Source organism: Paralichthys olivaceus, chromosome 2 (genome assembly GCF_024713975.1).
Source record: "Paralichthys olivaceus isolate ysfri-2021 chromosome 2, ASM2471397v2, whole genome shotgun sequence".
In the NCBI taxonomy this organism is placed as follows: Eukaryota; Metazoa; Chordata; class Actinopteri; order Pleuronectiformes; family Paralichthyidae; genus Paralichthys; species Paralichthys olivaceus.
In genome coordinates this window covers 14,961,527-15,083,422 of record NC_091094.1, presented here as the reverse complement: position 1 = coordinate 15,083,422, position 121,896 = coordinate 14,961,527, and the positions used below count along the sequence as shown (strand labels likewise).

The window sequence follows — 121,896 nt, the reverse complement described above, 5'->3', positions numbered from 1 at the left end:
ATGAAAACAAAATCTCACGTGTCTACAAGGGTATTTACAGTTTATCATCTGCATGGTGAATATACAGTATAATGCCTCAGTTCAGATTGTGTATTGCCCCCTGCTGGTGTTTTCAAAGCTGTACAAGCAGCATCAGTTAACTTGGGTCTTGTCTGGATAACAACCGAAAAATGGTGGATGCCTTTCTTTATTCAGAGACACAAACAACATCTCTGATTCCACAAGCACTAAAACCCTGATTTTACTTTCTTCAATGTGATGTCTGTATTAACAGCTGCTAATAACATTTCTTTTAAAATTAATTTATCGTTTATTAGTCATTTCTTGTAAGTACAAACGTTGGTCAACATCTCTGTGAATGTATCAGTGTTCATCAGCTGGTTCATTTTCAGCAGAGGTCCTCTGGTGTTCGGAAACCACTGAACTGATGAAACTTTGCAGCTATTCTAACTAGCACAAATAAACCCTAATGGTGGGAGTCTGTGGGTTCCGAGCAGCTCTTTTCTAGAACTGCACTCCTCAGAGACATGTTGTGCCTTGAATCTACCCCTACTAGTTGGGGGGGTCACAGCCTAGAATGCTCCTATTATCAGGGGCCACCCAATACTTCACCTACCACATGTGCTCCAGTTGTTTTTTTCAGCCCCCCGGACATCTCCATTTTCTCTTTCTTTTAGATAGATAGATAGATGTACTTTATTTTTAACAAAGAGTAATGAACAAAAAGCTAAATACAAGACACGACTAAAGAGACGGTCCAAAATCATAAAAGATATACATATGTGTGTATGTGTGTGTATATATCTATATTGCATCCACAACCTCTCTATTATCAATGATGTGAGTACAAACACAAGCATTTGAAGACATACTGTGTTCTCTCTCTCTCTGTGTATTAATAAAGAGTACTGCAATAAAGGGATGACCTTTTTTATTTCATTTTGTTATTCTGTACAGTTCTACTGATATATTTATACACACTTCTTCAAATAAAACAAAATTAATTGCAAAAAAGCTTTAAGTCCCAACATCATACACACAAAGTTTATCATGTGGATGGTGTGAAATGAAATAAATAACACACACACGCGCACACACACACACACACACACACACACACACACAGGATTTGTTGACAGACACACATGTTAAGGAGCTAGGGGGACAGAGGGAAAATATACAACACCGTCCAACAAACATGCAAAACCACCCACACACACACACACACTCAGGCACCTGTGTGCTGAAACACACCTTATGCACAGGAGGGATAACACATGAAACAAAAGGCACTGCCAGCAGAACAGCTTGGGCTTTGGGTGGTGATGTTTAACAGGGTCTAGGTTCACTGAGAAGCATGTGCTTATGGACAACGGGCCTCATTTATCAGTAAGAACCAGGATGTGTGAATGTTTTCTGTAAATAATTTGTTAAATGCATGAATTTTATGATCCATGCATAACAAATACATTTTCCAAAACACATCTAGTTGTAATGTCTGATAGTAAATGTGCACTAACTGAGCTATATGTTTTAATACTTGGTAAGTGAGGCCCAATTACGGAGTGCTGATGAAACACAGACACTAATCAGAAAACAGAATTCACATTTTCCTCACTGCCCTAGAAGAGCAAACACACACACCTACACACACAGACACACCAGTTGGAATGATACCAAAAGAATATTTATATCTGTAATAACAACAAAGTTAAACCTTGTCACTCTTTTTCCAGTGTCTACATAATCCATATGCATTGCAAACACATTGTTGGTACATCATAGCCATTATTATGATTTTTATAGAATTTTATAGGTTGTTTTTTTTGGGGTGGAAGGTGGGAAGATAAAAAGAAAAGGAAAAACAGAAATGCATGCCCAGCCCCAGAGTTGTGGGCCATTCAGTGACCTGTATCAACATGTGCAAAACAGAAGCGGGTTTCATTTCAACATACACTAACTTTAATCAATAAACTTCCAAATGTCTCTGTTCCCTTTAAAATTCTCTCAATAGATCTGTCCCTCTAAACTTTGGTGTAAAAAAAATCATCTCACATTCAAATACAACCCATATCCCATAGTGTTGAATGCAAAGTGTAAAATCTGGAAATTGTCTTCTCCCTGTATTTGCAGGTGGAGTTCATGCAAGGTGGGTTAGATCAAGAATCAGACAGGGAAAATGAAGTCACAGTTTATCTTCCAAGAAGAGGTTAGGATCATGTGCCTGTTTGAAGGAGCGAGGAGAAAGGTGGTAACTGAGTGTGACTGAAGATCTCCCTGTCGAGTGAAGCACCCGACAGCCTCTTCATACACAGGTCCTTCACGTGTCATTTAACTGAACACATAAGAACTGAAGAACAGTTGTGTAGGGAAGAGGCTTCTCTTTCCTGCTGTTTTCCCTTTGCTCTACACACGCTCCCTGAGAGAATGGATCTCACTTTCTTATCCTTCCATTCCTTCTTGTTCTAAGCCTTGAAAACAAACACAGCTGTCTGATTCCTTCCCTTTGTTTAAGGTGAAGCACTGGTAGCCAGAACCTAATCTCTATAAACAGATTCTACATGTGAATATGCAGAATCCGTGGGCGAGGGACAAGATTTTGGGTCTGGAAGCCATTTGGTCTCTGTCTCTAGTTTGACCAATCACATTTGATCAGGCTTTCATTGCCCACAGTCCATGTGACGAGCAAAAGAGCGGAAGACACTGACCGAAATGTGTCGGCGCTCTGCTTTTTAATTTATAATAGAGATCAGCTTAAATGTATCACTGTTTGTGTTTTGTGAGCAGAAACTTTCGATGTGTGATAAAAGAAAATTGTTGGACTGTAAACAGTGTTCAGTGAACAGAAGACGGCCACTTGGCCCAAATATCTGCTGTTTACACCAGAAGGCCCAAAATATTGTCCGTTGCCCCCAGAAGCTAAGAGCGGTCACACATGTAAATGTTTCAGTGGCGAATATTCCATTTGCTTTCAATAGGTGAATAAAACATTTGCTTCCTGTGGTGAATCAGATTTGCTTCACCACAGGAAGCAAATCTGATAAGTGTGACTTTGCATGGAGTTAAACTTTAGTGAACTTTGAGCCGCGATGTTCACATTATGTGCGTATGTGTAACCAGGCCTTAATTCATCACTCATCATTCGATAGTCAATGGGCTCCTTGGCAAGCACTTCACCGTAAACACCTCCCTCACAAATTCACACATATTCCAATAAAACATCCTGTGAGAACCATATTCACACCAGCTCTGATAAAAAAGAGAACCACACAGTATGATTGTCCTTCCATCCCACAGAGATGCAGCAAAAAGTAATCATGCCTTCTGTTTCTATTCTAACTATGTGCAGAGGGGATGAGCTGAGAGACTCATGCATAAGTAACACTTGCAGTAGCAGCAGCAGCAGCAGTAGCACAAGGAGATGGAGTCTTGAAAAACGCCATTGATTCACATCAGTCCCAAATGAAATCTCAAGTCTCACACACAGAAAGTGTTTGGATCTTTCTGTTTGTGTCCTTGGCAATGAAAACACTACACCTCCGACCAGCGAGCAGACCACACACCCTGTAGAGTCTCACGTTGCTGTCAACCCCCGATTCTCTCCTCAGGGAGTGGATGGTGCTTGTGGGGGTGGGGGTGGGGGGATGTATACGTCCTGAGAAAGTGTGCACATCTGTGTGTGTGTGTGTGTGTGTGTGTGGATGTACTGTGTGTTTATGTATCTGTGGGGGGGACACAAGTTCAGCTCTGGCTCCAGTCTCTGAATAGACGGCTGCGTCAGTCTCTCCCTGAATTGAGGTCATAAGGTAACAGGTGAGGGGGTCAGGGGTCATGTTGTTGTAGGGCCTTTAGTAGTTTCTGTTGGTACATGGCATATTTTTGCCTCACTGCCCGCACGCGGTCCGCCTCCTCTTTCTCCAAGAATACCAGGAAGTTTTGTAGCTCAGGGACAGAGAACGCATGCCACTGTTGGAGAATATGAGAGAAACAGATTAATATACTTTTGTCTCGTTATAACTTTTGCCTGTTTGCGTATGTTTCTGTGCTTTGTCACCTCCACGTCTCCAGTCTCATTTTCCTTCAGGACAAAGCTGAGTTGCTCTGGTTTAGGCCCGGCAACCAACCTCAGAAAAAGAGGATGCTCACACAGAGAAAGCTTCTGGAAGAGATCTGCACACACGGAAAAAAAAAGAAATTATTCAATGCTGTCGCTTTATATTCTGCAGATGAGCAGGTGATTGTTTTCCTCACCCTGTCCGTCGCGGTGCGTCTGCCTGTACAATGCAAATTTGCTGGGATTGTCCAGCACCATGAACTTCTTCAGCAAGCCCTGGATGACCTCTCTGGTGGTGTGCAGAGAGCTGATGTGGATCTGCTTCACACAGTCGCATGGTAGGTAGAAGGATGTTCTCTTTTCACTCTGCCCGCAGTCCGTCCCCTTTTTGTCCTCAGACGTCGCTGGATCAGTACCGGCTGTCTGACATGGAGCTCCCTCTGAACCCTCTGCCTCCAAAGCAAGGACTGTGACTGGTCGACTGAGCCTCATGTTGACCTTAATGAAACCTGTGTAGGATCCATCTGAAGCCTGGAACACACACACAGAGAAAGAGGGAGATGGTAAGAGAGGGGATGCACGTTTCAGGATCGATATGTGAACTACAGCAGGACTGAAAAGAAGTACTGGTATTTACTTTGAGAGTTAGATGGGGCATTTTGTGAGCGAAGTGTGATAGAAAAAGGGCTGCACATAGAAGTGTTGTATGAATGTGCATGTGAATGGGTGAATGGGACACAGCCGGCAGCTAGTTAGCTATCTTAGCATAAGACTGGAAACTGCTAGCCTGGCTTAACAAATATTGTCCATGACATCATGCATCTTACATGGTTATTTCATTGCACCACATAAATTCAAACTCATATCTTACCTTTTTCATTTTTGCAATAACTTATTGTGTGACCGCACGCTACATTATTTCCAAGCTATATTTCCTGTTTCTATTGTATAATGTAAGAAAGAGAGGAAGCTCTAAGAACCCAGGTTCATTGTTGCTTTGACATTATACAATACATAAACACCAGCTTCAGAACTCACCAGGCTCATGCCATTTTCATTGACTTGAGCGTTATACTCTTCTATCCTGGTCCGCACCTCTTCCGCAGACAGGTCTTTCGTCCCTCCCTCCTCTTCCTCCTTCGTCTCATTCTGCTGTAACATGAGAGGAAGAAGAGAACATGTCAGCACTGAAGGATCAGAGTTTGAGTAGTATGATTGCTTTATTTTTATCATCAGCAGATGGTGCTACTTCCCCCACCACAAGTCATGCAGCAAACAAATGGTGTTTCTCATGTTGCTCAAGTTAATGAATCTGGAAACAGGAAACACTTTGAACCCCTTTAAAGAAACCTCACTAACTGATTTGCAGATATATACGCTGCGTTATGTTCTATAGAAAATCAGACTATACAGCATCCATGCTGGTTGCTGCACCATGTTGTCTCTCTTGTTCTCAACTACTTTCCCATCCTCCATCTTTGCCATTCTCAGAATACGAGGCCGCTGCCCTGACTGTAGCTGAGGAGGATTCTTCTTCCCTCAACTCTGCAGCTCTGTACGGGGGCAGGAAATGCTGTGAATGGAGCTAACTCCACATTCAGCATTATTCACAATATTGACAGCATTGCATCCCTTTCAAACATGTTGAAACATTTCCTGCCCTGAGTAGGAATGAGAGAAAAAGAGAAAGAGAGGGAGAGAGGGAGGCAGCAATTAAATGAGGATGAGTGGGAGGGAGTCAAAGAGGGGGAGGCAGCAGAGGAAAAGAGTAAGGGGTAAGGAGTGATGAAAGAGCGGCTGCTGAGCCAGCCTTAGCAACACAGAGTTTGACGAGGTTATTTATAGTACAGTGGGATGCACGGTCTCTATCTCACAATAGCTTTTTTTTCCTCCCTTCTCCTGTTCGTTTGCATTTTCTGGGGCAGAAAGATAGAGAGAGAGAAAGATAGAGAGAGTGAATGGAGGGCAGGGATGGTTCCTGAAGGGGAGTCCTCAGGTTGTGTGATGAAGTCACTCTTTCATTCAACACAGATGCAGTGTGTGTGAGTCTGTGTGTGTGCACTTAAACGTTGTGGCCACACAGAGCACAAGCGTAGCTGAGTTCACTCAGGTGGACATCCAGTAAAGAGGAGATAACATCGTAACATTTAGAATTCAGAGCTGCCGTTTGGAGAAAGACAGCAACAGGGGGATTTTTTATTTTTCTTTGCCACATCTCTCAGCCTAGTTGTTGCCGTTTTTATCTCTCTTCAGCACATCAGCCAATCATCTGTGTGGTTGTGTTCTGACTATCAAGGTGAAACAGAAGTGACAGATGCCGATGGTCACCGCATGTCACAAATAATTAGGACAAGAGCAAATATTAATATGACTGGTCGTGACTGGTTCTTTTCACAAAGAGTCACTGACTGTACCAGAGTTGATCTTATCACAATAACATGAAAACCTGCCCAAACGTACAATATGTAACTGTCATGGCATTGTGAAGCAGTGTGGGATCTACCTGTGGCGACTCAGGTGCAAATCATGTTCATGGATGAGGTTAAGTGTTAGCGGACTGGTTAACCAGTTGTCAGTGCATGGGTTTTAACTTCGTCATACATTGTTTGCCCCAGGAGGTTGGATGAGGTGGACAAACTCAAGGGTAAAGCCGATGTAATGCAATTAAAAGACGACAAATAGGACACAGCTTGTTTCCTTAAATAAATTTGGGGATTTCTCTGGGTTTGAACATCGTTGTAATTGGAAATTAAGGAATATTACATACATCTTAATGAAAATACTGGATAACACAACACATGTGACTGGTACAATGTGGGGTGGAGAAAAGAACCTGAGGTATGTGTTGGAGCTGATATGTGATTACATTTCCTCCGAGTCTAAATCAACAAAGTGAAAAGAACACTGCAGGAATTCCTGTGTTTGTATACAAGTTTCAAAATGTATCAGAGGCAGTGCCCCCCTCTCTGCATACCAGTGAGAGTGGTGAGAGGGACAAAAGAGCGGGACAATAGAGCATTTACAGTTCCACAAAGTCCTGAGACACTGCCCTGACCGGACCTGGACAGAGCCAATGACCGGTCGGACAGAAACAGAGAGATGTTTTAAGCTGCTGCATGTGACATGTAACTCCTTCACATTCCCTCCAGCAGATCATCAGTTCCCATGTTCTCTTTTAACTCAGTATAGACTGAGTGATACAGCAACTATCAGTATGCAACTTTATTAATCTTAAAATATGTAATTACTGCTCCAAATTCACAAAACAGTGAATATTTGGGTTTTTTGTGTTCAGAGATCAGACTTTACTATTTTTATAATGTTACTTTACTTTAAAATACACAGATCTGTAAGTGTAGCCACTGCCTGCTTTGCCACTTAACTTTATATATTATATTACAGGTGACAGAGACAAGACCATGCCATGTTTTCCTTTTAATGTGATTCAGATAAGATACAAGGCAGCTTAAACGTGTGAGATATCTAGGGCTGTTACATAAGGGACACACACACACGGATGTGCCATGTAGATACACCCTCAGGGTGACACTGGTCAGTTTTGATGCTCTCACTCTGATGAGATCAGACAGCAGAGGTCATACGACTGCTTGAATTTTTGCTGCAAAGAAGTCAGTGTTAAAAACCCTGTGTTGGTGTGTGGGTGTGTGTGTGTTGATTGATATCATGATCTTCAGGAAACACTAGACTCTGGGCTCTATTACCACTGGCCTCTAAGTCTGAGGACATAATGATGATGAGCCCGGCACGAAATGAAGTAACAACAATCAAATAATTAAAGCGAAAGAAATGTGGACAGAATGCAACAATCATAAATCAACATGCATACGACACACTCACACACACACACACACACACACACAGACTCAACACATATGCACATACGCTCATAACGTGTGCAAGCGTGACGCCTTTACTGTGTCAAGTGTCGAGAAGGAGAATCACAATCCAGAACACACACTGATTCCATTTCACAGCTCAGTTCTGAGCCAGCAGTACACACACACACACACACACACACACACACACACACACACACACACACACACACACACACACACACACACACACACACACACACACACACACACGCAGTGTTGAACATTCTCTGACTTTTTGCAGCAGCAAATTAAAGGTACAGAATAAAAATCAGTAATTGGTTGTTTTAAGTATTATTTGGTCCCAGTGCTGAATGTAACTACTTTTTACAGTGTTACAATCTAGCTATGCATCGCAATTTATAATTCATTATATGTTTTGTATGTAAAATCTACTACTACTAACTACTTCTCACTGCATCAAAAAGCAGACCCTCCTGCTCTACAGTGGCACAGTCTTGCATGTGCACACACACAAAACAAATTAAAGCTGGCTGGCTTATCTGGAGCAATAGGCTCAGCTATGGAAATAATTCACAAAGAAAAGAGGATCTTACGTCCCCTTCTACTGTTCATGAACGTAAGCATCTCCCTGTGTGTCTGTAGACATCAATGCATGGAAGACTTAAAACACTGATGTCTTTCACACACACAAAAACAGGATAACGTCTCACAGAATGTCACACACATTATTTGCATGTCTCTTTTCCATATTCAAAGCAGAGGAAAGTACAGACCATTTCTGGACAACTCAATTACATTTAGGATGTGGAGCATTTCCCTCCCATGCGCGGTGCCTTATATTGCAGCTTTATTATACTACATGAGATATTGCTCTGGCTGTGTGGTGCCAGTGAAATCGGTCTCCATCAGCTGGCAGCTTCTGCGCTGACAGCCCAGACGAACTAACCCCAATACCCTCTTGTCTTAGCGCGGCAGCAATCCTAACACCACACGCTGACAACACAGCTGGTCAATTATTCAGAGATTATGCCTTCTCCAAGTCAGACACCAAAGGCACTGCCAGGACAAGGACAGTAAGAACAGGCATGAATGCAAATCTCTTTGTCGTTTGAAGAAGGTCAACCCCAGGCTCTGTGTGCGCATGGAAACACTTTCCTCATTTCTATCTGCCTCTGTCCGTCTTTCACTATAGAAAATTCCCTGATCAAAAAACAAGCCTCACCTAATACCCTGCAGAGCCAGCAGCACTGTGCACGCTGTAGATACAGGACAGTATATACTGTAGTAATCAAATGTACAGTAAAGCAAAGCGAAATCTCAGGAAGTGCAGAGCGGGTGCCAACAAAACCATGAGTTGCTATGGTAACTGGGGAAAATGGTTTGCTACAGTTAAGTAGTTGCTCTGCACACACTCTATCTCTCACACACACACAGGTTTTGCACAGCTATCCTTATTAGGACCATGCACTGACTTCCATTCATTGTGGACAGCCCAACCAAGACCTTATCCCTCAATATAACCATGACCAGTTCATGCCTAACCTTAACCCTTACCTAACCACAATTCACATCTTACCACTGACCTTAACCAGGAGCAAAGAAATTATGTTTTGCCTCAGTCCCCATGAGGTCTACTTGTCCTGACAGGGTCAGTGTTTATAGTTTATACTGGAAAACATACATACACAAACACACACACACACACACACACACACACACACACACACACACACACACAAACAAACACACACACACACACACACACGTTTACACACTCTCTCTCTCTCATTCTCTTGCAGAAGTCCCAGCTCTGTTTCTACGGAAACCTTTCCTACGCAGTGTAGAGAAGAACCCTCTATGGATTCTGTAGGTTGAAATCATTAGCTTAGCATTTCTGCTACAACACAGCAAATGATCTCTGCTGACTTTCCACCTGAGACCTCTTCAGTCTCCAAAATGTTTTCGGACTTCGAAGCTGAATCTACACACGCCGTTCTCATGATGAATGAGCTGCCAAAAGGGTGGTGCACAAGGCTGTCAGGAGGGCAGATCAATGTTACAAAATGCATGCCGAATGGAAACCCCCCTTCCTACACACACACATTCACCAACAGACCTTGAGGCCTATTTAAGCATGCACACAATAACTTCCTCTTCATACTTCTGTTTTTCGTCTCTATGTTTACGGTATAGCCCAACTGAAACATCACCTTCTGACCCACCAGAGTTTGACAAACTCTTACTATGTGAACTATCAGAGAGTCAGAGTGGGATCCCAATTCTGTACCTTCGCTGCATGCCTGGGCTTGCGGAAGAATGATGTCCTGGCTGTGAAGAAAGAGAAGTCTTCGCTCTCATCGTCCAGGCTGCAGTACCCGCTGCTCATGCTGTTACTGCTGGTCATGGAGGGGGTCGGCACTGTATTGACAGTCATGGAGCGGTCCAGAGTCGGCCTCTGGCACTAGAAAGGTGCCCGACTTTGACGGCTTGAGGAAGTGCTGGTTTATCTTGAGAGGGGCAGGGCTGATGCTGTCACTTAAATCAGAGTCTACAAGCATCGAACTGTCCTTTGCTCATCCAGAAAAAGTGAGTGCTCCTCTTCTGATGCATCCAGAGAGTTTACTTCCCACCTGTCATGGCGAGACAGGTGAACCCGGCTCAGATTCTGTGCTTTGCGTGCCACCGGAGAGGGGACCAGGAAATCCGAGAGTGAGCACAGACGTGTCACTTCCTCCTGATGTGTGTGTGCATGTGTGCTCTCACGCTGTCACACACCATGCAGTACATGCACCTATTCATTTGCAGCTACAGACTCATAAACAGAATGTGAGCATCTCACACACACACACAGGCACACGCTGCCGTCATGGAGTCAGTTTACAGGCTGGTTTCAAGTTAACCCAGCTCACCTGAGAGCACCTGTTACACCTGCAAACAAACGCTCATAAAAGCATGCATGCAATACCACATCCTGCTTTTGTCTGGCTCTGGCTCTGTGGAGACCCACTGCACTGCTGTAGGTTCAGTTCAAGTCCTGGTTGCAGCAGCAGCATCTCAGTTATGATAGCATTTATGTGTGTGAGCATCCATCCGTCCCATGAGTCCAGGGTAAGCAGCAGCAGAAGCTCTCTCGGCCACAGCAACAAGACGCTCAGCAGCAGCGCTCTACCTCCTCTCTACTCTTCTCTCCGTTGCTTTGGCAATACTCTAGACAGATGCCTCCCACTCAGCCTCGCTCTATTTCTTACTCTCCCCCTCGCCTCTCCTCTCTCTCTCTCTCTCTTTGCACCCGCTATGCTCCCTCGCTCGCTTGCAGCCTTGCTCAACCATCTGTGTTATCAGCCTGCAAAAACCCCCTTCCCCTCCCTTAACCTCTCTCTTTTCCTGCAAGCCAGTGTACTCGCAGAGTATGACCACTTCCTCTTTCACATGAGAGAGAAAGAGAGAAAGAGAGAGAGACAGACAGAGAGAGAGAGAGAGAGAGAGAGAGAGAGAGAGAAAGAGAGAGCAAGGTATGTTTGAGTCGAAAGAGAAACAATGCTGAGTGAGAGAAATGAAGCCTTGCAGCTCCTGTTATTCATACATCAGAGCAGCGGTGACAAGAAGCAGCTCAGAGGTTGTGAAAGATGGCCTCATTCTGCTGCAGCATCCAAAGGACTAGAAATCCTTTACAACCGCCCCCAACACGTGGCTTTTACGCAAGGACAAGATATTATGTGGATGTCAACGCTGAAATCAATCAGGGCCCTCTACAGTACAGAAAAACCCAGAAGCAGCTGCACCACCTCTGCTGAGTTGTCGGTGGAGGGGTATACTCACAGTGCTTAAGGTGAGAATAAGTAAATAATGACTGATTGCCATCAGGATGGAGATTACAGTGACCTCTAACCCCACTCTGACCCCACAATCTGCCCTCTGACTCTGGCAGTGACCCCCTGTCAAAAAAACAGCTAATGCTGCTGTCACAGTTGAGATTGATTTTGTGTGCATGCGTCAGTCAGCACATGTGTGTTTGTGTGTGTGCAATATGATATTTAAAGCCTACTTAGACATGAAGGTAAGGCTACATTCTGCTGGAGAACTGCAGCATGCAGGGATAATGACTCTGCTTTCAAGAGGATGTCTCTTCAGATGGAGTCAGATGGAGAGTGATTACCTGCAGGTTTGCTCCCTGCCTCCATCAGCGTAATCACCAAGGGAGAGGGCAACGTGCGGGGGGTGTGTACACTACACACACACACATGCATGCATACTGAACAACCCTTCCGCTGGCTTCAAATCGATGAAGTGTGGCGAGTCTGCTGCATGTGTGTTGTTACTGCAGTGTCTGCAGGACCTGTACAACCCCCACAAACACACAGAGCCACAGCTATAAAACAGACTGAAGGGGAGGGACAGCAGGAAACAAACTGTCAGCTGTCCTCTTGTCTGCAGCACTAGGACTGCAGTGTATGGAACAACACAGGGTTGTGGAGAGAGACAGGCCCTTAGTCTGAGATGACATACTTTCAAGACAAGACATCATGAACACTCACTTAATTCTGACTTCCAGCTCATCATCTTACATGGTCATTAAATCTACTGAGAGGAGCAGTGGTTAAGCTAAAGATAACTCATGTGCCATTATTGTGTTGCTGCAGATTTTGTACGATCAAAAAAAGAGGATGCTTGTGGATAAACAGGCCGAACTATAGAGTGAGCTGCTCCTCAGATGTTTGGTGAAATACATTTAGTAACATTTACACTGTATATCCTCCTCCACACAGTCCACATGAATGTGTTTCAAAGCAGTGTTTTTTGTTCTCGCTCTGTAGAAGCGTAGTAGTACCTGGCACATGACCAGAGGTCTAATTTTGTGATATCTGCCTCTTGGCCATAAAGTAGCTGCCAACATTCTGCTGCACACCGGCTGCATGAATATCCAGTTTCCTTTCGAAACACAATATGTGAATTCTTATAGACATACATATATTTCTATTGGGTGCACATCATGTGCTGGATATCTAGTGGCTCATACAAAATGTGAGTATGAAAGCTGGAGTTATAGATTTTGAGTTGAACCTGAAATTAGCATAGAAAAACCTCTGAGAGTATCTGATGGAGGTCCCTACACAGAATAATGATTAATCTAATTAGTACTGAGGAAGTGATGATGTCAGGATCCACCACTGCTTGAATAAATCCTACAGAGGCGACATGACAGAGAGTCTCCAAACAGAGGGATGAGAGAAGACGCCATGAGAGTAGAGAGAAGGCAGGAGAGAGGAAGTCACACATTAGATGCTGAAGAGACGTAGCAGAGAACATTACGTGAACACAAAAAGCTAATGAGCGCATATATATACATTTCTAAGCAGACAGCCAAGGAGGTGGGACAGGTTGTTGTGAAAGAGGAGGACGTGAAAGTGTAGGCTTGAAGAGACGCTGTAGAATGAACCCTGACATTACCCAACCCTGACTCATGTACACCTCTGCACAACACACACACATGCAATGCAAGTGTGCCAGAAATAACCTAAAGACCCCTTTCCCAAGTCCTATAATGTTATGTTATTTGTCTTTGACGTGCTCACCTTGTGCTGAGGGCCTGTGGAGGAGCGGCTGCTGCTGGGAGAAGGAGTTTTTTCACGCTGTCTGTCCCTCTGGTTGCAGTCCAGCTGGACCTGACGCTGACATTCCAGGTGACAGGTGTAGCTGCAATCTGAGGAGGATTTAACACACATGGATCAGAGAGACAAGCACACAGAGTAGAACATAAGCAGTCACTGAAAAGCTCTGTGGCCCATACGCCTCTTTGGTATCACCTGTTAGTGAGCGTAATGCTGATTAGTCGCTTGTATCAGTGTTAGTCAGAAATGAAGATTTCTGAATTAATCAACTATGAGCAGCCACACAACATGGCCTTTACACGGTAAACTAGCCCCCTCTAATGGCCAATGCAACACTCACACCCTTGAGCACTTAGAGGGCACCGACAGACCTTGACAAATCACACCTGTCAACATATGTTTGTGTGTCGAGGGACATACATAATCATAAAATAAATCATACAACTAAATAACTATAAATAACAAATTAACTTAACCTACATATAACACCTTCCTAACGCCCATTTACCTATAAGAAACATAGTGTACAAGGAGCAAACATGACAAAAACAAGTACATGTATGATGATTGATTTAAATTCAAGGCCAACAATGTGAAACAGTACATCAGTCCTGATAAGGTGAAATACTGTTCCGTAAAAAAATTATATTTAGGTGCTTTCCCAAAAATGATTCACTGTTCTTTAATTTTTAGTTGGTTCAACATCATCGGCTTGTTTATGCCCTGTGCACCTCATTGTCGAGGGGCTTTTCAACTGAGACTCTCAGGCTCAAATCTTACTTCTCAGTTGATGTGGTTTAAAAACCATTTGGGCAGAGAGAGGACTGTAGTTTGGGGGAATTCTGAGTCAGTTCCTTGTTATGGACCTCATGAAGGAAAGCTTCTTAAATAGAACACTGTAGGCGACAATTGTCAAGATTGAATAAAATCATGAAGACATTTAGGCATTACTTTGTTTAGTTATAAATATTTCACAGGAAACATATTGTTTTCTGGTGCCTCTCTTTGTTGCTTTAGTCAGAATAAGCTGATTGTTTTCCTGTCTACTGAAATGAACGTCTCTGTCTGTATCTTTATGAGAGGGACACCACTGCATCAGCACTGTAACCATGGCAACACACTGCTTGGTGTAAAGAAGATTAGCTCTGTACTTAAATAAGGTCACTGATAGAATGTTATTGTTATTAATTAGCTATAAATTCAAGCTTAATAACCAAAGACCTAATTGGTTGACGGAAATAAAAGTCTTGGCTATTTTGCCTTGGAAAATAGTGAAGACTGATTTGTGAAGTAGGGACAAGGAGGAGTGACGATAGAGAGACAGGAAGGGGCTGGCAGATGGGAGAGACACGTCCAGAGACAGGTTGGGGGAATGAGTGTGAAGGGGAAGGGCTGCTGATGCCTCGCTGACAGCAGGGATGTGTCGAGGAAAGAGGACAGTTCAGATAAGGGATACGCTGCTCATGACAGTTTGGAGGTCACTGCGAAAAGAGAGAGGGAAAGGAAACACATAGGGGAAGGGAAGAGAAAAACTCCTTTCCTGTCCTCACTTTATTCACTCCATCAGACCAACTGTGCTTTTACCTCTATTTCACTTATTGAGAATAAATGCCTAACATTTTAAGAAATATGCTGTGACATGGTGTTACTCTACAGGATATTCTATCTTCATTTCTGGAAAGTGAGAGGAAGTATCTTTATATACAGTCTATGCTTTGTATAATAAAGGTAAACATACTTTTAAAATGATTGCCCCAAAGTACTACTAGTGAACAAAGCCTCCATAGGATACCTTAAAACTTCTTCAACCCTCTTTAAAAAAAATCTGAAATTACTGTTTGCGTTGGGTGGTGGCTTCTTAGAGACGGCCCTGGCTGCTCGGCCTTTGTTTTGATAATTCATCTGGACGACAGGGATTGGAAAACTACAAGGAAAATGGGAGCAACGCAGAGGAGTGTAAACCTTTTCTTTTCCTGTTCCACACCCACAGTATGATACACCGCTGTCAGCAACTCATGGTTCACCTTGGATCCAGACTTTTCCCACACTGATAAGAAACACGGTTTCTGTGTCACAGAAACTAAGATCAGATGTACCTCCTCGGGAGGCTGTATCAGGCATGTGTGAGTGTTAATGAGCAGTGATGGAGTGACCCAGCAGGTCACACCAACTGAGCAATTTATTAGGGACACCTGTACACCTTGTCGTGCAATCAGTTAGTGTTCACATCAAACATCAGGCTGTGACATGATTGTTGTTGGGATTTCCCCACAGAGCAGTCTAGAGTTTCCTAAGAATGGCGCCAAAAACATCCAGTGAGCAGCAGCTCTGTGGTCACACCTTGAGGGACGTCAGAGGAGAATGGCCTGGTTGGAGTTAACTAAAGCTACGGTAAAATAAATAAACTCACTTTGGGTACACTTTGGACTAAAAGCAACACAATGTAACTTTTACTCAGCAACAGCGCCCTCCTCAGCCACACATGAGGATTCATTCTATTGGGGTCCGTGTCCCAGTGTTTCTCACATTTCCCTTCCTATCTTACCTTACCTTGTTTGAATGCCACAGCCAATCTGATTATTGTTGCTGACCATGTGGATATTGATCTTCTCATGGTGACTTAAAGCTCATGATAAAGTACCTTGTAGTGAAGCTAACTTCACAGTGAGTTCAGGGAACTTCAGGGGCTTCCCCAGTCACCAGCCCCGAAGGTTTTCACCATGTTGTGCAATCCATAGAGCAAGGGGAAGAACTGCTCAGTGTTGGTTTGGTGTTCCTGATAAAGTGCTTGGTGAGCGTGCACAGGCTGACATTTAAAATCACAAAGAATTGGAAGGGGAAAAATTAAATGGAAAAGAGGAAGCGGTCAGCAAAAATAGCAAACTTTTTTGTGTGACTTTTTTATGAGATATTGGCTTGAACTAGCTCTCCTCTGGACATGTCAGTGCTCGCAGGGCTTCCCTTTTGCTCTTCGGTGGAAAGTCCTAGGTTTTACTGATGGTCATATAGGGAAGTTGGTTGAATTTGACAGTTGTGCTCAGGTCCACTTATCGGAACAAAAAAAAACCCCGAAAGCCAATACTCCACATGCATGTACATATTTTTGTGCATTCTTTCCATCCTGCTTCTGATTCTTTATTTTCTTATTCCTTTCAGTTCTTCATAGGAATATGCTTGAGTCCCTGTGAAAGTCCCTTAGTCAGTTTTTAGGTTCTAATGCAGATTCTTTTAGATGAGCTCGGTTGGAAGCACTTGGGCCCCGTGCTCCAATCCTATAAGAAATGGCCTTTTCTGGCCAGAACACTCACTCACAGCTTCACAGCACATTTGTAGTTTCGTGTTTATTCATCTAACATCTCTCTCTCAGTCTACAACTGGTGCCTCACTCACATACACGCAACTTCACCCCTGACTTTACTGATGACCACATTCCATAGAATCTTTAGTTCAGTCTGCTGTTAGTGATTCTATCCATTCATACTGCACATCCTTTTGAGGGTCGAGTTTTATTGTGAATTTCCATTATATATATGAAACCATTCTACGCACAACATATATCATCATATTCTTTATAGAAGTCATTTTAAGGTGGTTCTTTTTATCTGCGTTTGACTCTTAGTCAGCAGGATTATGCAACATCTACTGGATGTAGATTCCACAAAACAAGAGAATTTTTGAGAGTTTCTTCAGAAATAATGAAGGAAACTTGAAGAAGAAATCAGTCACATTTAGGGAACTGATATGTATGAGCTTGTAAAATTTGTTGCATTTTTTTTATGGTTTCCTTGATGGGAGTGTTGGGATTTTGGTGGTGGTGTGTACTCATCTATGAGTTTCATTCTAGTATTATCACAAGTCTGAATTACATGTTTCAAAACTGCAATTTCCAGTGAGTTACTGATGCTGTTAAAAATGTAATATTAGTGTGGTGTTTCCTCTGTAATTAAAACGATCATAACATTTATAAATACACATGGAGTCATCCTGGAAGGGGACACCAAAGAGATAACTGTATTAATGTTGAACCATAAACACTCATCAGCATCTGTTGCTCTGCACTGAGACATAATGTCTAGTGTGTGTCTGTGTGTTGTCTCAACAGGAGAAGAGCTGTTGTGTTATGTATTATCATGGTAGACTGGCATCGGTCGCACCTCCACGATAGAAGATTTGTCCACACACTCCCCCTTTTTCTCTCCCATCTCATCATTCCAGTAAGACTGCTTTTCAGCTGACACTGCCTCCAGACAGAGTGGGACAATGATGCAGGGAGATAGAAATGGAGGCAGCACTGTGAGTCTCCACCAGTGCAGTGGAAAAAGATGGAGGGAGCTTGGAAGTACAGTCTGTGAAGATCTATAAGTAGTGAATGCGTTAACTTCCACTGCTGCACTTGGGTCGATAACACCCGCTACGAGGGGAAGACCGGAAAGGAGGCGCTTCGATTACAGCGTATTTAGGACAGTCACAGTGTCTTGATGGAGGCTGTGAAATGAAAATTTTCCATGGTCATATTTCTCGTCTCTATCTTCTGAAATCACTGTCTTTTGTTCCCTTTCCACCCCTGTAGTGCCTGGAAGGCCAGAGCAGCCAGAAAATTGTCCCATTGCAGCTTTATCGCCTGTAACCTGAGATGTTGCTGTGTGTGAGTGTGTGAGTGTGTGAGTGTGTGAGTGTGTGTGTGTGTGTGTGTGTGTGTGTGTGTGTGTGTGTGTGTGTGTGTGCGTGTATGTGTGTGACTAAAACTTGACAAAGTGCTGTGTGTGTTTGTGCAAGACAGAAAGAGACAGGAATTGGAAGATAGGGGATGTGGGTGGTTGTTTTCCTTTTCTGGGAGACAGTGGGTGTGGGACAGACACAGATTTGCAGTGTTTCTCAGGTCATGGAGGATGTCTGTATGGCACCAGGTATAGAGGCATAGTCTGTTCATAGTTTAAATTTCCCTCCGGGGATTAATAAAGTATTTCTGATTCTGATTCTGATAGTTGGGAGACAGAGGGAGCTTGGGACATATTGTGTTTTCTCTTAGCCTGTGTGAGAGGGGAGGAGGGGGTTAATAGGGGATAGGCAGCTATAATGTTGGGGCGATGATATTAACACGGTCACTAATGAACCTAAAGGGGGCTCTGGGGGTCTTATGAAGGAATTAAGAGCAGCTTTAGGGTCTTTGGGGAGGGGTTAAGCAGTCTGATCCCATCATAGCTCATTTGAAGCAGCATGTTCTCCTACTTAATAGCACACAAATACACACACAAAGACACACACACAGACAATCATCAGGTCTTTCTGCGTCTCCCACACTCACACACAAACTTAATGAACTCAAATCTTCCCCAACTTCAGTAAAATCTGACCCTTCATCTTGACATCTGTGTGTATTTGAGTGAACATTCATTTCATATTTGATATTGACAGTGTTCATCTCCATCCTCTCCTCTCTGTCTGTGCCTCAATCTGTGCAGCTGCTCCCTGACTTTACCAAACAAACAAGACAAGAGCTGAGCTGTAATTTCATTTCTTAAGGCTTATTCTGTCCAGTGAGCTGCAACTGGTGCAGATGGAAGTTTTAAGTGGTATTTTTTCCTTCTTAACTGTGTTTTTTTTAGTTGATGATAATGTCATCACTGCGTTTTAGTGATTTTGCATAAACATTTCAGACTGATGCTCTGTGTGGATTATAAAATTAGCCTTAGGACAACCTCTTGGGATTAATTAGATTATAAAAAGTGCATTGTTCTTGTTATTACGTCAAACCTGACTGGTCAGTTAATCTAAACCTCCACTGCCAGACAAAGTAGATCTGGATCTGTCTCTTTGTTGTAAAAATATCTCTGCCATTTAACAGCAGCCATCTTTTCCACCACTCTGTTGATACATTCCAACTGCTCGACCATCTGTGCAGATGGAGTAGGCGATACATCTGAAGTCAATTTCAAAATAGTGAAGAAAACATTATTCTGACATTAACACAATGGTGACTAAAAGTCCACTCACATATTTCTTTAAGAGATTTCAGCCATGTCTCTTTATGCACTCACATCAAGTTTTTCTACATGACATCAAGCTCTGTGTTGAGACAAACTATTCTACATTAACAGATACCTGTGTAAAACTCTGGATCTACTTTCCCGTGATGAAAAAGCTTTTGAACTGATGTGTGAATTAAATCTACTGGAAACCCCCTGATGCAGACAGAGCTATCCCATTATCAGAGGAGTTGAGTGGATTGGCCAATAGGGTTACTGGGAGATTGGAGCACATTGTATTGTAAATCTAGCTGTCCAGGTCTTTCTAAATTGTATTCACCTTTTGTTGGTGTTTGTTTGTTGATTAGCCAAGCACATGATTGATTATTTCTAGACTGGACTTTATATGGTGATATAAAACCTTAACTCTGCATGGTGACCATCAAACAGAACTGTACTGCCTTGTTGTGATGTCTGTCTCCCAGCTGCAGTTCCAGGGACGGAGCCAGGTTGAAACTGATTGGCCCCTGAGAGCCCCTGTCCTGTCAGTAGACTGATTTTAACTAACAATGTCAAGAAAATTGTTGATTAATTTTATCAATTTGAACAATTTTCAGAATCTATTCAATGATGCGTGGCTTTGCTTAAAGCTATAGAGCTAACAATGAACAAGCAACAACCTAAATGTGCACCTTACGGAATCAGGAACAGTACACGGATGTTGGCCCCTCGTTGCTAATTGTGGCACCATTATGGCCCCCTGTATAGAAAAAGTCTAGGACCGTCACTGAGGTCTCGACTGTGCACTGAATAAAACTCAAACCAGTCACATGTAACAAACACAATTCCCCCCAGGGATCAATAAAGTGTTTCTGATTCTGATTCTCACAGACATGGACCTGAAATAATTTGTATTCCTCTAAACAGGCCTTTGGTTATACTTAATTATCCTCTGATTTGAAGCTTAGTGTTACTTTCTCAGACTTAACATGTTTCCCCCTGAGCAATGGACTTTTATCACATACTATGTTATACTCCTCAATACCCCTAATGAAGAATCTATAGACTTTTACATGCAAAACTGGGGAATTGCCCCATTAATTTGGTCTTCTAAATACAATTCCCATCCACTTTACATGCAGTAACACTGAAACACTGTCTGGCCATGGTAGTAAGAACTATCAAAAGCATCCTCTGAAAGAAATATGTACTTGTGCGTCAATAACAAAAGTTTAGTCTTGACCCTCGACAAACGACTTCTAACAAATCCCTTTCTCCACATCTGAGTGGCGTACAAACAACAGTCACCAAGTTTTTATATTCTCAGTAGTTCAGAGTGTTTGAGAGGAATTTTCAGTTGGCGTCATCACGGTCATGACGTACTTTGTCTGGGGATAATTATAGATCAAAGATGCAACAGAGGAGGAACTGAGGAATCTGGTTTGAGCTGGTTCATTCTTAAAAAAGGATTAACTGGGTTCCCTTAACAGGGAACACTGTCTATAAATACACATTATATCTGTCTGCAGGAGCTGCTGCTGTTTGAGGCAGCTGCATGATGTCACTCAGGTGAAGTGGTGAGCTCCTGATGAGCAGCTCCCCTGACTCATGTTTGGTCAGGGTGTTATCAGGTTTACACAGGAGGACACACACACACACACACACACAAAAACACAATCACACAAACACACACAAAAGAGCTGCAGTAAACATCTTTTTTTATTCAGCCGTCACTCTCTTGTTGTGAATGGATCAATACTTCTGCAGCACCCGGCCATCTTGGTCCCTGCCTTACTTCATGCATCACAGCCGCACTTTTATGCTAATGTTACATTATTTCAAAAAAATAAAAACAGATTAAAAAGAAACTGCAGTAGCCCGTCATCTGCTTGGAGAAAATGTGAGGAATAATAATCGATGCCATGATGCTTCCAGCAGCCTGATTCTTATCTCAAATTCCTGCTACAAATATGAAAGTCAATATCATAATCCACTTACATAACATTTTCTCAGCAGATTAATAATGTGTAGGTTTTCTGTTTGTCTGTGTGTGTGGATGGAAAACAGAGACATCTGTCTGGAGCAGGAATACGCTGATAGATCCCGCTGCTTTCATCTGACCTGTTTACTGGACTATTCTAACGTTTACAAGCTGCAGCCTCTGTCCTCGCTGTTAACACATGGTCTTACACACATCCACACTGTGTACTGTGACACAAAAGCCAGGCGGATGGATCAGCCGATATAGGGGATTTAGACAAAGAGTCACAGATAGACTGAAACAAACTACCCAAATATTTTGGCCCACAGCCGCCCCCTTTGAGGCCAGCCCAGCTCAACCTGTCTACTCATCATCTTTCCCTTTTTATCCCAACAAAATGTCCCACCACAAGTCACCACCTAAATGATCAAGATTTCTTGTAAAACTTCGTCTCTTCAGTCTCAATTTCCTGTTTCTACAACTGGTTTACACACCATTGTCCTCTCCGTACCTGAGGTGGCGAGCAGAGATCCATTAGAGGATGATCGACGGAGGATCCGCAGACTGTCACTCCAGGAGCGAGACTTGGGCAGCCTCTTCAGGAGCCGCCCCAGCCGCCGTGAGACCTGTCCAAAGCAGGCGCTGCCGGCCTCCCCTTCTGGATCGCCCCTGACCTCCTCCAGATGCAGTGACACCTGGCCGAGGAATGTCCTGCTCACCCTGACGCCCTCAACTCCCCTGGTCCCGACCCCTGCCACCCCCTTCGCCTCCTCCCGCCCCTGGACGAGAGGTGCTATCTGTGCCATGGATGGAGCATGGTGGCACCATCCAGCAGGCACTGTACTGTGCGCATAACCCTCGCTGGCTCTCCTCTCCTGGCCCTGGCCACCCCTGTCCCTCTGAGGACTGCCCCAGCGCCACCCCCCCCAGTTCCCCCCTCGGCCATCCCAGCGCAGCCACTCTGCCACCGGTGCCACACTCCGAATAAACAGCCCCCTCTCCACTCGCTCGGCCACCCCTCCACCTGTACTCCTCACACGTTCCCTAATGTTCTCACCTCGCCACTCACTTCACTCTGTCCTCCTCTGCTCTGCACCTGACGGATAGTCCTCACACTTCAGCATGCAGACGTGAGCCCAGATTCTCTGCTGTCCTATACTTGTGCGTCCTCTCCTCCTCTGTTATCAATGCGCCCTCATCCTCTCGTTCATGCTCCCCCCTCCTACTGCAGCACCCACACTCTGCAGCAACACACACTCAGCTTAAAGAGACAGAGACCCCTCCAAACTAGATCACAACCCTGGCTTCTCTTTTCTCCTCTCTTTCCAGCAACAGGAGCCTGTCTCCTTCTCATTCGCTCAGTGGTTGACTGTACACTCCTCAGTCAGTAGATGAGGACATGGTGGGATCTCCATACAACAGAGCCCAAACGTCACGGATCACTGCAGAGCTGGATATCGACACTGCCTCCTCTCTTCTCCCCCTTTTCTGTCTCCTCTGCGTGAAACCCCACAGTCTGGTTTAGCGGAAAGTGAGTAAGCTTGTCCAAAACCACAGACGTGACATATCCCGTCAGTGTGAAGAACATGCTGAGGTGATGCGCAGTGGGTTGGTTATTAATGTGCACTGTGAAAGAGAAGGAGAGAGAGAGCTACTGAGAGTTCTCCTCCTGTCCTACTTTAATTAAAGAGTACAAGGATGTGGTTCACTCACAATGACATAATCACAAGCGATGACTGGTTTGCTCTGATGTCACCTTTCTCTACTTGAGTGCCTGTTATGTTTGAGTAGATTGAGTATGATGTAATATGTGGGTTCTTTTTGCAGAATTACACAAACATGTGCTTGAGATTGTCTTTGTCCTGTCCTCCCTGCCCTAACCACCTCTTCCTCTGCAGTCCTCCTATCACTATCCACCAAGGGCGACCTAAATATAGCCTGCTTGAAAATACCCACTGCTCTGCTGTACGTACAGCAGAGTGGCGATGTACTTCGAGGAGAGCACACCACACTGTTTTTCTGCAAAAATGAAATAACCTAATCTCCATGTTCTGTCTCGTCACTTATTGATTGTCAAGCTCAAATAATGAACAGTCTGAGTGGGGAAAAGGCTTTTAGATAGAAAAATACACTCATTGAACACATACCTCACCAAGGTCCAGTTAAATTCAATCAAGCTGCACCAAACTGTACACACTCGTTGATCAGTCCCCTTAATATAGCGGATTTCTATCAAGATCGATGAATTATTGACTGGGAAGTCTGCTTCAAAGCTCTCTATTTTGCAATGTTAAAGAAAGAGATAAAAAAGAATCCTAGACCCGCCCACTGATCCAGATCCGAACCAAAATTTAATGGATTCTTAAAACCAACAACAACAACCTTCCACCAAGTTTAATGGAAATGAATGCAGTAGTTTGTGTATAATCTTTCTAATCAACAAACCAATCCTATCATTATTAAAGAGCGTGGTCTTTCAGTTTGGGAGCAGGAATAAATTGATTGAATGTTCAGATTTTGTGATGCTTTCACTCAAAACCCTGTGCTTGCACTCTTGATATACTTAGATTCGCTATGGTTCTGCTCAAATTGTGAGCTTGCAGTCAGATATTGTGTATCTTACAGATTTTCTGTGCTCCAGCTTCAGCTTCCTGTGCTCATGCTGCTGCTGTGCATCCATTCTCTGATGTCTCCTCTGCATTTGGATTTTTTCTTGTGAAAAAATATCTGAGTGCAAGCACACAATTTGGACTATTTGAGTGCGATTTCAGGGTTTTGCATAAAATGTGAACATGAATTCAAAATGAAAAACACCCTAAGAAAACATAGCCTCCTTGGTGGAGCTAATACCTTAACTAACACAGAAGAAGATCATAGTATAACAGAAGTGTGACGTGGTTGAACATGTGTTCAGTTGTAAGTGTTCAATATTCAATGCAGCTTTGTTTTCAAATTCTGTGTTTTCAACTGAAGACATGTGAGGTCTAAAGGAATGTTTTCGCTCAAGACAAGCAAAAACTATATTCATCGCAGGTCTGGCAGAGCAGCAGCCGTGCTATGCCAAGACAAGACGGTTATGAGCCATTTAACACAATAAGCCTTCTCCCATGTTTTCTTCTTTCGTCCACTGTGAATGCAGCTTTAAGAGGACAAATGTTGAGCCGATGCAAAAGCTCCCAAGACAAGGCCTGTACTGTGTTCATGAGAGGGAGAGGTAAATGAACGAGGAGATGGAGTTCAAGGGAAAAAACATCCCTTAGAGAGCGATCAGGAATGCCATGGGGCATAAAGACCACACCGGGAGTGTGGGACTGTGTGTGTGTGTGTGTGTGTGTGCGCGCACGCAGGTCTTCCTGGCAGAGTGTGTGTCCCTGTCTCTGCAGTGACCAGCACATGACCCCACACTCGCTGCTGCTTCTGTAGGTGCACTTTAACAACAAGGATTTATACTCAGTTTGCAAATATTTCACCACACATGCCATGAGATCTATGTGAGCTAACGTTGCTAACACGTTCCTGAAAGCTATGTCCTTGTTTTAAAGCAAGCAGCTCTGATCTCCAGGGTGTTCACCTTCTCACACAGAGCTTTGACACAGGGAGCAGAGACATGCAGGCTTGTTTACCAATAACAAACCAAAGTACAGAGCAAATGTGAGGAGGGTACGAATGCATTCAAACATGGCCTCTTTGAACAATCACTAGTGAACACAGGTAGCTGATTAACTGATGAGCTGAGCACCAGCAAATACATTTGCATCTGTTTTGATGTCAGGATTTGCTTCTTATCTTCTTATATAACGTTGTAAATTGCAATTTTGGGGGTTATGTTTTGTCAAAATGAATAATCTGAAGACTCATTGGGTCTCTAGGAAATTGTGAAAGGAATCTTACTTGATTACACATGTTGTAGTGCATTATTACTTGTTTAAATACATGAAGAAATGATTCAGGTGGCTTGTTTGTGTACATAAACGCTTAATTTAAATCTGTTTAGAACCATTAACAGATCTACTGCTTAGAAGCTAGGAAGGGTTCAGTGTTACTCCACTGTGTTTTATGTCTACTATGTACATAAAAACATATATATACAGTGCCATGTGCATTCTCTGCAGAAACAAATGCCAGAAGTAAGAAACCACCTAAATATAACAGCCTGGTTCCCTGAAAGCTTTAATTAAATATTAATCTGAGGTCTGACTCTGTCTGCCTGCCTCTAATCCCGACCTATCCATCCCTGAGGCTTAATCCCAGACAGGAGACACCCGGAGCTGGGATTAAAGAGGCTGCCAGTCTCTCATCCCCAGCACGATGTGAAGAGATGACAAATCAAATCATGACAAGAGTGATAAACAACAATCACTACACAGACCTATACTACTGTGACACACCTCCCTGCACAGTTTTGTATTTTTTATATCATCATATTTTAATAATAGATACATTCAATTATTTCAACTTTATCATCATATTATATTCTTTCTCATGTACTGTATGTGTATTTATCTGGATATGTTTTTCTGTACACAGGAGGGCCATATAGGGGAGTTAATTCCCTAAATGAGTCAGATTAGGTATACAGAGCTCAGATATGGCTACACTGTCACAGAAAGATGGAAGAATCATCTCCACTTCTTCCTCCACTAATCCATGCAGCTGCAATTGTGGGATGGAGCCGCGGAAGTGAGGTCTCACGATACACGTGCTTGACCAATGTGAGTCACACTCAGCCGTCAATCATTATGTTTCAACCCATTTTTTTATAGCATCAAAAACCTTAAACATACATCAGTGTGATAAGAAGGACCAAAACTGACAAAAACTTATTTAACACGCACTTTGACTTTATAGTTTGGTCAATGTTACATCCACTAACATGGAGGGGATTTATGAACTATCTTGCAGCCAGCCACCAGGGGGTGATAGAGATGCTTTAGCTTCACTTTGGGGAGTTGTCATGATGTCATCCATCCTTATACAGTCAATGTTATATGCCTCATTGTGAAGAGATGCTACATATACAGCTCAACTATCATAAGTAAGTGTTTAGTGTTTTATGCATATAGAGTGGGGGTTTCTTTATAGCTAGTAGTACTACAAATCAAACTCCAATCTAACTCCCTAGAGGAGCAATAGAGATTAAAAAAATTGAGCACACATGGGTGAACGCCAGCAGTAGGAATCAATTCACTGCTCTATAACGACAACAGAGCAGCAGACTATGAGCTCTGGCTACAGATTCCACTGCAGGGCAAGGCCACATCACTGCAGTCACTGCAAGTTCTCCACTGTCCCGGGGGGGGGGGGGGGGGGGGGGGGGCTGCATGGCTGCTTCTATGAGATTCAGATGCAATAAAGCTAGCATGGATAGAGAGAGGGTGATAAATTAAAGACAGACAGACAGACGGAGCTAGGCATACAGTCAGACAAAGAGACAAAATGATGGTTGCTTAGGGTTGCGTGGCCTCCGTCTCTCGCTCCCTGTCATTTGCTGGGTGTAGTTGAAAGGAGAGCATGTGTGCATGTGTGCTCAGTTTCTATTTTGGCAGTGCTGGTTGCAATTCTCCCTACGAAAATACCCCAAAATGCCTAAATCTGTATTGCTTGTCACATTTGTCCTGGTGACCCCCCCACAATCACTTTTGATGTTTTCCCAGAAAAGGGAGCAGGAACGAGAGTTGGCTCTGCACAGGACCGCTGCTGGTACAAAACACTACAGTTAATTAGCCCAATCCACACAGAGTCTACTGAAGGGGTTCTCGGTTTATGAAGAATCTCATGACTGTGGATTTGTGTGTGTGTGTGTGCTCCAGCAATCTCTGCTCTCGCTCCACTGAGCGCTTGCTGATAGCACACTAAATCAGACATCTCTGCAGTGCTGGACCAACTCTCACTCTTTTTCCCATGTCCCTCACTCACATTGGCTCTTTCCTCCCCACTGCTCCCCTTCTGTCTCTCTGTCTTTCCTCATTTTTATCACCCTGCCTCCCTCCACCTCTTCTCAGGCTCTCTTTCTACTTTTTTGTCATCCCTGCTTCCAACTACTTGTCATCATTTGACATTCTCGATAAATATCCCCTTGGTTTGGTTCATCTTTGTCTTGATGTTTCACTTTCGTTCCTCACTTTTTTCCTCACGTTCCTTTATCTCACAGAGCTCTACGACCCCCCCATGACAGAGCGCTGCTGACACGATGCAAACTCAGCAGCCGCGTGTTCTCACGGACTCTCAGATTTACAGTATCTGCACAGAGAAGTCCCACACAAAGGATGAGCTCAGGGTTTTTTTAAATGTGTGTGTGTGTAGTGTGTGTGTACACGTGTATATTTAAACATGATTAAACACACCTGCCAGGTCAAATTGGCTTGGCCTAAACTGTGTGTGCCAGGGCTGTGCAGGTGGGATTTATGTCATCCTGAGCCTGATCAGCTCTCAGTCGTACAGAAAGAGCTATAAAGTCAGTAGAGTCAGGATGTGACTCCAGAGATATCACACACAATGAATGGAAAACATTTTGGATGACATTCTATTAGAAACTTAAGAAAAAACAATGCTTTTCTCTATAGTGCCCCTAATTAGTAATCTATAAGACTCCTATGACAAATGCTTTGCTCTCATGTTCACCATTTCAAGACACTAAGGGATATGATCTCAAGCACACTCACAATTCAAGTGTGAGCTTATAGAGACCAGTCCATCGTGTTTCTGGATTTCACCACTGTGTCACTGTGAATTATCCTATCGGTCCCAGGCTCTTTGAGCAGAGGCTGCAAATCACAGAGAGGGACCTCTGGGAGGCAAAGCTGGAAGGACAAGATAATGAGCTTTCCATTGAAGATGTCTGGCTGTGGCTGTGGAGCAAAATGCTTGGAAATGTCCTCTGTCTCACTCACAAAGGCACATGCTCATTTTTTAAGCAGTGAGCAACTTGTACTTCTCACAAAACTATCCAGACAGAAGTACCAGAAAAGAGCATTTGTTCACCAAAACAGCCCGTCCTCTACATCCCACAAGGGAACTAGAGGTATTGATGTGCACGGATGACAGATGACACAGCCAACAGATGACTCATGAAAACAACTCTTATCCTCTGATCAATACAGAGAAACACGTTGGAGGACTGTGACTTACTTTGACATTTGAGTGCCTGAGCTGTGATCTTATGACTACAGGCGTCACACCAGTCCTGCGTTACGGGCTTAGACTCGAACCGATGTCCTTCACCCCTCTCGGTCCTCACCCGGGGGTCCAGCCCCTGGGGGAAGATGGACCAGGCCTGCCTGCGGGAAGGCTCGAGGCGGGCCAGTCTCACCACTCCGCTCCGGGCCTGAGTGAGCCGCTCCAGCGGAGGACCTCCGTTGTGTCCCGACGCTGCCACGGACGAGGAGTTGCTCCCATGCCCTCCGTCTCCGTTCCAAGTCTCCCGGTCTCGGTGCCGGCAGCTGACATCGCTGTGCATGACAGTGATGCCGGACCTCTTGAGAGAAGTCCCCCTGCGACCACCGGTGTTATTATTATTGTTACCGGTGACACAGTGGAGGTTGCGGTCAGCGGCGGTGATGATCCGTGTTGGACTGTCCCGGGCCCCGCGCCTGTCGCAGCCTCCGCTGCCCTCCTGGTCCGGGCTACGTGGCGCAGCTCCGTCTCCTTCCCCGGGCATCATTCCTCCCCTCAGCGGCGCTTCTCCCGCTTGACTTCCCGCTCCCTCCACACCGGGGACAGACCCGCTCTCCCCGCCGCTGCCCGACCTCCTCCTGAACATCAGCTTCTCCCGAGACGGTTTCCTCGGCGGGGTGATCTTCTTCCTGACGCCGGTCAGTTTGAAGACAAAGAGCGGCGGGTCCGAGTCCAGCCGGTGCTGACCCGGGTGCTGCCCCACTACACTGGCAGACGCCATGGCACTGTGCTCCTGCAGAGTGTGTGTGTGTGTGTGTGTGTGTGTGTGTGTGTGTGTAAGTGTGTGTTGTCGCTCCGTGCCCTGAATGTAAACTCCACTCAGACAGGCAGCGTGTAGTAATGACGCAGGAGATGTGACAGCTTTAAATGCGGCGAGCGCGCTCCCTTTACAGCGACAGGAGCGCGCACCAATCCCTGCTTCACTCTGCAGTTTGGGTTTGATGTGTGTTGATCATCTGAAACCACTTGTACTAAAAGACCCCAGGAATAAAATAAACCAAAGACTGCATCAGACGAAGAATCTGTGGAGTCTACAAGTCTGGCAAATCTAATAATGTCTGTGACTCAGAATACCTGTTTTGACATTATTAAATAATGAATTAATATCCATTAAATATTACTTTTTTGTGTAGATGAGTAAAAGTGTTCTATTACTATACTAAGTCATGAATGTAAAATAAATCAGATAAAATGAGATATAAGTCACAACTGTGAGATATAAAGTAATAATAATAATTAATAATAATGAGACAAATAACAATTATGAGCTAAAAAGTCATAATTATGAGATAGTAAATAAAAACTATGACATAAAAATCACAACTAGTGTGTCACTCAGAGCGCATATCTCTGCCAAGGTCCAACTGCTGCTCAGAAACATAAATGTTAAAGACTGGAGCTTTAAGCTTGTGAGTCCGGCATGTTTATGCAGTGCAATTAATTTTTTGCTTATCATAGCGCTTTTTATGTCTCATTTTAAATAGACTGGAATTCGCTAGCACCAGATTTTTATTTGGATCTGACCCAAATTTGACACACTCGTAACGCACATTCCTAAACGTCCGATTTTTTCCATCAAGATCCATTAATTATTCTCTGGAAAAACAATTACAAATTCAAAAACCTTTTGCTCTGTAAAAGCCTCCTTCTCTTTAAACTATCATGGCAGATAACCTCCAAATTCAAGAACCTCCAAGTTCCTCAAGTTGTTTTAACAGTGAAAACCACAATAAACTTAAATAGTAATTTAACGTGTGAGTATGAAACAGGTGAGTCTGCAGTGAGATGTGAATATTACCATGCAGTTTAACAGTGGGAAAATCCAACAGATTAAAAGACAATGTCACACTTGTTAATGTGGGCAAGAAAGAGCAAAGTCAAACATTTCCACTTTGCCAAAAGCACGTCACATGAGCTGCACAAAACCACAGAGGGATCAGAACCCGACCCCCCCGAATCAAGAAAGCCCCCTGAGGACACCCACAGCCCTCCCACACAGACCGAGAGAAATACTTTTAGTTTCACTCGCTGTACTTTGCAGTGTCACAACAACTCACTTGTTTTCTGTTTTGTTTGAGACCTTTCATTTTCCCAGACTGGTTAAAGTATACACACGAAATTTAATGTCAAAGGAATTTGAGAACAGACTGAATATGAAAGTGTAGTATTCCCACAGTCATTCCGGACCTCATTGACCTGTTAGAACATGGTGCTTTATCCTCATACAGGTACTGTATGTGGACATGAAAATGTTTTTAGTTTCACTTTGAACCCCTATGCCTTCAGACTGAGATATCACTTCTCAAGACAAAAAGCTCAGTAATTTTACGCAAAACAAATAAACGGTGGGATTTCCCCACATTTGTCATCACACTTTCCTTTCGAATTCTCTGTGCTGTCTCTGGACTTACTTCTGTTATAAAGGAGATACTGGTGAGTGCTGAGTTTCCCCTGATCTCATTTATTTTCTTTTAAAGTGAAACCCTATGATAAAAGAAAGAGAGAGAGAATTTATCATAGAACAGGAACAGAGAGAAATTTAACATCAGATCTAGACACTACTACTCTACTCACAATCAGTGATGTGATCAATGGTTACTCATTCATTAAATTCACAGTGACTAAAGAAGATCTAGAAAGAAAGTCACATGCACTGATCGATCATCAGGAGAGAAACATCAGACGACTCCAGCCATTCCTTTGACACACACACACACACACACACACACACACACACACACACACACACACACACACACACACACACACACACACACACACACACACACACACACACACACACAGAGAGAGGGAGGAAAAACAACATTTTAACAGAAATGTTGTTAAAAGTTCTCCTGATTCCACTGTGCTTCTTCTGTGGGATAGTAAAGGAGACACAGCTTTTTACAACACTCCAGCAGTTTACTTTTTTTTATTCTGACTGTCCATCACTGTGGCAGCCTATTAGAAATACAATAGCACTAAAAGAAATTAATGGGGTTTGTATTGATGCTTTACTCAGTTGCCAACCAGACAGACACACACACACACAGACACAGACAAAGACACAGACACACACACAGACAGACACAGACAGACAGACAGACAGACAGTCAGACAGACAGACAGACAGTCAGACAGACAGACAGACAGAAATCTGTCGATAACATTTCCTCTTCCTACATTCAAAGCATCTTATCTTTAAATTGAGATTCCCCTCTTATTGATTATCTTCAGCTGCCTCCTCTATATACACCATAAACTGCAGGTGGTCCTTGAAAGGATTTCCAGTACATTGTCCTTTACTGCTCATAAAAAAACTGATTTGTGAGTTTACATGCAAACATGCTGCACTTTGGTCAAAGTGTAGAGGGTCTGGTCAAGCTCGGCTCCAGACCTGCTGCAGGGTTCACTGCTCCCAAACTAACAGGACAAAACACATTAAATCATCATTCAGAACGTACTGTACATGGGGCTGTGAGTTTTTTTACAGGGCTCTCAACTGACCTCTCTATGATGTTGTTGTTACACTGTAGTTCTCTCACCAGAATCTCCATTTCCTCCTTCAGAAGGTGCATCCTACAAAAAAAGCAAGATATCTGAGATCATGGCAAATGTCTAAATCGTGAGCCCACACACACAGGTTTGCACAATTATCCTTGTTAGGACTACTATTGACTTCCATTCATTGTGGACAGCCTAACCAAAACCTTGCCCCTAACCCAAACCTCAGAAATGATGTTTTTCCTCATAAGGACCGGGCTTTGGTTCCCATGAGGTCTATTGGTCCTGACAAAGTCTGTGTTTCTACTGAAAAAGATAATAAAGAGGTAATCACACACACACACCTAACGCTAACTCTTACCCTAAAATTAAAACAAGTCTTTATCTCAGAATCTGTAACATTTAGGTGGGTTGGACGTATTTTTCCTAAAATGTGACAGTGTGAACAGATCTAGGTCCCCTGAATGTAAGTAATACCTAGTAATAGCACATGTAAACACACACACACACACCTGGAGACCATCTGGTCCCTGGGTGTTCCAGGCGGCTGCTCTGCTCTCCTGGACTGCAGACTGAAAAGGACTTTGTCCAGAATCTGAGGACGACAGATGAGACTAAGATGAAAAACACACAATTGTAAACAAAAAGCACAAAATTCATGTTCACATGCGGGCAGAGACGTAAATCTATAAGCTTCATGTTCTCACTTTCAAATACGGGATGAGAAGTGAAAATCTGACCTTATTCTGGCGCTCTTCACTCATGTCCAGATCCGTCAGCAAGCCTGTGGAGAAAGCTTTGAAGTCGTGCAGTCGGGTCTGCATCTCCAGTAACACACTGCACATAAAGGCAGAGACACACTAGTAAGTCAAAGCTGCAATGTTCATTGTGTTAATATCTAGTTGAATCCAAATCAGAAAAGAAAACCAATTGGTAAAACTGTTAAAGTGATACCCAGTTGAATTTGTTGTGAAACAATGACATTTATGAGGCCTCAGGGCCAATTCTATAATAGAAAAAAATGTTGAAAGAAAACATGAATAACATGTTAATAGTAATCATTTGTTGTTCAATTATTTCAACAATTATCCAGAAATCTTTAAAATATACTGTGGTAAAAGTCTTAATTTACCTGTGTCTTAGGTATTTATGAAGTCTTTGTCGCAACCTTAGAACAATTGTTGGTTGTGTAACCTTAGAACAATTGTATGTTTGTTTCAATGTGCAATATAACACTTACTGTAGGTGATATTTGAATGGCTCTTCTTACAGAGTCAGAGAAAACTAAATATCCATTCATGTGCATCAGTTAAACAGTATTTATATTAATAACACAGAAGGAAATATGTGTTCAGAGTGACCTATAATACATCCTGAAATTCCGAGGAAAGAAAACAGTCTGTTTTATCTATTACATAAAACTACTCTGTCTGTGCAAAACTGAGAGGAATTCAATAATTATATTGAATGATATGTTATATCTACATCACTTGCTTTACGAATGCGAGCCTCAATAACGCAGACAAGCAACTTCATCTGTTAGAGTGAGACTGCTATGTAATGTCCTACTGGGTTAATCTTCTTCATGTGTGTGAATGGCTGGCACCAAATAGTGATCGTACTGTAAATAGTCCCAGAGCTGTTGGCATAACAAAACCTAAGTGAATGTTACACTGGGTTTAGATATGTGAGCTGAGAACCACCTGCTCCACGTCCTTATTGAGGCCAGAAGCTCCTTGTATCTCTGCACACAGTCGTCTCTCAGGAGAGATTTCGCTCTCTTAATGTGGGAAGACAGGTGGATTCTGGGAAGCAAGTGTGACAAGCAGATTACAGGGGGAAATCACAGGAACACCCTCATGGGCCGGGTGAGCAGGACACAAATTGACAATGACATACTTACTTCTCAAACTTGTGTATTTGTTCGTCATTATATGCCAACTCTGTGGTGAAAAATAAGACAAATATAAAAGAATCAGTCATACCATGAACAAATTAAGTAATAAATATACAGTGTATATCAAAACTAAAATTACCACCCTGCCGTTGTGTGCCTCCACCAACATATTGCATTCACAGTAACATGAGGTCCCTGAGACCTTTGACCACTGAAATCTACCCAGAAAAAATCCCCTAAGGCAAACTTGAGATAGCACCAAATTTTATGAGTTCAGATCAACATTTGTACCAAATTTGAAGAAATTCCCTCAAGGGGTTCTCAAGATGGGACAGTATTACGTGTTTCACGACAGACGGTCAAGCTGAAAAAATAATGCCTCTGACTTTGTCGTGGAAGAAAAATGAAGCACACATACTGCCAGTGAGTCTGTCTTTGCGATAATGTTGATGAATTGCTGTTATTTTCTGCAGCAGCATCTCCATCTTCTGACAGCTGTAGGAGACAAGAGGTCAAAGTTTAAAGAAAAACACACATTTGAATCAAAAACTTGAAATTTAGATTCTCTGGTCTGCAGCTTACCTCTTGTCATTGGCCAGGTTCTCTGCTAGCTTGGCCTGTTCTATCTGCAGCTGGTCCAGTCGCTTCTGGAACTCTTGGATGCTCCCAGTGTATATGGGCAGGTACTCATGGACCTGGAGAGAACGGCAACACACTCTCATTACTGCTGATTCAATATCACATGTCTGCCACCTAATCTTGACATGTTTCCTTATCCTGATGATATTGCAACTGGACAAGAGAAAACACCCAGTGAACGTGGTTTCTTAGTGATTTAAGGTTTTTGCATGGTTGCTATGATATGAAGGCAAGATTCAAGTCATTTTTTTTCAACTTCAGTATAGTACAATCTGACAAATTATTAGGTCCATATAAAAGAAAGGTCAACAAGAGCAGAGTCATAATTTAATGAGAAAAGTCATAACATTTCCAGAAAAACAAATAAGAAAATTTAAAAAATAAGCAGCAAGGAGAACCTGAAAAACCTGAATAACACAAGTATGAACAGTATCACAGATTACAGCTTCCTCAATGACTACACCTCTCTACAACTAAATAGAACACTCTCTCTCTCTTTATATATATATATATATATATATATGCTCACAGAACAACCACATCACTCCAGCTTCTCTCAGTGATGTCACACTCACCAGCTGCAGTTTCTGACTATGATCATCCGAGCCTTGGTTTTCTGAAAAGTGATGGTCACTGAGAAGAACAACAGATAAAGGTGGAGAAAAAAAGGAGGTTATGACTTTTATTAGAGCTGTCATGATATCAGAGTCTTACTGAATGATTATTGTGACCAAAATAATTCACAATAACGATAATAAAGCAGCAATAGAAAGGTTTAATGATAAAAATATAATGCTTCAATTTTATCTTTATGATTTTAATTGTGGGATTTGTTTCAAATTTTTGAGAATGAATTATGCTCAAAATAATAGAGTTATGCCAATAGAGGATGATTTTGTTGGTGGCCCAGTTTTCTTACCATCAAATGATTGTACCGGTATGTCACTACACTTGTAAAAATTATTTTAGATTGCATTTATTGTGGAAGGACTTCCCACCTCAGATGTGACAAAAAGTGATAAAAGTCTACAGGTTTTAGCTCAGAAAGTATGTTGACTAACTGACATTGTTTGAATTCTGTGTTGTAGATTGAGGCAGGACTTCAGCCTAATGGTGATCTTGTCGATACTGTGAATGGATTCTCCACACTCCCTGCGTAACCTCATCCTGCGGAGGAATGAAAAGAGGATTAAAGCAGATAAGAATTTAAAAATGGTCATTACCCAGGGTAAAACTAGAATTACCGCACTGCGGCTGTATTCCTCTGCCAACCAGTGCAGTTTCCATGTACATACTTCTACATACTTTTTTCCCCAGATTCATAGAAGGTCACTGTGAACTTTGACAACTGAAACATAATCACCATATCTTTGAGTCCAAATGACAACTGATCAAAATTCCCTCAAGCAGTCTTGAGATAACACATTCAAGAGGCCAAGTGAGTGTTTGTGCCAAATGTGAAATGATTCCTTTACAGGGTTCAGGAGATATCACCTTCACAAGGCAAAAATCTGCTTTGTGAGGTCACTGTGACCTTGACCTTTGACCTCTGACCACCAAAATCTAATCAGTTCATCCTTGAGTCCAAGTGAATATTTGTACCAAATTTTAAGATATTCCCTCAAGGCATTCTTGAGATATCGCATTCACAAGAATAGGAAGGACGGACAACCTGAAAACATACTGCCTCAGGCCACTGGCTGTCGCTGGAGGAGAGGCATAAAAATCAATGAAACAAATATAGTTATTTTAACATGAGTGTTTTCTCACATGTAGCTGTGGTATCCCTGCAGGAGAAGGTCTTGGTGTGTGTGCAGCAACTGTACTATCCTCAGATACTGGTGGACCACTCCTACTATCACCTAGAAATATAAACAGATTTAGATTTATAATACATACAATCCATATAAAAATGATCAAAATTAGGCATGTATTATATTATTATTATTATTAGGCATGAGTGAGGGATTGAAACATCAGTACCTTAGAAAAATTGTAGTCTGCCATGACATCAAACCTGGATGGGATGACAGGAGTCTCTGCTACAGTGGAGAGAAGAGAGCACGTTGACCACATCCCCTTCATACTTAGACAGCAAACCTTCAAGACGTGGATGATGACTCATTGTGGAAACTGTCAGTTTTCATTGTACAGTGTTTCCGTGGTTGCATGACAAGTTCTGCCATGAAGAGGTATTAGAGATTTATAGAAACTGTGTGTATGCATGTGTATAAACTGGTATTAGGAATTGCGTGCACATATTGTGTTTAATATGATTATTTTGCTTTTTAAATCAACCATCATCCACTCATCTTCAATGTTATCAATTGTTACTGAGTAAAACGTGACTATAACAGGTGATTCATAAAGATATTATGTGTTGAGTAAATGAATGTGACACTAGAATACACCTGATATCAGAGCTTTTTCATAAATCCCCAGGGGAGCAACAAAGAATAAAGAGGAAACTCTTTGACTTAACACAGGCATGAAAAGATGTACATGTCTGTGATGATCTTACGTTCTCTGAAAGGCAGGCAGATGTTTGCTTCAGGCTCGTAGCTGAGCAGAATGAGGGGCCGGGTAAGTGAGGTTCGCGGGAGGTTGACGACCTTCATGGTGCCCTCCAGAGAGAGGTCATGCCCCAGGTACAGTAGATGTTGCTGCTGAACCCCCATACCAGTCTGAGATGCCACCTCCTCAAAGAAGACAGACACTCTGGGTGGGAGGAGGGGAGAATTAATTCCTTATTCACAACTAAACAACCAAACCAAATTATCTATAGCCATAACTCAACTCAAGTCTGCCACAGGGATTCATTTTATTGAGAGGCAGAGTCTTGATACAAGCAATTTAGGATTACAGATATAATCAGCTAAGAGCTCAGTACAGACTTGACTTTCAAAATCACATTAAAAGTGTGATTTAGAATAATGCAGGAAATATTACTATGCAACTGCTGCACACATCAAGCGCAAATTTTATGTTGCAGTTGTTGAAGGAGTCATCAACTGAATATGTCATGTAGATGGTGACTTGACCATGCACCACCACATCTACATGGATACACTTTGATTAAGTCCCCTTGCACTCATGTGTTATTGACGACTATGTGTACTATTCAATGGTCCATAACAATTAAAACTGATATCAGGACACACATGGGTAGAATTCAGCTGTTTGAAATATTAGTTTTGTAGAAAAATAACACAGGACCTCACAAGTTAAAGGGTGCCCTGACTCTTAAAGTTGCAGCACAGTCTGATGCTTGGTTTTATTAAAGTCTGTTATGATTTAAGCAATCCTGTGGTCGGTTTTCTTTGTGCTTGATCGAGTGTGATGACACCTGTGCTGACGTACGTATTGTAGTGGTGTATGTAGATACTATGAGCCATGGCCTGCTGCAGAGAGAAGAGGTGAACTGTCTGCCGCTGCAATATGTCTGTGGTGGCTGTGAAGAACTGGTCAAAACCCCAACACCTCTCCTGGTCAGCCTCCAGTACACCTGCTAATACTGGAACTAGCTGCGCCTGCAGACCCCTGTAGACAGACAAACAGACAGAGAGGGACAGGAGAGAAACAAAGGGAGGCAGTCAAGAAAAAAAAATAGCATTATGTTTTCATTAAAATCATTGACGCATTTAAAAAGGTCTTTGTTAAGTGACATACTGGGACAGTTGGCAGCTGTGAGGTAGGTGGTAGCTCCACTCTATAGGTCCTCCCTCCACACGCTGAATCCCTGCTATTGCACTCATTGGTTTCTCTGTCGTTATTTTGTACCTACACAACAAAACAGACGTCAAGCTCATTTACCATCGATGGATCTTCATCCTTGGAGAAATATTATCAAATTAATATATTTCTTTAGAGGTAAATTCTACACAATTAAATCTGTAAAATTTTATTACCACAGCTTTACAACATCGATATAGACCTTGGCTTAAGTAGTTTTAGACCAATCTCAGTGTCATATGTTCATATAAATAAGTACAAATTGAAACTGCCATGCACCGTTAGGATGTGGGGTTGCAATCAGAACTGTGTAGTCAATGATTTTGTTTGTATGAACTCACATGGTGGGCTTGTTCCTGCGGGGTCCTTCATACGGTGTGAAGGGAAGACTCCCAGTGGCAGCATGGTAAAATGTCACACCAATACTCCACAGGTCCACATTCACTCCATAGGATTTCTGATGATGCTTGCGGAGCACAGCACGCTCATACATGTCTGGATGCTAGCCACACACACATACAGAATAGAACCTGTTATACAACAGCCATTGGATACTCATATGTTGGTAAAAAATATGTTTATAATCTAATAGAGCATAATACTACTGTAAAATTAAAGCTGATTTTTGCAACATGTCTGGTCTCTTTGAGGAGATCAGGGATGTTTTCACACTATTCCTATACGTTTTTAGGGTTTCTTCAAGAGGAAATGGGAATTTTGACGGTACATCTTACCAAGGGGCTGGCAGGAAAAGTTCCAGAAAAAACTAACAAAATTGTGATCGATCTAGATTATTCTTAATACACTTAGATGACCCCGAACTGTAAAGGACATTGCAGCCTTTGCTGAAGTATTCTGCGTCACTGCCTGCATAGCTTATGTACAGGATTCTTATGATAAACCTAATAAGTCTGTATTCATAGAACATACCAGGTACTCTTCAGTCCCATAGATGGACATAAACTTCTCATCATCATCCAGCTCTCTTGCTGCTCCAAAGTCTGTCAGCTTGTAAACAGACTTCCTGTCCTCCCCGACTTGCCTCATGATGTTACCCGGCTTAATGTCCCGGTGTACCACTCCATTTTCACGCAGGTGGTTCATCCCCTGCACTGAGGAGAACAGAGAGAGGAATACTTCCAACAACAGGTACATGAAACTATTCAGCAGCATCAGATACAGCCACCCACCTACACACTCCAGTACAGTGAGGAACTCTGTTTCTGGCAGGCCAAAGGCATTTTCAGGCTCCTCCAGCAGGCTGAGCAAACTCCCTCCAGAACAATACTCCATCACCAGCACCTTCTGCTTAGAGGGCAGCTAGCGAGAGAGGGGAGGGAGGATAATGAAGTAATTGTTATCTATATTGTAAACATTATAAAATTAATGGAAAGTCTTTCTCTCATTTCCATAAAAGATAAATAATGAAATCTTCCTATAAGGTTATTTTTGGATTCTTTGAGTTAACTGAACCTTTATTTTGAATTGGCTGACTAGGATAACCGTAGATTCCAGCAACAAACAGCGTATGACAAAGACTACATCCATTTCACTTAACACATAAACTAACTTTAGAGCCACTAAAACAAAGTTTGGAAACACAGCTGGTCCCATTTCAGTAAACTATGATGTGGACACTCAAAACCGCTTGCTGATTCATTGGGTGTTTTCTGTCACGACACAGCGTTTGCTGATACGTCAGGCTCCTATCAAATGACCCTCTTCCTGAACGAAACAACTGGCATCAGTGCCCAGTCACACAAACGAGAATACAAAGCATATATTGCAGGAACCAAGAATTGCTTTACCGTAGGATGTGAACATTTTTTTATTTCACCTCCTAGCTGACACAGATTAGAAGGTTTGCCTCTGCAACATTCTCATAAATGTGACTATGCTTTAAAGGGGATTAAAACAGATATTGAGCAAAAAATCTTGTGTGGACAGAGAAAGTTTCAGTTTCAAAACATTATTTTCAAAGGGAAGGGTTGTGGTGTTGATGCAGCCCAAGAAAGATAATACTATTTTGTCTCCTCCTATGACCATATCTGTCCTCTTCATTTGTCCTTGCTTTGGTTTTCTCCTCCTCTAGCTGCAGCCTCACCTCCTCCACAGCGTACAGCTTGACAATAGTGCTGTGGTTGAGCTTCCTCAGCACCTCAAACTCTCTCATCTGGACCTCATGAGGGCGGTTGTAGCTCATCATGTTGAACACCTTGACAGCTACCAGCTCACCGGACCTCTGCACAAACACACACGTTTACGTCAGCATACCACACACACAAAGCATCATGGAGAATGTCAAAAACAGCCCACGCAACCACCTTCTGCTATTACATTACATCCTGGAGTCGTGTTTGAACCAAAGGTGGACTGAAAACATCTGAGAGGATGGCAGCAGTGAAGTGAAAGAGCTGCTCAGCGAAAAACAAACTTAACAGTGTTTTTTCTATGATCAAATATATCATTGGCTTGGCCAACCTTGTTCCGTGCTTTGAATACACTGGCAGTAGCCCCCTGACCGAGGACGTCCTGCAGAGACCACAGGTAGTTTGTCGTGCTGGCCGTCATCCCTGATATTCTAGAGGAAGAGACAGAGAGTTAGAAAAACATTAACAGAGATAGGGAAGAGACACCTCATCCTCATTCTTTAGGGCGTAACTAGCTAATTACTGGCTAATTATGAAATTCAGAGAAAGGTCAATGTAGATAATAAAAGAAAATATATATATTTATATATATATGATGCTTGTGGAGGTGTAATGGATCTACCTCACAAACCACAACCTTCACTCAGGAGCTCAGAACAGTCTTTTAACTTTAAGATACACGAATCATCTGATAATCATCGATATCGACTGAGGAAACACTTTTCTCTTGATATAGCCATATCGCCCAGCTGTTAGCTAACATGACACACTTCTTTTGAACACCTCTTTCCTGTTTGAGTGGTCTCACACGAATCACCTTGCTGAGGGAAACGCTAGCTGTCATGTTAGCTTAGCTGCTCTGGTGTTTTGACTCTGTTTCCCTGTGTTCGGTTTCCTGTGGCGTTCACTCAATGGCAGCTACACGCTAACATTAACTCTCTCTGATACTGCACGGTGTTCTAGCACGACTTGTTATCCCGAGTTATGTAGAGTCGAGATAAACCTGACCGGTCAAACTGCTGCTGTGACGGTGAATCTCAGCCAGTGTGTTAACAACAACAACAACAACAACAACAACAACAACAACAACAACAACAACACGAGCAGCTGTGAGCAGGTGAGGATCAGTCAGGACCTGCTGCTGAACCTAACGTCACTTTACCTGAGTTTCCACTGGATCCACACACCTCATGTGTTAGTCCGAGACAGCAGCTGGAAACACAACACATAGAGGAAGTGTGTGTGTGTGTGTGTGTGTGTGTGTGTGTGTGTGTGTGTGTGTGTGTGTGTGTGTGTGTGTGTGTGTGTGTGTGTGTGTGTGTGACACGGAGCGGAGTCTGCAGATGAAGGCGGAAATACACCAAAGCACAAACTGTTTTAGAGTCCCTGAAAAACTGAAAAAACAAACGGTCCCTGAACGCCCCACTGTGTTCACACACTGCACTGTTACTGACAGATACACTCACATTACAGGATGTATTATATACACATTATATACATACTTTATATGTCTCATTATATATCACTTTATATGTCACATAAATATATATCACTTTACATCTCACATTGAGAGATGAGTCAAGACTATGAGATAAAATGTCATAATTATAAAGAAATATGTCACAATAATGAGATGTCAAAGTCACAGTTGTGAGATAATTTGTCATAATCATATAATGGTAAGTCAAAATTACGACATAAAAGTCTAGAATGGCACTCAGAGTCCATGCTCATATGGCAAAAACAACATTTAAAACACTCGACCCACTCTGTACCAAACTGCATACACTTGTAAATATCAGTTCACTATGCATGAACAATTAGTTTTATCAAAATCCGTGAATTATTCACTGAGAAATCAACAGACATGTTGAAAAACACCTGTTGTTTCCAATGGTTAATGATTTAATAACATGTTTAATAAAAACCCTCAATTTGCACTTTTCTTGTGTCTTTTGGCTAAAACATTTATTATGTCTCACATGCAGATTTACGGAGCCCCCAAAAGATATTTATTTTATTTTCTACGCACAATATATTTGATCTAATAAGATTTGTGTTTTAATCACTCAGACGTACACAGCCACCAGATTCGTACCATAGCATGGAGGAAGCTGAGCAAATCAAATTTATTTTCACCTGGGAAAGTCATACGATGAAATTCTTGTTGCTCTTGCAGAGACAGAGGATTGTCAGGAATCAGTTGCTGCACATACTGAAGGAAAACAAGCCCAGCCCACAGGAGAACTATGTTTCAATTATAATGAATAATATAATAATAAAATTAACAAACTCTTAAAAGCTATAGACGCAGCTTGTGTTGTCTTCAAAGCATCGGCCAGTCATGTCTTTACTACGCAGATTTTAACTTTGTGCACAGAACTTATTTATCTTGTTCCCACTAGATAATAACTTGTGCGAACAACATTAGAAATATATCATCTTTACGACAGACAGACTACACTATATTGCTTTTTAATCAATATTTGATGGACACTTTCATTGCAACAAACAAACAAATTGAGGCTCTTTATAGCAAGCAATCTTTATTAAAAAACAAATCTACTACAAGAACTACACATAGAATTATATAAGTCCTATTTGATTAAACTACTATTGCTATTACTGTACAATATTGTACCAAAAAAAGAGTGTACCTCTGTAATGTACAACATTGTATATACAAAGTACATCTGAACACAGGATTCTCCAATAATACAGAGACAACTATAAATAGATTTGACATTACAGTCTGTTTTTTTTAGTTCTGCTGTTTTCAAATGGACACAAAAAAATGCATATTTAACAATATTCAACTCCAACAAATCATCCCCACACAGTTAGTCCACACACAAGCAAAAGTTGTTCAAGTGCATGATTGATTTGAGATCGCAGAGGGTCCCAGCTCCTCTCGACAGCACAGCCAGGACAAAACACACCAACCACCCACATGCGTGTCTGTTACGTATGAGTGTGTGTGAGCCCGTTGACCACAAACACTTGCACGGTCACAGTCCCTCCAGTTGTCACGATGAGGTAAGAGCAACACAAATATACCAGGTGATACACAAACAGTATACAGAGATTAAGAAAAACAAAACGTTTAACAATTATAATTCATTACCTGGTGAAGAGCATATACAGAAATGCAGTATGTGCTGTATTCTTGGGGAAACACTTGTGGAGGAGGGAAAAGTGTGATTAAAGGGAACACCAGGGCAACAATTAGTTCAATACTTTCTCAAGAAAGTGAAATACAATGAAAAAAAAGGCTTTATTCAGTTTACCCTGAATGTTATATCTCCACATTTGAAGTTAATATTAAAAAAAAATTACAACATATCGCATTTTCCATCACCAAATAATACCAGGAAAAAAGAAGAGTCTGTTTGAGTCCTTGGAGTCGGAATTCCTCATCCTGTTTCTAGGTAAAGCTGGGCTGCCACTGGTGTTACAGCAGTAACTGAAGAAAAGACAACGTTTCATGTATCCCTGCAGGCTTTTTTTTTTTTTTTTTTTACCTGATCACACATACACAGTGCATATTTACTCAGGCTGCTGGTACTCCAGAAGAGAGACGTGCATTTTTCCTGTGAATCTGCAGGCAGCTGCTGCTGTTGGGTAGCATCCCTTTATGATGAGTGGAACAAGGCTGTGGTGAGGTGCATATATATATATATATAGATTTATACACTCCACACATGCTCAAACAGGCGCACACCCACAGCTCCACATTATACCATAACCTATTCTGATCATTAATAAACAAAAAAAGTAGTAATAAAAACAAACGTTGCTTCAGAGCTCACTGGATGAGGTGGTTGGTTGTGGCGGATCCTCAGCTCCATGCTTCCAGTTATAGATTATTAAACATACATACACACCATTAGAATAATAAAAACCCTTTTTTCTGTTAAGTATATATTTAAAGGAGCAAGCTGGGTCTTTGTTTGAAGCTGGTACTGCGGATACATAGACTGATGCAACCAGCCAGCTCGCCACTGTGGCAGCCGTCTGTGTGGCCCCAGCATGCGAGGAAAACCTGAAAGGGCGTTTAGCTGCCACGAAACACTACCACACACCGACTTGGAAAACATGTGTATGCGAGTGTGTGCACAGTCCAACATCACATATAAAAATGCTGGGTTTCAGTGGTCCCCTACACACATAACAAGACTGCAGGAGAGAAGCAGCAGAATGCTTCAAAATACCAGCTTCCTCTTTTTTTTTTCTTATTGCTATATATGGATTTAGAATTACTGTTGGCCATTAAAGTATATTGGAGAATAACTGCACCGTTATGCTCCTGTTGTGGTACTAGTACTGAACAGTAATTTTAAAAAAAATCACCAACATATCAAACACTGGAGGAAAAAAAAAAGTCAAATAAAACTCTTGATCACATGACTTACACTGATATTTGGCCCAGTTTTCTTTCACCATCCACGTTTCTCCCCAGTCTTCTGAAGCAGCAAGTCAGTGTGTCATTTCTACACAGAGCGAGAACTAAGCATTTCACAGTCTACTCTCAGGAATCAAATCTTCCAGTCCGCTAGTCATGGGGTCATTAAGAAGAGAAAAAAAACCGTCGTATCTACTATACAAAAAATCAAACTGTGCTTTTTGTTCCTTACATGGATCTCTGTGTGTAAAGGCAGGTAGCACTCTTGCATGCCCACTCAAACACAATTTTCATCACGTCACAAACCAATGTATGTAAGGTCCAGGTGCTGTAGGTGTTCATCCTGAGTCCCGTTCCCTTATGAAGGATTTTAAAATCCTGTGAATCACTGGAATCTCTGTGGCGACAGAGACAAAACCAGTGTGTTTGAAGGGTGTTAACTGACCTACACCTTGTGACAGTTTCAGGAGCTGCCAGAACAGGGCGGGGAAAACCGCTCAAAAGGGAACAAGGCATCATTCGCCTGCACAACAAGAAGTGAATGCTACACACGAGTAGTGGGTTAGGGCTCTTATGTGAAACAAATGTAGTACTCTCTACAACCTGGTAGAAGAGTCTGTACGGATCAGTGTTGTTGTTTGGGTCGAGCGGTTCTAAGCTGGGCAGGATTTGTCATTGGACTGGGGAGGAGGGGGAGGAGGAGGAGGAGGAGGAGGAGTGTGAGGGAGTGAGTGTGTGTGGCCTGCAGGTGGAAGTGGAGGTGTTGGGGGAACAGTGGATGTCGGAGAGCCCATCGCTGGACTCCCTCCACCGCTCTTTGGGAAAACCACCGGCTTTGGTCTTGTCGCCGGCGGGCGCAGCTCTCTGAAGGAAGGTACGGAGGAGGAGAGAGAGGAGGAGGACAGGGAGGGGGATGTGGCAGAGGGCAGGGGGCTCCGCGGCTGGCTCTTGATGGGCCGGAAGGAGGAGGGTACGTCGCTGGCGGACGAGGCGCTGCGCTGGAGTGGGTGAGCGTGCGAGGAGCTGCCCTCACCATCCCGCAGTAGACGGGTGTGGAGCGGACTGGAGGGCTCCGAGGCACCTCCTCCGCCACCGCCACCTCCACTCATGCCTTTCAGCTGCTCCAGTGTGTCCAGGACCACGTCGGGGGTGTGTGTATGTTTGGAAGTGCTCTGCCTCTCTGACCTACTGAGCTCACTCAGGGCAGAGCTCATGGACACATCGATGTCCTGCAACAGTCACACATACAGTTAACACACAAACGTAGGATAGACAGGGTGTTGAGTGAGTGAAGTGAGAGCAGTACCTGTGAGCTGTGCTCTATCTGGGCGATGACCTCTGGGTCCAGTGGTCTGTGGTTACTGAAGCTCTTGGAGCGTCCGGCTGAAGTTGTCTTCTTTAACTGCGGACTCTCCACCTAAATGTTCATAAAGGCCTCAATTTAAGCCTCATCAGTTTCACATTCATTTGTCGAATGCGTATTTAGACGCAACAGTACCTTGGTCTTGAGTGAGGAATGGCGAGTGACTGAGTTGAGGATGCTGTGAGCGCTGACGGGTCGTTTGTCTCCAGTTTCTTTCACCAGAGCCCCGCCGACCGGAAGGGATGCTGTTCTTACCCCTCCCCCTCCGCTGGTGCCAGGACTGGTACTGTCGCTCTCTGATCCCCGGAATGTTCTTCGAATGCTCCCAGACTCCGGACGCTTCCTCAACCTGGAGGAGAGAAATATTTGAGTCATATTTTTTATGATTGACTGTGATGTTGTGATTTATTTCAGTGAGCTGTGTGTGTGCGCCTGTCTGAGCATATCAATCCAATCAAAGGACAAAAAGTGTGAAAAATACAATGAAAACATTTTTATGGTTTTGGGGAATCAGTCGAAGATTTTTGTATGCTTGCACACTTTTTGGCTCTTAATTGATTTTTACTGTTTAAATTAAACTGCTACACACTTGTTCAGGTTGGCCAGGTAGATGTCAGCCACATGAGCTCCAGTAGGAGAGGCAGCGCTCCCTCTAGTGGAGACCCTCTCCTCCAGCAGGTCCCTGGAGTCGACATCAGGCTTTGGACTTCCCCGACCTCCATCAGACCTGAAACGATCGTTCTGTACTTTACAAATTGTTGTGAGGTCAAAGCTGGCTTTTGTGCCACTTAAATTTGAATTAGAAACCTCTGTACTGTACTCTTGACAACTCTATCCAAACAGGCCAGAGAAAAATGACTTAAGGAAGAGCTGTGATTGAACCGTTTCTCTGCTGCACTACATGAATAATTTAAACACAAACCCTCACATGACCCAATAGAAAAGCAGTGGCAACTTAGAGGGGGTGTTGTCTGTTATGACAGATGGTCAAGATAACTTTTTTACTCACACAGTGTAGACCAACAACTGAGCCTCACACACTGTTTCAGGCAGAATCACAGAAGCTATTCCGCAGTAAATCCCTGTAGTTACCGTAGTCCTCTACTAAGCAGCTGTACAGAAATCAGACACATGAGTCACAGCGTTGTGTTCACTTCATAATTTTTCAGGTGGGATATTTAGGGATTGAAACCATCCCTCTTGTGTTTGCTACTTTACAGCATACACACAGCTGTGAAAACGCAGACACTTGTAGAAACAGGAGCGTCTACCTGAATGAACATGACAGCTGAAAAGAAAATGATATGCAAATTTCAATTCCTGAGTTACAGGGATTTCCAGTGGACTACCTTCTGTGTCTACTTACTTACTAGGGTTGGAGATTATTTCTGTTCAAGTTTTTGTAGAAGGCTCTTTACCCAGAGTTTGTACTTCCCAAAACTGTGCTTCATACATGGTAAGGAAATATTGTCGAGATCAATATTCATGAAAAATAAGACACAGGTTGACAGCTACTGTGTTTCCCTTGCGAATGCTGTACGTAATTTTTCCCCACTGCCAAACAGTGTGTTGCTGGGCGTGGCTGTTGGTGATGGTCGCTTGCCAAGAGCTTCATCCATCATTGCATTTCCAAGAAAGTTATTATGTCTTCTGAGAAAGATGATTTCTTTCGTGCAGACAGTGACTCACTATCACAAAATATAGCAGCTAGGATGGGCCAGGGCTAACTGGTTAGCAACTAGCTGCTAACTTCAGTAGAAACAATGACGTGATACTATATTATATTGTTGTTGCCTTCTACTCAGTGAGCAAAGTAATAAAGCTTGATGCTGAACTTGCGTTTCTATTAATACCAATGTTGGCGATGTAGAAACAGAAAAAAAGGATAAATCATCTGCATTATTATCATAATCTTCCTTCCTCAGATATTGAATTGGCTGGAACACATCTTACATGTCTTGGACCACAATATACTGGTGTGGCACCAGTCCATCCACTCCATTGTGCCGTCCCTCCCACCAGTCATCAGAGGCTCGCTGATACAGAAGCAGCGAGGCACCCTTTTTGAACGACAGCTCTCGGTTTGTCCGTCCGGAGTAATCAAACCGAGCTATGGCCTCGATCGGGTCGGACTCTGAAACAGTCAAGGATCCTGAGATTCAGAGAATGGTGGACAGAGACAGGAAGTGACAGAGAAGCCGACGGCAGCAACAAATGAGAGAAAAAGAAAAGAGGTGGAAGCCAGATTAGTGCATAGCAGGTTAGTGCTGCTGTATATGGTGACAGTGCAACGGTTAAAAAATGCTGAGCAGTAACAAAGCAGCATAATAACCAGGTTACTGGATTTAAAGGTTACAGCCAGAGTAACTAGTGAGTAAAGCAGGGTGAGATCTCATAAAATGGTGACAATGTGTGTGTGTGTGTGTGTGTGTTATTCACCATCTTCACTGTTGTTCCTGACAGAGACGGTGTCAGGCGCAGGCTCTTCCACAAGGGGGGGCTCACAGTGTGGACTGTCACTGAAGTGGACACAGATGGCAAATAACGTTAAGAGGACACAACCACAAATTTTTCACACCGTCAACGTCTTGATGACTTGCAGCTTGTGCTCATATCCGTCTGTATTCTATTTTTTTGCACATCCTTCAATTGTGGCCGTGGCCCTCTGGGTGCAAAGAAAGCCCAGCTATGCCAGTGTGATAAAATGTTCTGTCTACACTTTCCACAGCTGAGACTGAGATCAGGTCCGTCTGTGTGACTTACAGCCTAAACAACTGCTCTGACTGGCAGTAATCATAATAACTGGAGCCGAGGCTTGTTTTTACAGAACAATTTAAAGTTGGTCGTTATATGTGCATTGTGGTGCATGAGCGTAGGCGTTGGTGTGTGTGTGTGTGTTTGTGTGTGTGTTTGTGTGTGTGTTTTGTGCTCTCCTGGGCTGCTGTTGTCAGGAGGTACTTTAATCTCCTATGTGATGGAGAGTAAGCTGATCCTCGTGGCCCCCCGGCCCTGAGCAGAGCAGACAAGCTGAGCCCCCATCACTCTACAGCAGCCCCCAAATCAACCACCTATACCCCCCTCTGCCCTTCTAACTCCCCTCATATACATCTACCTTCTGTTCCCCCCAGCTCTTACCAGAAATCTTCTCCACTTCCAGGGATGGTGTAGATGGGGCCCTGCAGGTCCGGCTGTCCGGGGAAGATGGTGTTGTGGTGGATGATGATTGTCTTGATGAGCTCATTGACATGAGCCTGGCAAGAGACCTGGTCGTTGCCCTCTGGGACAGACATCAGGGTGGGGCCGAAACAGATGGCCAGATTGTAGGGGTCCATCATGTTATCCTCGCTGTACTGAGACAGGCTGAGCGGAAGGGAAAGCAGAGTCATTCAGAGGGCATCATCTGATCCTTTTCTTTTAAACATATAATAACGATATATATATACAAAACTGACTACCCACACAAACAGCCTTGACATGCCATTTATAGCTTACATCACACAGCTTGTAAATACGCTGTGATCTGCGTGACTCTGAATGCACAAGGTTCAAAAGTAAACACTTTCCAAACCTGCCTCAATTCATCCATTCATTTATATGAAGTGGCGATGGAGAGACTCTGATGGTGTGTCTGTGTTTCAGTGTGTGAGAAGAAGCAGGAGCATTGAAGAAGCTCCTCTGTCTCTGGCATCACTCGGTTTACCCAGGAGTCTCAAATTTCAGGTTTCCTTCATCTTTCACTCCCTGTTGCTACCTTCCTTTACTGAAAGGCTTTGTCAAGGATTTTAGGGATTGATTGGACAGTGAGGAATGTGTGTGTTTGTGCGTGTGTCTAAAACGGATGATTTAGAATAAATTAAACTAAAACTACACCAAAGCACACATATACAGAAAAAAATGATTCCCTTTAAATCTTTGTGACACCGGCTCATATATGATTCTCTATTTGAACTGCCTCCAGGGGCATTGCAACAGGGCAGGCAATGCAGGCAATTGCCTGTGGCCCCGAGCTGAGAGGAGGCCCCAGAGAACGGCTGATTCACAGCAACGATACTTATGTGAAAACCCCCTTAAATTCTATGATTGGCTGTGTACAGGAGGAAACAGCCTAATGAGGCCCCATGCCAATAGCTTTCTGCCTTAAGTTTTAGAGGTTTGCTTGAAAACTAGAATGTCTATCATGTATCCTGGGTTGATTTGGTTTGATGTAGGGCCCCCCTGGTCCCTTTTTCCTGGAGCCTCTGATGTCTCTTGAGATTCTCCTGACTGTGACTGAGAGTAATTATTTTCTCATCTGTCCAAGCTGAGTTTTCTTTTGGTGAAGTTCGTCCTTGTCTTTTTAAAGAGTGTTAGTGGCTGATTTGAATCCCATTGAGACACTATATGTGGTATTGGACCATACAAATAAACTTGACTGTAAGTAGGAAATAAACTTTCTCAAGGAAAAAAAGCTTCCTGTTAAGTGCTGCAGGGGCTGAAACATTCTTTGCAGTTTAGACTTTAATGAGGACGAGTTTCCACATAGGTTAAAGAAAGTTTATTTGGTGTGAAAAGGCCAAATAAACACATTCTGGTGTTTATGAAACTATTGCATGTGTGTGTGTGTGTGTGTGTGTGTGTGTGGCGTTAGGAACTGAAATGTTGTATCAGGCTTTGTTACATTTATAGATTTCATAAACTATTATAAATTTAGTGTCTAAATAGCAGCAAGAGTAAGAAGTGCCGTCTTTTGAAAAGTTTATATAATAGTAGTTTTGAGCATCTATTGTATGTAGTAATTCATTCTGATCTGTTGTTACTGTGTGTGGGCTATATTGGAATACAATTTTAAATATACAAACTTGACAGTCAATGACGGATGCTTTATTGAGACTTATTTGTCGCTATTTGTGGAAGATCTTTGTTAATCAAACCTGACCCTTTGCACCCTTGCACACGCACTCAGCGTTTGAGTTAAAGTCACAAGATTGTTAGATTATTTCTGTGGTTTCTCACCAAGTTTCCTATTGTCTTGCCCTGTGTGTGTGTGTGTGTGTGTGTGTGTGTGTGTGTGTGTGTGTACTGCTACTCACTGGTTGAGGAAGGCGAACAGGTATCTCATGATGACGAGCGTTTTGCTTGGCAGAGACTGCAGAACTTTCTTAATGTGGACAGCCCGCTCCTGGAGGCTCTCCATCGCTGGAAAATAACACCGCCACGACGCCCAGGAGATTATTAACACAATCAAGGGCAAACCCGAGAGATAGAGACAGAAGTATGCAACACTTACAGACACAGGATATGACGTCATGAAAGATTTCTTTAGGGAAGAGGGCGTGGTCCAGCCCTCTGAAGTAGAGCTTCAGGACACCAGCAATGGAGTCCATGTCGTGGTCATTCTGGTCCCCAGCCAGCGGGTCCTCACCTACAACAGCGATGAGCAGCGTGGGAGGGGGGGGGGCAGAAAAAATTAATAAAAACACAGGGTAAACAGATTCTCTTCAAAATACTTGTTGTTCCTGTCGGATATTGGTTGTACCTCTCTCAAATGCATTCTTGATGTCGTTGACTTCCACCTGAGAGCCCGACACTCTGAAGATGCCCTGATGCTGCAGACCTACACAGTCCCAAACAAAGACCCTTCATTCATTTTCAGAATTGCGCTCGTACTAGTGGATATTTTAGTTGTTTAAAGCTGAGACGTTCTGGTAAAATTCCCAGTTTCATTTTATCCTGAACCAATCACACTTGACAAAACACTTCAACCAATCAGCACATGGGGAAAGCCGATGCTAAACCTATCACTTCACTGAAGAATTTCGCTCACCATGGCGACTGATGAAGCAGATGCAACTCTCAACCATCAGAGGAATGACCTCACCCGAGTCCTAAAATAGGGGGGGGAGAGGAATTACTGTCAGTGAAGGAAGAGACAAGACAGGAGACTGGTGTGGACATGACACACAGTGCACTGCTTGTCAGGAGAATTTCCACACACGTCTATGCACGCACATGCATCGGTGCACACATTTAGGTGGAGTGGGGAGACATGGGGGAGAAAGGGTGGGCACAGTACCCAGCTGTTGCTAGGAGACAGAGCTTTTCCCTTTTCCCTTTGTTTGCTTGGGGTTTCCAGAAATCTCTGGGAGGTGAGGCTGTGGAGTGCATGTTGAACAATATATATATATATAATAGTTATGTGAACACAGTTGTGCTTTTATATGTTGACTATGAGACTGTTATTTGAAATAAACAGTTGATTTCTCGGTGAAGTGAGAGCTAATAGGTAAAACATTAAATCATCCACAAGAGGGAGCCACAAACATGAGATACTCCAACTGAGCACCATTTATTTCAATTTGTTTGACAATACAACTGCAGACCAGCTGATTCTCATGTAGTTATGGACATATTGTATATATTGTGTATTTATGCTGTCATCCTGTGGGCCGAGGATACTGTGAGACAACATGGGGTAAGTTACAAAAACAATTATAGCTACTATAGGCAGCAATAGACATTTTTAAGGAAGTGTAGGAGGAAGATGAAAAAAAGAGGAGGAAGAGGAAAACAAAGAGGTAAATTAACTTTCCACGATGCATTTTTCTTGAATAGACATTAGCAGAGTTATTGTGCTTCATCCAGGGTTTGAGCTCACAATCTTAGACTCTAAAGGCAAGTGATGATCTAGAAGGTGCTACCTGCCAGGTCACTTCACTTCACTCATAATGTTACTTGACACTATGACCATAGGTTTCTGCTCAATTCGACCTATAATTTGGTGAAAATTGCAAATAATAATATAGCAAATACAATAAAAATAACAACATTGAGACAAACAAGAGGGACCAGCAGCACAGCAGTCCGACCCCTAAAAATCTCACAGACATACAGACAAATCTTATGACAGATAATTACCTGATTCCGTACTGTTGAGTTTCTCCGTCCACTATGCAGAAGGAGAGAGAGGGGAGAGAAAGTAACAGCACTCTGTCATTATGTCTTCAGAGAAAGTCTATTTATGCTCACAACTCTGGTAATGTTCTATTTGTACACTCTGAGACACATGCACATGTGTTGAGAATATCTATAAACAGTGAGTGGGAAAATAATACCCCTGGTTGCCAAGAAATCAAGCTTAAATGTCACTATGGTATATGCAAGTGTGTGCACGTGTGTGTGTGTGTGTGTAATCATATTTCCTTCCTTCACCACACCTACCTGGCAAGGCAACAGTCAGTCTTCTGACCTAAGAGGGAGAAAACAGGAAGGGGGAGGGGGGGTGACAGGAAAGAGAGAGAAAGAGATAGGCGATTGTAGTAGAGGCAGGACATATGAGGAAACAGCTTCAGATGGAACGGAACACGGAGCAAACCTCCCTTTAAAGCTTCCATTTTCCTGTAAGCTTGTGGAAACACAGACACATCCAGCGCCCCCCCCCCACCCAAATACACACCAACACACACGTAAACATACAGCTGCATCCACATATGGTCGCTGTCACTGTGACCTGGCCCTGCACACACACAGCTTGTGATTATCAGATGCATTAAACTCATTCTGCTTCACTGCATGGGATGTGATGTGTCCCGATGTGCCGCTTGTTTCCTCTGATGTGCTCCCTGCTTTGCCCAGGGGCACCAGACCTTTCCTGAACCCATCTCCCTCACGCAAGGACAATATCTAACAAGGTATGAAGGACACTCTGGCCGTCCCCACTCACTCTCTCCCAGGGTTTTCTGGATGAGGTCATGCTTGGCGTCCAGTTTGGTGATCAGGTTCCTGCCTTCCAGAAACTCTTTCAGCTTCTGCGACACACAAAGACACGCGCACTTAAGTCCTAATTCCAGAAGATTATATTTCTAACAGCAGTAAAGCTGTCAACTTTTCAATTGATCCGATTAATGCTGAGAGATCGTCGATATTCATAACTGCCACCGACCGTGAAGTAAAACTGCTCCGTCTCCTGCTGATTGGCCCGTCTCTTGGCCAGACTGGGCTTGCTGAGATAGGATTCGCTGAAAGAGGACTTGACAGATTCCATGCTGTTGCTGTGGTGGAAGCACTCAGAGACGTCATAGTCCTCCACTGTCACCATATCTTGGATGGTGGACAGAGTGGCCTCCATAGTTTTCTTCACCTGGAAGAAGACAGACAAGACAGTTACAAAGGGGCTGGATGAAGACAAAGATTGATTAATGATGTTAGAGAAGCAGAACGATGCAAGACCTCTTCATTCTCAATCTTGAGTGTGGACAGACGGGACTGCAGCTGCTGACACCTCTGCAGCAGCTCACTTTCCAGTGGCTGCCGTCCACACATCACTCCCATCTACAAACACAAACATATTATAACACTGATGTTTGAAAATGCACTCCCTCTGTCTGAGCCCAACAAGAGCATGTGCACTTTACCATGTCGCCCATGTGGGACTGGAAGTCAAAGCGAGCTGGGGGGCAGAAGACATTGTTGTAGGTCTCCATCAGTTTCTGTTTGTCCCCATTGGGCTCCAGACTCTCTGCAGCTCCCTCCAGTGTCTCCAGGCCCGTGTGTTTGGACGTCTCCACGTTCTGTTCTGCAGATAAGTAAGTCCTCAGGGCGCGATGCAGGCTGGCATGGTAGCCCAGGTCACAGCACTGGAAAACACACACAAAGACATATGAATACATGGCATGAAAGGTAAGCATTGTTGGTAAGGAATGAAATTCGATACAGATTTGTCACCTTGTGTGGTTTGATTTTTGACAGAGAGAGAGAACCACAGGAAATGAAATATAAAGTTCCCTGCAGCATCCAACCAGGGATATTAAAATTACATTTAATCTAGTAATTGCACCAAGCCATGAAGGCAGTGTTGACCATGTATGTATGTTTTTGCTGTTGTGAGTTTAGCATCACACTTCATTCCTTTGCTTACCAGGAGCGAGGTGTTGGAAACCATATTAACTCTTGCGTTGATTCGTCATTTCTGTGCTTATACTGAAGCCAACATGCTAACAAGCTACCCCCGGACAGCCTCGTGACTTTATGGTAGCGAGACATTGCAGAAGCAGCACATGGTAACATTGATAAACAAAAATACAAACTATACAGGGAAGTTTTGCTTTCCTCTTCTGCAACACCCAGCTTACACATTTGCAAGTAGCAGCTGCCCAATACAACAACAATCTTAATCTGTTATCCTCCACAGCATAAAGGTCAGATCAAAGACATACACAAACTTTACAGATGGGAATCAATGTTCATTATTTCAGACAGGTCGCTACCTCCTTAACGTGTTTCATGACCTACATGGTTACATTTCTCCAGGTGGTAACTGCCAGACTAAGAAAAATTGTAATAAACATTAGGGAGGAAAACTAATATTGTGAATTCCACTTACTGTGGTTGAAGGCACTGACACATTTATTGAAACTGTGCTCTGATAAAAGAGTGAGAGAATAAACACCTGCTATCCAGCAGGCAGTGAAATGTTATTATTGAGAAGAGGGTGAATGGTTTCCATGATAGCACACTGTTTTGGACACTGCACACTATGATGGCACAAAGACCCAGAGGAGAAAACATGGAGAGGGAGAGGAGCCAACCACTTTTCATTCAGAGCACTGAGGCTAATGTGAATAGACTGGCTGGCCACCACTGGCTCAAACATACACGCACGCACGGGCATACACACAGCACACAACATGCCTAAGATTGGTAACTGCTCCCACAGAGTAACCAAGCGTGTTTATACTCACGTCAATGATGTCGGAGAGGTCATGGATGTAATATTTGAAGACACAGCCATTGGTGGCTTCAAGAGCCAGCAGGTACTCATTCCTGGCCTTAATGGCCTTCAGCTTGTTCTCCGTGTACTTAGCTTGTCTCTGTTAGGAGAAAGAGAGAGGGAAAGAGATTGAAAAAGGAGAGAAGTAAAGAAATGAGACAAGAATGAAAAGTGCAGGGTAATGACACAGAGAGAGAGAGACAGGAAAGGAAGGGAAAGGGATAATAGGTGTTGGAGTGAAACGCCTCAGTATTGATTATGGATAATAATAAGTGTTGAACCATGTAGCTGTGACAGGCCCCAGATGTATTCGACAAGGTTAGCAATGAGCCCGTCCTGCACCCATAAATCATTTATGAGACACGCACATAAGTCAGCATGACAACAGGTGGAGCGCCACAGAAACAGCTTTCCACCATTCCCCGCTCCCCAGACAGACCAGGCTCTGCTCACCTTCTCCTTCATCTTCTCGATTTTTTTTACACTGGAGCGTCGAACAGGTTTCTCGTCAGACTTGATGCTGGACAGTGTGTCGGGGGAGCGCGGCGTCTGGCGGTCATCCTGTCGCCCGGAGCGTCCCATCTGCTTCTCCTCCTGCTTTTCAGCATCCTTCAGCTTGGACTCAGCATTCATGCTGTCCGTGTTGTACATGTGGTACGTCTTCATCACCTGGGAACGAGAGGGCATCTTGAGATCATGAGATATATGTAGCTACACAAGCGTTAATGTGCATTTTCCCAGTGAGTCTCCTCCTTAAGCCCTGAGTCCGGATCACAAATGGGATTATGGCGTTCAGCATTGTGAAAAGAATGGAGCACTGAGGCCTCGAGCGCTGGCAATAACACAATATTACAGTCAATGAGTCACAGACGGAACCCTCTCTACTGTACAAGACTACTGTGCCTGGACATGGTGGTATGACTTTAACATGATGAGTTAAACACATGAAACAAGTGTGTGTGTGCAGTGTCAGCCTTATTCTGATGACCACCACCAGAGCCATCATTATATTCCTCAAACCCTCCTCAAAACACTACAGTCAGAATCACTGGTCTGTCTGTGAGTACGCATGTGAGAAAGTTCGCGTCACTCAAACCAGATCTATTTCTGTCTCTATACAGTGTAATTACAGCTTAAGACCTGCTTTTAAGGGCTGGCTGAGCTGAGGCTCTATGGTTGCTGCTCCGAGCCATGATGTAGTAAGAAACTTTGCCCACAAACACACACTGAAACACACACTGATGGCCTCAGTCCTTTTGGCAGCACCATGGACATGTGTAACCAGACACTATGATGCCCCTGACAGCGTGAGAGGACCAAAACAACAGACTGCCAGTGATTATGTCTGAAATATCAACAATCATTAATGAGCAGAAGTCTGCACAACATCTTTCAGAAACACATGTACAAGTATATACAGTATATGTGCTAAATGTAGGCAGACTGGTGCTATGTGCTAAATTCCAATGACCACAACCATGCTAGCACGCTGATGTTTAGCAGATATCATTTTTACCTGGCTTTATTTAGCATGTTAACGTGCTTACATTCACAAATTAATCATTAACAACAACTGAGGCTGAAGAGAAGGACATTCGTTTTGAGGGTTTCCTATCATTCACCAACTTTAATTAAAACAAATCTAAATGGTGGTGTTATGTACTCTACTGATAGTCGTATTTTAAATTTTACTTGCAATTGCTCCTTGTAGAAAAGTACAAGAAAAGAACCTTGGGATTCGAAATATGCTGTTCCATAAGTTAATAAGAACTTTATTAAAGCTTTGCATTACATACTCCTGTGAGACTCAGACTGCTGACTGTGGCACCACAAGTCACAACACCTACTTATGGATTCCCACGTTGTGAGTGTCACTGCAACGGCTTCTCTTACCGTGTAAAGCTCATTGAGAACTTTCATCAGATCTTCCTGCAGCTGTACGCCAACCTCTTTGCTCTAGAGAGACAGAGGAAAGAAGACACATTAACGTGAATGCAACACTCAAACCATTAGTGTCATTACTCGCTGCTTCTACCAAGTGTCCATTTACAGGCTGTTCATATCTCTGTCTAACTAATGACGTACACAGCCACTCAGCCACGTGGTCAACAAACAGCCCCACCATCAATCAAGGCTAGAAAATCTGGCTGAACAGGACTGGGTCAGTCGCTAGAAGGAGCAAAGTGATGGTTGACTTGATGGATGTGGAGTTAAAGGAGGAAGCTACAGATACTGATCACTACATGATGGCAGGGAGGCAGGGGGAGTAAGACAGGGGGGAGTAAGGGGGAGAGGATGGGGCCCAAGACCAGGCAGCAAAATGACGGGAAGTAATACAGGCAGTACCATTCTCCAGTCATAACTGCAGGGAGCTACTAGTGACGGATGACTTCAGCAACCCACACATCGGCAGACTCCACACACATTCATAGCTTTTCTCATACATTTGCATGAATTTTGTCAAAATCGTATCAATTATTTAAGGTGGGGTCGGTGAGTGGTTTCTCAAACACTTTGTAACTTATTTGTTTAAATCCTCTTTACACCTTGATAACCATCAATAAATTCATTTGTCTGGAAAAAAAGCCTCTGTGTCTGTGGCCCTCACAGGAATCAACATTCATTTGTATGGAATGAAATGATTTGCTGGTGTAACTGTCTGTCAATAACTTCCCTTGAGCATCCAGTCTGTGCTCAAACTGCACATGACCGTAATCTTCACAAACCAAAGAGACGTACAGAAGCAGAGATGATAGCCAGAAGTTTGTGAGTGAGTCATTGAAAAGTCATCTTCTAGCAGTTGTCAGGCAGGGAGTGTTTATGTGCTTTGGGGGAGTAGCTTTGACGAGAGGGCCGATGGGATAACGATTGCATTTTGTGCAGGATGCTCTTATTAGCTTTTCCAGGATTACCCTTGCTTTATAAGGATGTAATTTAAACTGGGTTTTAATGATGAAAAGAGAGACAGAAACTTCACATTTCACATGTAACACATTGAAACAGAAACATCTGTCTTTCTCTGGAGGAGGGCAGAGCAAAGACCGGGATTGTATCGGGGTGTCAGAGGTGAACTGTTTAAAGAAAGGTGTGATAAGAAAGAGAGTCTGGGCTTGTGGAGAAAAAGGAAACAGAAATCATTTTGACAAATTGATGTTGCAGAGGGAGAAAGTGACACAAGGAGAAATTTAGGGTTCTGCAGCAGATGAAGGCGGTAACAGGATAACTGAGGTTGTCCCGCCCTCGCTCTTTAAAGTGCTGCAGGAAGCTCATATTAGGTGACACGCTGCCAGACTGCAGCCAGTCAAAAAGCAATGAGCCATGGCTGAGCCCTCCTATCTATCAACCGTTCATCTTGACCTTTGGACTTTTCATCTTGCCTGTGGTCGTCTAGTGAGGGTTCAGCAAAATCACAACTGAAACAAGCAACCAGCACACTTCATTAGCCCTGACGTCTGTGCACTCATTAATGCTCAAACGCTCTCTCTGTCCGTAAATCTTATCCAAAACCTCCACTAACAGTATCATTCTACACCACTTTTCACACTGGCTGAGAGGAATGTTGACTTCTCTAATATGGCTTGTGGTTTTTGTCTCCATGAGTTGTGTGCATCATGAACCCTGGCACTACTGGTTTTTATGCCTTTAACTGGAAATGCTATAAACAAACTAATTGTCTACTTAATTAACCAGCTTTCTTTCTATATGTGTGTGTGTGTGTAGCCTATTTATGACCCAGACATGATGAAAGCAACTCTCTTGCCAAGGAGCAACCAGAAAAATAAAAATAGAAATTAACCTCCGTGACTCAACTGAGGCTGAGAGCCAGAGAAAGTGCTTTTTAATATTCTTTTTTAGTACTGCTATATCAGAAAAGCAGTAGAAAGAAAGTGGAGGTTTGTGTGTGTGTGAGTAAACCTGCGATCAGATGGTAAATGCAGTTCAAAGACAAATGAAAATCAGGAGTCTGTGCCACAACATTCCACTCACAGACTGCTTCAATTTCCACACAAACACACACTTATCTTGCTACACTTATGGGGCTTTTTCTTTCCATCCTCACTACATACTTTACTTAAATATTTACCTCAAGTTTAACCTGTAATTTTTAGTTATTTAATTTAACCTGCAAGCCGAGGTAAAACCAGTTTGATAAAACTTTGAAAATTACATCACTCTTTAAATCTTTTCTCACATTACAACCTGTGCAGACCAAAAAAGGATTCATGAAGAAAACAGGAAAATTACTATTTCCTGAACTCACTTTCCTATTCTAAAGTTACAGGGGATGGATAGCCTTCTTTTAAAGGATCATCCCTCAGAAGTTGCCTTCAGGCATGCACTGAAGATTTGCCTGACATTTTTTGAAGGGCCTTCATGTGAGACCGCCAATGTCTGACGTCGGTGTCAATGTGCCATAAACAAAAGCATGTGATTTCCCGCTGAATTACACGTTTACTGCCTCCTGCATGCTTTAACAAGACTTTACCCCTCATTCATGTCTGAAAGATCTGGTGACTGCCATTCAGTGACCCTTTAAGCCTTATGAACGGGGCATTGTCATCCTGCTTCTCTGCTCATTTTTCACATTTTTCCTTTTTAAATAGAAACAAAAACAGAGAATTGCTGTGCTTTAATGCAGTATGTGTTTTTGTATTAGGTCCATCCTGGAGATGTCTCCCAGGGGAGACCTCAGTCATGGCATGCTGGCTACACCAGGTCACAGCGAGCTCTGATCTCCAGAGAAATCACCACCTTTCTCTTCCTCCCTCAGGATGACACCGTCTTTTCCTTGCCACTTCTCTTTGTTCTTTATGTTTCTGCTCCTCCTTCACATTTCCTCTGTCTTGTCTCTGTCTCCTCAGAGTCAAGCAATGCAGAGATCAGAGGACAAGAATGAGGCTACTGTATGAACAGACGGCATAAACTCTCCTGGCCTCAGGTTCAGCTGACGTGCTGTCAGTCAATAAGTAAGCCAAGACAGAAAACAGATGCTGGAGGGGAAAATGGACAGTGCAAAAATGTGGCTTGGATTATAGCATATCAGGTTGAAGTTGCATTCTTTTCTCCTTCAGTGTTTGAAGGAGGAGCATATTCTACCAGTTGAACAAAAAATCCCCCTCCACACATGAAAAAGACTTTGAAAAACGTCTAATCCCCACACTGAGCAGATTGAACAAACCAATGTGAGTGAATTCCTGCTGTGTCTGTGTTAGAGTGTGTACTTGCCTTCTTGAAGAGGCGTCCTGAGTCCTCGCTGATCTGTGCAAAGCGGGGAATGATGTTGTTGAGGTAGAGGTCGGACAGAGTGGCGTGGTCGCGGCTCTCCCTCTTCACCTGAAGCAGCAACAGGTTCCAGCAGTTCACAGGAGACAAAATGCTCTGCTCCTTCCTACAAGCACACACATAGACACAGGGAGTCTTAAAATATATTCAAAGACCTCTGAGCAAATGTTTAGATAAATGACGACGAGCACGAAGTCTGTTTCATCTTTCAAGCTCCTGACAGATGCACACAAACCTGTAAAATGTGGAGACAAGAATACTGCACAAAAAACACACTAGTCTGGACTGTTGAAAGATCAGACAAGATACTGGGATAAAAGACAAAGAGTGCAGGGAGTGAATGCCCAGACAGATTTATGCTTAAAATGGCCATGCTCTCTCTTTAACACACACACACACACACACACACACACACACACACACACACACACACACACACACACACACACACACACACACACACACACACACACACACACACACACACACACACACACACAGTGAGCCAGCCCAAATGGGGGATTCAGCCAGGGTACACAACCCAGCAGGAAGACGTAGGACTCCCCCACAAGTACAGCTGTCACAGAAACCACTGAGAGAAAAAGGAAAGATAGAGAAGAGAGATGGAGACAGAAAGAGAGAGATTTAATGTCTCTGATGATTTTTAATAGTTTAATAGTTCAGCAGTGTTTCATTGTCTTTTGTCAAGTGCCCATAAAGCCATTAGACAAAAGCGAGGCTTTCAATGCCCTATTTACTCAACAACACAGCCCCTTTCTTTGTGCGCTCAGTGTGTGTGTGATTGTGTACAGTGTGTGTTGTGGATGAACCAACGGATGATCTAGTGGCTAAAATGGATTATGAGTGAGTGTAAATGGATGAAAGGTCTTTAAGAGCAGCTTTAACTGGATAGAGAGCAAAGAGCCACAAGGCATTTACATCACAAACACACAGACACACACAGCAGGATAAGTAGAGCACTGACCCAAGCATACACAAGGTCAGACACACAGAGAAGGTCTGTTTCTCCAGGGGTGGAGAGTATTGGGGGTGGTGTCCGCACATATGTACATCTGAGTGCATGCTGTGTGTGTGTGTGTGTCCATCACAGGCTGCATTAAGGGACAAATTTAACACTAAAGACAAGTTAATTGGGGACTGTTGACCAAAATTGGAAAACTTTGTCCCCACTTTGGAAAAGCAGATTTTTGGGTCAGTGGATGGGGTGAGGGTAAAGGTAAGGGTTAAGGTAAGGGTAAAGCATAAGTGAAGGGTTGAGGTCAGTTGTGGTTCGAGCAGATCTAATGAGATGAGTCATAGGCAATGATGTGATTGGCTGGTACTGGCTGTCACTGGTCAGATGACAGAATGTAACAACGATGACAAATCCAGGCAAAGAAAAAGAAGAAATTCAGCCAGATATACAAAGCCAAAGCACTGAAACTCTCTACAGGCTGTGTGCTAACCCTGAGTAGTGGTCATGTGGGTACATGGGTGTTTGTGCTACCTTTTACTGCAACTTCTCTCTGCCGTCTGTTTCTCTTCCGACATGTCTTTCTTCACTGTTTGCACAAGATTTTCCTCCACCAGAACTAAGCCACAGTTCCTCTATTTGCACAACTGGCCAGCTGCTCTGCCACCATGTGACATGTAACCCTCGGCCTCCATGGTGATGGCACTGCGGCAGTGGGTGAAATATCACCTCGCTCTCTCTGACCCTCAGCTATCACAAGGTAAACACTGAAATGTCATTGGCCCCTCCGAAGGTCACATGGTACTGGGAACATAGTGATTCTTTAGGTCAGGTGACACATTAGAGGGAAAATGCTAAATGGTCGTTGACATTCAGCATCAAACTGCCTAGCATCAAACAAGGCATCACTGCCGGCATTTAAATGTGACTGAAGAGTAGTACTTAAATGAGCAGTCAAATAGTTCCTGCACTGACTGAATTTCATTCGAGGAGCAGCTGCTCTACAGCTTTAACAAATGGATGCATGAAGACACAGGTCCGGCTGCAGTCCAAGACATATTTAGGACTTTCTTTAACGTTGGATCTTGATGAAAAATGTCAGGCACGTTTAGGGGACTGATATTTATGAGTGCGTGCAATTTGGTGCCGAGTAAAATAAAAATCTGTATCTAGTTAATTTCAATGTGATTTCATAAGGGGACGGCTTGGCTGTGGCAGAGGTAATATAGGTAAATATATACAATTTTTATCAAGACAAATTCCAAAGAAAGATGCATCAAATCAAAAATATTCTTGGCAGATTATGTGAATGAAGAATATTAAACAGAAAGATTATAAGGGTTAAAAAATATGTATTAATATGGGGTAATGGTATCTTGCAATTCTCATTTAGTGAAATGCTAGAAATACTGGTTCATTATTAGACCAAGCCTCAATGATATTTACACCCAGTGTCAGGCTTTTCTGTATGAATACAGCCTTACATGACATTAAACTATAGTGTGAGTGTGTGCAAGTCTGAAACCAATGAGCAGTGCACAGTTGTTTTCTGTTTTCATAAATGAAATCTATTTGACATAAAAAAGATGGTTTATGAATGAATCCCAAGTTCTTCTCAATCAGAAATTGCTTTCATGTGAGTTTTGATCTTATTTGTGTTTCTTTAATCTCCACAAACATTGTAGAGAGAAAGGTTAGTGCTGGACACATTTAAATGAATACGGCCACAAAGATGCAAAACAGTAATTGTCAGACCTTGTGTGGCCATATACACATGTAAATAATATATAACTGTAGCCAAGGGTTGTGTAAGGGGCTGCAGCTTATTAACAGTGAAAATGGACTAATGGCATAAGGGTCGGTTTTGAATCAGTGTGCAACTTGTGAGGGTTTCTCCATGTGACCAATCAGCCTCTGGACACACACACACACACACACACACACACACACACACACACACACACACACACACACACACACACACACACACACACACACACACACAAATAATTCGGTTAAACCGTGTAACCCCCACCACTGATGTACGCAGCCAAATAGCGGGAATACCAGGAGTCTCCATGGGATCAACACACACACAACCTTCACACTCCACAATTCTTGGAGCACCATCAACGCCTGGCTGTATGAAGAAACAGCCACACACACATGCACCTACATTGAGACACACACAAAAAAATACACACACATAACCGGAAAATAGCTGAAATTCCAGCGTGGCACCCGGACTGAGTAGCAGCAGATGCAGAGAGACTAAATACATAGATGTTGGAAGAACAGCGGAGCAAAAAGAAAGTGGGAGAAGAGCAGACTATAAATTGCAAAGTGAAGATTGAAGACGCGTCGGTGAGCGACTTGTAATTTTGTGGCCATGACATCTTGATAGATTATGGCGTAAACAGACCTGCTGCAGCAGCTGCAGTTGTTCAACCGCTAAGCTACATATTTTGTTCTTCTGTCCTCGGCCCCACCTTCTCCTCTTCTTCCCTCCCCCAATAGGGCAACACAGGGAGACACTCCTCAACTGCTTCAGTATTGATCTGGGCTGGAGGGTGTGTGTGTGTGTTGTGCAAATGTGTGTGTTGGGGGACTGTCCTCTTGGCTGGAATTGGGTTTCATTTAGAGGACCTATCGATTCCGTTTTGTCTGAGTGTGTCAGAGAGCATGTGTAGGTTTTCCCCCAGAATGAAAATGATCGTTGCTGGAAAAGTATCTTATCTTCTTGAAGTAATTATCTTTCAAACAGTATGTAGTTGTAGTTTCTTCATCACACAGCTCTTTCAAAGTCAACATGGCTGAGGTCACGATTAACAGGGAATCAGAGAGAGAGAGAAGACAAGCAGAAAGAGAACAAGTCCTTATCAATTCTTATAAATGCATATAACACTAAAGTATCAAATCTTTTGACTGTTCCTCTAAATCATTTGCTAAAAGATCTATTAAATATTTATCTATTGCAATTCTCTATTGTTTCCTCACTTGCTTCTGAACTCCTTACAATGGAGATGTAAGGAAGGATGGAGGAATGGCATCAACCTGAGGGGCCATCGCTGTTCAATCCATCACCACCATTTTGAAGAGTAAGCAAATAGTGATGAGGCACAACTGTCTCATAAATCATGACACAGCTTTGTGAGGCGTGCACAAACACACACATACAAATACACACAATACTGCAGTAATGATACATTAATGATACTGCAGTAATGATCACAGAAGCCTGCGGCCCCTTCAGACAAGTAACAGCGATAAATCAACAAACACTTCTGCATGAGATATACTACATTTGTGTTTTCTTGTCAAAAGTTCCTCTGCAGGTCGCCCTTGTTTCTCTCATTTAACAATGTCCAAGTCACAGGCTGTCAGAAGAGCAAGGACGCAACGAGTCATAATTAGAAACAGAAAGCACCCTCTGCCTCCATTTATCTGTGGTAGCTTCATAGCGTGTGTGTGTGTGTTATGCTTGAGTATTCTTTCCCACAGAGCAACAGATCACTTCCCCCCCCCAAAAGCTGCCAAATAAATTACACAGCAACACATCACGCTGATAAAGCTGATAAGCTCCAGTGTGTATCTGTATGGATCTTATTTATCTGTGACGGAGAGAGAGACAGAGAGAAAGCAATTTCAAGTGATAGAGAATTGGACAAGGTTACATACTCAGCAAGACACTGCAAAATAGTCAGAGCACAAAATCACCACCTGGCCATATTTGGCTGCAGAAGAGCACACACATACACACACTGACACACACACGCACAAACACACATTACAGGGACTACGGCAGAACAATGACTGAGTCGTGAGAGTAAATCAGTACTTTACAGCAGCGGTTCTCAAAGTGGGGTCTGGAGACACCCAAGGGTCCTTGAGGGGTTCCAGGTGGGGCCCCAACCAAAAAGGGAATCATTACTTTTACTATAATTTCATCAGTAACACACTCAGAATGCTCTTTTCATACACTTCCTGCAGTAAAGCATCTAATGGTCTACATGTGTAAAGGAGTCCTGAAGGGCAAATGTTTACGAACCACGTCTTAACAGAATGACAAACATTCATGTGAACTCTATCACAATCTCTTTCAGTCTTCAGCCATCGTTCTGTTTCATTTTTCGTGTCTGCTTCAACTTCTTTTTTCTCAGGAGGGAAGTCACCAGTGTCACTCCACACTTTCTTAAGGGCTGAATGAGGAAACTGGGGTGATACATGTAACATAGGAAACTTTAGAGGGGAAGAAGAATATTGGCTGTCTCGTACACTTAAAGGTTCAGTGTGTAAGATTTAGGTGAGAGGGATTTTTGGCAGAAATTGAATATAAAATAATCCTAGGGATGTTTTCACTGGTGTGTTTCATCTAAATTGAATGAATTGATGTTTTCTTTACCATAGAATGGGCCCTTCATATTTAAAAACTTTATATTTACATGAAGGGGGGTCCTCTCTGTGGAGGACACCATGTTTTTTTTTCTGTCGTCCAAAGTGGACAAACTAAAACCTTTTGAATTTTTCATGATAACTGAAGTTTACCACGGGTTCTCTTTCATGTTTGGAAGGAGAGGTTGACGTGAGGAGTATTCAGCTGCAACATGCAACTTAACCTCTAGATGTCACTCAATTCTACACACTGTACCTTTAAAACTAAAAACAATCTGTAGTCTACATGAGCGCATCATACTTGAGAAGATGGTCCTTGGTGCTGCGCGTCTTGGTGAGGAACCTCTCTGCGAGCTTCTCCAGGTTGCGGCTGTAGTCCATCTCGATCTCTGCCTTCTTCCTGAAGAAGTCCTGCAGATCCTGAAGCAGCTGCACCCTCAGCTCACACTGCTGGTCCAGACATTTAAGCTGCTCCACCAGCTGGGCACGAATCTCTGCCAGGGAGAAGAGAAGAGTGGTGGAGAGAGAAACACATGATCAGAGGTTGCATTTACATTATTATAATTATCTCAATCCAAGTGTAATCCAACGCAATGAAGCTAAACAAGACATCTGACAGAGAGTGTTTGTAAATTCAAAGGGCTCCATCCTCGTGAAGTACGTGTTATTAACAACTGGGAAGTAATCTGCATGCATTACTGTTGACAGTGCAGCGCTATCATTAAGGTACATGCCACAACAATGTGTAGGATGTTAAAGTAAAAAGCAGTTTCCTCTTAACAGGTGTGATCTTGGCTGAAATCCATTCCCCTCCCAGCAGTGAATAAAAAGCACCAACTGCTGTGTATGTGTGTACTTCGTTTTTGTACACGTGTGCCGTAGTCATTTATCCCAGCTTATCGCTTTTCATTTTTTCTCCTGCCTCCTTCATCCCCCCTCTCCCTCCGCCATGCTGCTCTCCAGTCTGGCCTCAAATTAATAGAGTGCACTCAGCTCAGTAACCACATTCAATCACCGGCTCCAGAAAAGTCCTCTGGAGAATCCTGCCCACTGCAGTTATAGACCAAGATGCACAAAGCATCCACAGCATCACGTGCACACACCCAAACACAAACACATGGTGATAAGCTAAATCAATGCTAACACCTGATAAATTAATGCTATGGTCTCATAACCACCTGCCCATTCTCAGTAGACTGCACGAGAGTTAAGAACAGCATAGACACTTCCCCATAACTGCTCTCATGTCCACGTCTACTCGAGCTCTCTCCTACCTTTGCAGCGCTGGCTCAAAAGAAAGCGGATAGTTTTGGCCTCCATCCTGGCTTCAGTGCAGTATGGACTCCCCTCACATTCACACACTCATTCAAACACACACACATACACACACACACACACACACACCCTCACAGGCAGGCAGAAACTCAGCCTCTGGCTAGCAGCGACTGGTGATGCTGCCTTTGTGTTTAACAGCTGAGAGTGCAGTTTCTCTTTACCACAAAGAGAAGTGGGATATCTGAATTTGTCTGTGACCACCATGCTCCTCCCCCCCATCTCCCACTTCTCTCTCACTCTGTCGCTTTAGCCATACAACTTCTTTTACTTTGAAAACTGTAATTTCAAACTGAAACGCTCTCTGTCCACTTGAGCATTTTGGCTCTGTATCAGTTTTAATGCCCATCCATGCCAACATGTCTGAAAACGCTAATGATATTACCGCTCACATACACTGGGCATGCGCACGCTGGTGTAGACAGGAAGGCATGTGCATCTCCGCTGGACACGGGAATTGTCACAGATTCCTCAAAAAGCAGCCCACGCATTTAAACAGTTGTATCATTGTCAAATGCAGAATTGAACTACACAACAGCTGTTAGAAATGACATCAGGTCAGCAACCCTTGTAATTGATTATCTATGTTGCTTCCTACACTGGGAGGCTAATGCTGCATGTTTTCTTCCATAGGTGAGTCATGTTATAGGAGCCTGACCAATCAGTGAAGGCTACGTTGTGACTGAAGAGACGCAGTCAGCAGGTTGTGAGTGTCTACATTTACGTTTCTGCTTGTCCGGACTATAACGCAACACATATACTTACCTCTCTGTTTCCAAAACTCTGAAGCAGTGTGGACGCCAGGCTGATGCGTTCTTAAACAACATAATACTGTGGATGTATCCTCAGTCCAGTCACTGTCAATCTTTGCTGATAAACAGGGCTGTGTGTGAGTTGTGTGACACTACAGCACAGACACTCATGTACACAACAAATAAATGCATCTGTGACTGTGCTAATGACCTGGTGTGAATACTTGCTTTGACAACACATGTTATTTTCTCGTGGTCTGCGTGTGTATGTGATTGTGTGCTTGTTTGTGTGTAATTTTCTCATCACACATCATTTTCAATGATGGGGAATGACTCAGCGTCCAACCTCTCAAGGCAGCATCCCAAAACCTCCACAGGGCGCCTTTGTAATTAGCCGCCCAGAGACAACAACAACAACACATGCGCAAACACCTCTGCAAACAAACAAGCGCTCCCTTGATAAGCAGCGCAAGAAGGTGACAGAAAGCGTTCCGTAATGAGCAGGTGGAGGGGTGGAGTCCCATGTGACCTCAGTGTATAGAAAGCAGGTTTAATGGGGGTAAAATTCATATAATAGGGGGGCATGCCCTGAAACCCCTCTTAGGCCCCTCACTGTCAGATTTAGATTAGGAGTGATTCTGACTGCACGCTCCATTTACAGAATATATGGTTGTGTTGACCCCACCAAAGCCAGTCCTGAGCTCTCAGTCTCGACACATACCGTGTTGATCCTGGCTGCTAAACTGAATTAATTTCCCTGAGGAATGTTTTTTTTTTCTAAATGACAGTATCCATTTAGCTGCTGTTATTGGCAGCAGGAGAGGAGTGTTAGCTGAAAGACAGGGAGCTTGGTACAGCAAAGAGGAGAGAAGCCGTCAGGAAAGATAAATGCAGGTCTTCCTTTCCGTCTTGCCCCCCTCGTTATGGTCATCATCCCCTGAGCCAGTGAGAAGTGGGATGTGAACTGGAATGTGACGCCTCCACCTCCCTCCAGACAGACCAGTCATATTTTCCAGGCAGATTTTGTAATAAGAATCTGGGATTGTACTTTACTGATGCTCTCCTTCCCTGACCTCCTCTGCCTCCTCTGTCTGTAGTGCTGAGGGCTGTCTGGCTCAGTCTGCACTTATCAGATACAGACCCACTGCACCACAGTCAAAACACACACCATAAGTTAATAGTGGTAACAAGATGATCAGGTCTTTTATCTCAAGGGAATTTCCGTGTCCCTGCAAACCTGTCTTCATACTGTACATACCAGTAGACCTGGATCTATTTAATAAGTATAGAATGTGAAAGTAGGCACATTCTATACTTGATATGTTAAGGCTTCCTTCCAGGTAACGTTTCAGACACAGGCCCTTCTTCAGACCAGGAAACATTACAGGGGGTGTAATTAAAGATTTTATGGGAGCCTCAACTGGTGACATTTTCTTTCTTCTATATTATAACTATAAAAGTATTCACTGGAGGATACTGGTCAAGGTGAAGAATCAAGAGCAGGCATCAATGTGGTTTGTGTAACATTAATTCCTATTGATATATATAAAAGTATTTGTTTAATTTTTCCTCCTGTGATCACGTTTCTCATTAAGTCATCAAAGCCACCTGTTGGTTTGTTCTGACGCTCAGTGTGGATGATGGAGTGATACCACGTCACAGCAATGCATCCATATGGCACTGTGTGAAGAACAACAGTGAGTTCATAATATTAAATGGACAAATCTAGAAAAAATCTGAAGAATCCAAAGTCATTTTCTTCACACAAACATTTCACCCAAACCTGCCACTACTCATCATCTATTATTGATTATCTAATTAAGTCCAGAGCGAGACAAAGTAAGGCAAAAACAGAGAGCGAGAGATGGTGCATGGAGATGGAGCACTCTATGATAATGATATTACCACCATGGTCAGTGTCTGCTGTTATTTTGGAGTGGGTTGAAGGCAGCTGGTCTGGCGAACCTCAAATCAAACCAGAATCAGACATCCTGCTGCATATGAATGAGTGAATGCACGCATGGACGGACACAAAACTAAAAAAACAAAATCTTCTAACAAGACGCTGTTACAGGCAATCCGACCAGCTGCATGATACTTTGATCCAATTTGAGTCAAGCTTAACTTGGAAAATGAAACTCGTGTTTTTCCTGCAAAATTAGCTTAAAAGACAAAACCCCACTGGCTTTAAGCAGAGTGAGTGTTGTTCTGGCTGCTGTTGTGAGCTGGCCTACATACAGGAGCCACACACACACCGCTGTGAGGACTCATTATACCTGAAAGCACCTCAGGCTATGGCCGCAACACACACATACACACTGACAGTGATGGGACACGGTGAGCCCGAGCTGTCACTCTGAGCTGTTTTGACGGCAGATCTCCAGCTGGCGTGACCTGGAAGAGGTGTGCACAAACAACACACACACACACACACACACACACATCTGCACACATGGCAACCGTTCGGCAACTGTTTACAAGTAGACGTGATGAGAGTTTGAGACAAGGCTCAAACTGGTTGGAGAGGGAGTGTGAGGGGAGGGGGACAAACAACAGAGGAACAAAAAACCAGACCAAGACGAGGATCCAGTTCATTTAAAGGGACAGTTCACGTGTATTGCAATATCACTTTTAGCTTCACAGTTTAGACCATCTTTTCTTTTACATAATTAAACTAACAGACTAACAAAGTGGGAGTGAAGTGGAGTAATTTTAGATGCCCCAAGTTCAGGTAGTAAAATCCCATTCATTTTCTCCACAGAAAATTTTACGCAACTCACATCCAAACCACCTCCACATCTTGGAAGGCTGTGAACGCTCCTGGTTGAATCATCAGTGCAACAGAGGGACAGCTGCATAGGAAGTATTCAGTTCTTTGACAGAAGGTTTTCAAATTCACTGAAGTTCTACTTTTTTGTGTTTGGAAAGATTTACCTAAACAAACTGACTGATAACACTTGAAGTCACTGAGATTACATTGAAATAACTAGTGCAGTACCCGTTCTAAACATGTCTGTTTGGAGTGGGATGTTTTTGTTTTTGGCCTGTGGTTATGCTGTTTGCAGCTTTGTTACTGCGACTCTTAAAGTGACCTGCGGTAATTGAGCTGCAGCAACTAAAGACCTGCTGCAGCTCAATTCTCAGCTCCATAGAACCCTGAAGCTGCACCGCTGCTGCACAAAGAGCTGTTACCCTGTTCGACTCAGTACTATGAACCATAAACTGGAGAATCTGCTGTTGTTGCCATCGTCATGACACGACAATGTGAATTACATTGATGAGTCCCAGCCGCCACTGCTACAGAGTGCTGGTCACTTGTTAATTCAAAGTTTATTAAAATTGAATTATGACGCAGCCATTGCACCAAATTTGACACTGCACTTCATTCGGCCCTTAACAATACACATGCTGAGAGTGAAGCTAAGAAGATGAAGGATTCTTGAGATATGTGAGCCACGTAGGCCCCTTGCACACCTGGTACTCATATGTGGGTTTCCGATCTAAAGTGGACAGCAAGTACAGTAAAGGTGTGAACGCACTCTGATTGAATATAAAGTATTTGATTCTGATAGATCCGATCAGGCCGGACCACATTCGGAGGTGGTCTGGGCCACATGTGTTGAATTGACGTACATGTTTGTTTGTTTTGTGCGGGTAGATCCGATCTGAGATCTGATCACGAGATGCATATGGGGTCACATTTTAATCCCAGGTGCGAACGCAAGCATTCAGAGCTGTCCACTTGTGATCGGATCACAAAGCCTCATGTTAATAGCAGGTGTGTACAGGCCCAGTCAGACAGAGGGTTTTACAAATAGTCTGTCAAACAGGTTTTAATCAAACCATCATCATACTTATTTGGAAGACAGAAAATGGTGTGGTTTAAAGCCTTTCTGAGTGTGATGATAACCCATAGCAACAATCTCCATTACAACTAATTTAAGTTGACACACACGCACACGCACGCACGCACGCACACACACACTCACACACACACTTCTAGGAAATCCAAGACACCCAAGCAGGAGTTCCAGCTAGCTGCGAGCTATAATATTACCCATTCTTCTCTCTTTCTGTGTTTGTGTTTTTGTGTGTGTGTGCATGTGAGCACGTGCATGTGTTCTGTGTTTATGCAGTAAGGCCTGGTCTTTGTTGCTCCGGGGGCTGATACTGCAGTACAGAGCGGTGGAGGAGAGGAGGGGCGGTAATAGTTTTGAGTTGTACCACTGTGAGCTCATACTATTGTCCTGAGAAGAATGAAAGAAACAGAAAGAGAGGGGGAAAGAACAGAAAGAAAGGAAATCAGGGGCACTGCGTCACTGTGAATAATATGCCCATTCATCCCTGTGCACACAGGAAGAGAGGACAGAGAGACAGGAAGTCGGTTGGACCAGTTCACTGCCAGTAGGGAGCACATGGGAGGGGAGGGTCATACTAAAACAACTGCAGGAAGTGTGTGTATGCGAGTGTGTGTATGCGAGTGTGTGTGTGTGTGTGTGTGTCAGGATGGGGGGTTGGACTGAGGTGTGTGTGTGTGTGTCTCTCTGTTTCTCCAAATGAAAGGGCCTGAAGAAAAACAGGCAGCTGTGGAGTTCACCAATATAACCCTCCAAATCTGAAACCAGGCAGGGAAAGAGAGAAACTGCAGGAGAGAAACTGGGCCAGGGGGTTGCAGTTTGAAGGGGGGTGAGCGGTGTGTGTGTGTGTGTGTGTGTGTGGGGATGGTGGGGCCACGGGACGAGATTTTTAAGCAGTTGAACAAGTCGGTAGTCTGAAGCCTCAGGTTGCAGGTAGTATTTCCACATAAGATTCTTCAGCCGGGTGGAATCTATTAGTTCCAGACATGCCTGACTAATACTGCTTCACTGTAGTCACACATACACGAGCGAGAGAGAGGAAGGGAGTAGAAGAAAAGATAGAATTACAGTACAGTAAGTGTTGGAGGGAAAAGTATCGCAGGAATGGGAAGATTCCGGCCAATGTCTTTTCCTTGGGTCTGGGCTTTTCCTCTGAAAACAAATACACACACAGACACACACACATGTATAAACACACAAACTCAAATTGGCATTTCCTCTCTCACCCAGAGCTTAAAACCTTTAGGAAAAGCAGTGTTGTCTTTAGGAGGAACATTAACTAGCTTGGTGACTTTTAGACGTGGAAAACCCTGATGAAGCCAAACCACGGCAAACCTGCTCTGTGCGACAGAGGAGAGCAGACACACACACACACACACACACACACACACAGGCAGAGAGCAGAGGATACGAGAGAAATAAAAGCTTACTCTGTGCTGCAGCTGGGTATAAATAAGTAAAGCATGGGACATTTCTGATGGCAGAAGCAGCAGAAGTTAATAGCGTCTTACAAGTGCTTTATAAACGTCACTTTTGACACAACCTCCATAATGGAGAACAGAGTAAAGATGTTTTTAGATGAGGAAGAAACTCATGACATTTCAGCTCATTTTTTTCTTTCATATGCACAGAGAGATGAGACATAGAGCTGTGCATCTAATCCAACATTTAATTGTTTCATATGATGTCATTTATTTAATTGTGTTTCAAAAGGACTCCGACCAGACAAAGAGCTTGTACCCAAAGTGGGGCGACTTCTTTCACATTGAACACAGTTTGGACATGAAAGGTCTGACACAGACCAGAAAACGGCAGTTGGTTAATTATGCTTCAGACCACAACAGACTGAACCACCACAAACCACTTTTACCATCCATGCAAGAATCATGTCAGACAGTGTGGACAGATTTAACGGATGAGATCGGCCAAGTGCTCACATCAAACCCCACACTGTGTTGCAAGAGGCTTTTGGTCACTGCTCACCATGAGGGCAAATAATCAAGAGGAGGGAGGAAGATGTTGTCGCTGCAGCTTACATTTGGCCATCTACTAATCTATCGCTCTGAATGTGGGAGGAACATCTCGAGAACTGGACATGCATGTTTTTTAGAACCTGAGGAAGTGCAGTGTCATATTTGGTGCAATTTGGACACGCTATACATTCAATATTAATAAATAGGTGGCTGGGACTCATCAACGTAAGCATGTTCACAAAAGATTCAAAACAAGGAAAAGGCTAATGAGAGACGTTTAAATTATAAAAAGTAATCGAATGCTAGAATTGTAAAATATGTCACATTAAAACTGCAGAACCAGCAACAATTATATAATGTCTGAGTAGCTTAGGGTTTTTAAGGGGAGCAGGCGTTTGTGGTCTAAGTATGATATCTATTTTCTTAGATTATCATGAGTTATTTTCTCTTGAGCCTGCTGATAAACCTCTCTTCACCCCCTAAGTAATATCTGTGTGCAAATCACTGTGACAAGTCCTTGTTGCACCATTCATGTTGAGAATAGGCAGAGGAGGTTGTGTGTGCGAGAGGAGAGTGAAAAGGAGGTGACAGGGAGGGAGAGGGAGAGTAATCGTGGGGGGTAGTACTACTCAGCAGGGGTAAATTCCTCTGCACTGCCCTGCTCCTCTCTGATCAGATCAGGAAGTCATTAACCCTTTAGTCGCCCAGCAAAACGCTTTATCTCCGGCTGGAGAAACACAGCCACAGGAAAGAGGCAGCAAGATGAGAAGTGTGTTTGTGTGAAGGTGTGTGTTTGTGTTAAAAGTATCACATGTCTGAGCCATGGGAGCTCTCATCAGGGTTTATTACACTCTGAGCTTGGAGCACAGGTCAAAGGTCACAGAGCCACTGGAGAGGGGTCAGTCTCCCTCATCAACTGGTGGAATACAACCATCAGCTTCAGCTCTGACAAGAAGGAGCTCCAACTCCTCCTCCGCTCCTCTTCCAGATAACCATCATTTGCTCTGATTCCCCTCACACGGTGGCAGAGGCGTTGGAAGGGTTAGACACTGGGGGCTGGGGTCTCTATGCATAATGAAACAGGCTGCTTATCAAAAGTTAACAAGCTCCTCACCCATTTACAGCCCCCTGTCTGTTCCACTAACCCAGTCTGGAAAAGAAGCTGACGGAGTATGTGTTGGGGGAGGGGGAGTGGGACTGGGAATAGATGGAGGGACTTCAAATGAAACCAGACTGTGGCTCCAACTAATTATTATTTCCAGCATCAATTGATCTCACAACTGTTTGATTAATCACTTACTCTGTTGGCAAATTGTCAAAAAAATATGCCCCAAACCAAAATGATGGTGTCTGGTTAGCAGTCAACTTAATATAACAGAATAAAACAAGGAAAAGGCAGAAAATCGAAATCGGTATGTGCATATGTGTGTGGTACAACCTCAAGGGTACCATCCTGGTGTCACCTCTATTTCCTGTCTCTGTCGGACACAGCCATCTGGGCATCGGTCTGTTCCAACAGCCATCTCTCTTGCTCTCTTACGCACACGCACACACACACACACAGTCCGCCGTAGGGATGCAAATCATGACTGTATAGTGATCTACACCATCTGTCTGAGAAGCTATGGATAGGTATCAGACAAAAAACACGCACACGTATTATACCATCCTGAACCAGCAGGGGAAACAAAATTAAGCTTAGCTCTCCCACTGTGTGTGTGTGTGTGTGTGTGTGTGTGTGTGTGTGTGTGTGTGTGTGTGTGTGTGTGTGTCTACTCTTTCCAGTATTTCCAAATGGCCAGTGCATAACACCCCCCTTAATCAGCTTAGCAGTCAGTCGGGGATTTGACTAATCCTCAACACAAGCATGGGAAGGAGCCCGCTGGGTGTATGTCTGTCTGTGTGAGTGGTCCGTCCGACAGTGTGTGCAGCACATTAAATGAACCTCTACAGTCTTGGAGAGAGCGCTCCCTCTCTAGACATCGAGTGTTTTCAAATAGCAATGGATGGGCGAAGAGTCTTTCGTGTGCTGGTGGATGAAGGTTTGTTCCCGTCTTTATTAGCAGGTCAACACTTAAATCCAGTGAAAGAGCGACGAGTGGAATGACTCCATACTTCAAGATTAAAGAATCATCAATTGCTAAGTCATTCCTTGTATTTTTTTCTTCATCTTTCTTCCAGTTCTGTGTCTGAATTAGATCAGTCAGCAACAATGATTCACGGGGACCTTGAGGGCTCCATGTGCATGTGCGCATGCACATAAATGCACCCCTGAGGGAAGCATCAGCGCTTTGAAGCCTAACACAGCGTGTAATGGCCTCACTCTGTCTAATAGTTGTGTATGACAGCCTCTGTCACAGAACAAACTGCACACACACAGACACAAACAAACCCCAGCGGGAACGAGATGCATGATACTGAATGTGTATGTGACGGGTATGTACGTCCTTACGCAGCAACTCTTATCTCTGCATTCCAAGAGACATCAGTGGCATGCCAAAAATGGCTGTCGGAAAATGGCAGAGATGGAGATAGTGGATACAGTCAGAGTTGAGAGGAGAGGGCGGGTGGAGGCACCGCGAGTTAACAGCTGTATCTGCTGATGTCTGCCGATCCTTATCTGAGTGCCAGTGGATGGCAGAGAGGCCGGGAGAACAGAGCAGGGGAATATGTTCCATCAGACAAAGGATGAGACCCAGAACAGCAGCCGATAACATGAGATACTATCAGGATCCACCTCGGGGTCACATCGACGCTGTCTACAGTTACAGTCTTTTTCCTCGTGTGTGTGTGTGTGTGTGTGTGTGTGTGTGTGTGTTGTCTCATCTTAAAGTGACGTACATTCTACCTTCTTGCAAATACATATTTTTCTGTTACAATCTTCTGATGGAGAAACTGTACAATAATTGTCTCACTGCTAAAACAATAAAGTAAACTGAACAATAAGTCGACGACTTTGGGTAATCATTTGCTTTTTAAACATCTCTGAGTTTTAAACAATTGGTGAGACAAAAACAAGCAAGTACAGTACTAAAGAAAATATTAATTAGATATAGCCCTAGAATTGAATGGCACCTAAAGATCACATCAACACACACTGGAAATCTGTCAGGGTGTGCTATGAATGTACTCTCTTAGTCTTACAATAAAGCTGTGAAAGTCAAGGTTATCCTGGAGGCCACAGCAGCAGGTCATGATTAAGAAACAGTGCGTTAGTCAGCAGAAAAAGCTAAATCAAGATCAAGCATTGCAGCAACTGCAATCACAAGTCCCCCATCTCTCCCCACTCCTGCCTCCATTTCACCCTTTCCTCCAGCCCCTTCCTCCAGAGGTGTAACTCAGTCTCACGCCTGCCCGTGTCTGCACATGTGCATGTATGTGAGCGTTTGCACACTATGGAGAAGTGGCCTTGCTGTGTAATGACTCCTGCAGAGCCACAGCTCAGGGAGCTGCGGTTCCCAGCTGTGACAGGCCTGGCCGATGAAATATGGCCACCATTTCATCCAGCGGCCGCCTGTCACCGCCGTCCTTGCAGTTACCGAAGCCTGGATACACAAGCAACAGCTACGATGTGCATCTGAAATGAGAAGCTGATAAAGCTGTGACTATGATTTGCTGCTATGCAGTTTACCCGTCGACTTTTTTCCACAGTGGAGATCACATTCAGCAAGCTAGGTTGAATTCCTCCTCACTTGCAAACCCACCGGCTCAGAGCACTGCAGAGAAGTGTGAGGAGGATAAACTGGGCCAAGCTGCATGAAAAGCGTCCCAGAGAGAAGGACAACTCAACACCTCAGCATATTAAACCACCACAACTAAATTCTGTTGAACAGCACAAAAACAGCTCAGGGGATTCAGCTGGGAAAAGATTCTTTTCACTCTTCTTATTCTCCTTTTCTGCAGCATTGTTCCCTCTTAAGGTGTATTTTAGTTAATTTCGTAATAACCAAGCAACTCTGGTTATTATCTGCTGGCATGAGATAGACCAACAACAAGAGGAGGAAAAGACGAACCAAGTGTTTCTTGATGTTAATCGGCTTCCCATCCCCATAGTTCCTTTTAAACCATCGGTGCTCTATTAATGGAGGAGACACAAGGTGGAAAAGGTGATTAACCAGCTGATAAAGACAGAGTATATTTCCTTCAACAGCAAATACTTCACAAAAGTTTCCATTCCACACAAACCAGAACGCACAGAAATGCTCCATCACCAATGAAAACTTCAAAAAGAGACTTTTTACAGACAACAAACTAGACCTGCAGTGCTTACCAAACCAAATTACACACGCTCATAGATATCGGTCACATAAAACTAACTAAACTAAAAACAACAACACATTTCCAACTCATCTCCAGCTGAAGATTACAAAATTAAAAATCGGTAAAATCTTTCAATATGTCTGTGGTCTCCAACATTTTCAAAATCGGTCAAGAGATGAAAATCCTTTAGTGTGCAGCAACCCTAAATATGCCTAATTTTTTCATCAAGATCAATGAATTATTCTCTAATTTGGTGAAAAGGTCAAAAAAACGGCCAATCTCACAATGTTAAAGAAAGTGAAAGCAAATTGGATCCACCCCTTTGTTCTGATCTACTCCAAATCTGGGTGAAAATATATATATAAATATAACCTGTTTAATGACATGGGCTACTATTCTCACTGTCTCGATCATTCAGAAAAGACAGTGTCCTTCCTTATAGTAGGATGGTTAATAATCTGTGACAATCACATTTTGCCCTCTGTATGTGATCACAATAATCCTCAGATGAAAGTAATTAGGGGAGGAAGTGTCAAAAGTCTATAGGTGCAGCCACATACTGAAATCATTAATTTACAGTCATTGATATACTTATAACACAAGGATATTGTAGGTCATCAGATGGAGTGTAATAGAGTCCACATGAGATAAGCACTGATGCCTGGTGAATGAGGACTTGGGTCATTGTTCGGTTTAGAACACACTCCTGCTAAAGCCTTCTCTGTTTCTTAAGAGCTTATAGGCCTTTAATTCATATTTTGGGCTTCTATGTATAGCAGGAAAAGTAGTTAAATGAGATTACAGAAAATACATAAGAAAGGTCTTATTTCACAGGCTTAGTAGGAAAGTGAGACTTTGGGCTGGTTTTATTTTGAGCATTCAAAACTGCACAGTGATGTCACTACTTCTACTAATGCAGCAGCTGGCTAAGTGAAGCAGGGTTTGGAATTAGCAATACTGTGTTTTCTAAACTCCTCTTACAGGATGTGAGAGACACAGTGGACCACTTCATTCGGTTGTATCACAGATTACCCGTCAGCATTGTTACACCTCACTCGTCTTACAGCTTTATATTCTGGGACAGCCTGGAGCCCGAAAAATATCAGTAAAAGAATAAAAATTAAGAAAGGCGCTGCATTAGGTACATTATTTTGATTACAACGTTAGAACCACTTTCAGATGATCATTTGTTAGCACATAAAAATGATTTAGTGTTAGGACCTGCAGGAACAGCAGAGCCTCGAGTGAAACAGGAAGGTGACGTAATTTGGTGTACCCTTACTGATTGGTTGGAAAGTCCCTTCAATCAATGCCCCTGCAGCAGAGCACATCAGGGGCAGTTTGTGTGTACTGCCCCAATAAAACTCTATGTCCTTGAATAGTTTAGTGTTACAGTCCCATTAATTACCTAGTCTGTGGCAGCCGTGCCATGGTCTTAATTTGTCCTGCCACAGTTTCCTAATAATCAGAACATCTTTTACACACTTCTTATGATTACAAAGATCTCAGTGGTTTGCATCACTGCTTCATTGTAGAACTGTGAGCACTGCTCTTTGCCCTGCTCTCTCACAGAAACACAGTGACCTTGTGTGCATCATCAGGATGCAGAGTTTTCACAATCATCAACAAGTTAGCTACCACCACAGATATAATCGGCTGCGTGAATCTGAAGTGTGATACAACCAAGCCTAAAGAATATTTTTTCGCCGGACTGTAATAGTGAGAACTATTTCACTCAAATCATAATAGGGAATTAATGATAAATGACCTCTCCCAGAATTCTCAGAGATGACGTCTGACTCAGAGGACTCGTCTGTAAACCCTAGCAGGGTGAGGAAAGCTCACCTAAGGTCAGCTTGAGGTCGCCCTGACAATGACAGCAGCCTTTGTGCTGCTCGAACACACAAACACTTACGCACTGTTGTTTTGCTTTCTCACACATAACTGCCTACTTAACAGGCATTACCACCCACATGATTGTCCCTACAGCTCAAATATCACCATGTCATGGGCCATGCAGACATCTGATGGTCATCACAGCACTGGGACAGACGTCATAAACATCTCAGGCTAACAGTGTCAGGATAACCTCACAGTCATGATTTTCATTGAATGAGACCAAAAACAATCCAGCGTCTTCCAGCAACACACCTATGACTTATATTCCAGTGCCAAGTACTCCAACACAATTGTTATCTGGGGCTGTATCATTCGGTCTGAAAGAAGTTTAACCTGCTGAGCAGTGCATCATGGCATCTGATAACCCTTCAATCTAACGGATGAATTAGTCAAACTTGACTTCCTGGTTCATATTTCATTTTCTTACCTGTACCTGCAACCCTGTGCACACCCACGCAGCACTCACTTGACGTAGTGCCAGTCAGATGATTAAGCAGATGTTCTCAACGTAGAACGCCTGTGTTTAATTCTCCATCACAGCTAAAGAGCATCTGTCGACCAGTGCTGAACCAAGATCAGTTGCTCTCTGCTGAACCTGAGCTTTGATCTCACAGAGGATGAGTGTCAATGATGACACAAATTTCTGGAAATTCTTAGTCCAGTTAAATTGGTACAATTTGTTTGGTTAGGTGTCAACACCCATTACACTCAGGTGTGGACCCAATCTACACCAAACCCTTTTAGCGGAGGTGGTCTCAGTCTGGCTCCAGTAACCATGTGCTTTGAACTCTGGGATGTGGATTGTGTAGCAGTAGTAGCAGCTAGCAGGGGAATGAACTGAGAGTTGAAAGTTTGAAGTCTATTCCTGTGTTTACCTTCTAGCTCCCGCCCCAGCATCTGACCAATGAGCTGAGTGAACGTTTTGTGATGCATTCTGGTTCAGAAAAGAAGCCGAACTGAGGGAAGAACTCTCCAACTGATCTGGACCAGAGAAAATAAACTATAGATATGAAAACACCCTATTGTATCCTCCATCTGACATCCCCAAGGTAGACTCTGTGGCCAAGTCCTACTGTTCAAGGCTTTCTCTCTCAATCGTTCTGCCCTTTGACCCTATGGGAGGCTGGCGTCAAGTGAGCATTACACACACAGGATAGAAAACAAAGTTATCTGTCCTCAAGAATAGTCTGCTCCAATACCAGGAGACTAAGCCTCTCCAGTGAGAGGAGTCTGGCACTTGATGACTTGACACAGCGTGCATGTTCTATTTTGTGTGTGATGAGAGGTGATGTGTGGGTCAGAATCAGTGAAACACAATAGAGTCCTGCAGAGTGGGTGGCCACACCCTTCCCTCATAGCTCCCCTTCAGACCCTCAAAATTGAATTGGTGAGATGAGATTTTAATAGGGGAGAAGGAAGGGAGTAGACGTCAATAATTAAATCCGTGAGAAAAGAAAAAATGGACACTAATGAATCCAAGAAAAGTGAGAGGTCTGACAGATTCTTAGCTCTAGTGAAAACATGACAGGGAATGGAGAGAGAGAGTGGGCAGAACTGAGCAGACTGGGGGAGGGAGTAAGAGAAACAAAATGGGGGCATGAACACAGTCTAACAGGAGACAGATAAATACTGAGGAATCTAGAGGGAGGGAAAGCGAGAAAAAGCAGTGGTGTGTGTAGCATTGTGTTCTGCAATGTGCTGCTGAATTATTGACGCTGCCTCTGCGCTGAAGGGCGAGAAGAGGGAGCGTTTTCACACAGCGTAATCTCTGCATCATAAACATGCACGCACACACATGCAGAGCCGTCAGGTTGTGGCAAATATATGTGCAACGATCGTCCCTCGTGACGGCAGCCTTGAGAGAAGCAGGTCCCTTGAGAGAGTCTGTGGCAGGCAAGAGAGGCCAAGGGTCATGGCAGACCAGAGGGAGACATGTGGCCCACACCTGTTCTCGACTTCCTGCAGAAGACTCACACAGACAGATCATCATGAATCAGGCACAAGGTAAAGTGAGATGGTCATTAGGGCCATTTAATATATAACGTGTATGTGTAGTTTGAAACACTACAAAGAGGTCTCTTCTCATTTTCCTTTGTCCCCTCCCTGCCTGTGTTTGTCTCTCTCCCTGGCTGCCTCGCTGTCTTATCCGTGGAGGAAGCCTGTTTGATCGAACGGAGTCCTGCTGTTCAGACTTTCCCTCTCCCAGACATCAGGCGTACACTCCTCTCTCACTCACTGAAGGAGAAGAGCGCCTCTCCTTCTCTTTTTATCCTCCCAGTTCTTCACAAAACAGGGGAAATCACCCCCCTCCCAGCTAGAAATCAGACACATTTTCTCTGCTGCACCAAAGACAACACAATAATTCATGAATTCAAAATGGCCTCGATGTCGTAGTAAGGCCAGCTGTGTTGTGTGCATATGGTCCGTGTAGAATGTAAGCTATGACAGCGATGTGGTTCACTCAGAGGACAGTGGTCATCATTGTCAGCCCCCAGCAAAAGCGGGACACAATGGAGAGGGACACAGGCAGGGACCTGACTCACACAGACTGAAAGCCTTCCTGGCCATTATCAGTGACAGAGATGCTGAAACAATGACAATTTAGTTCCAACATGTCTTTTGTAGATACAATAGCTGCTCTAATACAGGACAGGTCTTTAGTTTTACTGGAATTCAGTGTGTTTTTTTGCATTTATTAACCCATTAACTACAGTTTTTTTTGTATATTTGACAGTAGTTACGCTGGGTAACTGTCTAGGGTGTATCCTACTCTCACCTAATGCCATTTGTGATTGACTCCAGCCTCCCGCATTTTTCAAAGTCTTCCATCTACGTAAAGATGCTCTGAAATATTTTTTATTGCATATACATTGGTGGATTCTACCTTTCACCATAAAATTCAAAAAGCAAATTAAAGATTTAGAGAAAACAGCAAGTGCACCTGATGCAGAAGACAATACCCAGCATATGTGCAACATGTGGACAATGACAAATCACTGCAAGCTAAGTGATACACTGCCTTCTTTAATATTTCTACGTTAAAGCTAAACAATGAATGTTACACAATGAATTCTCTCAGCCCACAGTTTAGCTGCCACGAGTCGCTGCACAGCAGAAATCTTAAGGATTACAATAAAGTTTGCAGTGATAAGACAATTTTTCAATCAGACATGATTTATGATGCCACCGATGGGACCAGACCACAGCGATTCCTAAATGTTCACATTCATGCTCAGACCAGGCAGCGGGAATCTGCCACTTCAGACTGGGAACTCCTCCACATTCCTCAGAGGGAATACCACCGGCACATGACAAGAGTTCCACTCACATTCAGCCACTTAGCCTGCTGCTCCCACTGCAACCTTTGCACAGAGAATGGCTGTGTGTATGTGCACATGTGTCATGGACAGCAACCTTTTAACACGCCACACTGCCCCCAGACAGAAAGATTTCACAGAGAGAAAGGGAGTGGGAGAGGCAAAATTCTGGGAAAAGGGGGAAGAAAAGGAGTGATGGGGGCACCAGAACATGCTCGTGTCAAGCTGCTCTGCCACAAATGTGATGAGGTGATTGATGGGAAGGGCTTTGTGCTAAAAGGCATGCCCCCTCGGTATCCCATCTTCCTCATCATCTTCCTCATCACCTCAATCCTCAGGGCTTGTCTCTGGCACATTTCGAATAAATACCACTTGGTTTATTTGACTTTCAGCTCAGCACAGGTCCAGGCAGAGGTCTACTACTTGACAAAGTGACTAGACAAAGTGGAGCACACCATGTATAATCTATATGGAGAGCACCCATCAGCTCCACACCAACCCCAGTCCCGCATGGGCCACTGCACAACAGGAATGTGTATGTGTGTGTGCATGTATAAGGGGAGGGATATTCCCATTTCCACTCTGTTTGAAGCACATGGACTAAGTCGGAATGTAAAGGGGGAGGGGGGCAGCAGGGGGAGGGCGAGGGGGGAGGCGAAGCCGATAATCTGAGAGGGGTATCCCACAGTGCAGGCCGGCACATGGTCTATTAACTCCACAGTGGACCTAAAAGTAAAAATGCAATCCTGCTTGTAGGTGTCGCTACCTTAAACGTACCTGTTGCAAAATTTCAGAGTTCATTCCAACAGTACACACTCCATTTTGAACTCAGCATTCAACTAGAACACAATGTGCATTAAAATATTGACTTAGTGACTTCATTGATGGGTGGATTGTGTTTGTGCACGACAGGTGAAGAGATTACTTTGACCACACATATTCCACAGCCCCATGACACGCTTTTTCATGCAAGAGTGAACAGAACATATCAGCATGCTCTTCACAAACACACACACCATTGCCCCTGGCCTCGCTCAGTGAGCTGCAGAAAAAGAAGAAGTTAAGCGACAGGCGCCTGCAAACGAAAAGTGATATAAATATCAGACATCAGGTATGTGCTGCTGCCTCTGCACAGCTCCAGTGTCTGCTGCAGGCAAGCAACATTTCCAGGGTGGGTTCATCCATAAATGCATTCAGGGAGGTAATGCTCATACTTCCACACCCTCCAACATGTGCCGATATGACACGAGAGATGAGTGTGTACCTGTATATGATGCACGTCCTCTGACTGTGTATATATTAAACTCTTGTAGAACATTCATATACAAGTAGTCCTCCTGTCACCTTTCACAGAAACTAGTATCTGCATAAGAAGTCCCTTGCACATCACAGATTATATTGATTCAGATTACATAAGTAAACGATTATGATATGTTTGAGTTTCACTTCTCTGCACAAACAAAACCACACTTTATCTTTATTCCCTTTTCTTCTCCCTCTTGTTCTCTGTCTAAAAACATTAAATTAAACGAGAATGACACTCGTAGATCGCATACCTCTGCCAAGTCCCCTTAAATTTAATCAAGACACAACAAATTGCACAAACTCATATTCATCAGTCCCCTAAATATTTTTCTGTCGAGATCCATAAATTAAAACTGGAAAATCAGTGAATCTTAAAAAAAATGCAATGTTAAAGAAAGTGATAAAAGAAGACTCAACCAGTTTGGAGATTCTTCAAGTTTTATTCATGTCACTGTGTCAGGTACTATGTAGCATGACCTTAACCTTCCTCAATTTGGAGATGCACGTGTCTGCACATAGGCAACCCCCCTTCTTTGATTCTACGCAGCAGGACCTCCTGTTGCTTTGATCTCCACATCTACTTCCTGCTGATACATAACTGGCTGACAGTAACTTCAATGTAACCTCCAGCTGAGGTCAACATGTTAGGAGTGCACACACCAAAGCAAACGCCCACACAGTCAACGAGTTGCAGAAATGTGTTTTGTGTGTAGCGGTTTTGCATTTGGTTTGAGTGTGAGGGGGCAAGGGCAGGGGAAGAGGGGCTAACTCAGATATCAGAGGATGCTTCCTCCTCGGGGTATGTGTGTGTATATGTGTATATGTGTATATGTGTGTATGTGTGTGTGTGTGTGTGTATGTGTGTGTGTGTGTGTGTGTGTGTGTGTGTGTGTATGTGTGTGTGTGTGTGTGTGTGTGTGTGTGTGTGTATGTGTGTGTATAAACCGTGGGAAAGAAACTACAGTATTCCCACATTCAAAGTGGGTTTAAAGTAAAGCTGGGACTCAGCACTTTAAACAAGCCTCTTTAAGCCTGCATATGGGCAGCAACAAACTTTGAGAGTGAAATTGGAGAAATCTCCACCAGAGCAGCTTTGATGCTGGGAACAACTAAAATAGAACTGGTGCATCCACATAGCAACCAGGGGGGGAAGAACACTGTGTCCTCACTCACATCCATACAGACGCAGAGAGAAAAGCTGAGAGAGGGGCTGTGTGTGAGCATCTGAGTGATGCAGATTCAGCTGAGAGGAGGTGATGAATGGCTTCATTAAAACAGCATTAGCAGAGGTGTGAACCCAGATGGTGAATGCCAGCATGCAGTGACTGCTCAGCTCCAACACACAACACGCAACAAACACACAGTGAAATTCTCCCCTTGACACCTGCACAACCCACCCACCCTGCTAGCGCTCACTTGCTTCTAATTTACACTGTTTGATGTTGGCACACATTTAAAATGGGTCTTCGAGGATTTGTATCTTTTGTCATACATACAAATCTTCAAACATCGAATCAAATCAAAGTATTTTCAAGAAACAAAAGCGATAATTCAGATTTTCCTTTAATCAAACCGTGCCTTTCTTCATTTCACACACACATATTGAACATACCATCCCTGAGGGAGCTCGAGGGAGATGAGAAAACCGCAGTGACACCCAGGAAGATAGAAAGTGGTGAAAAGGAGGACTAAAGGAGGCGAAGGAGAGCAGACAAGGAGAACAGGAATGCAAGGCAAGAAAGCAAATGGGGGGGGGGGATACTGAAAGGACGAAGGTCTGAGGGTTCAAAATGGAATCAAGTGTGTACAGTGGTAACCTGATTAGCTAGACCCTGGAGGGGAGACAAATCTACATTATTCTTTCTCATTTTCCCTCTGCTCCTCACAAACCCAGAAAAATGGGGGCAATTCAGTTACCCTAGCAACCAACTCTGCCTACGTGCAGAGAGAAGCTGCTGATGCAGGGGGAAGGAGAGAAGGAGAGAGAGAGACAGAGATGGGGACTGAAAAGGCTAATACAAGTGCATAATGTACACACAGACATATTCAACTGAGCAGATGTGGCATCTTCCCTCTCTTTTAAACTGTCTTTCATTCAGGTCTCTTGCATGTTTCCCAGATCCCCTCCTTCTAGTTTTCCTTCTTCCTTCTGCCCCGCCTTCTCCCTTTTCCCTCCTTGGTCAGGCTCCTTGCTTTTTCTCCTCCCGCTCTGGCCACGTATGAGGGCTGTTCAAACACAACCTGTTTCCTCTGGCGTCCCTAGGGAGCATTATCCAACCTCTCTACTGTTGTGTTTTCTCTCCTTCCCTCCTTTCTGCCTCACTCCTATTTATTTACAGCTGGATGTCTGTTCTCCAATTGATTGTTTTACAGAGGATATGACTATGCTTTGTTTCTGCCCTGTGTGGCTTTATATAGATTCCTCTGTTCTTTAAGATGTTCTCACCAACACACACACATCCTCTTTCTCTCAGCTGGCTATGAGTCAGTGTCCGGTGGAGAAGCTCCTGCATGCACGCTAAATGTGTGTGTCGCAAATGCTGAAATCATAAAAGTGATGATTACTGGTTTTAAGCTGCCATATGGCGTGTCAAAAATGTGTGTGTCACATTTCATCACAACTGACAGACATCATGAGGGAAAGAGAAACAGAGAGGGGGAGACAAACTGAGTTTAAGACCAGAGGTTCTTTTCACAATGGTCTGATTGTTCCTAGGATGTAGGCTGAGAGAAAGAAAAAGATTGAAAAAGAGGGTGTAGGGGATTGACAGTGTGTGTGTGTGTGTGTGTGTGTGTGTGTGTGTGTGTGTGTGTGTGTGTGTGTGTGTGTGTGTGTGTGTGTGTGTGTGTGTGTGTGTGTGTGTGTGTGTGTGTGTGTGTGTGTGTGTGTGTGGTGGCCCCAAATACAGCTCTGCTTTTTACATTTTTACACACTCTCACTGGTTGCTCTGCTGTTGCTGCGTGTGTCTGCATATGTCATATAAAGAAAGTGAATTACAAATGAGGCACCCTAACAGGGGTCAAGGCCTCTGTATTAACTCTGAGCTCAAGTCACACACAGACTCACACAAAGGGTTAGACAACGTGATCTTATATATCAGATATTATAGTGCTGACACATATAACCTAAAACAATCTAAAGCAACATGAAGTAGATGTGTTCCTAAACAAAGCAGATTCATAATCCTTTTGATGGTAAACTGCATTACGTGACTCTGGTGTACCGTGCTGAAACATCCAGACCTGCTTTACAGCATACGTCACACACACCGAAAGCCAGACCCGGAGCTAGTAGCTAGCTATAGGAGAATACTAGCTCACAAGCATATTTCACTCCTTGGCTATTAGAGATTAAAGGCAGCAGGACAGATGCCCCCTGGTGTTGTTAATGGACAAGTCATAATTTTTGTGTGTTTGCTTTGTCTTGTGTTGTTCTGCCTGCTTGACGTTGGGCAGTGCGAATAAGCTGGTGACTCACTAGTCAGAACCCAGGTGAACCCATTTCGATCGGCAAGTTAGCCAAACAATTCATAGTTCTTTGGCTTCTGAGGTTGGTGTTTCTTCTCCATCAGCTTAACAAATGCATGTGTGTAAAGCTGTGTACATTGGTAAGCCCAGACTCATATTTACGACCTGTAGGGGGAGCCCCGAATATAGCCGGAAGTGAATCTTCTATTGTGTCACCTTAACGGATGATTAGACAATATTTTAAGCAAAAGTGAACATAATTCACATTTAACACACTGGTTTTTGCTCATCACTCCCATCATATCTATGTCTAATGGGAGTGATTTAGTCGGAGCCTAGACGCCAAACAGTAACCTGTTCTACTGCTGCGATAAACATTTGAACGCGAGTTGTCTGACTGAACTGTCTGAGTGGCATGCAACAGTTCATTTATGCAAAACAACCTACAACAGCTAACAGGGTCTGGCATGCTACAGGAGTCTGTGTGACTGTGTATGGGCATGTGTGTTTTGCATGAGCAAATGTGGTATCGGTTTTATCGTGTTCCAAAATGAGGCAACACACTGACTGGACGAATCAGGTTTAGATGGGTGCAGCCACACACACTTCAAACATCAAAGCTGGAGCACGTGAAAAGAGGGAGGGGAGATCCAATCCCAACATGCCTCAGTGCTGAAGGCCTAGTAAATTGGTGACAGCCAGAGTGTCAGGATTAACCAAGGGAAGGCTAAACATCTGTTGCCCAATCACGGCATCTGGAACATCTGGCACCAACGAACAGCAGTAATCTAACAGCTGACCTTTGACATTACCCCCTTCGACTTCTCTTCCGCATTTACTTAATTTTTTCTTCCCAACCCTAAATCTATTCCCGCATGTCTCTAACACTGACCTTGATGAGCTGAGGGTGCCGTACAACTCTACCGGTTCATCTGCATATCGTGGTGGTAGAAGCTGCAGCTATCATAGCACACATTCCTCTTTTCATAACCCTTCTGTCAACTGTATACAGAATGCAGGGGTGTGGGCAGAGATGGATTAGACAGCTCGATCCAAATCACAATAACACATTCATTGACTTGCCGCCAATGTTCTGAATAAGTGTGTGTGTGCACTGAAAGAGGCAGACTCAGCACTTTCAGCCTCAGAAAATTGTGTTTTTGCTCAGGTGCCTTGGCAGCCTTGTAGTAAATTGTCAAATCAAATGCTGAAGGATGAGGAAGCAGGTAGGGAGAGGGGCACAGAGAACCCAGCCAGGTTCCATCATGTCTGGTGCTGACACAGCACACGCTGACTGCTACTGTTTACACACACCTCGCTATCCTGAGAGGCAAGTGTGCTGACTGCAGAGCTGAAAATCCTCACACACCAAGCATGGTTGCATTGTGTGTGTGTGTGTGTGTATTATGATTCCTTTGCAAAGACACAAAGCCATGGGCCCTAACAGGAAGCATTACACACTCCCTTTATAATGTGTGTGTGTTCCAGCCCGACTCCTGAACTTCAGTTGCACACACACACACATCCTTCCTGAGTGATTATTTTAAGCTCTGTGTGCAATTTTAAATCATCTCACAATAGAAAAACATCAGAACCCGTCTACATTTCACCAGCACACCCTGACAGATATCCACAAACACACACACACAGAGCGAGTAAACAATGGCATTGAGTGTTTGATTGACTTGTGGTTGTCAATTAGACGAGGGGGTGTATTGACCGAGTCCAAGTCTAAACGGATTGTTAAAAGGATAACACACACAAAGTCGTAAAAGTAATTCTAAGTAATTAGTTTTAAGACGACTTCCCACATCCTCCCAACCACACAAGGCTGAAGTGAGGGCACCTGTAGCAAAGGGTTTAGTGTTACAACTACTATTACACTGCATCCATCTTCCCCCTGTTTGTTATTTCTCTATTTCTTCTGCTTCTCACTGTATCATAGCAGAGATAGAGAAAATCTCAGCCACTATGTCACGTGACTCCTCTGATCCACCTGATTAAATATACATCAATTCATCCACAACTCACACTCACAAAAAATATAGGCCAGACACAGAGCCTCACAAACACACACACCAACCCACAAACCTCTTTTAGTTCCAACCCCCTTTTATATTGTGCGCAATTGAAAGCAGCCCTTTATTCATTTTTTACAGGTACTTGAGTCCTCTGAGAAATCAATATTGTACCTACAGAGCTAGAAAGTTTACCACTCTGCAAAATTAAAATAGCTTAGTCTAAAAATCAAGAAGAGTCATCAAGCACATCATCAGATTGAACGGCCACCTCTCTGTATTTCTCTGTCAAACCACAAAAACACCACAATCAAAACCTTTTATCTGTGGTGGTAACCATCTGCAAAGGCAAATACCGATTGGCAGCTATCTAGAACCACTTCAGATGATGAAGCAGAGCAAAAATGTGCTTGAAGAATTTAACATCTGTCAATTTTCTGAAAGACTCACCACTCAAACAACATGGTGAACTTGAAGACGGGTGAAAAGGCATTGTGATGGCAGGAAGATGTGCATTGAATGGATAAATATGATGATGGAGCCTGTTAGTAACAAAGCTCAGAGCTTTCTGGATTCAATAACACATAAATACTTACTTAATGCTTACTGAACTGAAAATGGCAGGTGATAAGATCATTCCTTAACTCTATTTCAGCAACGTGTTACCAACCGCAGTTGTTGCAACAACCCTATCCCTGTTCAAATGTGTCTCACTTTCATTCTTGGTCTTTCTCTCTTATCCTCTATTCTATCTCACTTTTAGTTACTCTGTCTGTTTCTCTCTTTCTCCACACATGCAAACACTCCTTCTTCCTGAGAAGTAGGAACATTCTTTGCATCAGCCAAAATCCAATATTAAAGTATCAGCACTCTGTGTGAAAAAGGACTAAGTAGGGGATAGTAGTATTCAAGCATTGATGTGCATTAATAAAAGCAACATTCTTCAGTGCCTGATCACTTTGCCATACATACTTTAAAGTTAGTTTTTTTTCCTTTTCTAACGTGCAGGAGGGTAGGCAAAGAAAAATAGAAGCCTCATTGAGGTTAAATACCTATGAGTGGCTTTTGTCAGCTGTAAATATCCAGCAGCAAGCACTAAATGAGTGTTTTTAAACTTTAAAAACATAAAGCATCAACGTCCCTTTGAGTATTTTATTAAGTGTTTTATTGATGGCTGAGCTGGAGGTACATCTGCCAAACGACACTCGAAATTATAGTAATTAACATTCCTTAAATAATCAGGCAGTCAATAAAGTGCTTGAGTAATTCTGTCGAGCCTCTGTCTTTGTGAATGTTTAAATGTTAACACGAATCATGCGCCTCCTCTCCTGCTGCAGAGCTTTATGAATGTAAGCAATGAGGATTTATTTTACCCAGGATGCTGCAGTGTATGTCAACAGAATGCAAAGGCTACGCCTGCTTCCTGATTAGAGCAGAGACCTACAGGTAAATGTGTTTCCTCAGCTCAGTGGACTGAAACAATTGAGATTATTAAAACATTTGAAAATAAGACAGACACAGGTTAACAAATAAAAGGGAGACAGATGTGACGTAAAGACGACGCTTCATGCTGCTTGATACCCTCCATTAGAGAATCTTTAACAGCAGTGCACAGGGTAATGACAGACTGTGTGTGTCTCCTAGTCAAGACCGACTGCCTGGAATGTGAGAGCAGACACACAGTGTCTACTGACGACTCTCCACAGTTGGAAAAACACACACACCTCAAACAGTTATGTGGATGCACAGGTTTACCCTTTTATCCGTTCTTTCCTGATAGGAAAGATGGAAAAACATGTGGATTGAGTGAGGAAGGGAGAGGTAGTCCAGCACAGCCGTTCACCAGGGAGCAGTGAAGTACCTGACAGGAGGAATCGATGCTGAGGGTCGATGGACAAACATTTGAGTCCACAGTCTGCCAAACACAGCAAAAGCTCTCAGAATGTAGCACAGACAGAAGGCTTTACACAGGCCGCCATGCATCAACAGCAGTCTACCCGGACACTAATGTCACTGTGGCGACAGCTTAGTGAGTTTGCAGATGGGCAGGTAAACAAGAAGAAGCGGTTAGGAAGGTGTAAGCCTGGATTGCTTTGTCCATTTGGTAAATTAACCATTAGAATATGCCACCAAATCAAAACCCTGTCCAGATCACTGTGTACAAACAGAAACTGGATGGAGTGGAGTAATATAACAAATGTACATGCTCCCATACAGGGTGCAAGGCAATCACTGAAAGGTTTAAGATACTAAAGTAAACTGAATCACATGATGTGGCTTGCGAACTCCTCAAATCTCAACTCAGGTGAACACCTATGACTATCTTCTGGAAGAATCGATAGAGTTTCAGAAACTTGTTGAATCCAAGTCATGGGGCACTGATGAAGCTTTGGCAGCTTTTGGTGGTTCCACACCTTACTGCACTGTACTATGTTTGTTTTTATGGACCTTTAATTTGTAACAAATCTGTGTATTTACACCAGTTTGACAACCTAGTGATTCATACCAACTCTCTCAACAACCACAGCTGCTCTGTCAAACAAAGTCACAGGAGCCAGCGGCTCTACGGGAGGACAGAGGGGCCATGAGGTGACGATGTGGAGACCAGGCTGGTGTCCTGTTCCTAAATGGAAACAAGGGGCTGCAGCGCTGAAGAAGGAGGCGATGGCTGGTTCGTCTTATCTAGTTATCTGGCACTGCAGCAGCAGCAGTGGAAACATGTTGTTCATGAGGAGGAGGGAAATATCCTGTCCTCTCTGTTTCACATCCCTTTCCCCCCCTTCCTGCCACCTCTGTGCTTCCCCTTTCCTCCCCAGTGAAGTGTATCACTGAATGTATAGATGATATATATATATGATGACAAGCAGGTGTCACGCTGACTGAGTGTCCAGTAAATACAGTATGCCTGTGTGATGACGGTAACACACACACACACCAACCAGTAAACAGTTCATATCTGAACGCTCCTTTCCAATCACTACAATCTGCTCTCATGTTCTTGATCACTGGCAGAGGCTACACCAATCAAATGTCATCAATGAACTAGGCTTAATACAAATTGATCATTTTGATGCAATCTGCACACACACACACACAACACACACACACTTGCAGCATGAAAGAACCAGCAGCACAGACACGGAGGAGACAGAGGGGGAGAGAAACGCCCTGCCTTGTTCCATGTCGAAACCCCGGCCCTGTGGGTAGTACACACACACACACACACACACACACACACACACACACACACACACACACACACACACACACACACACACCGTAAGCTTCTCTCTTCTGACCATGTAGAGGCCACATTTGGACAACAGCACTGGTTTCTGAGATTTTTTTTCTCTTTGTTGGCCATCTGTGTGCTGGAGTTAAAGACGAGCAATCAAACACGCTGATCATGATGTTCCAGATAAGACTGCCATTATTGATGTATAATTGATGTTTTATTGATCCGCCATGTCCGCACACTGACAATTAACCTTCATAAATGGTTAGTGAAATACAAAGGCGAGCGTGTGTGTACCCTTTACGCTTGATAGGAGAGGAGAGGAGAGGAGGGGGAAAACAACATGCATTGAGTCAAGTCGAGGGAAGCCCAGCATGTAGTAAGAAAGGTTCTTCTGCACTAGATCGATCTATCGTTTTAACGCGTTAAAAAAAAGTTTTACCTTTAACTTGAGTTTCATATTCGGCCACTATCTCCTTGTCTTTTCGAAATTTCGCCGGAGACGTCATGGCTGAGTTCTGCAGATCAAACCACTCGCCCTCGTCGCGAAGTCAATGTTGTCTCAATCAATGAACTCGATCACTCAGTCGTGGAGGAAGAGGAGGGACGCGCCACTGTGGAAGAAGAGGTCGGGAGAAGGAAGTAGAAGTGAGCGGGTCCAGATGAGAGGTCGCAGCTCCTCAGTGAGCCCGCGGATCGGTATTGTCTCCCCCCTGCCTCTGCTCTGCTCACTCCGGGCGCATTGTGAGTTTGGCGCTGCTGCTGACTGCTCCCATCGGCTGCTGCTGCTGCTGCCTGCCGCGCCTCACCGCCTCCTCAAAACCGGTTATGGTGCAAACAACTTCCAAGTAGAGGCAGATTCATTCCCCCTCAAACACAACCAGCGATCGCCTGCAAGGCCGCACTTCCTCGCGTTTTTTTGGGTTGAAACGCACACATGTGGGTATAAAATCTGCCTCGGACGTGTTGGTCTCGCAGCTGCCTGTCCAAACTAAACTGCTCCCCCCCTCTCCTGAAGTGAGAGAGAGGAGGAACCGAGTGGAGATGGAGGGGTTGGCTGTTGGTCAGAGCCCCAGTGCGCAGGACAGGCCTGGATGCACACATGGAGGGGGACTACACACATCAGCTGCAGACACAAGCCTTCAGCTGCAATGGAGGTTTAACAGCACTTTTTAAAAATACACTCAGACACTTACAACTCATCCAGACATCCAGCTGCAAGAGTTTTAGCCAAATCTCTAAAGTGTTAATCTCATAACACACATAATAGTCCACTGCGAGACCCCTGAGATCACGGGGGAGTGGTCTGCTCGTGGTACCCATCTGGCTTTAACTTAGCTATTATACAGGGTCATAGCATCATTTATCATTTATCCTTTTCAATTCATTTACCTCTTACAGCTTATTTTGATCTCTTTTTATGGTAAATTGTTTTTTAACTCTGTCTTCTGATTTCAAATTGTAACTTTGTCTCTATCTTGTTTTTTATTTCCATTAACTGCAACTCAGTGTATCATCATTGCAAGTGGGATGAAAGTTCAGTTGTGATATAGTTGATATAACGGATATAATTTATATCAGGGTAGGGAGGTAAGCAGGGAGACATGGGTTCAACATGAGCTAACATCACACAAGTTGTATGTCAGTAATATTAATGCTGACAGGAGTTTAATTGTCACATGTGTCCTCCTGCTCACTTTAAGTTACTATACAACTGAAAATGAACTGAGCAAAAACCCCAAATCATCCCAACAGATATTAATTACTCCCCCAAAATCTAACCTTAGCTTTAGCTTGTTAGCAAATAGTTCTATAACAATCTACAGCCTGGGTGTATACGCACAAGTAAGGACTGAACTTACTCATTTTTGCATTAAAAATAAAAGGGAGTAATTAAAACCGTGTATTTACAAAGTATTCCTCCTCCTGATAATCAAATATCATATTTTCCAACATGACAAACCCACGTCACTGCACAAGAGCTCTACTTCCCACACCATGATTCGTGTAGCGAAACTCGACTGACAAAGCACACAACCAATCAGCTTTCAGAAAGTTTGAATGTAGGCGTATCTTTTCCATTTCTAACCAATCACCTTTAGACTTTTTCAATAAACTCGTCCAATGGCGTCAGTGACTGTGGAGTTGTATCCAATCAAAGTCAAGTCAGGGGTCTTTTAAAGATAGTTTGAGGAAGTGGGTTTACATACCAGGAAGTTGTAAACAAAGCTGACAGCGGTTCAGTTGTTAGCCGCAGCTCAATGGTTGTCGAGCCTGTTGAGTTCAACTGTTTATTCGCTGGTGAATCTTCAACCAACCGGTTTCATCTTTTTACACATTTCTCCGAGCGTTTGTTCAAGAGCGAATCGGAGTCGCCTTCTGTTTTCTCGTTCGGGAAACGCGAACGTTAGCACAAGGACGTTGGAGCTAGCCCGAGGAGTTAACGTCAGATCGATCATTGTTATCGCACATCGAACGGACAGGGAGCACCGTCGGTGCCGGATCGTGTGTTGTTGTTGTCTTCCCTCTGTGTCGGCTGTGTGGGGCGGACAGAGCAAGAGAGCTCGTCCAATTTTTTTTTTTGCAGGACAACAATGTCGACGTCCAACGCGAATTTCAAAAACAAGTGTGTGACCCAGGTGAACTGCGTCTTCTGCGACAGCCTGCTCTGCACCAGGGGCATGAAAGCGGTGCTGCTTGCAGACACGGAAGTGGAGCTTTTTTCAACCGATATACCCCCCAATAGGTGAGTGCTAATGTAGTTAGCATTGCTTCCAACCAGGCTTTGTTTATGTCTGCAGCAGCAGCAGCAGCAGCCGGGGTGAGGTGCGCTAGGCAAAACTGCAACCGATACACTCGGAATTCTCATTTAAACGGTGATCAACAAGGTTTGTGTCGTGTGGCGTTGTGTTTTTAATCTTTCATGGCCATGTTTGTCTCTCATTACACGCCCCCTCTCCCTTCCCCTCCCTTCCCCTCCAAGAACTGTTGACTTTGTGGCCAGCTGCTACTCGACTGAAAGCTGCAAATGCAAGCTGAGGGACATCGCCTGTCTGAAGTGGTATGTAAAGCTCTTGTACTGTAAACCATGCAAGGTTTGCTTTAGGGAGAGCATCTGCTGATGTGCTGAGTAAATAACAAGCACAACCACAACTGTTAGCACAGCAAACAAGCAGGTCTGCACTGTAACACTGTGGTGGTTTTTACACTATACACCTGTACACCTGCAACTATCTAGTACTTCCATTGTTTATTTATGTGATCATTATCATCTTGATTAATCTATTGGTCTGCAAAGTGAAGAAATCTTTATGTGCTTTTGTTTGAGGAACAGTCCAGAGATATGAAAGATTCAGGCTTTAGTTCAGATATTAACCCAAAGCTTGGGTTTACATCCAGGCTCCTCTTTTGTTTTCCCAGGCCTTTGTTGTTGTATACAGGGTCCAAAAAAACAAATATGTTAGATAATAGACACCCACTAGTGGAGTTAGCACTTTTCACAAGTGCCCCCAGTAAAGTGCTGACAAACATTTCCTCTTTATTCTCGCTCCCTCTCCCAGTGGTAATGTTGTGGGCTATCACGTTGTTGCCCCCTGTAAACCCTGCCTGCTCTCCTGTAACAACGGCCATTTCTGGATGTTCAACAGTGACGCCGTTTCAACTCTCAACAGACTGGATGCAACAGGTTAGCACCAGCCCCCTTTTGATTAAAACTGGAATTCCTGTCTATTAAATTGTGTTTTTAAAAAAAGCCTCTGTCACCTTTCAATTTGTCTTCAGGCCTGAATCTGCTCCTGTGGGGAGACCTTCCTGAGCTGGATGACAGCGAGAATGAAGAATCAGAAACCCCATCAGAGGAGGAGTGCATTAGGTAGGGAGGGAAATGGACAATGTGAGAGACCAAGACGGCCAACATTTTTAGATGGAGCTTCACGAGTGTGAGACAGAAAAGAGAAGCCTCAAAGGGTCATTGTTCACTGAATAACATAGGGCAGGAAAGGTGCTGCTGTGCTCCTCTGTATGGGTTAAAATATGAGACCATGCTGCACCTCTGTCCTCACCCCAAACAACAATATCACAGCAGGTGTTTTGCCTTTGCTGCTTGTGGAGAACACCTGCTTTGACATCACTGATCGAGGTGTGGGCATAAACACAGCATTCTTGGCAGTTTGAGGAGTTAGACATTTTTGGCCCTATGTAATTGAGTGGCAAATTACCCTTTAACCTATGACCACGCCTTTTCCATCATTGGTCACTGTAAAAGCACAGACACACACACTTTCACACTCACATTCTCTCTCTCTCTCTTGAATATTGCGTGAGCTATCCTAAAGCAAGTGGCCAAAGTAGACTGAAAATAACACACACCTTGAGAACTTTAATCTGGTGTGTTCTACTTTTCATTAGTCTCCACTGGGATCACGGTTTTGATCGGCCTCCTGAGAAGTGTGGTATAAATCAGTGGAACTTACTGTGCCAGTGAATGCAGTGCTTTTTCCCGTTTACGTGAAGTCCACTTTTCTGATAAAATGACCACACTTCGCTTGCCTTCCTCTTAACAGCACATCTACAGTAATCTGCACATTGAATATGCTGTGATAAGCATTTAATCCCATTAACAGTCAAGGCTTACATTTTCTTTGTGTGTCTGGGTGCTGAGATGAGTTTAAGTGCTTTTTTAAATCTAAAAATGTATTGGGGAAATAGCACAATTATTGAATGAAATGGGTGTATATATATATACATATATACATATATATATATATATATATATATATATATATATATATATATATGAGTTTAAGGGTGTATTTAATTTAAATCACCTTACAATCTGATATAGTATAAAATGTTACACCTGACAGCAGCAGTATGTGTTTAACACCAAGATGAATTTTGACGGTAGTGGTGTCCGATACTAACATATAGCTTATGCATAATGTGTGCTTCCACAGCAGTCCAAGTCGTACTTTTGTGTTTTTTTTACTTCAAATAAGGCAAAAAAAATAGTGTAAACTAGAATGCAAATCAACAAAAAATGATTGGTTCTAAAAGATTTGTGTCCACAATATTTTTTCATTCCACCCACTATTTTATGTAGCAGCACAACTGTAGCATCTGAAGAGAAGAAAAAAATAAAACTCCAAAGAATCATAAAACATATCAATATTGAACCCTCAGACTAGCTATCCATATTAGAAGATAGTTATGACATTTTCAAAAACAGTATTTCACTTTTTTTCATTTGTGTAGTGAAGTTAAAGCCAGTGCATTTGGCTACTAATCTCTTAACGCTCAGTATTCCATTGGCCTTACTGATGCTGTGATTGCTGACAAAGTACCTTTGTTAAAGCTGCAGACTTGGGGTCGATGTTGCACGTTAGTTGGTCATCACTAAATGACCGGGCCTTTCTTGTCAGCCTGTTGTGCCAGACACAAGCCTCAGCATCCTCCAGTCACAAGGGACGCAACTCAAATCGATCCATTTTTGGCAGTGCCATCCTCGAGCTCTTGTTATTGTTTCACTGCTGTGCCCTGCTATGATGCTACGATCCTGTCTTAAAGTAACAGTTGTTTCTGTGAGTGAATGAATTATACGTATGGTTGGGATATGTTGTTGAAGAAGCAAACATAGAATGTCACTTCTAACGTAAAGGATAAAGGAAGTGGTTTCTTTTTTAAATCTATAATTATGTTTATAGCTATAGCATTTAGTTGCGGAAAAAAACACACAGACTACGAACATTTTGTCCAGAATTTCTCGTCATTAACAAGTTCTAACTGACAGTGCTATACTTGTACACCAAATACTGTCTAATGTGGTAAACTTATAGGATACATTACATCAAATAGCTATTTATTAAGTCTGCAAACCAAATATCTGTAATGTCATTCACCCCTTTTTTGTTTACAGACTTTGTTTACAAATTATTTGTATTGTGCTGTAGTACTTATGTTTTTGTTCACGTATTTAATATTTCATTTGTGACGTAGTGCTTTGTTTTCTGTTTATAATATGGGACGTGTACAGTTTTACCTCAAGCAGGTATACTTGCAAGCTTCCTCTGGCTAGGACAAATGTCAAATGATAATCAAAAGAATTATTTAAATGGCTGTTTCTGATGTGAATAAGTAAGATTAACATGCCCTGCTGAAAATGTATATTTTGGAATTGCACTGAAACTGCATTGGTAGTTTGAAGAAATGATTTGTTGTTTTTGTATGCCTGTTAACTTAATAAACTTTTTTTTTTTTCAAAATATCTTAAATTCCATGTAGTTCTGTTCTGGGTTTTTTCTTTCCTGCTGATCATCCTCCGTCCCTCAGTTATGTTATTTTAGACTCAAACTGCACAACAGAATGTCAAGGAAAAGTTCTCACAAATTACTTTTGTTTATTTCACACTTAAACTGTACTACACACAAGATCCTGTTGTGTGAACTAGACAAAAATGAAAAAAATGCTCTGAACATTGCTGTCATGAAGCGGTATCTTGTGCTTGGTTTTCCAAATCCAACACCATAAACACATGATCCCAAGTTCTCTCTCAATTCACACTGCACAAACGACTGCCAGGATTGATGATGAGCTTATCAAATAGCCCACTCAGTTTTAATTATAGCTGCAAGTCATAAGTTGGTGTCAGGGGGCTTCACAATTTGCATTTTCATGCTGGATAAGGAAAAACAGAAGATTCACAGGAGGAGCAGAAATTGAGAAACCTTTTCTAGGATGGATGCAACTGCTGCCATGTGAGTTTTGAAGTATTAAACAAAGGAGTGAGGTATGATATAAACATTTTAAATGTAATTAATATATTTATGATTGTGTGAAACGTCCTCCCACCAGCACTTTATTTGCAACCAATGTTAAACAGCTCTGAAACCCTGAAACCCTGAATTACCCCAGAATCATAGCAGCCATTTCACTCCAGTGTCTGTTGAACTTGGTATTTGGAAGAAATATGTTCACAGATTTCTTTTCATGTTTCTTTTTTCACATATTACTGTACATAGTAAATTCAAAGAAATTGATAATATTGCAGTGGTCTCTTATTTTTTTCCAAAGCTTTGTACTTATATTTAATTAGTGGATATAATGATTCCACACATAATTATTTGGAATTTGTTCTTTTTATTAACAGCTTTCGCCCTGAGGAGACCAACATTTTAGTTGAGTATTTATGTGCCTTCCCATATTTATACACAGGTTATGGATGTGTCTTTTATTTTGAAGGTGAGCTGTAATGTCAGCAATTCTTTGGATGGATGGACTGAAAATTCATCAGAAGGGCTTGGAGTTTGCTCTAACCTGCAATCTGTGATCCAGAAATGTGAAAGTGTCACCTCATCATGTTCTCTTCAGAAGTTAATATGTGGTGGTGAACCTGCTCCTGTACAACAAGGAAAGGAAAACTGGTTCAGTGTTTTGGAAGGATCTGAATGAGGTTTAATGATTTGTTCTTGGGTGCCTCCCTCTGAAGAATTCACTGCTGCTGTTAGAACATGTACAAGATAATTTAAGTAGAGATGGCAAGAAAAATCTGAAACAAATATTTGCGGCATGCTCTGTTTTCACATGTTTCTTAAGCGTCCGCCCAAATTACAAACCTTGCGTGCAAACTCAGAAATAGCTACATGAGAGCATTTTTAAAACCATTTCACTACCTTTATCAACCTGTTTGTGGTGCAACTCAACAGAAAGACAAAGGTCAGGGACGGAAAAAAACAAGTTTGGATGTTCTTTCAGTTTCAAGATTTAATTCTGCTTCAAACATGAGTTACTCCTGTGATGGGAAACGTTATTCTTGAGAATTGTCGCCTTAACTGTCAATGCCCTCAAGCCAGTGATCAACAGGAGAAGACTTGTTGATCCTGTGTGTGTGTGCACGCCTGCCTCCCTCAGACAAATAAAGGATCAATCAAATCTAATATGCTGCGTCTTTGCCTCAGTGGCTGCCGAACTGGTTAACAAGGTGGAGACTGAGTCTATAGAACAACGTGCTAACACATGTCCAGCAGATCTCGTCCTGTCAAACCTGTGTGTTACATAAAAAAACTATGCAGAGAAACATGACCTACTTGCTACATAGGGGTCAAATAAAGAACGAAATGTGTTGACGTACACAGCATCGTCTTAAAGGTCCAGTGTGTACGATTTAGGTGAAAGGGAACTATTGGCAGAAATGTAATGTAGAATAATTCTCATGATGTTTTCACTAGTTTCATCTAAATTGTATGAATTGTAGTTTTCTTTACCCCAGAAAAGACCCTTTATATTTAAATACTTTATATTTACATGGAGGGGACCCTATCTACGGAAGCCACCATGTTTTTTACATTAGTCCAGACTGAACAAACTAAACACCTTTTGAGTTTTTATGACAACTGAAGCTACCACAGGTTCTTTCTCATGTTTGGAGGGTGAGGGGAGGGGTGTCCGGCTGCTTTGAGGGGTGTTCAGCTGCAACATGCAATTTCTACACTAGATATCACAAACATCTACACACTGAACCTTTAACATGCACAAAACCTGAATCAAAGCATATTCAGTGTGGATGCTGCATCATCAATGTGATTATTGTATGTTTTTTATATTGTATGAGTCAATGGACTTTATAAGATTAAATAGGATTTGGGGCCTTTATCACAGCTTTGTTTTTTTTTTATTATCCACCAAGGAGATTATTTTCCTTCAGTCTTTGTTTGTTTGCGGAATTATACTAAAACTACTTAAGTGTTTTCCATGAAACTTGTTGGAAGGATACTGTGTTTTTATGCAGGGACTGTTGGGCCTTCGTGGAAGTATGTGCCAATTATTATAATACAATACATGTAGTTTAATTCTTAATACTTCTAAAACCTGTTGAAACTAAAGCCTAAGTGCTGAATATTTTTTGACGAAATCCATTTAAATGGTTTCAGAAAGAGTTGGCAAATGCTGGATAATCAAAGCAAGAATTGTAACCACTATATATTTCTCTCCATTCGATTGACTTTATTTCCTGTGTTCAAGGCTGAAAACGGCTTGTTTGTGGTTTCTTTAATACCAGCAATGTTATAAAAAAACATCCCAAAAGAATCAAACTGATTATCAGGCCTGCTAATATCAAAGGTTGTCTGTTCTTGAGTCGCAGGGATCGGCTTTGAGCTGAGAAGGACAGCAGGCAGACAGGTATGGAGATAATACAGCAGCTGTCTGACGGAGATGTGTGTAAGTGGTGGACAGGTGTGTGGGACGTGTAGCAGCTAAGTGGGTGGGTGCACAACTGTTGAACGTAAACAGCTGTCAGGTGAGTGGACACAGTAAACACACAGGTGGACTCTGCTGTCTGTGGGAGCAGTCAACTCAACAAAGCCTCATCACTTTTTGATGACTGAAAGTTAAACTCACAGATTTGCATGAATAAAGTATATCCAGCCTCAATCGCCATTCGGTTTTTCAACATTTTCATTCATTTCTCCGAAAATAATTCATGAATCTTGATTTTTTTTAAACAGATGACTGCTATTTATGTGCAAGGGGACTATTGGGCCTTGGCGGAGGTATGTGCTCTCTGAGTGCTGCTCTAGTTTGTCAGCTGGTTGATTTCTCAGCAGAGTTACACAAAATAGGGGATGAGGCCTAGGCCTGAAAAGAACCCATTCAATTATAATGTAGATGCAGATTCAGAATTTCTTTCTCTTTCTTTAACAATGCAACATTTTCATTGGTTTCTTATGGAATAATGCACAGATCTTCATTTGAAACATTAGGCATATATAGTGGGCTGATATTTGTAAGGGTGTAAAATTTGGTATGTATTGTTATGTGTATTTTGTTGTAGTTGTAGTTGACATAATTTCTCCTGAGCAGTTAAGACTACTTCGTGTTCTTTTAAATTTCATTTAATCAATCAACAGTGTGTACGAAGGAGGCCTTGAAGGAGGTGTTTTCTGTACTGGATGCCATGCTAGGTTTATCACATCTTTGTCATGGCAGCGTTGTGACTTATCAAGCAGCACTGATGCAAATAATGATATCAATAAACATTCATTGTCCGTGTATTAAGATAAGATTGAATAAAATAATCCTCTATTAGTCACACTATGGGGTAATACACTGTGTATTCATAGTATTAAAGTTATTCATTCCGTGTTTTCCTGCCATGACATGTTAAAAAGTCTGATGTGAGATGTGATATTTACTGCATCTGGTATAAATAAAACAAAGAGAACATATTACTTAATCAAAAACATAAATTAAACATAATTCAATTCAACATTATTTCTACTTATAGAAAAAAACATTTCCTCTGGTACTTCATCGTCAAATTGATACAAAGCCACTAATATGAGATGAACTTTTAAAGACTCTTGAGACGTAAGTAAAAACAGGTTTTGGAGAATAAACAAAACCATTTTGAAAGACTCCTCAGAGGCTCAGCACATCAACCTCAAGTGTTTTCAATCCCCACTGAGTAGAACTCTGTCTCTCCTCAGACTGAAGTCGTGGAGACATGGATTTGTGCTAGAATTACATTAGACCGTTTACTTACAAGAAAGATGACGTGTCATTTACAGGTTTAACAAAACTAACTGCAGTGAGGAAGATATGAATGAAACTTGTCTAATATCTGTAACTTGATTGATAGTTAATGATTAGTCAGACGTACAGTATTAAGTTGTGCAACATAACACTGGAGTCCTGTAACAAGTACACTCCAATATCTCCACATGCTCAGGTGGAAAATCTCACTCTAGAGCTCTCTGCTGGATGTGAGGTGCAATGACACACACAGGAAAGAACAGCACAAACTACCCACTATTCTTTGTATTTTGTTATCAGTAATATATCATAAACAATGTGTAGCATTGCAGATGATAAACATGCTTACTCTAATCATGTAACACATATAGGCCTATTTTAGGCATAGATTCATTTGTCAGTCAATTTATTCTTTTCCAAATATGGGTATAATGAAAATAGACTGGGCTTTCATCAGATTACATCAGCTGTTCCTGTATCGATTACTATTATTTTATTCTGATTAGTGTGTAATGGATGTGCATTAATCTGTTGTCCTCCTCAGAGACTAATCACAGGAGTAAACAGCTGATCTTTAACACACATGCAGCTCTTTCAGCTTCCTGTCATTCCCATGATGATCTGTGAGGAGAAAAATGACGAGACCCTGATATATTCTGATCAAATGTGTGAATTCAACAATTTCAGCCCTCAATTTTCTTTACTTCAGGCCTCATGGCCTCCGGTTGCCACGGTTACATAAGCCCAAACATGGTGGAGTGCTCATTCTCAGGCCTCAATGTCCCTCAGGTCTCAAAGGAAACATCTGGAGACTATTGAAAGCCAGCTTTATGAAAGTGAAAATGAAATATTAATAGACTTTATTAAACAATATCAACATTCTCATGTGCAGAAAATATTCACCGCTGACTCCAGTAATCCCAGCTGAACTCAAACATCACTCACACATCTGTTTATCTGCAAAATACAGGCTGTTATTATTAATCAAATTACAGGCCTGAATCTGTCAGAGCTGCTGCATTAAAAGTCAATGTTTGGTCCATATAAATAACATGTTTACTTCCTGTTTGCTTGTCTTTTTTTTTGTCATAGCACATGCTGAATTGTGAATTTAAACAAATAATATCAAACAATGATATCAACAGAATACATAAATGTAATTTAGATTTGTCTGATGCTGGTCTTTAATATATGTATTTTATTATTTGTTATTGTTTTTTTATTATCATATTGTATCCATTTTCTCACATTTGGGTCTTATAGAGTGAATGTTAGGTTCACTAGACAACATCCAGAGATCCCCTGGTCCCCAAACGAATTAATAAGCATTATTTTATAAGTTCAAGTTTTATTTTTCATAAGTAAGTTAACACAGGGTCAACAGTGCATTGCTTAGGATAAATCAAATCAGAAATCAGTTAAGTGGGTGAGGATACAAGTGGAATAGCCATAGTGACAAAACTAAAGTAACATGTATAAACGTTTTCTGCAATAAGTATAGCACTATATAATAAATGTATTTCCCTTTTCTCTTGATAAAGGCTAAAAGTTTTTAAATGCTCATAAGTCCTGGAACTCTGGGTCTGCACAACTAAACTTACTTTATCTTCCTGACACTAGATGGAGCAATATTACCATTTATGGAAGCCGCCACCAGTCCATGAGTGTACGTCAGTGTCAAACACCCACATCCCAATGAACACATCTAAATAACCCTGAAGAAACAATAATGATGTTTATATTTTCCATACCACCATCAGTAGTATTTTACTTCTGGAATGACAGAAAAGCCCAAAAGGACACATCTCTATACATTTTAAATGCCGCACATTTTTAAAAAGATTTCACTGAGGACAAAAACCACATACACAACATTCTATAGCATCTTATTTTTTTTGGAGGCCATTTTAATCTTTTCTTTTCACATGGAATAAATAATGTAGCATTTTAACATGTCATTATTTCACGTGCCAGGACAGATGAAGAGGATTGCCATCAAATTAGCGGTCACCTTGATCATCAGAGGGAACGGAATATTTTATAAGAAATATAAGGAGGTTCATAAAAGTGCTGCAGTCTGTCATGGTCATCTCCTGATAATAGACCTAAAAGGCTAGGCTAATGTCCAGCTTTGGCTGATTATGCATATTAATGACACCTCCAAGAATTCATCACAAAAGTCTTTTTTTCACTGGGTGATGAGGGCAAATGGTCATAAATGGCAAAATGTATTCAGTTTAGGAATAATCCGTTTAATCAGGAGTGGGAGCGTTCATGAGATTGGCTGCTTGAAACCTTAAATTATTTAACAAAGTCAGTTTTACATGTAATATGATCGCTTAACCATGGACAACAACAAATCCTTTAGGAACTAATGAGTCTATAAGCTTGTGAACGTTAGCTTCATAATTAGGGGATTATCAAAACAGTTGCTTTTCCATGCTATAGTCTGGGAAAACAGAGCTGCAGGTTCCATATGCAGCAGGTTTTCAACAACTGGGCTGCCTACTGGCCCAGCATTACTCTCAGAGACAAGCCGCACTGGGCCTTTGTTGGAAGTGCTGGAGATAACACAAAGAGAACTTCAAACAAGCGTCTTATTTTCTTCTATTCTTCTGGGCAAGCTGATTACAGTTAAGGATAAAAGTTGTTCCTATACAGTAAACTAATGCGGAGAATCAGAGAGCACTAATTAAGTCATGGGGGATCCGAGGCGGTCGGCATGGATGTGTTCCCCAACACCCAGACCATGGGGGTTTGCTGAGAACTTTACAGCCCAACAGCAGTCAGCATCAAACGTGTTTATTGTCAGCTGAGTGTCCGGTAGAGGCATGAACCGCCGGATCTGCAAAGCCACCTGGGAATAAAAGCAGCAGCTTCTTAGCCTGTGCGCTGATGATCTTTTTCTTCCCTCCATCTCACTGCCCCTAGCACAGCTTAGAAAAGCTGCTCCAAATGTTATCGTTGTCTGAAGCGAACACAGAAACTGACTGTGTGTGTCAAAGCAGAAAAGTGTCTTATATTGTCTCATGTGCACAGAAGTGGTGGGCAGGCCTTAGCCAAATTTAATTACAGGCTAACAGAATGAAATTCCAGAGTTTGGTATCATTTGGTTTAACCTTAAACTTAAAAAATAAATGTGATGGAACTTTTTTTTCCATTTAGCTTAGTGCATTCGAAATTAGACAGCTAGGAAAAAAAACCTTTAGACTTTGAATGTCCCTGTATAATTTGCAACTCTATGAATGTGTCTGTCAGGTCAGTGTCAGCTTGTTACATCTAATCTTCAATTCAAAGGATGGCTATTGCTAATTGTGTGTTTAAATTGGGATGTTGCGTCTATGTCATGATCACAGCTCTGGAGCAGCATTGCTGTTGTTTGTTCTGTGACCTCGAACTTTTACAGTTGTGTGGTTGTATTTGCGTATGTGTCTGTAGGATGAGGCGTTTGTGACGAAAGCATGAGCGAGTGACAGTGGGTGTGTATTTGATTTTACAGTATGTCTTTGCATTAGCAGCCTATATGTGAAATTAATATGCATCAGAAGGTTACCATGTCCCATCACTGAGTGTGACTGACCAGATGCACACACACACACACACACACACACACACACACACACACACACACACACACACACACACACACACACACACACACACACACACACACACACACAAACACACACACACACACAGAATTTAGAGTGTTTGCTGTGGCCTTTCTTCAATTCCCATTTCATGGGGCTGGCTTTGAAATGTGTCCTTGTTCTAGCCTGGCCTTTATGTGCTCTTACATTTCCTGGATGCATCACTTTTTATATATTTCTTGAATATTGCTTCACTGTCTCCCTGCCCCCCCTCGCTCCATTCATATTTAGCTTGATTTGAAGTTCTGTGAAGGCCTCCCCTGTCATTGCAGTATTGCCAAATATATACACAAGCAGTTGCTTCCTTCTCTTTCCAGTCTTTATTTATTTCCTGAGTTTTTGTTATAATAATGAGTTATTCTAAAAGTGAGCAGGGGGGGATTTATAACAACAGTTTGAACAAAATTGCTGTGTGATTTTACTTGTATAACAATGTCTTGTAAGATTTACTTGTGCCCATTTGTTGTGGTGCATGTGCGCTCACACACGCACACACACAAATACATACACACATACACACACACACACACACAGATGTACACTTTTCTTAACCCCATTACTTATTATTTGGAGGGCCTGTCCCGCTGCCTGTAGCCACCTGCAAATTACAATTTAGTACTCCAAGAGTTAAGACTGTGTTCTTTCAACCCATTGTGTGTGTATTTGTGTGTTTGTAAGTGTGTGTGTGTGTGTGTGTGTCGGGGGAGGGGAAGAGAGAGTCTGGTAGAAAACCTTTAATCCGGGTGCTGTCAGGCCCAAACCCGGCTTGACGTCCCATTGATGTGGAACAGAACAAAACACAGGGCCCCTTGCTAAGCTCCGACTGGCTCACTCACACTCACACATAGACACACACATACGCGCATGCACGCACGCACGCACGCACGCACACACACACACACACACTGGGCCCCACTCTAAAGCCCCCAGCCTGGGCCCCTGCTCCCTAACTGGGAAGGGCATTCCTCAACCTATACACATGCGTGTGCATACGCAAACTCACTCACTCTCACCCACGCACGCACGTACACACACACACACACACACATTCTGAGCTACAGAAACACAATCTTAACTCTTTGAGTGCTGTGTTATAATTAGCAGGTGGTAACGGCTTAAAGGTTTTTCTCTCCTCCATATAGTTTAATTCATTTCCATAAATAAACTGAGTGTGTGTGTTTGAGAAGATACTCAGGTATGAAAGTGTCTCAGCCAACATCTCCCCCCCCCACACACACACACACACCATATGATGTGTTTGGATACAGTTAACAAAAGCCAGATGCTCCAGTGTGTGTTGCCAGTAATGAAAGTGTGTATCCGTGGTGACAACAAACAGTTATTATTGTCCTGCTGTTTGGACAGCACCCAGCCCGCAGCATCTCTGTTTACTATTAGCTTAAAGAGGGAGCAGAGAGGAGGAGGCAGAGAGCAGAGTCAGAGGCAGATTTACGTCTGAGCGGATACAAAAAGTGACATATTAGAATAAAAGTGTTTCTGCTAATGGCCTGGATCTGCTAAGGATAATGTTTATTTGGCTGCTGTTTTCTGAATTGGCCAGCAGGGGGAGTGGTGGGCAGCAGGCAGAACTCTCCTCCACCCTGACTTTGACCCAACGTTGGCCTTAGGGTTGAAGCATTTTGTTACATCAGCTCAGTTTCAGTGTAGAACTGAGGAGGTCCTGTGTGATTCAGGTTTAGAGTTATCACTCTGCACTGGGAGCATAGCCCAGCACTTAAAAAAAACTACAATCACATAAGGGAGCCACACACCTACTGTATGGAAAACATTCCCCCTGTGGCTGTGCACGACCACTCACACCTACAAGGTCAGCTCATTTCCCCCTCTTCACCTTTCTCCAGGACTGAGCTAACTCCTGGGTTTCCGCTGTTAAATTTCAGAAATCTTTATTCCCCAATGCTGGAGTTCTGGCGCTTCCGTTTTGGAATGTCAGAACTCCGAGTGAGCCGTTTGTTTGGGCCGGGCTGCGGTCCAGAGAGAGGCCTCGGCAGTCCCAAGCAAAATGTTTTTATTGACGGGCGAAAGCAGTCAGGCCGACAGCACCGATTGGCTGTAATTGGCCGGCGAGTCAGCGGCTTGTTTGAAATACCCTATGTAAAGTGGCAGCCTTTAAAAAAAGCACACACACACACACACACGCGCACTCCTGTTTCTCCCCTCCTGCCGCCTTAAGGGAAGCCAGATGGGCCACGGGGAAGCAATCACCCCTCTATTTGTCTTGGTGCTGATCAGGTTAGTGAAGTGTTCTCAGGCCTGGAGTCCACACACTGCTGCCTGTTGTCCCTGTAGCTCAGTGAGCTGCACGACTTCAGCCAACTGGCCTGGTCAGATCACGCTGGGACTTCAGAAACAGCAGAACGCTGAGTGCAGGGAGAGACGCTCTATCACTGGTAAAGCGGCAATAAAAGGTAGAAGTAATGATTTTTACCCGTTACTGTCTCATTGTCGAAGTTTGATTTATAGGACCGGGCCCAGATGAACAGCAGTTTTCTACTTACTGCAGTGTAAAAGGCTAAGTAGATGACTCGAGCTAATGTATAAATATGAGGTTGAGCGTGGAAGCTGGTAGCTATAACATCTTTCATCTGCTGATATGGACACCACCATTTAGGGCCGGGTCAATGGATGGGAGGTGTGGAGGCCGCTGCGTTTTTGTGGAGAACATTCCAGCCGCTGAATACACACATGGTTTTGGTTTAGAGCAACGAAATGAGCACCAGACACAGAGCAGTGACAGTGAATGAAAGCCTCAATGATGCACACACACACACACGTATGCATGGAGCCCTGACTACACGGGTTAATGGAGTGACGGAATCCAGGAGGAATTTACTCAAGGACTCAGGGAGTGAACGATTAGGTAGCCTCTGAACTACTCTGCGCAACCTCCGAAAGTGCTCGATGCTCAGTTTTTTTCCCCATCACGTTACGTGCGGTTTCTCGACGAGTGCTCAAAGATGAAATCAAAAGAGAGATGGAGGGACGCCGTTATCAAAAAAAGATAAAAAGATGGTCAGTGGTGGTCAGGAAGATACCGAAGTTGCAGCAGGATAGGGCGGCACTGTCAGGGAGCCTCCTCGACACTGAAACCTGATTCCATCCTCCTCCTGATTGGCTGCCCCTGCCGTGAACCGTGACCCCTGACTTTGTCTGGGGCTTGTGACCTTGAGTGAAGTACAGGCAGAGCGTTGCGTCTCCTCTCAGACTCCTTTCTGTAACCCCCCCCCCCCGGTCTGCCCATACATCTCCAGTGTGAGGGTTGGTGGGGAGGAGATGGAGAGCAGAAATGTCAGCAAGACATTAAACAGAGTGCGTCTGTGTGTGCTCTCATAGTCCAACCTGTCTGATTTCCCTCTTCCCTCCACCCCCCTCCTCCTCCTCACATCCCCTCCTTATACGCTTCTCCACAGAGCAATAAATTCATCCTCTTCTCTCCAAATCTCTTTGTCTTTTTTGGTCCATCAACACCCTGATCACCTTTTTTTTGCAGTTCCTCTCTTCCTCCCTTTGCCTTCATATGGTTTATTGTGCCTTGTGTTAGGACCTTTGCCGCCAAATGGTTTTCTTATGTGCTCTTGTTTAGCAACATTCTCCCCCCAATTTTAGAAGAAGTTGTAGAATATGTGGTCTTGATGGATGAGGGAACATGGATGATTTGAAAAAGAGAAAATGAGGCACTTCTCTCTTTTTTCCACAACAATTTATTACGGCGCCACTGAAGGTCATGGTCATAGAATTTTTTGAGGATTGCTATTGCATTTCCTTGTAATATGTTTTAATTCTCTTGTAGTGCTTTTTGGTTACCTCACAATATTTTTGGGTTACCACACAATCCTAATTGTGCTACCTCACTTTTCTTCTTCTAGTCCTTCTGAGCCATTTTTAGAAGAGGGCCACATTTTTCTGTTTGGACCTGTCCAAGCCCAAGAAACAACCAACTGAGCCTGACCCAAACCTGTCAGCCATTCTGTTTTTTGTGTCTGAGATGTGATTTAAATGTTACTGTACCCCAGTAACTTTTTTGAGGATTACTTTTGCATTCTCTCGCATTATTCAAAACTACTTTTATAGAATGCAGTAATATTGTGAGAGAACCCAAAACATATTGCACGGGAATGCAAAAGTAATCCAAGGAAAAATTCTCACTTTGGTCCCTTAGGGTCTCTGTGTGATCAAAAGGACTTTATGTAAAAAGGAAAAAATGTTGGTAAGTATGAATATATATACAATATAGCTAATAAGACAGATACCACTATCACATCTCTATGGTAAATATGCAGCCAGTGCCAGCAGCAGGAGGCATGACTCAGCATAAACAGGGGAAAGCATTGCTGGCTCTAACACAAGGACAACTTAAAAACCTCTGTCTAACTAATTTTAGATTTAGGGTTCAACAGGAGGATGTGGGCCGAACTATTTCTCGGCTGGGAATAATAACTTCCTGGAGGCCAGTTTTCACCTTGCTGCTTTGCCCCTATTTGCACTCTTCTGTGCTTAGCTGTCAGCTGATCGTCATATCTGCATCATGTGTGGATACATGTATAGTATCGATCTTCTCCTCATACTCTTGCCAAAAATAGAGAACAAGAGTTCCTGCTCAAAGTGCAGAAAAATGATTTCCTCTTTAGTTTTGTAGCAGGTATAGGACAAATCAAAAAAGAAACATAAACAGATAGATAGATTGATAGATATACTGGAATAAGGACATGTCTGTTTATAGAAGGGGGCAAAATTGTCGGCAGATGGAAGCAGTTACATTTTCTTTAAGCCAAACAGATAGAAAAGTCATTAAATATTATTTTCAATGGTGAATTTGGGGTAGATGGTCATATAGTTACCACAGCAGTATCAAAGAGTCCTCTCTCATTTCTAATAAATGAATACATACTTCTTCTTCTAAATGTGTGTCGTTCAATCATTCTCTTCAAATGCATTGATCCTCTGTTCTCCTACACATACAGTATCACATGTAGCATTACCAGACACACACAATACACAATAACATGGCAGCAGAGCACAGCCGAATGGTGTTTATTTTATTGGATGTTTATTTCACTGCGTAAAACATGTCACTCAGGGACCTTGTGAAGCGATGCACTCAAACCCCTGTCTCTCTCTCTCTCTCTCTCTTCATCCTCTCTCGCCCTGTGTCTCCCAGTGTAAACAGTGTGTATATTGGGAGTATGTCGTTCAGTCTGTGTAGCTGTGTAATCCATTCAGTCAGACACTGTAAACAACATCTCTACATGTTTATAAATACTGCCCAGCCACTCTAATGAATTTATGGTAATGCCTTGTTCTACTGCTTCTGCCGCGTGTACGACCGTGTGTGTTAATGCATGAATTGCTCCTCTTCTTTAGAGGAATACACATATTTTAATGGTTTCTGATGCAAGTTTTTTAATATTTTCTGGTGAATGCAGCCTGATAAAATCTTAAAACCTGCGATGACAACAACAACAAGCCACTTTACGGAGTCCATTAGCAAAGCAGCTCTGTCTCATTCCATTCACTTCACTTCAACCTACCACAGTGAGAGTTGATCTCTTAATAATGAACTATGTTTGCATCTAAAGTTTGTTCCACTGATTTTGAATTTTTGATGTTATTTAAACACATTGCATAGATTCCCATGGCCACTGGAAATGTTTAGACTTTATTAAACTTGCATTTAACTCGTTGGACTCGTTGAGTCTTATTTCACCACATTTCCTTATTTGCAAAAGAAAGTGCGAGATATTCAAGTTAATTTCCGGTGTTGGAAAATTCATTGAGGGGCAAACAAAAGTTTTACTGATCTATAAGTGGTGGTGACTGTCTTTTTAATTTATCTTTCACAATGTGACTCACCCCTTTATGTTGCATTTTGAATGAAACTTAAAAAGAAAAAACCTCAGTTAAACCGATGGGAAGATTTATCGGAAATTGTTTCCTTAAATGTAAACTAATGCGACCCGAATAATTTGAAAAACGCTGTAAGTCACTTTTATGTGACCAAAGCTCCGCACTAAGATCATGCAGTGACACCTGGGCCGGCTGCATCTGCTGAGGAAGAGCACAAGAAGTTAAAAGCTGCAAAATGTTATTTTCAAATTATTTTTTACTCAGGACATCAACATCAAAGTGCAAAAAGTACCAAAATAATAATACACAATAAAAAATTCAAATGAATAAAGAATACATTCCAATGCTCGAGGGGAACAAACTAAAGTGGAATAAAATAGAAAACATTGAATTTGTTACCAGCTGTTATAGTCAATATTGCGTATTGTTTTGTTATCGAATTGAATCAATACATTGTTGATTACATTAATGAATATAGAAAATATATATAATATATAGATTATATTAATTAAATGAATCACATTTATAGCACAAACAAAACGCGGCGGATGTAAACAGCAGTGGGATGTCATAGTGTGACGTACACAAGATGAATGAACATGTCATGCACTCCTCTTTCTCATTGGCTGTCTCAGCTGTGTTTGATCACGTGACGTGAAGAAACGCGCTCGTGCGGGTGAAACGCCGTCAGGAGGTCAACAGGTGAACAGAACTATGAGTCAGATTCAGCTCCATGTCAACATGACACCACGTGTCCGGAAACTAAACAGGCTGCGGTGAAACCATAGACTGTATATAAAGAGGGTGAAACACAAGCAGAAAGTTAACGACGTCATTTGACAGAAGCGACCGGCAGGGGGCGCAAATTGTTAGCGGCACTGTGCTAGTTAGCAGCTTGAAGCTAGCAGCCCGGTCAATGCTATTAATGACCAACACAGCTGCACCTGCAGTGAGACATGATGGATAATTCTCCTCCACGTCAGAGAGGACGACATATAATGTGAGTTAAATACACCTTCTGTCTGTCTGTCTGTCTGTCTGTCTGTGTGTGTGTCTGTCTGTCTGTCTGTCTGTCTGTCTGTCTGTGTGTGTGTGTGTGTGTGTCTGTCTGTGTGTGTGTGTGTGTGTGTCTGTCTGTCTGTCTGTCTGTGTGTGTGTGTGTCTGTCTGTGTGTCTGTCTGTCTGTGTGTGTGTGTGTGTGTGTGTCTGTCTGTGTGTGTGTGTCTGTCTGTGTGTGTGTGTGTGTCTCTGTGTGTGTGTGCGTGTGTCTGTCTGTGTGTGTGTGTGTGTGTGTGTGTGTGTGTGTGTGTGTCTCTGTTTCTCTCTGTGTGTGTGTGTCTGTGTCTCTGTGTGTGTGTGTGTGTGTGTGTGTGTGTCTCTGTTTCTCTGTGTGTGTGTGTCTGTGTCTCTGTGTGTGTGTGTGTGTGTGTGTGTGTCTTGTCATCTGAACCATTACTGTAATGAGAACTGTTTCAGAGTGGTAACACTGGGAGAATTTCATGTATGTTCCAGTTTCCTAAGTAAACCGGGCGGCTGGCCCTTCATCTTCATAGGCTGCATTTTGTAGTCTGCTGTCTTATTCTGTATAAGATGATTGGTGCTATGATCACATAAAATAATTACATTTATTTGGCCCGTCTGATAGAACAGCTGGCCCCAGTATGGCCCAACCCCCAATCTTTTCCTGACCATTACCCTTATATGCGACCTTCTGGAGGGCAACACAGTACACTATCTGTGTCATTATAACCATGGGGTTAGGACTCATGCATGTAATTACATGTTTCAAGTGGCTGTTGCAGGATAAAATAAGGCACATGACATGTGAGAGTGAGATTTGTCTTAGTATAGAAGATGCTCCGTGTGCAGGTGCACCCGGTCGCTGGTAGAGGTGGTGCCCAGTGAATTGAGGCTTAAGTCCTCTGCAGCGGCTGCAGGTTTCGCTCCTTGCAGCCCTTTGCTGCGTCTTCTGCTTTATCTCTCCCCCTTTCACACTTCAGATGTCTTGTTGATAAGAGTTAAAAATATCTTGAAAAATACGTCATTCAGTGGCTTACAGTGATTTATATTGTGTGTTACATGAGATTTGTTTTTTTGGATTTTTTTGGATTATTTTGGGTTTATATATATATATATATATATATGCAGCTGTGTGTGTCTCTGTGTGTGCGCATGTGTCCGTTGCTCTCAGACTAAGCCATCACGACTTCCCCCTCATCAGGCCAGACAGGTGTTATTACATTGAAATGAGAGCAGTGATGTATGCATCTGTAATGTGGACCTGTCCTCTTCTGCTTGATGGAATCTGACGCTTCTCATTATTGTGACATGTCTGAGAAAAAGAACAAAGTACCAACACTTTGCCTGAAGTGCCGCTCATAAGGTGTCATGAGGCGTCATACACACGTTTCATGAAGACACTGACACAAAGTGACACGTCACAATTCTCTCAAAGTGCTAACAAATCTGGTGTCGTTTCTGTTTAGTGCAGATAAATGATGTTTTGGTGCAGGATGCAAAAGTATTTAAACAGAGTAAAAATGATGACAATGATGATATGAAGCATTTTATTTGACTTTCAAAACCGTCACCAAGTGCTTGTATCAGCAATGACACCAATAAACAATAGTACCTGGTTAAAACAAACAACATTTATGTAGGATGTTTTCACACCTGAAAGTCTGGACCATGGTTCAAACCAAGGTTCATGTCTTTGTTACATTTTTCACATTTCACCCTGCTACACTTTCATGTGTTTTTTCTATTTCCATGTGCTTTCATAATTTGCAGTGCTTTGAGCTTTCTCGGCCACAGTACGTATACCTGTCGTATGACAGAAATATTGATGTAAAAAACTCTGACACCTCCTTGTGTTAAGAATAACAACATTCAATGCCTCTTTTTGGCAGAGAAATCTGTTGATTACCATACAAAAAGCTGGAGCTGCTGTTAAAATCTGCTTAAATTGGAACCACTGCTGTGTGCGTGTGTGTGTGCGTGTGTGCGTGAAATGGAATCATTGGACAGAATTATTGTTTTATTTAAATATTGGAAACAACTATGTTCAAACAAAGCTGCACATTTAACATAATGTTTAATATATCAGCAGCTTTGACAAGGAGTTGTCTTATCTCAGTGTCTCTAAACCACCTTTGAGACGACTTTTATAATAGTACACAGGTCTCGGTTACTGATTTGAAAAAGCCACTATAGTGCTTTGCATTATTTGTTGTTGATTAATAAAGCTCTGATTTGTTGTTGTTCCATCCACTGCAGTGTTTGTTGGACCACTGGGAATCAAGAACAAACCTTTTTTTGTCCTTAACACACCACAGAAGCATACTCGACTTCTGTGCCACTGTGATCACACACAATGAGCGACTTGAGCGCTGATAAAATAGAGACAAAAGATAAAGGCATCCTTTTATCACACGTAGAGAAGAAAGACAAGAGGAGGGGAAAAAAAAGAACAAACTTAATACAGCCTTTATACAAAGCAGCATTCTTTTCTATGCAGGGAAAGTTTGACCCTGGGAAAAGGGGTCACTCTCTCTCACCTCAACTGTTTGTTGGGAGGTCAAAGGAGGTTTTAAGTGTGTGTCTGTGTGTTGTTTGGGCTGGTTTACTTATTTACACTTTGACTGTGAAATCTTTAAGAACTTGCAGGTTTAGTCTGCTTCAGTGGAAACACCTGGTCTGTTGTTTGATTGTCTCCTCTTTGTGAGAATGGGATTCGTGCTGGACACACAGAATTTTTTGAAGTAACACATCAATTCTCTTGTGAGAATGGGATTGAATGAGATTGAACCTCTCTCTTTTTAAAAAATTCAGTCTAACCTACTTATTCACAGCAAAATAGATGATCTGGGTGATAGTTAATGTTAATGAAAATAGAAAAATGATCAAATTGTTTCTACCACATGTTCCTGTAACCTAGGCAGCTGGCCTCAGTTTTAATGCAGTGTCCCTCCACCACAGTAATATTCTCTCTAAACTCGGATGATGGGGGCTATAATCACACAAGGTTACCCATTTAAGAAAACATAATCTCTTCAAATATACAGTATGTTTAATAATTGTAATGTCTGAGCTCTGGATTTGTAGCTTGAGACAAAATGTCGCTGGAAATAAATTTGTCATTTGCATCTTGTCACCTGAAATTAATGAGATGCCAAAAGGGGAACGTTTGCTGAAGTTGGTGCGAGTGTGACCGCTCCACGGTTTACACAGTCATGACCTGTCCTGCTAGCCTCTCTCACTCTCTCTCACTCTCTCTCGCTCTCTCTCTCGCTCTCTCACTCTCTCTTGCTCTCCCTCTTTCCCTCCCTCTCTCTCTGTCCTTTTCTCTTCATCAATCTATATGAAAATGGAAGATAATACTGCTCCCCAAAAGTCAAGCGAAATCCTCTTGATCGCCCTCTGTTGGCTGGCTGGTCATGAACCATGCCTCCTCCATGTTAATTCATGGGACATGGGCCAAACTAAAAAGTCAAAGTACACGACAAATAATTGTTTTTCAAAGAATGTCTTTTTTGGTAGTTTTTAATCATGTAAGTGTTCATTAGTTATTTGATGCAATAAAGACAGGGTGAAAAAGCACGAACGACATGTGAGAGGGGTCGAACACGTGTATCTTTGGGAGACAGACTTGCACAGACTATGGCTTCAAATTATGTCAAAAAAGCAAGATGGCGTCACCTATATGCAGGATATTTTAGCTTCATTTTTACACAACAGGAGGAAGTGGAGACACATTGTCCATCTTTATATACAGTCTATGAGTTGAACCTGTTAACCTGTCAGCTGGCCCTCGAGGAAAACCTCTCCTGGGTTTCTTTTCTTGCAGTGACTGAGGAAGCTCAGGATAATAAACCTATTCCTGATACATATCAATTGTTACAAACAGAGCTTCACCATTCATCATGGTCGACCTTTGACACTGAAACACTGGTTCTCCGCTGGCTACAAAAAACTCTCATTCACTCAACTCTCAGTTTTGCTTTGTTTTATGTCCAGACCTCTCTCATCTACAGATTGAGTCCTGATGAGAAACGTACTCCAGACTCTGATCTCCCTAACACTCGTAAAACTGACGTGATTATTGTTGCACTATTATTTATTCCCTAAGCCTTGCACTACTTTACAACACTGCCGTTTGTACTACGGCAGGTTCTGCATGCTGAGCTCTAATAATTATGTGTTCTCTAATACTCCTTTTAAACACTCATACTATAAGATGCTCTACATAGTGTTGTTTATTTGAAAAAGAGCATTTTGAGAATAAGACATGACAGAAGCAGTGTCAGGATAAATTTAAGCTCTAAAGCCTCATGGGACACTGCGCTACAACAATGATGTTCTCAAAAGTATTGCTTGCGTGTTTTGCGACAATTCATAGACGGCGTCCATTATAATACCAGTACTCTAAGTAAACACTTCAATAACTCTTTGAGTAAAGTTTTTTTCATATATTTAGACAGTCTGATAATGCATTGTGAGTGTGAGCGAGCTGCTTTTTTTCCACAAAGATAGTTTGGGTAAGCAGCATGAAAGGACAGCTCAAGTGTATTAGTGAATAAAGTATACACATTTTATTACCCTTCATCCCTTTATCTGTGGATGTGAAAGGGTCTAGTCACTCGGCTGGGCTTCATGCAGCGCACGAACAAGCAGCCAGTCCCGTGTGTGCTGCTTGAGTTTGTCCATGTTCGCTCCAACAATTGAGAGGGACAAAGGTGAACCAACTGATTTGTTGCAGTCGCTAAAATAATAGAGCAATTTCTTTCCTTAATGCTTGTGGTCTGCTGTTGACTCTCTCTCTCTCACACACACACACGCGTCAACGGGCAGGTCTGCTGAGAACAGGCTGTTCGCTCAAATCGTCCTCAAACAATGAAGTGCTGAACAGATCACATCAATCTCTCTCATGAGAAATATTAGTTTCCCCCACCTTCCTTCCCCCCACCCACACATACTGGAGGAGGCCGGGATGGCGTATGCGTTTTTGTGCTTGTGCTCGAGTGTGTGTGTGTGTGTGTGCGCGACCTGGGTGTGTGTGTGTGTGTGTGTAACAGTGTGCAGTGAGCTAGACAGTGGAAAAAAAGATACATTTTCAGCTTGTCTCAAATTTACCTTGAGACCCCGCGAGGCTTACACAACTGGCGAAAATAGTCAGTGAGATTCCATTGCCTTGGCTGTCCCACCGAGACATAAAACAACCTCTAACTGGCAACTCACAGCACATCAATTACACCTTTATTTGTTGGCTGGATGTAGGTGAAAGAGGCCCTATTTTCACAGCAGCTTAAAAGGGGATTTTAGTGTGCAATGATTTATACTTTTGCTTATTTTTAATAGCGGCACTATCTTAAATGTAATTTACAGTAAGTAAATCATGTGCTTTCCCTGCTGGATGCTACTTTAATGCACAGGTTACATGAGATGTTGTTAATTAGAAATAGTTTAAAAAATATGAAAAAGAGAAGAAGGAATATTGGTTGAAAAGGCAGGTCTGGGGTTTAAAGAAGTTTCTCTTTTTTCATGTCTTTGCAAAGGCACTCTCTCTCTCTTTCTCTCTCTCTCTCTCTCTCTCTCTCTCTCTCTCTCCTGCCCGCCCCCCCACTAATCTCTGTATATTAGCTCTCAGGAAGGGAAAGCTCTCTCAGTGTGTTCTGGCTGTTTTAATATCTGTCAGCTTCATCCTGTGCTCCATCCCTCTACTTCCTCCTCTCTTATTTTGGCTCTCTGTTTCCTCCTGTCTTCATATTTCACTCCTTTGTTTGACTCCTCTGTCCTCGTCTCCTTTCACTCTATCCGTCCTCTTCAGTGGCCGGCGGCTGACAACGTGTGTGTGTGTGAATATGTGCGTAGTTTTTTGGGACGGTTGATGAGGTCTACGCTATTTAGAGCATTGTCTCAGCATTTCTCATTTCACCCGATGCTTTTTGTCAGAGCGACCCAGGTTTCTTGACACCTCGTATAAACACACTGATTACAGTGAGAACTATGAGACCTGTGTGTGACTGATGTCTAGTGTGCACCTGTGTTTAAGTGTTAACTCCGCAGCAACGTCTTTCAGCAGGCCATCTATTCAATTAATTTTGTTTCAAAACAGTTTATGTTCAGAGATACATCTTTTTTCGAGTTAAATTCTAAGAATGTCAAAGTAATTGAAAGACGACATGAAATACACCCACCTACAGCTTTTGATATCCATTACTGTCAAGACTGAACTGACAACATGTCCTTGGGGCATGGATTGGATAAATGCATTAAAAAAACTTCTTTCAACTACATCAAAACTATTGAATCCAATTTTCCTCTTTAGAAAATAAAATCTGTGCCCTGCTGACGATTGCATCTCAACTTGGTATAGAATTTGGTTCAGAACTATTTAAGTAATTCATATAAGTAGTTTGTCATTATAAACCATTGTACAAACCTAGAGTATGTCCTTACCCACTCTCTAAATCACACATGTATTGCCTTTAAAACTTTATTTGTAGAGATTGATGGTCACCTGTACTTTCAATGACACAGATTATACTTTCCTTATGCAGTGAATATTCTAATACAGAAGTCTAGTGAACTAAAGAAAGTGGAAAAATATTATGTCGGAATTGTCTTCTGTCTCTGTGTGACCCCTTCAAAGGCTGCAACACATGTCCAATAAGAACCACATATTTTTAACTGAGAACCCTGATTGTTGTTGTTGA

The 121,896-nt window shown here is 42.8% G+C and overlaps 4 protein-coding genes across 13 annotated transcripts; 1 reads left to right on the top strand and 3 right to left on the bottom strand.

Annotated features, from left to right (window-relative positions):
- Nucleotides 1-914: 914 nt before the first annotated feature.
- rassf5 (Ras association domain family member 5) lies at nt 915-30,516 on the bottom strand. Of its 6 annotated transcripts, none has more exons than XM_069537828.1 (6): nt 28,599-30,516; nt 13,488-13,615; nt 5,093-5,206; nt 4,252-4,585; nt 4,055-4,170; nt 915-3,966 (listed from the first exon to the last, which is right to left on the bottom strand). In XM_069537828.1, the coding sequence occupies exons 1-6, from the start codon at nt 29,362-29,364 to the stop codon at nt 3,823-3,825; spliced, it is 1,602 nt and encodes a 533-aa protein (XP_069393929.1). In that variant the 5' UTR covers nt 29,365-30,516; the 3' UTR covers nt 915-3,822. The 6 variants fall into 6 exon arrangements, with proteins under 6 accessions (XP_069393929.1, XP_069393949.1, XP_069393932.1 ...); XM_069537848.1 differs by having other exon boundaries at nt 10,202-13,615; nt 28,599-30,497; XM_069537831.1 differs by having other exon boundaries at nt 5,093-5,203; nt 28,599-29,649.
- Nucleotides 30,517-31,559: 1,043 nt separating this feature from the next.
- Nucleotides 31,560-41,939, bottom strand: ikbke (inhibitor of nuclear factor kappa B kinase subunit epsilon). 2 transcript variants are annotated; one of them, XM_069537823.1, is made up of 22 exons: nt 41,728-41,939; nt 40,897-40,996; nt 40,520-40,657; nt 39,606-39,735; nt 39,346-39,527; nt 38,757-38,917; nt 38,353-38,463; nt 38,044-38,223; nt 37,205-37,401; nt 36,667-36,725; nt 36,454-36,545; nt 35,749-35,850; nt 35,259-35,316; nt 34,627-34,739; nt 34,463-34,539; nt 34,051-34,090; nt 33,851-33,952; nt 32,888-32,984; nt 32,660-32,742; nt 32,372-32,453; nt 32,151-32,222; nt 31,560-32,066 (listed from the first exon to the last, which is right to left on the bottom strand). In XM_069537823.1, exons 2-21 carry the CDS (start codon nt 40,984-40,986, stop codon nt 32,169-32,171), a joined length of 2,148 nt encoding a protein of 715 aa, XP_069393924.1. In that variant the 5' UTR covers nt 40,987-40,996; nt 41,728-41,939; the 3' UTR covers nt 31,560-32,066; nt 32,151-32,168. The 2 variants fall into 2 exon arrangements, with proteins under 2 accessions (XP_069393924.1, XP_069393919.1); XM_069537818.1 differs by lacking the exon at nt 32,372-32,453.
- A 1,155-nt stretch (nt 41,940-43,094) lies between these two features.
- Nucleotides 43,095-95,400, bottom strand: srgap2 (SLIT-ROBO Rho GTPase activating protein 2). 4 transcript variants are annotated; one of them, XM_020087022.2, is made up of 23 exons: nt 94,582-95,400; nt 67,025-67,217; nt 61,302-61,464; nt 57,969-58,031; nt 56,529-56,744; nt 56,047-56,175; nt 54,721-54,942; nt 54,536-54,637; nt 54,249-54,446; nt 54,030-54,114; nt 53,528-53,555; nt 53,225-53,255; nt 52,134-52,194; nt 51,846-51,923; nt 51,597-51,731; nt 51,400-51,505; nt 49,466-49,690; nt 48,770-48,849; nt 48,284-48,482; nt 46,920-47,057; nt 46,466-46,679; nt 46,274-46,384; nt 43,095-46,196 (listed from the first exon to the last, which is right to left on the bottom strand). In XM_020087022.2, the coding sequence occupies exons 1-23, from the start codon at nt 94,646-94,648 to the stop codon at nt 45,621-45,623; spliced, it is 3,420 nt and encodes a 1,139-aa protein (XP_019942581.2). In that variant the 5' UTR covers nt 94,649-95,400; the 3' UTR covers nt 43,095-45,620. The 4 variants fall into 4 exon arrangements, with proteins under 4 accessions (XP_019942581.2, XP_019942582.2, XP_069393903.1 ...); XM_020087023.2 differs by having other exon boundaries at nt 48,284-48,464; XM_069537802.1 differs by lacking the exon at nt 94,582-95,400 and adding an exon at nt 67,998-68,220.
- A 924-nt stretch (nt 95,401-96,324) lies between these two features.
- Nucleotides 96,325-100,401, top strand: LOC109628901 (protein FAM72A). The gene is made up of 4 exons (XM_020086348.2): nt 96,325-96,885; nt 97,123-97,200; nt 97,700-97,824; nt 97,920-100,401. The coding sequence occupies exons 1-4, from the start codon at nt 96,734-96,736 to the stop codon at nt 98,012-98,014; spliced, it is 450 nt and encodes a 149-aa protein (XP_019941907.1). The 5' UTR covers nt 96,325-96,733; the 3' UTR covers nt 98,015-100,401.
- Nucleotides 100,402-121,896: the final 21,495 nt, after the last annotated feature.

Coding starts and splice junctions, on each gene's coding strand:
- rassf5 (XM_069537828.1), bottom strand. CDS start 29,364: ATGGCGTCTGCCAGTGTAGTGGGGCAGCACCCGGGTCAGCACCGGCTG. Junction 13,616..28,598: donor TCAGGCACTCAAATGTCAAA/GTAAGTCACAGT, acceptor AATCCTCCTCAG/ATTGCAGCTACACCTGTCAC. Junction 5,207..13,487: donor CCACAGGCCCTCAGCACAAG/GTGAGCACGTCA, acceptor CTCATGTTACAG/CAGAATGAGACGAAGGAGGA.
- LOC109628901 (XM_020086348.2), top strand. CDS start 96,734: ATGTCGACGTCCAACGCGAATTTCAAAAACAAGTGTGTGACCCAGGTG. Junction 97,201..97,699: donor GACATCGCCTGTCTGAAGTG/GTATGTAAAGCT, acceptor TCCCTCTCCCAG/TGGTAATGTTGTGGGCTATC. Junction 97,825..97,919: donor CAACAGACTGGATGCAACAG/GTTAGCACCAGC, acceptor ATTTGTCTTCAG/GCCTGAATCTGCTCCTGTGG.
- srgap2 (XM_020087022.2), bottom strand. CDS start 94,648: ATGACGTCTCCGGCGAAATTTCGAAAAGACAAGGAGATAGTGGCCGAA. Junction 58,032..61,301: donor CAGGACGCCTCTTCAAGAAG/GCAAGTACACAC, acceptor CTGTCTCTCTAG/AGCAAAGAGGTTGGCGTACA. Junction 54,115..54,248: donor CGGAGCAGTTTTACTTCACG/GTCGGTGGCAGT, acceptor TGTGTGTCGCAG/AAGCTGAAAGAGTTTCTGGA.
- ikbke (XM_069537823.1), bottom strand. CDS start 40,986: ATGACGGCCAGCACGACAAACTACCTGTGGTCTCTGCAGGACGTCCTC. Junction 36,546..36,666: donor CAGACTACAATTTTTCTAAG/GTACTGATGTTT, acceptor TTATATTTCTAG/GTGATAGTAGGAGTGGTCCA. Junction 32,985..33,850: donor TCAATAAGGACGTGGAGCAG/GTGGTTCTCAGC, acceptor CTTTATGTGCAG/TGTGTTACTGGAGATGCAGA.